The sequence below is a fragment of the Uloborus diversus genome, chromosome 9 (genome assembly GCF_026930045.1).
Source record: "Uloborus diversus isolate 005 chromosome 9, Udiv.v.3.1, whole genome shotgun sequence".
In the NCBI taxonomy this organism is placed as follows: Eukaryota; Metazoa; Arthropoda; class Arachnida; order Araneae; family Uloboridae; genus Uloborus; species Uloborus diversus.
In genome coordinates this window covers 70,388,914-70,533,092 of record NC_072739.1, presented here as the reverse complement: position 1 = coordinate 70,533,092, position 144,179 = coordinate 70,388,914, and the positions used below count along the sequence as shown (strand labels likewise).

Below are 144,179 nucleotides of genomic sequence, written 5' to 3'. Positions count from 1 at the left end.
TAATTGTTACAAGATAATTGTTGATCCGAAAATAAAATGATGGTTGAAATTAGAAATACGTATTTTCAAATGAACATTATTTTAAACATTTTCAAAACTTCTATTAAATGAAAAAAAAAAAAAAAAACACTTTACAATATATATCAACATATTAGATTTTGAGGAAGGGAAAAAATTAGCTTCTTGTATTGAAATGTTCTTAAAATAACACTGAATTCGTCAGAAAGTCTCAATTGCGCTTCGCGATCCGATCGTCTTCTGCAGTGACGTCACGTTACCAGCGTGCTGGCTTTCCTAGTCAAGAAGGCAGTGCCGGGGTCCGACGTTCCGAAAACAACTGAACATCCCAAGGACTACAAGTCGAGCAATGCACGATTTGCTCGAAGGAATAATTCCTTTTGAATTAGGACTAATGATCAAAAGCCTTATTATAAAAAGTGATTCCACCCTACCCAAGGTCCGACGATCGGAAAACAACTGAACATCCCAAGGACTCTGCAAGAAAAAGTCGAGCAATGCACGATTTGCTCGAAGGAATAATTCTTTCTGAATTAGGACTAATAATTAAAAGTCTGTTTATAAAAAGTACAGGGTGGTACAAATTAAACGCACAGTACTCAGAGGCTCATAGCTCAGGTTCTACTGAACGGATCCGAATGAAATTTAAAATATACGTTAATGTAGAACATGCGCTCGAGATTTTTGCAAAAAAAAGTTTAAATTTCTCGCCAATAGATGGCGCTGTACTGCGAAAACCATATGCAAATGAATAGCGACTGCTTTCTGTGTATAAAACAGAGATGCATGATTGAAAGGAATCATTCGTTCACAGTTAACATGCCGCTTAACAAGAAGGAACGCGCACTGATCGTAAAACTGTTTTATCAGAATGAGAGCAATGCTTCGGTAACTCTCCGTTCTTATCGGCGGATGAAAAACTTAAGAAGAGGCCCCATGTCCAGCAGTGCCATTAAACGCATGATTCGGAAATTTGCAAGGTCTTCCAATGCGTCTGTAAGTAGTCGCTCAATAGCACGAACACTGAATATTCCATGGTAACTGTGCGTATGATTTTACGCAAAATTTTGAAGCTCTACCCGTACAAGATGCATTTCGTGCAACAGTTGAAACCTCACGACTCCTCTGCGCGTCTGAATTTTGCCTTGTGTTTTCTGGCGAGGATGGAAGTGGATGACAACTGGCAGTCGTATATCTTATGGACAGACGAGGCTCATTTTCATTTAGATGGTGCTGTTAACACCCAGAACTGCCGCATATGAGGTTCCACCAATCCTCATGCAATACAACAACAGCCGCTACATTCCCCATACGTCACCGCATGGGTGTGGCTTCACGGCGAACTTCATTTTGGGTCCGTACTTCTTCGAGGAAGTTAGAGGGAACGGGTTTGTTCGGTGTACCGTCACCAGTGACCGCTACCGCTAGACTCTTGGAAGAACATGTTGTCCCGGCGTTAAGGCAACGAGGCTGTTTGGCCACCACAGTCTTCATGCAAGATGAAGCAACTGCTCATACGGCGCGTCGTGCGAAGACTGATTCAAGCTCACTTCCCTGATGAACGCGTCATCTCGCGGACTTTCCCAATTGCCTGGCCAGCAAGGTCACCAGATCTAAACCCTTGCGACTTCTGGCTGTGGGGTTTACTCAAGGATCGCGTATATCAAGGAAGTGTAAATAATGAAGCAGAGTTGAAAGCATCTATCGTAAGTCACGTCTCACTAATTCATCCCGACATGTTGCATGCGGTCATTGAACATGCGATCGTACGCTTTCAGCATATTGTTGACCGGCAGGTTATGCACGTAGAGCATACGTGTTTGCAACTCAATAAACCTTCTTTTATTCTTTGAACTTTTAGTGTTATCTTTCTTCTTACGTCATTACAGCGCCATCTATTGGCGAGAAATTTAAACTTTTTTTTTTTTGCAAAAACCTCGAGCGCATGTTCTACATAACGTATATTTTAAATTTCATTCGGATCCGTTCAGTAGAACCGCAGCTATGAGCCTCTGAGTACTGTGTGTTTAATTTTAACCACGCTGTACTTTACTTTAACTCTACTTAATAAGTGACTTGAATCTGCTAAATTTGGTTGTAATGACATTGTTGATAAACCCCATGTTTTGTAGACGAATTATTTTAAATCCATTAATATGACAGCTGCTAGAATATGGTGTCTTATACGATTTTTACCCTAAATAATTGGTGATAGAGTGCCCAGTAAAGATCTCAGTTGGAGTCTTTTCAATGTGGCTTCCGTGTCATATTTAAACGATCTAATAGAGCACCACAGCCTATTTCAAGAACTTTTCTCACATGTAAGAATAAAGCCGAAGCACCATTACCATGTTCAATATCCTAATTTAATTTAGGAATTCGGTCCATTTAAATATTCGTGGTCTGAGATTTGAGGCCAAGCATTTATATTTTAAAACAATTCCAAAGTTTAAAAAAAAAATTCATAAATTTACCCTATTTCTTAGCTCAAAGGCATCAGCAATTGCAATTATATTGTAACATTACAAACATCAATTTTGAATGCTGACCTAAAGTTTTCTGTTAAAAACATGTCTTAGAGTTTGGTTACTCAGGAGAAATTTTGAACATTTTATCTGGTTATGATAACTTTTTTGGCACTTCGAAAGTAAAATTAAATAGTTGTGCGTCCAATAGAAAAGGTGACTGATTTAATATTTGCGGAATTATTAGAGCTATCTATAAAAGAGTGATTGCATTAAATGCATGCACATTTCAATTCTTTTCTGGATTAATTTCAAAGCGTTGGCAACATCGATTAAACGTGATAACGCAAATTCTAGAAGAAGTCGCTTGGCCTCTGTCGAAAAAAAAAATGGAACAACACACTAACATTAAATTTTGTTTTAAAATTCGGTAAAAGTGCCACAGAAACAATTGATTTGATGAAGACCATTTATGGTAGTGAAGTACTGAGTCGTTAGAATGTTTTTTAAGTGATATGCAAGATTGCGTAATGGTAGAGACAGCTTAGGAGATGATTCAAGACCATGTCATTCAGTAACAGTTCGAAATGATGAAAACATTGAAAAAGTGGCTGAAATCCTACGAAATGATCGTTGTATCTCTACTCGACTCATCTAAGAGCTCACAGGCATACCTAAATCCACTGTCCATCTCATTTTAACGGAAAATTTAGGCAAAAGGAAAGTCTGCTCGCTTTGTACCGCACACATTGACTAACGACCAAAAACATTGCAGAGTGGAACACTGCAGAGACATGCAACAAGCGGCCACTAGGGATCCAAGCTTCATGGTAAACATTGTATCTGGTGATGAAACCTGGTGTTTCAAGTATGAACCACTCACAAAACGTCAGAGCGCGGAGTGGAAGAGCCCAGAAAATGCCAAACAAAAAAAAGTGCGCATGGAAAAAAGCCGAATCAAGACTCTCCTCACAGTTTTCTTTGATTTGAAGGGTATCGTTCATAAGGAATTCATGCCAGAAGGCTAATGCTGCTTACTACTGGAATGTTTTGAAGCGTTTATGGGCGAGAAATCATTGAGTTAGACCTGAATACCAAAACCAAGGGGCGTGGTCTTTTTTTGCATGACAATGCACTAGCACACAAAAGCCTGATTGTACGAGACTTCTTGGCCAAAAAAAGTATTGTGGTGCTTGATCACCCTCCTTATTCCCCTGATTTGGCTCCAGCGGATTTCTTGTTGGTCCCCAAGTTGAAATTGGCAATGAAAGGCAAACATTTTGCCAAAATTTCAGATATTCAGGCAGCTAACGACGGCAACATGAGGGGCAATTCCAAAAGATGGGTTTGAAAAGTGCTTCAAAAACTTTCGCCACCACTTCCAGCATTGTATTGACTCCCAAGGTGTGTGTTTTGAATAAATCATCTTGTAAACTAGAAAAAAAATTACGTCTTGTACCTTATTTGAAATCAGTCCCCTTTTATTTACAGAATTACTGAAGTATATTTTCTTTGTCGATTGTTTACATCAACCCTTTTTTTTTCATATCAGTGGTTATAAGTTTGAGCAAGATATTGGACTGAAAATTTTATCCCAAAAGGATATGTTGTATGATTATCCTCTATGTTTAAAACTATGCAAGTAATCATGTAGTAATACCAAAGGTTTACATCTTAGGTCACTAGAATATTTAGTTATCATTTAAATTGGAGTTGACCTCTGTATTTATGAATTTATTTTTTCTTAAAAAATTGAAGATGAAACTTCATGCGCAGTACCAGCAACTGTCGAAAATTATACATATTGAAGTTGATGGTGAACTTTATGAAACGATGGAGTCTTATCTTTCTCTGTGCAAAGGTTCTTACATTCTGAAAGTACACTTAAGTGTCCGAAAAAAAAAAAAGTCGCGGTCGAATTTTAAACGTTCTAATTTTGGAAGAAGGTGATTCGATGAGTATTACAGATATTTGTATAAATCTTTGCTCGATGCAAGCTTTAAATGTGGGCGTTGCACTAGAAGACTGTTTAAGTCGAAGTAAGCATGGCTGGAATCAGTAGTTGTGTTCGAGGAAGTGATGTAACAGAGTTCAAAAAAGGCCAAATTGTTGGCCTGTACCAAAGTGGGACAAAATGCAAAGACATAATTGAAATTGGTGGTATAGGATTGCAAGCTGTTCAACGCATTATTAAAAGGTGGAAAGATGGTGGAGAAGCTACCTGTTCGCGACATGTTTGTGGTCGTGAATCCATTCTGGACGAACGTGATCGGCGTTCTCTGAAGCGATTAGTGAAGAAAAATGGCAAGAAATCGACCATTCAACTCACAGCACTCTTCAACGAGGGAAGTAAAACAATTTCCAACTTCAAAACGAGAACTTCAAAAATCGGGACTAAGAAGCTGTGTTGCAATAAACAAGCCACTTGTGAGTGCCATTAATCAGAGAAAGATACTGCAATTTGCAAAAGATCATAAAAATTAGACTGTTAATGATTGGGGAAAGGTCCATGTGGTCCGATGAGTCAAGATTTACGCTCTTTCAAAATGACGAACGCGTCAGGGTTCGAAGAGAGCCACACAAAGCAATGGACCCTACGTGTCTCGTTTCCACTGTGCTCTCTTTCGGAGGCAGTGTAATGATCTGGGGTTGTTTCTGTTCATCTGGACTAGGCTCGGCTGCATTGAGCACCAACCAAATGAAGTTTGCACAATACTTTAAGATCTTGGATGATCATGTTGTGCCATCTATGAACCTTTATTTTGCTGACGGTAGTGGTGTATTCCAAGACGATAAAGCCAGAGTACACCGGGCTACAATTGTTAAATCTTGTTTGATGAACACGATGCATCATTTCAACACATGATTTGGCCACCACAAAGTCCAGAGCTCAATCCAATCGAGAATTTGTGGGACGTACTCGAAAAGGATTTAAGAACACACACACACTTCCTTCATCTATCGAACGTTTAGAAGACCTCTTGATGGAATTGTGGATGAAATTAATAGCCGATACTTCTACAAAAGCTCACTGAAGCAATGCCACGGCGTATGAAAGCTGTAATACGCGTAAAAGTTGGTCCAACCAAATATTAAGGCATGCGACTTTTTTTTTGGACACGTAGTGTATTTGATGAAGATTTCAATGAATATGTAAATGTGGGGAACACACAAGGAACTTAAAAGATAAAGACAAGTTAAAGCTTGTTGACAAATTACAAATTTGACAATTCTCAAAAATTTTCATCAGCAGAGTATGAAGTGATAGCTGAAAATAAAGAAACAAGGAGTACACCCGTGGCAGAAAATATTGTTTTGCCCCTAAAGCAACAAAACTTTCCCTTTATACCTAAGGTGCCTGTAAATAGATTTCTGCTCTCATTACTTTAAATCTTGGAGGCAAAATTGCCTTTATCTTGGGACAAATCTATAAAACTGGTAGGTAATTTGACAAATTATTTATATTCCTTTAGGTGCTACCTCGAACAAGTTTGAAAGAGAGGCGATTTGTGCCGCGCTTCTTCAAATGTACCCGTATTTAAGTAATGGAATCGGTAATGGAACTGGTTTTTGGGAAGCTGGAATTAATAATAAGTTGAAAAAGAGGTGACAATTGTGTTGAAGTTTCTGCAAGGAAGTCTGAATGTCTTGTACCTGGCCCTTAAAACACCTCAACGAATCCCATCAAAATCAAATTGAACTGGGCTCCGGATCATTGCCCAGGGGAAAACGAACTAACTCAAAGTATGCATGTTCAAATTCTTCAGGAAGAATTTTCAAATGTATTCCATTCCAAAACAAGATGAAAGTAAAATCTTTAATGGCACTGACCTATTAATTTCGGAGAATTATAATAAATGATAATGCATCCACTGAAGAAAAATTGTATAAATATCCTTTTTTACCACAAAAAGTAGAACAATTTGATGCATTTATGAGACTGACTGCTGTTCAAGCAAATGAAATTTTTTTGAGAGTCCTTTAAAAAACGGCCCTAAGTTTTATTATATTTTCAAACAAAGAATTTCAAAATCTAAAAACCTATAGTCTTCCTTGATAATGACCTTTAAAGCAAGTGCAGAAAACTAAAGCGCTGAAGACAAAATTAAAATGGAAGGAGCTTTTGGATTACGTGTTCTACCTATTCTATTAAAAGAAAATTTGGATGTTTTTTTCAAATTAGTAAGTTACATTTTTCTTATTACTGTAATTAAGGTTGCTAGTGAAGCAGAGACGTGCCAACGTTTTAAAGGGAGGGGGGCAAAAAATTACAACCGATGGAGCAACAACTTTTTTATTCTACATTTCCTCTGGTAAACATAGAACTGAAATATATTTACAAGCCAAACACTCTTTCTGCGCTTATGCAGACAAATTCCTTGATAATGGAATCCAGATCAAGTCGGACGGTACGAGATTCGTGGATATTTATCAGGAAAAGCTGAGTCGAACGTTTTTGTGACATTGTTGATCTCATATAAGTTTTTACTCGCCAAAGAGAACTAAACGACCTTTCGGCCGATGCTGAAGTAGGAACTGTACGAATCAGTTCAACTAGTTTAAATACTTCACCGAGTAGCTCTCTAACAGTTCTTGATTCTGCTACGAATTTTTCACAGACATCAAAGGAAAATAATTCTCCCTTTGTTAATGTAGTGTAGCAGAATCAATTGCGCCTATAATTCTTCCATATCAAAGTCACTTCCGTGCATACCCAAATTATTTTGCAACTGACTTCCTCTTGCTTCACTTGTCAGAACTTCTTCTAAATGTACAAGATTGATTATGTTTGGTGGAACCGCTTTTTAATTTCATTTATCACTATGTCCATTACATCGAAAAAGTATCGTCTAAGTTTAACAGTTTGTTACATTAGCATCAATTGAATTGTCGGAAATGCTGGAGTGCTCGTATCGACGTGGAACTCTTATTCGTGATGACTCTGGTGTCTTGAAACCCAAGAGTTGCGCTGTTTCCTTAGTTTCTGTCCAGAGACATTCAACATTTTCGTTTTTCGCATATTGGAAGTTGACTTCCAAAACCATGTGCATCTTAAGGTGCAATCTCAAATATTATGTAAATAGTATATTTTATGGTTATTCTTCAGTTAAATAGTCTTCAAGGGTTCTTTTTCTGGTTAAAGTTTCATTCAAGTGTAGATTCATTCGTGTATTATGCTTTTGCTTGAATTTACAATAAGTGCCATATCTCGTTCAGAACCGTCATGATTACTGTTACAATATTACAGGTCTTTTTTCGTAGAATGCTCTGTAGTTTAATCTATCTTGTATATACAGTTGGCTCTCTGCTTAACGACACTCTACTTAACGACGATCTCTATTTAAAGACGTTATTTTTGGTCCCGGCTCCTTCGAGCACAAAAATCTCTATTTAAAGACTATACTGATTCTACTTAACGACGATTTTTACGCAGTTATTTTTTCTTTTTCCGCCCGTTTTTACAATCCTTTCAAACCGTTTAAGCAAGAGGAAATTCCAGAAGTCGAAAACAAGTTTTCTTGCCATTTAAGAGAGTACAAATAAATGAGCGGGGGGAAGGGTATTGTCACATGACTCGTTGTCTTGTCTCGACCCCTCTTTTTGTCAAAACATTCTTCCCCTTCCACCCTTTCCCTCCCTAGTAAAGTGGTACATTCCAATCCTTCTGTCCAACAACCGATCAGCCACAGATGTTTCGCCTTGTTCTGATTATCGGAATTGAGTTCTCATTTCTTGTGCAATTTCTTGTGAGTAGAACGGAAAAATAATGGACTCGAAACGAAAGCATGTTACGCTACAGGAAAAAGTGAAAATTATTGAAGAGTGGGAGAATAGCTTTGGCGTATGAAAAGTACAATTTGCTAAAAAGTTTTGTCTACCAGAATCTACATTCAAAGGTATTTTAGCGAATAAAGAAAAAATAATCGAAGGACCACGTAATTACGAAACAACTTCCAAGCGGCAAAAAATCTAAAGCGGCCGATTGCAGACGATTTTGACAAAGCACTTTTGCAATGGTTCCATGAAACAAGAGCCGCAAATATTCCAATTTCTGGAGTTATACCTAAAGAAAACGCTCGAATTTTAGCCGAAATTTTTGAATTGGAAAATTTTCAAGCTTCGGCTGATTGGATGGCAAAATTCAAAGAAAGATATGGACTTTCATTCAAAAGCATATGTGGTGAAAGTGGATCAGTTGATGAGAAGAAAACTGTGCTGGAATGGAAAAATGAATTAGAAACGATATTAGATGGATAGGATGAAAAGAACATCTTCAATGCAGACGAAACTGTTTTTTTTTTATAATATGAAGCCAAGTAAAACCTTGACTTATAAGAAGAAAAATGTTCAGGAGGAAAGCTTAGTAAGGAGCGAACTAACTGTTTTATTATGCACAAATTCAGATGGCTCAGAAAAAATCCCTCTACTTGTAATAGGCAAATCCAAGCAGCATCGCTGTTTTAAGAACATTAAAAGAAAACCTTGCGACTAGAAAAACAACAGCAAATCATGGATAACATCTTCTATTTTTATAGAATGGATAAAGAAATTCGACGCAAAAATGCGGTAAGAACGAAGACAAACATTACTTTTGATTGATCGTTGCCCTGCACATCCTCCAAACATTCCTGGACTTAAAAATGTTTCAATTCAATTTTTACTTGCAAATTGCACTAGTAAATTGCAGCCATTAGACTTAGGAATAATTCATAGCGTAAAAACATTATCGAAAATCCTTGAGCAGGAAATTGATTATTAATTATTCTGAAAAAAAGGAAATTAAAAAAATTTACAATTTTGGAAGCTATGCACATGATTACATCTGTCTGGGAAGAAATTTCTTCGGACACGATTAAAAACTGTTTTCGGGCAGCTGGAATCGGCATTAAAAAACACATGATTCTAGCAGATGTGCAACTTAACACTGAGGAAATCACCAACATAGAATGGAAAAGTCTTGTTGTGGCAATGAAGATATTTCAGTGCAAGATTTTTTTCAATTGTGACGAAGATGTCATAATAAACGACATCAAAGAAATTTAGAAGAAATCTATGAAGACACAGCAAATGAAATTGCATGCATAAAGGTTGAAGATGATATGGAAGATGACGAAGTCGAGACACCAGATGCGAATTCTGTTCTTGATACTCTTCGCAGGTACATTATGTCATCAAAGATGGAAGATGACTCCTTCAACCTTCTTGAGAAACTTGAAGAAAGGCTTCTGAAAACAAGACCTCCATTGAAATAATTAACATTTTTTGATTTTTTATAAAAATAATTGTTTCATAAATGTAATGTGCAATTACAAATAGAAATAATATTGTACAGTAAGTGAAAATGAATGCTGTAATGTTGTTTTTGTGTACTATGTAATAAACATGTATGATTTCGATTTGTACAATAAGAATATAGCAATAAAATAATGAACAAAACATTTCTAAACCCGCCAATATGTTTAAACTAGTATGTTGTGGCCATCAGGAAACTTTCTTCTATATTTTTCCTATAACTGATCCCTCTCCATGCTTGACGAGGAAGCAATATTCCTAACAAAAACAAAATTACACATGCAAAAACTTGACGACCATCCCGATGTCTGAATTATTGCAAAAGCAAAGCAAAGAGCGAAAATTGAAAGTTATTTTAAAAGCCTTGCTTGAATTAATTACAAATATTTTATTTGTTAACAAACATAAGATGGCAACAGTTAAAATTTTTAAATCATTGAGATAATATCATAGACTAATAATAAGAGTAGACCGAGCTATGGCAACCCTTTTGCTGCTCATAAACCAAACCATGTGACTGGTGGATATCCTAGCAACAGCGGGCGTCATAGACTAATAATAAGAGTAGACCGAGCTATGGCAACCCTTTTGCTGCTCATAAACCAAACCATGTGACTGGTGGATATCCTAGCAACAGCGGGCGTTAATCGTAGCAGACGATCAACGCCAGCGCGAAATGAAATAAATAGAATTGATGGAACACGGAAGAATGATCTTTTATGGAGTCCGATTTGTAAATTTGTTATTCTAAGTTGTAAATATTTTGTTAATATAGTGAGTCGTCTTAGATTGTCGTCGTTTAGATTGTATTGTGCATTTTCTTTAGTCAATTTCAATAACTCTCTAAGCAATAAAAGATGCAAGCGACCAAGAAGAATCAGCAAACGGTATTTTTACCTACAATTTCAATTTAAGATACCGATTAGTACATTTTTGCGTTAACGCAAAACGTTTACGCCATTTCGTTCACGCCAACGCTGACAGCTCCAAATGAAATAAAAGTTACCGAAAACTATTACTAATGTCAAAATAATGCATAACTAAAAGAAAAACAGTTCAATCTCTACACCTGGAAGTTTTTTTTAATGAAAATACATTGTCTTAAAATACATGTCGAGTGCCAAACTATAGATAATGCTGCCATCTAGCAACCATGCTGCCAAAGTCTTCGTCAAGCCCTTCCACTAGTCACATGATACATCTATGAACCAATTTTCTTCATCAGCAAGAATGAGAAAGCTCGGTCTACTCTTATTATTAGTCTATGGATAATATTTCCGATCATTTCCATACAATTAAAATCACGAGAAATACGCAGACGACAATCTATTACGATTTATCTTTCTTATTGTTGCATTAATAAAGCTATTTTTATTCGCAAAAAAAAAAAAAAAAAAAAAAAAAATCAACACCTCTTGGAGCGATTGGAGTCAAAATTAAACCAAAGCCTGTTTACGTATGGATTCACATGTATTCCAAATTTCAACCAGAACGTAGCATTACTTCTTGAGATAGGGCACTCACAATGGAAAAAAAGAACGGGCGATTGCGCTACCCCCTTTTTAGCTGTTGACACCAAAATAAAATCAGCTCTTATACCCACTAAGGGCTACTTGTCAAAAAATTTTTGTTTGATTCCGTTCGTTATTTCTTGAGATACAGCAGTCACAATTGACGGAAAAAAACGTTCTATAACTCAACCCCCGTTTGAGCTCTAGACACCAAAATTGAATCAGCACCTGCTCCTGTTAGGGGCAACATATGGACCAAATTTTGTTTTATTCCGCCAGTAACTTCCTGAGGAATAGCAAGCACGCGTAACTCAAAAAACGTCCCATTGCTCCACCCCCCTTGGAGGAATTCGCGCCAAAAACCAATGGGCACAAGTTCACATAGGGGCACATATGTGTACCAAATTTCGTTCGATTTCATGCGGTAGTTTTTGTTGTAGAGCGGCCACAAAAAACTGGTCACACACACATACACACATACATACACACACACATACATACACACACACAGACAGACAGACATTTTCCAAAAATAGTCGAAATGGACTCAGCACACCTCAAAACGTTCGAATCCGTCAAAATTCGAAATTCGAAAATTTGCACGAATCCAATACTTTCTTCTATATATTAGATATAGAAGAAAGTAAAAATGTATTGTCAGTCCTAAGCCTGCAAAGTGTGAAGGGAAATATTTTTCTTAGGTTATTTTTCGCCTAATTCTTTTTAACGACTATCTCTGTTTAAGGACGATTATTCGCGGTCCCTTGAAAGTCGTTAAGTAGAGAGCGAACTGTACTATCTACTTCACAATGCAAAGCTCAGAAACATGTACATCTTAAGGCGCAATCTTGGACATTATGTACATAGTTTTGGAGATTATGTAATTTTTTTTTTTTAAGTTCATTTTCATAGTTATGTTTCACTCTTATTCCTCACTATATCCGTAATTTTCGTTCCAAGTAGTCAATGAAAAAAATTATGATTTGGTTTTTAACTCTCAGTAATAAAACCTTTATATGATCCCTTATAATTCCATTTTCTATCCATAGTAACGTCTATGGTTGATGAATACGTACATCTTATGAAGCAGTGTAAAATATTTTGTTTCCTTATGTATTTTATTAAAGCTGTAAAAAGAAACAATAAAGGCCTTTTCTTTGTATAATAATATAAGTGAATGAACTAGGGTCATCAATTTTTGTGAATTTTTTTTTTTTTTTTTTTTGGAAACTAAGAAATTTGAACAATATTCTTGAATAGGTGATTTTACAAAAGTGACACAAGTGAATTTACCTGAATTCGCTTTTGACGAAAGTGCTTGTCGCTAGGTGATTGACCCGATGGCTCTGCCGCGCCGGGGCTATGATGAATGCGAAGTGGTTTGGTTCGGGGCGAGTCTGCCGCCTATGTGCAGAAGAAAGATGCAGTGCTTTTGAATCTTATGGTGAAATAACGGCTCCCTAGCTAGCTGTAAGCTAGGACTGGGCGATATCAGAATTTTAATACCGCGATATATCGCTCTCCAAATATCGATATTTTCGATTTATCGATGTAATCTTGGGGAGGAGGAAGGGTTCAAAGGATCGAAAAACAACAAAAAACATTTCCAAATATAATATTATTTCTCTAATTCAAAACTTTCCGGGAGGGGGGGTGGGGGTGGAGAAGGCGTGTTCAATTGTATAGCTCAATGCATGAGAAAAATGCTTCGCAACGAAAATGTTTTAAATATTCAATTCAATATTTTGTTTAAATATTTCAATTTGAGCAGTCTCAATAATTTGAATGTACTTTGAACTATATTTCGTATTGATGTCTTAAATAGTTTGTTTTTAGTCACTTAATAGCTTTTGCTTTAAGACTTTTAACTTTTTAGTTGAGTAAGTTTAAGTAAAATACTAATAATAAATCTTTAAAGAATGCAGCTATAAATGCACTGCAATTTGATATGTAACTTAAATATTTTTGGGGGAAAAAATGAAAATTAAAAAATTTATTTATTTATTTATTTTGAAAAAAATCTGAATATTATCAAAATTAATGCAGTAAACTTTTTTTTTGGCGTTTTTAAATAAATTTTAAAACATTTTTTTTATTTCAACTAAATTTTCACAATTTTTAAAATCGACGAATTATGTATATTATTCATTTATGTTACATTAGTAAATAAAAAAAATGCTTAAAAATTGTACTTATACATTTTATCTTCATCTGACGGTCTTAGAGAATCTTGGTAAACCATCCAATCAATGTCATCAATCAACAAGCTCAGCGTTTTCAATCATGGTACTTGTTACTCTTCCCAAAGTGCGTAGAACTTTCACAAAGAACTTATGCCCGTGAATGGTAAATCTCAATTCCATCTTCGTTAATGAGTACAACTTTCACAAAAAGCACTATGTCCACGCATTAACAGTAATATCTGACGAGAAGTTCAAATCAGGGTTGCCGGCGATAACGCTTAAAACTGGATTACCGTGTTATGATCGGAATTAAAAAAAAAAAAATTCCATCTAATAATATCAAAGATAAAGCTACTATTTTCATTTAGTAATGAGTTGCGCTCTTTTTGATACGACAGACAGCTCGAATGGAAAAGATTGAGCTGGCGGCGTATTTTATTTAATCTCATTAGGTTTTTTTCGTTTTTTCATTTCTTTTTCAATATAAACATTTCTGTTCAGTATATTTCGCAAATCGATTCAGCGCAACATCAATGGTTAACGTTTAATTAGAATTATGAACCGTGTTGATACCTCCATTGGTTCCCCCGCATCGAGAAAGTGGCTAGTCGTGCCGCGGGGGCATGAGAGAGCAGATGCCCAGGAGAATACGGTCTCAAGACCTTGTGTCTTGTAGCTGTTGAATCAGGGGTTCGAAGGACGGCCTTGCCTTGGCATGGCGGTTTCTTCCTTCTGTCTCGAGGGAGTAAGGCAAATACTGAGAGGGGAACGGATGAGCATAGTAACTCTGCCCGTGAACATCTCAGTTGCCTCACTAGCTGGCTTCGGCCGGCGAACCCGTACTAAATCTTTCTCATCCCTTAGCTGTTTCCCGGGTCTGTCAGTTTCTGAGATTGTCATCAGGGCGATCTAGACGGACCCCGATAGGGCTTCCCCGTGACTAGACCCAATCTGGTGTTTTTCACCCGTAGGGTTATTAGGACGGAAGGAAAGTAGTCTTTCTTGCTGTAACGACGAGTACTGGTTCTGGGGGCCGCATTGATTTCGCTCTGCGCGCCTCAGTCGCTCGAACCGGACAGTGAGGGGACCTCTGGAATTCCGTGTAGGGCCACCCGCCTGATTGCGCACAAGCGCGGGTCTAGTCACATTAAGGCCGCATCCTTAAGATGTTGCCTCCCTCCCTTTTTCCCCAGCTGGTGACGAGACGATCAGAGTAGGCCCGGTAAGCGGGACCGAAAGACTACTCGTCACCGCCCTGCGTCGGGACTGCGTCAGCAGTTGGCCCGAACCTGCGGCGGTGGGGGTCGATCGGGACCGGCGACCGGACCGAGGGCTGCTCTTTGCTAGGCTACTGGGTCGTTTTTTTTTTTTTTAGCCAAGCCTTCGAGGGGCTGCCATTTATGGGTGTTCTCTGAGTTTTTTTAAATTAAAGATTTTTTTTTCTCATTCTTTAAGTTTTTTTTTCCCTAAGTTTCCTTTAAAGTCTTTTTTATTTTGATCTTAAGTTTTTTTTTAAGCTTCCTAGTTTGATACTTTCCTTGGTTTTTTTTTTTTTTTGCCTAAGTTTTTTCTAATTGTTTTTTTTTTTCTTCGTCTAAACTTTGTTTTTTTTGGGGGGGTTTTTTTTCGAAGTATTAGTTTTGCTTTTGCTCTTTGACAGGTTTTGCATTTTTTGTTTACTTTTATAGGCTCAGAGAGCTGTTAGTGGTAGGAAGTGTTAGGCTAGCTTTTGTTCCCCATTTTTTATTTTTTTACTCTTTTTTTTTTAAGTTTTTTTTTAGGCAATTGGGATGGGGTCTTTGTCTCACCGTGACTTTCAGTTTTCTTTTCTTTTTTTTTTCCCCCTTTTCGGCAGGCAGCTTTTGCCCATAGGGCAGCCCTTCATTCAGGGCTTTGCTGATTTGAGTGTAGGCGCAAAGCAAGCTGCAATCTGAAAATAAATTTGTTTTTTATGTTCACTGCTGTACACATATATTATCTGTGTGTTGTAGACTTAAGCAAACAAGTGGTAAGTGTTCGAAAATACATTTGGAATACTAAGCAGCTCTTAGCACAATTTTACACAAGCATCAGCTAAACAGTATGCAATTTTTTAAAAACTTGTAGGAAATAGAAATGCAAATACCACAACATTAAAACCTATATCTGATTTTCGCTGGAGCTGTAGAGCTGAAGCTCTACACTCAGTGTCAGAAAACATTAATGAACTTTTTGATGGAAATCGTGTGAAATGATCCTAACCCTAGATCTGATGCAAATTATCCGCTACATTCTATTGAAAATTTAGAATGTGTTTTTTGCTTGGGTTTACAGTCGACTCCTGCTACAACGCGATTCAACTCACGCGAAATGGCTATAATGAGAGTTTTTCACCAGTAATGAATTTTAGAGCTAACGCGAATTTCCCACCCACAACACAAACGTTTTCGAAAAGAAGTATCATCTTCCTTATTGGCTACTAAATATTGATTTAGTGAATGGATTTGCATCCCTGACAGTGGAAGTTCCCACACAATGCTAGCCTACACAGCGCTTAGTTAGTGTATCGAATAACCACTCAGTATTTCTCTTTTTTTTTTTTTTTCATTCTAATTATTAAAGTTTATAAAATGTGACGTCACTTTGTCGCTCTTTTTTATCTAAAGTTTGAAGATGGAAAGAAAAAGAGAAAGTTTCTAACACATAAAGAAAGACCAAGATTTTCGATGCATTAGAAAAACTAAAAAAAGCAATGAATGCACTACGACAGTAAGGATAAATGAAAGTTCCATACATACAATTTAAAATCAAGAAAAATGAGATCCGTAAAAATTCAGAACTTGGTATCAATGTTGAAACTCGCAGAGTAATGTCTAAGCAAAGTAAATGTTATGAAAATGGAAGCTGCTCTTGTTTTTTGGAATTAAGAAACCAGGAAGAGAGGTGTTGCCAAAATTGGAAACCTTATAAAAAAGGCGAAGCAACTGAATTCAAAAATTAAAGATAAGAATAATAATCTGATCATGGTGCATAAATCATCATCTTCATTTTTAACTCATATTATTACTGAATCTACTGTACAGTACTATTATAGTGCAGCGTTTTATTATTATTACACACTGTATGTTCCATTGCTGTGTTATTTTATGTCTCTCCTTCCTATTAATCATTCATTTTGTGCATCTTCACAATATTTTATGTTGAATAAAGTAGATATTTCTTCTTTTTAAATACAGTAAAAGTTTGGTTCTTTACGTAAGAAACTAGTGTAAAGTTGAAGAACGGTTCAAAGCAATTTTAGGGGTGTTTAGGTCTAAAAGAATGGTATGTTTTTTTAAAAAATGCATACAGTAGACCCTCGTTTTATGCGGGGGTTACGTTCCACAGAAATGCCATGTAAATTGAGACCTAATAGTAGCATTAAAATAGGGGTTTGGTACCGTAGATAAAAAAAATACTTCATTCTAGTGATGACTAATTGTATAACAAGTTAAATGTGTACTTATATCCTACATATACATGACCACTTGCGTCATTTCCATAATAGAATCTTCTTTTACTAACAAATCAGAAAGATCATCTGTATTGTCTAGGAATGGCTCAAAATTTTCAATGTGAACGTTTTTGGTAGTGTGTCAACAATGTCTGTATCCTCGTTGATTTTGGCCACCTTTGTCATTCCTAAATACTTTTCTTCCAGTGAGTTCTTAACTGTATGAGTTTAATAACTTCACTTCCGGACAAAACTTCGGAACTAATTGCATAAAATGTCTCCAGTGGCCCAAACACGATTATTAGAATGCCAAAATGCAGTTTATTATGTGTAATCTGCAATTTTTAGGAGTTTGGATATTGAAAGAGGGGAAACTGTTTGCATTGCTGCATCCTCGTAAAACCGAAAGTCATCCGTGTAAAATAAAATAAAGGTGTCAAATCTTAAACTGCGCATAATCGAAGCCGCATAAAATAAACCTGCATAAAACGAAAGTCTACTATATATACCTTTTTCTACAATGCAAAATTATGACTTACGCGAGGGGCGTTTGAAACGCATCCTTTGTGTAAGTCGGGATTCGACTGTTTTTCAAAAATATTCACTTGCATGAATACGCGAATATGTTGTGTAAATATTTACTGTCACCAAAAATAAATTATATAACGATGTATAAAAAGGATCCAGTAAACAAAAGTTGTCCTGAAAAATCCAAGTACAGATGAAGAGTTTGAAAATTTGTGGGAAACCACTTCCAATATTTCTGAAGTTGGGTTTAAACTGCCTCGCCCTCTAAGACTGTGTACCTCAGAAGTTTGGAGGCAGAAACAGACAGTCTTCAAATGCTCCAAAAGACCACAATGGGATTGAAAATTATTTTCAAGTTTCGGAGATAATTATTAATGATACGGAACACAGATTTAAAGAAAATGGCATCAACAGGTCTTGTAACAGAAAATGAACCTAAAAACCAAAGTTTAGAACTAATTTCTAATTTGTACTTGTTTAATTATAAGTATGTATTTATTTATTTCTTCGACAAGTGTCTCAAATACTAAATTTTGAAGCATATTTATTTTTTTACATTTCTATTCAGGTTATTTTAGTTGGTTAATGTATTACGTCACAATAAATTCTCACCTCTATTAACCAAACATAACATGACATTTCGCATTGAAAAATGGCAATAATGGCATCACATTTTATTGCCCATGATACAAAAGCAACCTTGTTTATTTTCAACCATAAAGAAGATGTGAGATTTTCGTAGAGAAACAAGAAGACAGATTGCATTTTAAAATCAAAGTGTGGTTATTTGATATTCTCATCTCCGTCAACTTGAAGTTCTGGCATGTAAATTAATGTAAAAAAATGAAGTTTAAAAGTCTAATACAGTTTACTTGTGTAGATTGTAGCAACGAAGAAAAAATTTCTTTCCCTGAAAAATGCATGTGTAGGCCTATATTAATAGAAAATTCCTAACCTCTGTGATAGCCCTTGTTATGTCGTAGTCACAAAGGTGAGAATAACTAATGGGGGTAAAATGCATCAATTTTAGACATTGTGCTACTATACCATTTTTAAACACAAATTTAAAGTTTAAAGTTACTTTAATCAAGAGAGCTTGATATTAGATTCACACCAATCATTAAAAAATCTATTTGTTTGTACAATTAACGATTAGTTCTTTGATAGTAAATAGGCCTCTATTTTTGAACAGTGTAAGTTTATTATTATTTCTTTTAATTAATGAATAAAAAAATTAGAATTTAGTTAGGTCATTGTTTATGGTTACTTCTTCTAAGTAACAGTTTCATGTAAGAATGAAAAAAAAAAAAAGTTTCAATATTTAAAAATATTTTTGTTAAAAAGTTACACATTCTGGAGAATGAACCATATCAGACATTGTGTTACTGAACATTGAATGGAACATAATAATAGATAAAGATGCTGTTATGAATACATTTGCTGCAATGGCAGAGATTTGAGGAAAGTGTCTTATCCTTTATAAATGTGTGGTTAAACCTGTGCTGTCCGGACGTAGGTGCACATTACTCTCGGTAGCTCTGTTCTGTTTAAACTGAATAAATTACATTGAATTAAGTTATGATTTTTTAAATTTATTAATTTATCTTTTGAAAAAATAAATTTTAGCATTATGTTAATTGGAAATGGCAGAATACGAATCAAATAAATTTCCCTTTACCCCCCCCCCCATGTCACCAGTGCCTTCTTGCATCATACTATCTAGCTAAAAAGAAAAAAAAATCAGAAACACAAATTCAAATGTAACAAAAAACAAGGCATTTATTTCTGTAAATGCTACAATACACAAATATAGGTTAAATTACGCTTTAGAATACAACATTATTAATGCTAAATATTTATTGTAATTACACACAAATAGATAAAATCCTTTAATTACAGTTTGCTTTCAAGTCCAAATGAATGCGATCATCTTATTTACATTTCAATATATAAAATTCTATAACACATAATAAATACTTCAAAACTTTACTTTAAAATTTTCACATAGGGAACATGCAGGGTGTTCGATTTTAACCTGCAAAGACCTCTATTTTTGCAACTGTTAGTCCTAGATGCATACTTCCAATTGCAAAAATGTTCAAAATCAGATGCAAGGTTAAAATATTGAAAGTTTGAAGCAAAAATAAAAATGAGTCAAAAAGTACAAAATTTAACTTTTTATACAGGCCTAGGTCCCTTAACTAATATTTAGAGAAATGATTTCCATTGAAAATTATTGCTGAGAAAAAAAACTTAACATTTGTGCAACCAAAACTCAAGGACATATTCCAGCTCGAAGTTTTAAGGGACCATACAGAAAATGAGATTCAAACTTATCACCTTTTCATAAGAATGACAGGTTGTCGAAGTAAAAGAGATAAGTATTTATATTTTTCATTGCTATTCAAACATTTTTGCCAATACTATGCCGTGATACGCCCAAACCTCTAACAGTTTGAGAAACCACACTCTATGCACACATATAAATTTAAACCTTTGTTAACTGCTATATTTTCCCCCAAAAGGTGTTATTGAAGGGGAAAGTATTGTAAGTCACAAAATGCTGCGTTTCATACCTCCTACTATGTCAAACTTTTTGTGTTGGAATTGTTTTTCAATGGATTTTGTTTTCCTAAATATAAGTTAGGGGTCCTAGGGTCCATATAAAAAGTTAAATTTTGTAATTTTTGACTCTTTTTTTTTTTTGCTTCAAACTTTCAATATATTAACTCTACATCTTATTTTGAACATTTTTGCAACTGGAAGTATGCATCTCGGACTAACTGTTGCAAAAATAAAGGTCTTGCATGTTAAAACGAAACATCCTGTATAATGCAAAGGCATTCATTGACCAAGCAGTAATTTATTCATTTGAAACTATATTATTCAAAACCTAAACTCTTGAAACAAGAACAAGATTAGATGAATTCGTGAGAAAAATATCACAAACTATTTTCTAATTAAAAGAAAATGCATTTTTATTTTGAAAACTTTTGAATTGTCATTTTGATCATTATATTTATTGATAAATAAATATTGGAAAGCATAAGTAAAATTACAATATTTTCAAAAAAATTTTTGAAACGATCATACCCATGTAAGTAGTAAAATATTTATTCAGTATATATAATTCTCGAAACAGTTAGTAAAAATTTCACAGCATCGAAATATCCACACACACATAAAATCAGGTTCCATTCTTTCTTTTTAAGTTTAACCCTTAATCTAAATTGCCCATTTAAAAGTTAGTCCAAAATTTTGCAAAAAACATTAAAAGCTATTTATCATATAAAAATAAACTAGTTAAGGTCTCAAATTAAGAACTGGATGACTTTTGCTAAGCTATAACATAAGTATAAAAATATAAGTTGTTTTTAAAAAAACAGGGGAAAATAAAATTTCCTCAGACATTTTAATATCCATTAAATAAAATGAGATTTTCTGCTATAACATCAAAATTAGAATTTGAAAACATAAGATGGAACATTTTGTAAATAAATGCATTATGCAAATAAAAATGTTGCACATAAATAATTTTAATTTCTCTGAAAAATTTTTTAATACCCAGAAAAGGACTACGGATTGAAGATTTGTTACTTTCTAAGTAACAGGTGATCCTAATGATGGATAATTTTCATCATCATAAATGCTTGCAACATATCCACATTGACAATTTGTTTATAAAATGATTAAAACTATTCAAAGTCTGTGCTGTACTGTACTGTATATTATAATACATGATTCAATAAAATTCATTTTAAATGCATTTAATTTTTAAAAAAAAGTAAGGTTGAACTTTTTCTTGCTAAGATTTTATGTGACTTCTTAAAAAAGCATTTCACTGCAGAAACTTAATGGATACTGTGAAAGCACTCATTTTCGCGAGCCATAATTATCGTGAAAATGAAGATATAAATGATTTTCTGAGTTAAAAATTTCGCTAATTTTACACGAACAGAATCGAAAGTTGAAAAATCCATCATGAGAAAATATTTCACATGGTTTTAATTTTCATGATAATTACGGGTTTGCGAAAATAGGTGCTTTTACCGTACTCTATTCATGGAAAGTATTAAAAAAATCAAGAACATGTTCAAGAATTAACATGCAGCATATGCTCAGATTTTTGTATGAAATTATAATACTTAAATCCTTAAAAAAAAGCATTTTGAGCTAGGACTTAAATTTTTATGTGTTTCTTGAGTTTTACTCTTACTGCAGTCGAACCTCCATATATCGAAATTTTCTATATATCAAAGTCTCAGCAAAATTCCACATCCATTACATAGCAAAATTGTTTCTATATATCGAAAAAATCTCTGTATATCAAAATTTATTTCGAGACATTTGTAGATTTTTTTTTTTCCCCACTTTAAACTGTTTGTCTCATGAAAAATGAAGGTTGGGAGAGAAAATTGTTTAACTAAAGGTTGCTACGAAACTCGCAAGGAATCTAGAGTTCAGAAGTGAGTAGATGGGTCGTTCTTATCTGGAGTTCTTCGTCCCTCAAGTTTATTTCAAATCTTAGTTGCAACCAGTAATACAGTAAATGTAAAATCAGTTTTAATTCATCCCTATTTTCCGTTGAGTATCATTCTTAGTCTTTTTAGCTTGGGTGAGATTCATTCAAGTTAAGTAGATTGATTTTTTACTTTTCTCTCGATTACATTGTCAAACTGAAAATCCCCTAATGTTGCGGATCAAGTTGCATTGCCGAAGAATGAAGATGTATGATGGAGCAAAATTAGTATTTCTGCAAGCCGAGTTCCTGCTATTATGAGAAATCGAAAAAATGTAATAAAAGTACTGAAACTTACAGAAAACCCTCTCAATAACATAAAACGGCATCACAGTTGGCAAAAATTAGCTTTAATTTCAATGTTTTAAGAGATTTTTATGATAAACTAAGATCATTTCTATACATAGAAGTTCCTATATATTGATTTTTTCCCCGGCAATTTGCTACTTCGATATATGGAGGTCTGACTGTATTTCAAACAAAAGAAGTTGTTTAATTTTGGTATGGCCATGTATCAGTTTTAGTTCCTACTAGGATCATTTTTTACAAGTACAGTATGATTAGTCTTTGTACATCAAACTTAAGCCTTATTTTTAAAATTCAAAAGTATGGTTCTAAATTATATAGTCAGATACCAGTGTGTTTCTAGAGAAAGTGCATTTTAGAGAAGTACGGGACTTTTTGAGCAATGTATATTAAGAAATAAATCCTAATCCCTTTTCCAAAATTTTGGCTTGGAATATCAATAAATATAAGAAAAAATAATTTCATAATAGACTTTAGAATTTTCATCATGATTTTCCGAACTCTCGATTCAAGTTATTAAATGAGATTTGCTAACACAAAAGTAGAAAAGTACAAGCAAAAGAAAAATCTAAAAAATATTGTTATAAGGTCTCAGATTTTTTGCATAAAATGATAGCAAGGTTAAAAGCAATGTTAAACGTAGTTCATAATTTTCCACTAAGGAGAAAAACATTTTACGGCTAAAAGATTTCCTTAAAATTTTAAACTACGAATACCATAGTTGAAAACACACTACAAGTTTAATAAGTACTGAGGATGGAATAAGTTAACAAAAAGAAACAGAAAACCAGACAATGAGGCAAAAATGTACAAATAACAAATTTTAAATGAAATCCATTGTTTTTTTTTTTACTTTGACACTCACACATAAAAATAATTTCTAAGACTGAGCATGCAAATTTGTCTCATGCATAAAAATAGAAGTTATCCCACGAGGCTATGCTTGATCAAATTTATGAGCATTTAGAGCATTTTGTATCTGTTTACACAAAAGCATTTCTAATGTCTCACTAATAAGAAAAACCTTTTAAAACCATTTTCATTGCAGAGGTAGTGCCCAAAGAGTAGCAGTTTTATCCGCGCTTGTTGTTAGGAATGCAAATTCTCGAGGGTGCCACCTTCCCTGGATCACTTTGTCACTGTGTTCAGCAACAACTATCATTGATAAGGGCTGCGTTAAATCACCTAGGGAAAGAAATGGAATGAAAATAACCATCATGGCAACAAAACAAAACACTTTTTATGCCATCACATTCTCCTAGTTTTCAAACAATTGTTACAATCTTTAATGTCACGATCTTTAATGTTACAAATTCTCATTTGAAGCAGTGAGAAGCAAAGGGATGTGAAGTGGCAAAATTAAAAATTTGGAGATAACAGTAAAAATAGTAGGGGGACCTCTCGCCTGTCTTGGGGCCAAGAGATAATACTAATAGCTCTGGTAGGAGATGAAATCCACATTCAATAAAGATGGTCATCTGTGTTTCAAGTGAATTTCAATTATGTTCTTAATATTTAATTTAATACTGCAGTTTCTACAATTATATGCAATATAACAACAACTATCAATTTAGATTTGCTTTTAAGATATTTTATTTTGTTATTTATAGTGAAGCAATTTCTCATAGCTAAAATGAGACAAAGAATGTGTCTCATTATCTCAGTTAAGAGTATATGATTGTTGAAGTGAGATTATTGATGATGTGATGAATATACTCAGATGATTTCATATACTCATTGTCTCAGTGTTTGTCATACCAATGCGCAAAATGAGACAACAAATATAAGTGTGGCGTGGGTAACTCACAGCTTAATATAAACAATGGTTACTTATTTAAGGACTAAATCTTCAACAAATTTTAAATCCCTAATAAAATTACAGTATGGAATTAGGAATTACTGTTGGAATTAGCCATTATTCGTAACAACCGTGACGGAGTTATACTGTGAAAAAACGAAGGAATGCTTACCTGTATTTAAAAAATATTACTGCTAATACGCACCTTGTACTCTTTGGAAAACACTGAAAAAGGAAGATGATAATCGACAATCGTGGAATAGGTTGTAATCCACAATAGAACAGTTTTATCTCCAAGTAAATTGAAATGTCCCCGTAAACAAATGTACGGGTTTTATTTTCTTTTCAAAATATTTAATATTTTTTCTTGATACACAGTGGGACTTCTACTACCTAACAAACTGATGAATAGTTTCTAAAAAAGAAAATTTTGCAAACCACGAACATTTTAAGTAAAGAGGTCAGAAAATTTTGTTTGTTTTAGCCGATACCTTCAATTTAATGTATGTATTATACGGGAAATTTTTAATGTAATTAGATAGCAAATGCAAAATGTTTGTTTTAGCCGGGATTTAAACGTAATTGTATTAAGAGAGTTCAATGGCACATGATAAATATTCCACATCAGTTAAGACAAAAAAGTGTCCTCCATTCACCAGTAAGAGCATCTAAGCAATTTTTTTCAGAAAAGAATTTTCAAAGGCAACTTTCATTTACTCGGTTAATATTTCCGACACTTTTACAGGAGAGAAATGAATAAAAATTTACCTTGTAGATCAGTCAGGACCACTTTATGATCATAGGAGCCCGTCAGCAGATAATAGGCTCTAGGAGAAAATCGAGTTGTTCGAATGTCTGCAGTGTGAGGTCGGAAATACTGAACATACTTTCCTCCTCTAATGTCATACAGCATGCAAGAGGCATCTTCCTGGCCTGATACTAGAAGTCTTCCTGATGGATCTACACATATGGTGGTGACTGGACTACCTAAAGCAGATAATATCTCAATAAGGCCTTTTGTTCAGACTATATCAGCATTACACATTAATGTGTACGTAAAAATTTTAATGACTGATTTGAAATCAGAGTGAAGCGGCAAGTAATATTTTCAGAAAGGCAGTGGTTGATATTGAAATAAATGACGAATTATGAAAGGAAATAGCAATTCCTGTAGTACGGAATGAAACTCAACCTCTTGATTTATTAATTGAAAGAATGTGGCTAGATATGTCTCATATAACATATGCCATGGTAGGAAATGAATTGAATACAGGGTTCATACTCTATTTGGATGAAAAAATTCCATGACTTTTTCATGACTTCATGAAAATTTTCATGACCTTGTTACATGAAGAGAATAGTACTATTTAATATCAAACTTGCCTTTTTTTTGGAAATGAGCATTAGCAAAACTTCTATGTGAATGCCACTACCCGATTGAAAAAATATCAGTGTACGCCTAAAAAACTGAATTATTTCTTACCTGTTTTCATCATATAAGTTTAATTTAAGTAAAACTACAGTGAGTGATGCTTAAATGTGGACTATTTTTTAATAAACAGGCAGAATGATAATGATTGGGGAAAGGGTTGAATGAATCATTACTAAGTTTCAATAAATTTGCTTTAAAAGTTGCCTTTTAGTGTCAACTTGACAACTTTTTGGTTCTTTAAAATAAAGCCACATTCTTTAGTAAATTCATGTTTCTAAACCAGATATTTATTTTTAAAAAAATAAAAATAAAAAATTTCATAGTAAATAAATATTTTGATTTAAATGTACTAGTTTACTTATTTGTACATATTCAAATGCATATAAATTAATAGGTTCAGAAATGAACCTATGAACATGTTTGAATAATGACACTGAACGTACCAGTGGGTCGCATGGATTAGTTTTGCAGGTCGTATATTGAGCACTACTGTTTTTGAGCATTAGAATTCCCTTATTTTTGTGTTTTATCACATGACTAAAGGTTGTCCAAAACCAGTGCCGGATTTGGAAGTGTGGAGGCCTCAGGGTAACGAAGGAGTGGAGGCCCCTAATCAGGGTTTGAAAAGAGATCATCCTATTTTCGAAAATATTCGATACTTTGATATATATCCGAATATTTTGATATATATGTATATATCCCATACTTTCGACCCGTGAAAGTTAGGATATTTTGTAAAAATTTTATTGTGGGGGCCCCTTTGTTGCGGAGGCCCCGGGGCAGTAGCCCCGGCTGCCCTCCCCTAAATCCGACCCTGTCCAAAACCGTCAACAAATTGAGATAAACTCTGATAAATTTTAAATTAAAGATTTAGGAGTGAGGGAAACGAACTTGGAGGCAATGTTTTTTGAGATCGTTCAATTTTCCAGTTTAAATAGCTTTCATCATGCAATTTTAAATCACTCAAGATTTCTAATACTCTTTTTAGCTACTGTTACTTTTTCCCAGAACATTTTTCCATGACTGAAAATAAATTTCTAATGACTTAGACTGAAAATTTCAATTTTCCTTGACTTTTCAAGGTCTGAAATTTGCTTATTTTCTTTCCATGACTTTCCAGGATTTCCATGACCCGTACAAAACCTGTGTTAATGAATGTTAACATGTTAATGAAGCTCATTTAGTAAACTACAAATTTAAGTAAAACATGAAGCAGATTTAGTTTCAAAATCAACAGGTTTAGTTTTAAAAATTGCCACCACTGTGGTAATCAAGTTTGTTTCCTTTTACTCCCCACTGACTCTACTTTATGGAGCTACTAATGCAGGGGCCCCTCCCTTCAAGCAAAGGTGCATCCCCCCCCCCTCGCAAAAAAAAGCAAGAGCCTCCACTAAAAAAGAGAAAAATACCCCTCAAAACAACCCCCGTAAAACTTTCAATGGTGCAGTCTGTGCCATGATCCCCCTTAGGTGGGCACCCCTGACCAGGGCCGCCAAGAGGCTCAACCGGGCCCCGGGGCAAAATACTGACTTGCGGGCCCCCTTCCAACCATTAAAAAAAATCCTGTTGACTGCCCTCACCTCCTATTTACATTTCAGCGATCTCAAGTGCACCTTCTATTCCGTGATATCTGCTTCATAGTAATCCTAGGCCACCATGAGTCAGTGTACACTGTACAGTAAAGAAACGGAATCTTATTTGGTAGTTTTTCATTGTAAAAAATATAGAAAAAGCTGGTTAAATGTTTTAAAAAAAAGCTAACCAGTCTAATGTTAAAGCATCTCGACACCAGGATTTAAGCCGAGTTCAAAAGTTTCATATAGCGTAACAGATAAAATTGAGGAAAAAGTTTTTAGCAAGATGCTGAAATGACACGTTCTTATCTTTCAAAAGGCCTTAGTGTGCTTCATCTCCAGTTGAAAATTAAAGACCTTTTTTTAAAGTTAAATTTCCTTTATGATATCTTTAACCAGATACATACAGTTGTTATTTATTTATATTTTGATGTGAAATAAAAAATCTTGGATTATATGGTTACCATATTAAGAAAACATGTGTTATGTTTTTAAAACGTTGCAAGTCCCCTCCTCCCAATAATGCGTTTATTGGTGGGACATAAGGCCCATTAAGATGAGGTATTGTTAAACTAGACAGTAATTCAAACATCTTAGCTAAGTGAAATACACCGCCAGCTCAGTCATTTCCAGCCGAGGACTGCAGTTTCGTGCTTATTAGCACTCATCAGCCCGGCATAGGAAAGTGACTGAGCTGGAGATGGAAAACCTCTTAAGGAAGCCAAGAGTGCGAAACAAACTGTTAGCTAATATAGAATTAGCAGACCAGACGAGTGACCGAAGCAATAGTTCGGTTCAACTCGAAGATTGAACGCAAGGCAAGGTATATTCAGTAAATTACCGCCCATTAGCCAGGGCTAAAGCAAAAATACGTGAAATACACCGCCAGCTCAGTCATTTCCAGCCGAGGACTGCAGTTTCGTGCTTATTAGCACTCATCAGCCCGGCATAGGAAAGTGACTGAGCTGGAGATGGAAAACCTCTTAAGGAAGCCAAGAGTGCGAAACAAACTGGTAGCTAATATAGAATTAGCAGACCAGACGAGGTGACCGAGCAAAGTTCGGTTCACTTCGAGATTGGGCGAGGCAAGGTATATTCAGTAAATTGCCGCCCCCTCTTGGCTTCCTACAGGGGTTTTCATCTCAACTCTATCACTCTTCTGTGCGAGCTGAGTGTGTAATAAATGAGCTGGTCCTCATATTGCTTTGTGGCTAACTAATGGGCGGTAATTTACTGAATCTTAGCTAAGGTTTTAAAAAAGATTAAATTGACTATCGTCATGCTTGTGTCTCTCGGATCACGCAGTTTCTTTTTTTTAAATGAATTAAGTATTTTATTTTTGCTAAAAAACGAAAATACTTTGCAATTGCATTATTTACTTGTTTGAGATAGTATTTTTGCATTTCGCAAAAAAATGCGACCATAACAGAAACCCTGCTTGACGCTTTCAAAATACTTTTAGTCATTCAATTTTTTTTAAAACGTATATATGACAAGAGAGTGAAAGGGACTAGATTTTTGTTCGGGAGGGGAAGGGGGACTGTCATTGTCGTTACTAGTATTGCACAATCAAATTTTGAGAATTGCATTGAGCAAGGAAAGAGAAATAACTTTATGAACCGACAGTCATAAGAGTAACCTTTGCGAAGGTCCTCATCCCCCGATTATGTTTGAAACTATAGTTTTAAAATTGCAGTTTACACGAACGCTGGTAATGTTACGAGGAGGAGAGGTTCAGGGGCTTTTATAAAGGGTTAAAGCTCCTAGACTCTGCCTTTGAAATTTCTTGAAATTGAAGTCCTAAAAATGAAGTGAATGACAGGGGGGAGACTAAAGGGATTGGGGATGCTATCTAATTTTCCAAAAATGAAATGTCCTGAAAATGCTGAGTTATAAACCATCTTTGTTAAAGTGTTGGAAACAGAAGGGGTTCGGGCAACCTCTTCCAGGAAAATTTTTGAATTTGAGGTCCTAAAAACGCAATTAAAGGCCTCTTTGTGAACGTTGGGGAAAAGGTTTGAATTCGGAGCGTCTCCACCGAAACTTTTTCGGAGTTCAAAACCCAAAAACGAAATATTAGATGAGTTTTTGTGATGTGAAGGGAGATAGGATTAGGGTTACTCTCAAGGAATTTTTAGAAAATTAAGGTCTCACAAACAGAATAGTTAGTTATCTTTGATGACATAAAGAAATGTTCGGAGAACCTTCACCGGAATTTCCTTTGAAATTTAAGTCCTAAAAACGAAATTTTATAAAATCTAAAATAAGATCTTTTATAAGTCCTAAAAACGAAACTTTATAAGAACATACGATTTATTGGTAGTTTGAGTTATGGGAAGTTTTTACAACAGGCTGAAGAGTTTGGGACCCAATGAAAACTCTGAGATAAAGGAATATTCGAGTTACAAACTTTGAGTTATCGAGATTCAACTGTATCTGTTTGTTGATATTTTGATAGTTGAAATTTGAACCCTAACTCCAGTGGATTAACCTTAACTCCAGTAGATAGCGTTCATTGTTGACCACTTTTATGTTTCATCATTCCCCTGATATTAGTCTTACAAGTACGACAGTTAAGTTATCGGATCCAGTTCAGAATTGTCAAAGTAAAGCATTTTGCTGCCCCCATGTCAAATATTACCAAAACATTTTGTCAAATAATCATGCCGTGGCGCAAGTTTCATTGTTAGTGACGTCAGGAGCGTTACTGGGTCAGTGGATTAGCTATATATATATATATATATATATATATATATATATATATATATATATATATATATATATATATATTCATATATGTATGTATGTATGTATATTCAGATGTAGTGAATGTTAACCAATACAGCATTAAGCAACTGGGAAATAAGGTGTCATCAATTTTTTGCATCACAAATTTAAATTACAACGTTTAATTTAGCACACTGAGAAGGAAAATATTTTACTGTTGCAGCAACAAAAAACAAAAAAAAAATTATCCTTACCTGGTCCAGACCCAGTGAGAGATGGAGGTGTAACTAAATGAACACAGCCTTTGGTCCTCAGATCCCAAAATCTGATTGTCCTATCTTGTGAGCCACTCACAAACATAGCACCACCCCAAGTATATAATGACAATATGTGTCCTAGAAAATAAGTGATTAGATCATTTCCATGTCCAATTCTAGACTTTATTTATTAACTAGCCGCCATCGGCGACCAGCTGGTTCTCCTTTTTACGCCATTTGCCTTCTGCAAGCAGCCACCGACGACGGCTGTTTGGCTAACTTGTCGGTCACCTTTTTAAGCCAAGGATAACTCAATTCAAGCATGAAATCGAGAACTGAACAAAACTTACAAAACTGAAGTCTTGCAATGTCCATAGCCTCTTAGCCACCTATAGCTGTGAATTATGCAAGCTGGTAGAAGTTAATTTGGAAACCAGGGAAGTGGTGTACTTCGGTAGCGCAGTCAAGGGACAAGGAGGTAAAAACACCTACCACAGGCCTTAGTATTTGCATTATTGCCAATCCTTATGCAGTAGTTCAAAACATATAAGGACTTTTGATTGAAAAATCCCAGAAAAAAATTCTTGCTGCGCTAATGGGGCCCTTCAAAAAAAATTTTCTTTCCTTAAACCCAAGTTATGTGAATTTTTATCAAGTTCTTGTGTTCAGATAATAGCAGCATTTTAATATTGTTCTAATTATGAGCGCTATACTTCAATTTTATTTTTCATGTTAGGGGGTGGGGGACAAGTTTTTTCTGGAAAAAAACAGTTGTTTCACCACAATATTCAGTTAAAGAACGCTCAAAGGGCATACAGCCATAGGCTGGTAACTGGCAATATTTGCAGAAATAAGTTTTTGAGATACTTCAAGAAACACGTTTTGGATTCAACATTTTGCACATTTTGCTTTACATACACAAGGCAGTATACCTATACCCACTTCCAACTCTTATCATTATCGTTTAACTGAAATATATGGATGGGAGGGAGAAAGAAAAATTGCACCTAGAGCAAAGATTTGCATAACAATAGTTATAAAAAAATCACTTCAATTACAGGTAAAATAATACAAATGTACTAAAATAAAAATATAAAAACTGTTTAAAAGTAATTTCCCGTACCGTAACTTCTAAGCATATGTATGCAACAGATTGAAAAAAATATGCTTTAGTATCATCATTTTTATTATATTTACTACCTGAATGTCCAGAAAGTGCTTGAAAAGGTGTTGCAGTTTCACAATCAGTTACATATATTTTACAGTCACCGGCTCCACCACTAATCAACAGACTAGACCTGCTAGTAGTATCTTCGATAAAACACATGTCTCTTACAGTTCCATCATGCATAGTCAATTCAGCTTCATTACCTAAAAAGATAAAATTGATTTCAGAAATCCTTTTCCATCTGAACAGAGTACCCCCTAGCGTCCCCAAGAAAATCCTGGGGACACTAGGGAGGAATGAAGCTCAACATATTTTAAATAAACATTCAAAAATACATATGTTATTTACATGTAAACATAAAAGTACACATAGGGAAGAGTTAGGAGGAATAAGACAGCTGCCTCTATGCTGAAATAAAATGAAATATATATATATATATATCCAGGTTGTATAGTAGATGTAGCAGATTAGAATAATGCAATAGTCTAACTGCTACACTTACTGGACAGGCTAGAAATAAACTTTCCCATTTTATTACAGCATAAATGCAACTATCTTGTTCCTCCCAACTCTCCCTTACTTATTAATGAGTTAAATTGAAAAAGAATTTTATCAGTTAGAAAAAAAATTTTAAAATATTTTGTAAGCTTTTTAATTTTTTATGCTTGAAAACAGAACATATAAAAATGAAACTATGATCATTTCTACCAACTAATTTTAAAATATTTTTAACGACTTTGCATGTTCATACATGCATTATAGAGATGCTAGAGATGAAAAGTTACAGAAAATTTTGAGGCAGAGGAAGAAACCGGTTCTTTTTCTTTCCTTTTTTTTTTCTGGAAAAATTTATTTTTTGTGAATCAAAATTTATTTGATAGCTTTATTTTCTTAGAAATCATAAATAATGAAGAAGCTTTGAAAGCTACATGCAACCCATGTTTTATTTTTGCTTTTTTTTTTTAAACAAAAATGGAAAACTTTTTGCTTAAAAAAAAGAGCAACTTTTTTGTTCAAAACAGCAAACGTTATTTTAATTAGTCAAATAACCAATTAGCCATTAATTTTGAGTGAACTGATTTTATAACTGTATTTTCTTGTGTATTTATCCGCTATCCAGCTGCGTATAATCCACAGGTCTTTATCGGTATGAAGAAGAAAAAAATCTTTGCATAATCCAGAGATAATAGGATGTCAAAACAGAAGGTTGTTTTGATTTAACATACAATTTTGGTAACTAAATTTAAAACCTGAGGAAGTGATAATTTTTAAGGTATACAGCTTCTTTGTTTAACGACTTTCAAGGGACCACAAAAAATCGTCCTTAAGTAGAAAGCATCCTTAAATAGAATGCTTTTAACACTATAATGGACCATCTGGGACCGTGAAAAGCCGTCGTCAAATAGAGAAAGTTGTTGAATAGAGCGTCGTGAAACAGAGAGCCAACTGTACTATCAAAATAAATCTAAAAAAATGAATTCTTCTAAAAATTGTGATTACAGTATGCTAATTACTAAAAGACAATGAGTCAACAGAAAGGAGCAAACGGCCTTGTCTTGTGCAAATGGATGCTCCTTCTTCCTAGAATATTTTTTATTTTACAAATGCCGAATATTGGCCACCTAAGCCATTAGTTCATGAGCTCTCCAATATTAAACGTCCTTCCTTATATTGAGATAACCTAATACAGTCCGGCCCCAATTTAACAAACCTCTATTTAACGAATTTCGCGATTTGGCGAATTTTTCCTTTTCCCCAACAAAAATGAAGGCTAATACCCTTATTTATCGAGTAACAAATCCAAATTAAAAAATTATTTTAACAGCCAAAAAAAAAAATTTTTTTTTGTTAATATGAGTTAGAAATTTGATGGTTTTCCAAATGGTTTTGTACGAAGCAGAAGGAGACTTTTCTTGGAATCAGCAATTTTTGACGAGTGAGGGGGAGTTTAATAAATAGCGATTTTGTTGCAGAAAGCGATAATTGAACTCCCATCAAAGCGTACTTTTTCTAATGCTTTACATGACCTGGAAACTAAAAACATCTGGCTGTAAATGACACAGTATTTTTCTTCTCTCCATAAAGTCGAAAGAGAACTACTTTGAGGCAGGTTCCAAGGATATTGTCCAACATCTATTACAGTATTTTCAAATTTGAAATCAACTAGTGCATAAAAAGTTGCAGAATGCTGAATATAAAAAGACTGTACCTTCTAACTATGAATATGTTTGTGCAGTTGCTATATTAAGACTTTTAGACAAGGTAAGTGCAATTTTATATATACCTTTTTCGCACCCTGATATTATGAATAACCCCAATTTAACGCATAAAAGTGTTGGTTCCGTTGAATTCATTAAATTGGGTCCGACTGTACAACTTTCTAAATGTTCAAAAGTCATCTTGTTTGGTCATCTTGCTTGACTGTAGAGTTGCTTATTTTATGCAGCCCTTATCACACAAGAGGAAAATTTAAGCTATGTAAATAAACAACCCTACATGCAACAAAACAGTGAATCCTGCTGTAAATTGAGGTTCATTCAATGAGTTGGCATTAAGAAAAGAAAAGCACAGATAATCTGCAAGAAAATAGGATAAATTGTTAAATCACATTTTTTCACAGAAATTGAAAGGCATTTTTTTTTTTTGCAAATTATGTGATTTTAAACTACCAGATAATTTTTTTAAAATTTGTTTCATGCATTTATATGTGTGTATTAGGGCTGGGCGATGCATCAGTACATCACGAAACACCGGTGAACGCCCTAAATCGTTACACCAGTTTAGAATTCTTCCCTAAGTTGATGTATCTGCACCACACCAAAGTACGATACGCCAGTTCACAGTCCTCAGTGTTGAATTGGCAGTGAGCCAAACCAAATCCAGCATAACAGTCAACGATAACTATCCACATTCCTCTTGCCAGCCAAATCAACTGTGTTTTACAGCTCCAGTAACAAACACGTGTGACTAATCATGGCAACCCTTTTTGCATTGAGGTCATAGGTCAAAATAAAAAAAGTTGCTTGTATAGAGGGATATTTTTAGCACTTCTATTGGAAATTGATCAAGTTTTGAAGAAATGGAAACGTACACCTTGTGAACTAAAGGTAAGCTGAAAGGTATGCCGTTGTTAAGTAAAAATTGTGCCATTAGTTATTTATGTATTTTTAATTGCTATATACCTGGGGTTTCCTGGTGGGAGGTTACTTTGACCTCCCAAAAAATTACCTTCTTCGGAAAATTCGGAGACAGCATAGCACGATTGATTTTTGAAAATTTTATAATGATGCTCTTCTTATTAGATGCAGGTATGTGTGTATGCTTGTATATTAGTCGGAAAATTCAGAGTTTCATTCGTCAAATTGAAAGATATTGTGTTTGTTTCACCGAATTTTGCTCTATAAATTTCAAAACATTTGGACTATCATCATTTCTAAGGAACAGTACTGAAAATATTTGCATAAATAATACTATGTGGAAACTAATTTTTAGTACCTTTGCAAAGCAATTTGGGATTTTGAGATGGATCACATGAATTTTCAACTTTTATAGTTTGACACTCTTTAGAGTATACTTTTATTTGAGAGCATGCATTTAAACCCTATTTAAACTATACTTGACTGCTGACAAGAGATTATAACTGAATAAAAGGAATTTGTACATTTTGTTATGATTTCGCGAAACAAGGAAGTAGTGAAATCGCAAGCTCTTTGATACTTGCCTACAGTATGTTTGCACATGTTGGGTGCTTCCATGGATCTATGCAGGGGTGTGCACAGGGAGGGAGGGGGGAAGGGACACCTGTTGGCCGGGGCTCGAGCTTGAAAGAGGCCCGAGATTTTTAAAATGAGGGGTGAAGAAAATGTAGATATGTAGAAATGAAACAATATAGAGGGGGGTCTATAAAAGTCATTTGTGACGGACCCCAAAATTTCTGTACACACCTCTATTCACGTATTTCCAAAAGAAAATGAAAGCTATTCAATGTTATATTTATGATAGTGTTATGCAACTAAAGTTAAAGCTTTGAGATAAAGGATTTTTTTTCTGATTATCCTTTTTACTTTTTTGGTTTGTACCATGTAGCTAGTACAGAGTAAAAAATAATAATACTGTTTCGATTTTTCATTTAAGCCTTTTTCCTTCACAGGGCTCATCATAATTGTCTTATGGTGATTGTTTTAAAAAATGCTAGCAGTTAATCGATCATTAGTGCGCCCAGCGTTTTCTCAATTGCTTCAAAAGGAAAAAATAAGTCGAGCTTGGGAATATTTTGGGTTACAAGCATACAAAGAGAAAATTGTTAAGGAAAAGATTAGAGTTTTTAAATTATAAATACTGTTTCAGCTAAAGGTGGAAGAACATTGAATCTCTTTGAACCATCTCAAACTCTACCACCCACTCAAGTTCTCTGAAATATCAAGTAAAAGTAATAGGGTGACACCAGAGGCGGACTGGCTGACTTTGGCCCAGTCATCATAAGAATATTTTGGCCCACCTCTGTAAATTAAAAAAGTTGAATCAAACAGTACCGGATCTCGATTCTTCCGAGTCGAGCTAAGACACATTAAACTACGGCTAGTTTCTATTTTCCTTTTAGTTTCTAGATCAAATTTTAAAGATCTAAAAAAAAGAAAATTGTGAAACGTAAAATAAAGCTACCACTGACACATTTTTTATGCACCTTGAAAGAAAGATAATAATGGTCAGGGCCTGATTGCTGAATAGGCCAACTAGGCCGTGGCATAGGGCACCCGATTTTTAGGGGCCCCCAAATGACCTAAACTGTTTTAGCCAATGGTTAAAATTGTAAGGATTGACTGCATAACATAACCTCCCAGGGCCCCCTGTTCCTATCACTTGGTGAGGATTAACTACAAAGGGGCCCCAAAAAACAATTTGGCCTAGGGGCCCCTGCTATCTTAATCGTGCCCTGCTAATGTTCATAAGTCTGAAAAGGCACATCTTTATTCTTCTATACAGACAACATCGGAAGGACACAAGGAAAGGGAGGAATCAGGTAATTCCCCCGGAAAGTTTTCGAAATTGGTTGATCTATATAAGCCTAAAGCGAAAAGAATCGGGAGAAGGGGTTCTATAGTTCCCTTCCAAGCGATATTTTCAAAGTTGATGTCAAAAGCCGCAATTTTACAATTTTCGGTAACACTAGAGGAGAGGAAAAAGAAGGGGCAACCCCACGATTTTGTCTTCTTATTTTTTTTTTTATTCTTTCCAAAATTGAAGTCTATTTAAGTCTATCTTTGTTTACAATAGAATGTCAGAGGCTCTTCCCAGAACTTCTCCGAAATGGGAAGTTTTAGAAATACAATTTTAGGCAACCCTTGGTAAAATTAATGGAACAGGGAAGCATCGGGAGCTCTCTACAAAAACAACAAAACAAAAAAATACATTCCAAAATAAATGGAACTGAAGAAGCATAATATTATAGGCTTCTTTTGTGAAACATAAGAACAAAAATAAAGAAACGGTACCATCTCAAAAAGTGTCTAAAAGGGAGGGAGTGGGATAATAAACCACTGAAGTCAATATTTTGTACTGAATATAACATTTTTTCTTATTGTTATAAAGTAATGTCAAACAATGCAAGTGAGTTTAAAGTATTCCAATTATGTAGTTAAAAAATAAATGCATGAGACAAGAAATGGCAAAAAAAAAATAATAATAGTAAAAGTTTTCATTACTACCCTCTATAAGTTGACCACCTGTCTAAGTTGACCAGCAAAATACTGCACCGCAAGTGGTCAACTTACACAGGTTTCACTGTACTTGGAAAATATGCAAATGAGGCTCGAAGAAGCCGCAAGATAAGCTAACGAAACTGCAGAGATCCAACAAGAGCGGATGGCGCATCACTATAATTTAAGATCTTTGGTAAGAAAATTTAAAGAGGGAGAGCAAGTTATAGTGTTAGTTCCCGATTCCACAAATAAACTTTATGTGCAATTGGTGGGGTCCTGGCATAATAATAAAGCACAATCAGCCATATATGTATGTTATAAAATTTGAGGAGGGGAGCACATGCAGGGTGCATCAGAACAAAATTCGGAAATTCATAGCCTCCGTCAATGCCTTGAACATGATATTCGAGGGAGACGAAGAATTTGGCAAGGTAATAAATGTGCCAACAGAAAAAGTCCTGAAGCATAATGTAAAAGAGGAAATTAAGGGCATAAGTCCCGATAATCTAATTAATAATCAATGCAAACTTTTAATGGAAGTTGTTACTTGATCATAAAAAACTATTTGAAGGTCCAATATGAGTGGCAGTGTACGACCTCATAAAATTGAATTGCTACCGGGGGCTATTAGATCTAAGTCGCACCAATATCAAATTCCTGAGGTGTATAAGGGGGAAGTTGATAAACAGATTGACAATTACTAGCTTTAGGGTTAATAGAAGAAACAGACGCGGAAGTTGTGTACCCTATAGTGTGTAACAAAGAAAGATAGTACAATTAGGGTATGTACTGATTTTCGAGCTTTAAGGGGACAAGGGACCTTATACATTCGGAAAATCAACCAAATTTCACAAAAATTGTTTTTGCGCGAAAAAATAGAGCTTAGTACCAGCTTTGATAATCCATTTTCATTTTTGTGATATTATGATTTTTACGCATTTTATTTACATTTTTAAAAAAGGGGGCGTGGTATTTAAAGGGATAAAAGTATCAGCTGATTTTTGTTTACACGTTTTTAATCATCATTTTTGGCTATAATTAATAGATTTTTCTTTAACCCTTAAAGCGGCCGTGACGTAAAATTCCTTCACCCAGCGATGTATCGAAGAGCGGCCGTGTCGGAAAATTTCGCCACGAAAATTCTGCTTCGAGAACGGCTGCGGCGTAAAATTCTGCCACCTGAAAGCTACTCTAAAAACGGCAGCGACGTAAAATTCTGGCTGTGCTTTCCCCTGTTCCAGATTTCGTGAGGGACAGCCGCTGACCAAGGGGGTGTTTCTCTTTCTATTCACTGAATGGGTGTTGAGAGCTGACACTGCGGGGTGCTGACTCTCTTTTTCAGTCAGTGATATTTGAAATCGACGGACAATAGTTTTGTGTTCACAAATGTTCTATTTAACTGTTTTTATTACCACAATTATTTTCTATTCGTTGTTACTTTATACATAGTTTCGAAGTTTGCTATTATTTTATTAAATTATTGTTTCAGTTGTTTAACGTACCATCATACAATGACGATCGTTACTGTTGAAATTTCCAAATGGGCTTAATCTTTTATTTAACGATTCTGGTAAATAAACAGAAACGTATTTAAAAATATTTTAGAATTTAAAATAGTAAAAATATTTTCTGTAAAATATTCCTGCTGCAGATTTGTTGCCGATGTTTTTATCATTTTACAGTTCTTTTAATACAACGGATTAATTTCCCATGTCATTTAGAAAAGAATAAAATACTTTGAAATTTGATTTGTGTTCTGGACCGCTGGCCTTCGAGGCTAGAACCTTGGTCAGCCACAACATTTTCTGAAACAATTTTGCCGAGTTTTCAGTTTAGTTGGGGGGGGGGGGGGGGACTGATGTTCAGGCCCAGTTCTAATTTTCATCATACTCAGACCGCTTGGGTGTTATCTATGAATAAAAGCGACAGTTGGGGCAACGGCTAGTAAAAACTGGCCGCATAAAAAAATGCTATATCAAGGCGTACATGACGGTAACTTTGGTTCACAAAGTTATTTTTACTCATATTGCCGATCACGGATTATTATTTAGTTTGTATATATCCAAACTTTTCCCAGACTTTCAGTTAAATATTAGAGTCAAATATTATGTTAAATTTAACCTTGTCTCATTACAAAAATATGGATATATATGTGACTAAATCCAAGGACAGAAATATAGTTGAATCTCCATAGTTCAAGATAAATGGGACTGGGTCTACCTCGAAATATCTAAAACACGAATTATTAAAGTCAGAACTTCATTAAATAAGATAAAAAGCTGTTAAAAAAATTTTAATATCCATGTGAACTATTATAATTTTTTTGCATGAAAAATGCATTAAAATATTCTAACATTTAATATTACTGATAGTAGATTACATTGTGTAAAGAAAAATCCAGGGCTCCATGAAAAAAGTAAACATTAATAAGGGTTCCACCTCTACTCATCAAAAAAAAAAAAATCAAGCAACGCTGTCTTAGAATGAAGATATGACTTAATGAGTGCCCACAGAAATGGTTGCCACTTGTTACTATTTTTTATTAAAAATTACATTTATAAAAAATTAGGAGGTTTGAGTTCTCATGTAAATGTTTCAATTCATGTAAATGTTACACAGGGGCCCAGATATGCTTTTTCTAGTATTCGCTTTCAATTTTTGTCTTCTTCTCTTTTTCTTTTTTCCTATATAATCGAAAAAGGAGCTTCAATGAATGATTATTTATCAAAGCTAAATGCTTATTTATTATATATGAATTATTTTGCGATGAAGGTCATCTATGTGAAAGATTTATTCAAGATTCATTGGCATGTATTTATTAACAATATATAAATTTCAATATTTTTATCGTGAGGAGGGGAGTCATTTTTCATTTTTGTTCTGGGGGACAAAACCACTTGAGTCGGCCCTGCTCCAAAATACGTGAACCTTTCATTGGAAATTTTTGCTTTACTAGTATGGATACCTTTAATTGCACGATCTTAATTGTTTTTCATATTCAACATTTAACAATTTAAAAAAAATAGAGATAGGATTCTCAAAGTGGGTTGCTGTAGTACCCTATGGTGCCGCAGCGAGAGGTTTTAGTGGTGTGAAAATGGTGGTATCAAAATGGTGGCTTGATATTGAAATGTTAAAAGCTTGGTTGATAGTCCAGTCTCAGCTTCGCGCCATTTCCTACCCCAAGGACACCTTGCGGGGTATACCTGACCCTGACACTTGCACCCCATAACGCCCATAAGCTAGAGTACTCCATTGTTTCGTTTGCGAGACGAAACGAGAAAGGGGAAGTCCTCGGTATTGTCCTTCCACATGAATGCAGATCCCTTGAGCATCAGAAGGGGGAAATCTTATTTTCAAGTTCTTTTCATAAAGAACAGTGATTCAGCTGACTGATAAGAACATGTGCATTCAATAAAGTCAAACAACAAACTAAGATATGCTTTGGAGAGTTAGCAAAACTCATCCTTACATTACTGGAATTATAATATTTGTAGAACTTTGTTTTTCATAAAGAAAGATTCATTGTTTTCACTTGAAAACCAATTTTTAAATAAGTACTGAAACATCACATTCTTAGACATATATTTTTGAACCTTATGTTACTATAGGAATTGCGATGCTGAACAAATAGGTGTAACAAATGAAAAACAGAACGGAATAAAGTTAAGCTAATGACTTGGTAGAATATAATTAATGTTATTGGAGTGTATTTATTTTAAATGATATTCTTCAGTAAAACAGAAAGAGCGAAGAGTGATGCGAAAAAATCAAAACAATTATTTTCGAGTGAATGTAGCACGGAGAAGTTGCGATTGGTGAACGCAACGACTTAAAAAATAAGTTGTTTTGAAATTGCGTGCTTTTGACAGCCGAACGAGCCTTAAAAATTCGAAAACGCGGAGAGTTTTGCCGGTTTTTTGGAATTTTTTTCAAAATTTTGCATCTTTTTTTTTTTTTCTTTAAGTGCTATAAACCCTGAAACGTTGCAATTGGTGAACACTTAATTTTTGTAAAAAGATAATGAAATTGAATATTATAATCCAATCCACAACTAAACAGAAAATTCCAAAATGGAAGAATTCCACCATTTCTTCATAATTAAAAAAAAACCTTCATTTTTATTTTTAAAATACTATAAGACCAGAGAGTTCCAGTTATTGATGAAGAATTGAAGCGGAAAAGAAAATTGAAATCTGATATCAAAGCCGGTAACGTTCCTGAAAATTTGAAAAATATGCAAAATTTCATCGTTTCTTTGGGATTTTTAACGAACACTTAATGGAATTACCAAAAACCACAATAATTTGCGCATTTATGTTTTTTCAAAATTTAAAAACAAAAAGAAAAACTATCATTTGATGAAGACAGAATCTTCTTTCTCTTCAATCTTGAAGAAAAGTAGTCTTTCATCTTAAAGTATGCTTTTAACAAAAGACAATAATGTTACTTGTTTTCTATCTTAGGATTTCAATCAATTATTTTTTCAATACAGTTTTAAAATGTTATGAAACAGTGAGAAACAAACGTATGTAAGATCCAAAATTTTAAAATTTGGCGATAATCAGTAGAAATGGTAGGAGAACCTCTTTTCTGTTTTGGGGCAAGAGATAGAACTCGAAGTTCTGGCTAGTGCTGCTAAACAGCATAGTTTAGAAAAAAATCAATTAAAAGTCTATCTAGAATCTAAAATTTAAACGTGTTTTACTCGAAACTTTAAAAGTCAACTTACATCCCTTCTTACAGCTTCTTGCTGCCTCATATTTTGCAACTACAAATCTAAATAAATTTACGCTGTACGATGAATATTCACGTTTATATAGTCATGTAAATTATAAAATACAAGAAATGAAAGCATTTTTGACTTCGTTGTTACGTGGTTTTAACAGTGCACACAGTGAGATGACTGCTATAAATAGGTTTACAGACAAGAAAAACGAATCGAGGGGATAGGGGCTTAGATCATTGAGATGGTCTAAAAATAATGGGGGTGGCCGCCGGACACCATTGCGGACCCCATTGCGTTCGCCACGATACTGCCACTGATGAACATTTACGTAAATGTATGATTATATGTGTAATTTCTTTTTTATTAAATTAAAAATTCTTTACTATTGCAAGTTAGTCCTAAAGTAGAAGATGGAGAACTTGTAAACACATAACAACCGCCGCTCATGTGAGCTGTTCCGGTATCTTTTTTAAAACATGAATGTTAGGTTATTATTAATTTCGAGAAAAAAATATTATAATTTATTATTATTTTTTGTACTGTCGATTCAGAAAGTATAGTTAAGTATTTCTTTATTTCTTGTTACTACATAATTAGTCAAGAATTTTGTGCTATAGAACAGCTACAGGGAGGCCAGATTACCCCATAAAAGTCAGAAAACTTGAGCTTCTCCTCAGAATTTTTAGGGAGCCAGAAAATAAATAAAAAACTGTGATTAACAATTACAGTTTCTGCTTTTAAAAGCATTTTTAAAGAGATTGCTAACGTTGCCGCATGCTAAATAAAAATGTTTGGAAGAAATAAATAATAATAAAAGGTCAGGATACATTTAATAAAATGTGGTCACAAGTTATGTTTTCTGGCATAAGATTTGGTTGAACTCTGTTATAATGCTCATTTATGTCATTTTTTTTTTTTTTTTGTGAAGTGTTAAATTTGATTTAAACATTTTACTACGTTATTCGTCGAGCATTGCAGTACAACATGTGTAATGTACGAAATTTCAATTCGCTGGGAAGGTGGAATAAACTCTATTGAATTCTACTGGATCACTTTTGTAAATATTACTAGTAGCACAAATAAGTTTTGCATCAATGTGCATAGAATTTTCGAAAAATTTCCAAAAGCTAAAAGTGAGGGCCTTGAAATGAGACCGAGTTTTCCCTAATTTTAAAGGTTAATCTAGTCCTGACTACAGGAAATAAAAAGGCACGAAACATTTTAACTAAACACGAAACATTAACAAACTAGTATGTTGTGGCCATCACGAAACTTTCTTCTATATTTTTCTTTTTTTTCTGATCCCTCCCCATGCTTGACGAGGAAGCAATATTCCCAACAAAAACAAAATTACACATGCAAAAACTTGACGACTATCCCAATGTCTGAATTATTGCAAAAGCAAAGCAAAGAGCGAAAATTGAAAGTTATTTTAAAAGCCTTGCTTGAATTAATTACAAATATTTTATTTGTTAACAAACATAAGATGGCAACAGTTAAAAATTTTAAATCATTGAGATAATATTTCCTATCATTTCCATACAATTAAAATCACGAGAAATACGCAGACGACAATCTATTACGATTCATCTTTCTTATTGTTGCATTAATAAAAATATTTTTATTCGCAAAAAAAAAATCAACACCTCTTGGAGCGATCGGCGTCAAAATTGAACCAAAGCCTGCTTACATATGGATTCACATATATTCCAAATTTCAACCAGAACGTAGCATTACTTCTTGAGATAGGGCACTCAAAATGGAAAAAAAGAACGGGTGATTGCGCTACCCCCTTTTTAGCTGTTGACACAAGAATAAAATCAGTTCTTATACCCACTAAGGGCTACTTGCCGATAAATTTTTCTTTCATTCCGTTCATTATTTCTTGAGATACAACAGTCACAATTGACGACAAAAAACGTTCTATAGCTCAACCCCCGTTTGAGTTATTGACACCAAAATTGAATCAGCACCTGTTCCTGTTAATACCAACATATGGACCAAATTTTGTTTGATTCCGCCAGTTACTTCCTGAGGAATAGCAAGCACGCGTAACTCGAAAAACGTCCCATTGCTCCACCCCCCTTGGAGGAATTCGCGCCAAAAACTAATGGGCACAAGTTCACATAGGGGCACATATGTGTACTAAATTTCGTTCGATTTCATGCGGTAGTTTTTGCTGTAGAGCGGCCACAAAAAACTGGTCACACACAGACGTGACACACATACACACACACACACACACATACAGACAGACAGACATTTTCCAAAAATGGTCAAAATGGACTCAGCACACCTCAAAACGTTCGAATCCGTCAAAATTCGAAATTCGAAAATTTGCACGAATCCAATACTTTCTTCTATATATTAGATATAGAAGAAAGTAAAAATCCTGTTTAAAATCATTTAAAAACATTAATAACCTGTGTGAAACCTAATAGCAATGTATAATAAAAATAATCTTAACACAATAAATATTTCTTGGGCTGTGCAGTCTTATAGGTTCTTTTTCTTTTGTCTCCAGCGATTGGAACAAACTACGAAACTTTCAAATTTAACAGTGAGCATTGTTATGTAATTCATATTTTTTTTTTTTTTTTTTTGTATTTGACACATTACAGTACAATTTAAACTAACAAAGTACTAGTCGGAGGAGTGGAGTCGGAAGGAAAATGTTCGACTCCGACTCCTGGATTTTGAATCGTCCAACTTCGACGCCGGCTTCTTTTTTATTTATTTATTTTCAATTCCCTCCCTTCCCTCAAGGGAAAGGATTATATATTTTATCGGATCTTTTTCGGATTCACCGCGCCAACACTTATTTGAATTTACCGAACACCCTCAGAAGTTTCCTCTCAAGCTACGGGCGCCGGCTTTTTCAAAGAATACATTCCTTTTACTAGTTATTATTTTTATTTGAAAGGGATTACTTTAGGCAACAAATCCGTTTGATGACAGTTGCTATTAGTTAAAGAGAGTACAAAAACAAGCAAACTAGGGTATTGCGTAAATAGCTATTACAGAAAGTATGATAAACAATCAAGTCTGCTGGTTGCCAAAGACAGTTATTTTGTTATTAGTAGGCCTATATACTTGTAATCGAACTAATTTGTGGTAAATTATTTAAAAAATGCAAGGAAAGTCGGTAAATATTATTGAAAAAAAGAAGCCCGGAGTCAGAGTAGGCCTGTTTCGAATGACTCCGACTCTGATTCCTTTACCCCAAAATAAGCCCAACTCCGACTCCACAGTCCTGGTATAGGTCACAAACTCTTCAATGTAATTCTTTGAAATATGATGATTGTCCTTTCCTTTTTTTAAATCTTGTTCGTATGTGCTCCAGGCTTGACGATATTCGGGCACAATCGGAGCACATTTGAACAATTGAAGCCTTTTCTTTTTTTTTTTTTTTTCAAACACCATAAAGTGAATAGATTTTCTTTCAAAATCTCATAAAGATCATGACTCAAAGAAAATACTTCTATCATTAGAACACTTTTGCCCTGAGAAATTAATAACGTTCTTTGAAAAAAAAAAGAAACGAGGAAAAAATTCCCCATAGGTGCCTCTTTCACCTATACTCATATATTGATTTTTAGTAAGACTGAACTAAACAATTGTTAAGCAAACAATTGAATAGGAATAAACATTTGTAGCGTAGTAGGTACTGAACAAATTTAAATTTTGCATGTGGCCCAAGCATAAACTATGACTTTTTGAAAAGGAATTTTAATATGTAATTCCTGCAGCAAAAGTTGAAGACCGTATTGCGAAATAATATTCCTGAAGTGCGAAGAAAAATTTAGTTCCCACTGCTACAAAATGAAGCAGGCAGCTCGAAATTGAGAACATTCCTTGTTCAGCAAACCACAACAAAACGGAAAAATCCAGATAACGTGTATTTGAATAGATAAAAGGATTCAAATCTCCAAGGAACAGGGCGAGACCAGTGCATTGAACTGTCAATTTGGGTTCCACCTTGATGAGAAAGAAGGGGGGGTTGACAACAAGGTAGCTGGCATTTTCGGAGCACGTGCGTGTGGATGCGATGTGTCCAAATAGAGCAAATTCTTTACAGTGGGTCAGACATTTTTGACTAGTTTAGTGGGAGAGGGGCGTTCCACTTTAAGGGTTAACTGTTAACTGTGAAACTGCAACCGTGTTTCTTATACTTGTTTGTTTACATTCCGACTTGCGGCTTGCGGTATATTTCGATTGCGTTCAGTATTTTTCTATATTTTTGACGAGCTTGTATGTTTACAAGTGCGAATAACTTCGTTTGCATACTTAAACAAAATATTTTCCATTTCTTTGCTCAGTTTTTTGCTTTTTATGATTTGTTAATATGGACAAATTAAGTTCGCGATGGAGAAAACCGAAAGGTCGTCCATCAAAGAAGAGCAAGCTTGCTGCTTTGAAAGCAAAGTCCAGATGGACAAAACATAAACAAACAGAGTTAGAAGTGCCAGAAAATGGTATTGACGTTACAGAAGCAGATACTTCTGCTAATATTAGTTGTAATGAATCCTGTGGAATAGTTGAAACTGAACTTTTAAACACCTCTAGAACGGAAGAAAAATTTAGTTTCTTTGGAAATGAGGATTTGCATGAAGGTCAAGCACCTTCCTACACAATTGTCGAGCACTCCATGGTGGATAATTTATTGAAAAACTTTTCATGTGATCATTGTGACCGAAAAACCATAAATTTAAAAACATCAGGTGACTTTGGGTTTTCATCAAAATTACAGCTGTACTGTTCATCATGTAAAAATATATGTAGTACTTCTTTCTCAAGCCCTCGTCTTCCGGAAAGCAAGAAATTTGAGGTAAACAAAAATATTGTAGAAGCATTTTTGAATATCGGCAAAGGACATGCAGCCACGGAAGCGTTCGCACTGACTCTAGGAATCAAAGGAATGGATAGAAAAACATTCGATAAGTATGTTCTAAATCTTGCGGAAGAGGGAAAAATTATGCGTCAAAGCGTACTAGAAAAAGCGCGATGTATAGTCAGGGAGCATCACGAAATTCTCGATGAACCTTCAAATGAAATAATAGACATAGGTGTTTCGTACGATGCAACCTGGCAAAGAAGAGGCCATGCATCTTTGTACTGTGTTGGCCTTGTCATCGATATTTTGACCGGTCTTGTTCTTGATTTTGAGGTGCTGTCCAAGTACTGCCACCATTGCACAAAAACAGCAGCTGATTTGGGAAAAGACAGTCCCGAGTTTGATATTTGGTTTGGTGCTCACAAAGAATCAGGTTCTTGCGAAAAGAACTATGAAGGTTCTTCCTGCAGCATGGAAACTTATGCAGCTGAATTGTTGTGGAAAAGATCCGTTGAAATGTGCAAAATGCGGTACACAGTAATACTTTCAGATGGGGATTCAAAAACATTTTCTACATTGTCGAAATTAAGAATATATGGGGAAAAAGAGATTTTGAAAGAAGAGTGTATAAATCACATTGCAAAAAGAATGGGCACTGGACTACGCAAAAAAGTAAGTGAGTGGAAAATTAAAGGAGTCTGCTTAGGAGGAAAGACAAAAGGAAATTTAACAGAAGGGGTTATCATGAAACTAACTAACTATTATCGAAAAGCTGTGAGAGATAATGCACCATGTGTACCGAAAATGAAGGAAGCAATATTTGCTTCGTTGTATCATTGCATGTCTACTAATGATAAACCTCGGCATAAAAAATGTCCAGACTCTGTCGAATCGTGGTGTTTTTATAAACGAGCTTTAGCAGCGGGGACAAAAATTCCCGATCATAACAAAATGAAGACCTGGCTATCCGAAACAGTTGTAGCGAAGATAATGCCTGTATATCAAGGACTTGCTTGCGATGAACTGCTAAAAAGGTGTATATCGGGTAAGACTCAAAACTCGAATGAGAGTGTTCATAGCGTGATATGGAAATATTGCCCAAAGGAAGTGTTTGTGTCAAAGAAAAGGGTGGAATTTGCTGCAGTTTCAGCCGTTAGCCAATTTAACATGGGATGTGAAGCCAGTTTGAGGCTGAAAGAAAATGAAAAAATAAACAGCGCAAGTGTAGCAATAGCTACAAAGCGTGACAAAAGAAGACTAAAACAAAGTCAGCATCGGAGCAGCTCTGAATATAAAAAAGCAAGAGTGATTAAAAAATTAAAAAAAACACAACAAAGAAGAAAACAAACGCAGAAGGAAGGTGTGTCATATGCTGCAGGTTCATTTTGATGAACTTTTAAACTCAATTTCTGTATAAATTGAACCATACTTTTGTTTGATGTAAACGTCTGTCATGCGGTTAATATCTCTAAAATTTACTTTTTTCACTAAATGAAGTTATTATTTATGCCAGAATACTGTAGTCAAGAAAAAATGGGAGTAAATATGTGTTATAGTTATGTAAATACATTATTTTATGTCTATATCAGTTAAATCTTATTATATTCTCATTCTCAGTTTTAAAATCCGCTTTTCTCCGTTTTACGTTTCTCGTGTATTTTGTGGCTTCGAAATGCTCCCACCGCATTATTTTTCACTGTATCGCTTCAAAAATTTTTGAGCACATTAACAGTCTTATACTTCATAAAACTGGGCATTACTTTACCCAAATACAAAAATTTACTATTTATCCGCTGTTAGCAAAGTAGCATACGTATTAAAAAAACGTAAAATTCTATTCATAATTTGCTTTTTTTTTTCTAGTTTATATACGCACATAGATTGAATTCAATGCCCATTTATGTTCATACGGATAAACTACATCTGGAAAAAAATATTGTTGGTTTTCTTTTACATGAATTGCGCCTGGAGTGTTTTCAATTCTGTCCATGTTGCGTTCCATATGCCTCACAAAACACCTTTTTTAACCCTAAAATTTTTAAATTAACATTTAAAATGTCTAATATTGATATGAAAATATTATTTTTGTTCTATTACTTCAAATACATGGTGTAAAATTATAAAATTGAAAAGTAAAATTCAAAAGTCCCTTGTTCCCTTAAATAAGGTTAGTCAATCGTCCAGTTTTCCTATGAAAAATGCGCAAGATCTAATGTTGGTGGTTGGGAAGGCTAGTTGGATAACTGTGTTAGATTTTTATAAGGGATATCATCAGATACCTATGGCGGAAAATAGTAAACATTTAACTGCGTTTGCAACTCATTCTGGGGTACGGTAGTGGAAAACCATGGCGTATGGTCTGAAAACATCAGGAGCCACGTTTCAGAAGCGTTAAATGAGGCTTTGCATAAACATAGAAATTATGCACAGGCATATATCGATGATATTGCCATTTTTTCGGCTACGTGGGAACAGCATTTGGTCCACTTAGAAGCGGGGTTCTGAAGGAATTCATTTAAATTTCACTGCCAGATTAGGAAAATGTAGTTTTGCTAAACACAAAGTAAAGTACCTTGGACACATTATCGGGTCCGGAACGCATGCCCCTGATCCAGAAAACTTAATGGCAATAGAGAAACTGAAAAGGCCAAAAACAAAAAATGACGTCCGTTCTGTTTTGGGGCTAATGGGTTTCTATAGGTTGTATGTAGAGGACTACACACGTATCGCTAAGCCACTGACAAAGTTAACCAAAAAGAATGTTCCAAACCATGGGGTGTGGAAGCTGAAAGGGCATTCGAACAGTTGAAATTAAGGTTATGCAATGCCTCCTCTCTGGCGACTCTTGATTTCCTTAGACCATTCCAAATTTATACAGATGCTTCAGATTTCGCAGTTTCGGCTTGTTTGACTCAAAAAGATGAAAATGGCTAATTTTTCCCGATTGGGTTCGCAAGCCAAAAGTTGTTCCAAACTCAGAAAATTTGGTCGACCATCGAAAAAGAAGCTTACGGTGTGCTCTTTGGACTCTATGCTGAGTCACACACCTGGAAAGGCAAACCAAGGAGCCGATGCACTAACACGGCTAGAAATTGACTGAAGAGACCTGCGAACTTTTTGAATCGTTATGTTTTCATGCTTATTTAATTGCATTTATGTGTGCTATGTATTCCAGAATGTTATTTTCTTTTAAGCATTTCAATCAGAATGATGTTATATGCGTGACGTTCTCTCCTCGGCTCTATTGTGAAAAAAGCCTTATCGGCATACTTCACACTAAGAAGGGGGCTATGTCACGATTGACAGCGTGCTCCGCCAAAAGTGAGGGGAGGAAAGAACGCCGGCGAAAAAGGGGCAGTTGACCCCTGGAAGCTCAAGAGAAAGGAGGTACGTCTCTCGGTCCCGTAGAGACGGGAGGCTACGATTTTCTTCTCGTGGTTTGCGAGAAGGGTTTAGCTGGCCTTGTCAGTCAGGTTATTGCCCATCATTTCATATTTCATTATCATCTTATACATAGAATTGTGTAAATAAAGCTATGTTTTGCAAACTCTGCTCAATTGTCTCCTCCCACCAATCCCATAAGTAATTACAGTGGCCCCCGCTCGGCCAACTCCGACAAGAGTATAATTGTGAAGTAAAAGCTGTTGTTACAGATAATACTCGAGTTAATGAAAAGCAAAAGAATAGTTGTTTGAAGAGAATAATATCTCAATAGTATATGGCTGCAATGCACATTACTTGAATTTATTGGGACAAGACATCACACCAGTTCAAGTTGTACAAAATATTGTGAAAGTTCACAAATACTTTTGCAACCATCATATACCCAGTGCCCTATTAAAAGAGATACCTAACTCAATTAAACCCCAGCTACCTGGAGAAACTCAATGGAAAAGCCAGATTACCTGCATTGAAAGTTTTCTTCGTAACAGACAAGCATATCAAAAATTGTTGAAGAACATAAGGAAGATATAGACAAAGACATTGCCAACATTATAAATAATTACAACTTCTTTAAACAACCGAAAGAAACATTGTTACACTTAAAAGTCATTGCAGATTCCTTGGACTGCTTGCAGAACGACAACGGGACCATTGGTGACTTGTGTCCCATATAGCTGACATTACTAAAAGAAGATTGTTTAAAACCTCGTGTTAAAGAAATTTCTAAATGTGCAAATCAATCAATGAAATCCTTTCATTACCTAGCATATTTGTTAAACCCGAAATACAAAGGAGAAGGCTTATCAAATGCCCAAAAAGAAAGTGCTCGTTCTTTTTTCATACAGAAATTCCCTGAAAGCACATCACTTTTAATTGTCTACAAAGCTGAGAAGCTGCACTATTTCCTTCCAATTATTTTACTGAAACTGGAAGAATTGTTAATCCAGTTACATGGTGGACTGCAACAGAAAAATTACTGGAGCCAGAAGGATATTCCAAAGACTGTTTTGAATACATTATTATTTTATTATCATGTCCTGCTAATTCAGCTTCTATCGAGAGAATATTCTCTAAATTTGACGTTATTCACTCAAAACTCAGAAATCGTCTAGGTGTAAATACTGTAGCAAAAATGGTCATGTGCTATCATATGCTAAGAGGTCCACATGAACCAGATTACTGATCTATATGGATATTTATGTATGGTTTTTAAATTTTCTTGTAATTTCTGATCAAATCATTACATATTCGAAACAATGCTAAGAATAAAGAACTACATCAAAGCTGAAAAAAGTTCTTAAATATTGTATAAACTTTTCTTCAGATGAAAAACTAATCGATAGAATATAAGTCGATTATTGCAGATTTTGAACACCCTCATTAGCATATATTTGTAGAAAATTTGGCTTTTTTTTAAAAAAATAAAATTATTCTTCAAAAAGTAGTAATTGAAATTTTAGATGAAGAATACAACTTTTCACTTAAATTAGAATCAGCTGAACATGTTGTTAAATACATATTTAAATGTTCATTAAAAATTAAGTTTTAACTAAAAGTATTTAATTAATAAAATATTACTAATAGATTTTATTCTGTTTTGTATATTTGCTTACAATGTAAAATTTCACTAAAAATAGTTTTGGACAAGAGTAAGAGAGTTTTACCATCCTATCCGAAAAGGATAGGTTTTTCGGATAGGTTGGTAAAAAAACATTTTTCGGATAGGATGGTAAAAAACAGGGTTTTTACTGTAGTGTTCAGTATATACATTCAGTATTGATGAGAATAGTAGCAAATAATACTTCGGTGCACAGGGAAATAAACACCTGCGGGGGGAAAAAGTTTTTTCAAAATTTCTGTGTTTTCCCTCCCAACAATTCCCATTTTAAAGCACTCCAATATGACTTCATACATGCTTAAAGTGACCCATATGTTCCAAATTTCTTGTTGCAGGATTAAATTATCAGTCTAATTATCTAGGATTTACCAGCAATTTTTCTCACTTCAAAACTACTATATTATGATTTTAACTGACATGAATGCTAAATTTAAAACGAAATAGAGACATTTTGAGGCATAAGCTAATAGGCAGCAATACGGAAAATACAAAACACAGGAAATTGAAAATCAAATAATTAAGAGTATATTTGATTAAAATTTAGTTAATTCCTCAATCCCCACTAAAAAAATAACTGCAAACATTTAATAATCTAAATCTAGTATAAAAATATAAATAACTTATTAAAATAAAATATAAAGTAAGTAGGTATATAGTATTTACTAAAAGAATTTCCAACTTTCAAAATAATTGAAATATTTTCAAGATGCAAAAAGATAGAAATCTGCTGCAATTTTGGGCAAAGCTCATTCTCTTTTGAACATGCACATGTGGAAAGTTTCCCACTAAATTAGTTATTATTTGGAAATATTTAAACTTCATGTTTATCTGTGATGAATAAATTAATTTTTCAATGCAATTCACTAACTTCCTAGTATGTTCATTATTTAATTGTTTCTACATTTACTGATTTTAGAATATTTCTGCCATCTAGTGGTTACTTTCAAAATGAAAATAGTTTCATTAGAGGGATTATTTTCTGCCAAATTCAATTATGCTCATTTAATTAACTCAATGTGTACATTAAGAGCAATTTAATAATTTTTGTTGTCTTGGCAATTGCTTGTGCTCCACTATGATCATTGGAAGAAGTTAAATTTAGCATCAGAATTATTAATTACTTTAAATTATGCCCTGTGCATCCCAATCTATTAACATTTTCCCAAGCAATGGTTTTAATATTTTTATTTATAATAATCACTACACCACTACACATGCTTCAATGATTTGCACACCTAGTACAACACTGCTACAGCTGCAAAAACTATTTTTCGAGAAAAATCAATGTGATGCCCCTTAGCTTAAATTCTGATAGTAACACTGACAAATCTCAAAAAAAAAAAAAAAAAATTTTTTTTTTTTTTTTTTTTTTTCTGGCTGTCTGGCATTTTGCATTTTAACAGAAGTAATAAAAATGCACCAGGACATGTAAATAACTCAAAATCGACAATTTTCGACTTGTGGCAGTGCTGCATTAGGTGTGCAAATTTATACTGATACTATTTTTCTCACTGGATTGGAAAATGGAAAAAAAGGGAAGGGGATGTAAATTCTTTTCATTAAAACTTTTCTGAATAGCATAATGTATTAAAAATAGAAATTTTCTTTTCAAGCAGTTTTTACAATTGCTTTTCTTATGCTTGAGATGAATGGCAAACTTCACAACCATGTATTTAAAGTCCTACCCAATCAAAATATTGTTAGTAAATGGAAAGAAAGATTTGAGGGCTGGAAAGGAAAGATGGAAATAACACTGAAAAGTACTAATTAAAATATTCATAAATAATTGAAGCATTCATACACAGCATCGCTTATTAAAGCCTATTTCTTAGTTTACTTTCTCCGTCATAACCCCTGCGTTCTTCTTAAGGTTTTAAATAGTTGCCAAAATATTGAAAAATAATAATAATTATAAAGTTATCATACTTCTGTTTTTAAATTGTTGTCAAAAAACAATCAATAAATGAATTAATATATTTAACACATTAATTACAAGGCTAAACTTAAGCAAGCATATATTTGTGGGCATTTTTAAAAGTTGTTTTTTTTTTTTTTACTTTTTTCACTATACTCTTTCAAAAGTGCTTTTCAATTCGAGCACACTAACCAGCAATATTGAAAAAAGATTAAAAGAAAAAGCAGCTATTCTCTCTTTATCAGCAATGAGATTTATATTAAAGCAAAAGTCAATACTTTTTTTTTTCAAAGAAGGATAGATAACAAATAAATATGTTTTATATTTCACTTTGACTATTCAATTCATTGACTATATTTCTATAAGCTTCATTTGCACTAAAAAATATGAAATAAAATAAGCATATGATTTCTGATTGCAATACTCAAAACTAAAAGTTGATCTTTTTGTCTTCATGTTTTACGTTAATCCTAATGCAACCAATAAAATTCAAATTAAAAATCGAGAGGAGAAGAAATATAGGTGGTATAGTAAAAGCTATTCATACAGAGCTGTGTACCGCCGATTTCTTCTCTCAAATCTTTAATTTTACTTTTATCCACTGCTTTACAAAGAGTGGATAAGGCATAAAGACATTAAGATCAACTTCAATTTTTGAGTGTTCGCAATCAAGAAATCATATGCTTATTTAATTTTGTACTTTTTAGTGCAAACCAAGTCGTTAGAATTAAAAAACATTTTTTTTTAAATACAAAACCCAATTTACACATAGAAAAAAAGGAAGGAGTAAATTTTCACAGAATCGCAAAGATTTGAATTTTTCAGAAAACTTCATACTAATCAATATTTTTAGGCATACTGTATTTAAAAGATTAAATATGATTAAAACTTCAATGTCAAAAAAAATGATAATCGCATAATCCACCATACAGTCCATTTTTGATTGAAAATGAAATATGCTTTGGTGTCATGACGTGGACAGCAACTACCAGGTCCCTAGTGGCTCCTAGTGTTCAAAATATACACCACAGAAAACTTCTGATTATCCGCAGAATTGGGGTGGCACAAGTACCGCTGATAAACCTCAAAGAGACTGAAATGAGGGACAAATAAGGTAAAAATTATCCTTCCTCAGAAACTTTGATGCATAATACTTTCTACAAACAGTAAAAATATACACAGTACAATAGAAATGTTTTGTATTTTTGCACAACAGAACTTATCATCAACAAAGAACAAGTATGTAAGATGAAGAAAGCACAATAAATAAAATAAAAACAACCATGTTGAAATTTGCAATTGTTTGACTAAAAAACAGCTATTGGTATTTTGTTTTTGATGCAAAAATACATGGTCCCGCTAGTCAATTGACTCGCAAATAATCGAGAGTTTACTGTATGCAGTTTCATGTCACAGTGAAAGTAAAAGAAAAACTAATGGGAAAAAGTACTTACTATCAACATTGCATGTTTCCATATTAAACTTCATTAGCTTCACCGTTTTGTCATTTGAACCTGTAGCTAAAAGCTCTCCTGTAGGATTCCAAGCCAGACAGTAGATAGAACCTTTATGATGTTTCACTTTCTTGTAGAGCACTGTTGGCTGATGTGCAACATGATCTTCCCTTTAAAAGCAATAAAAAGGATAAAACACTCCATGAAATAACTTATTTCCCAATGTTTTAAACACAAGTCCTATAACAAAGATTAGCCTACTATTATTATGTTTGCAATAAATACACAGCAAGCTATAAATAAAAACTAGTATGTTGTGGCCATCACGAAACTTTCTTCTATATTTTTCTTTTTTTTTTCTGATCCCTCCCCATGCTTGACAAGGAAGCAATATTCCCAACAAAAACAAAATTACACATGCAAAAACTTGACGACCATCTCAATGTCTGAATTATTGCAAAAGCAAAGCAAAGAGCGAAAATTGAAAGTTATTTTAAAAGCCTTGCTTGAATTATTACAAATATTTTATTTGTTAACAAACATAAAATGGCAACAGTTAAAAATTTTAAATCATTGAGATAATATTTCCGTCATTTCCATACAATTAAAATCATGAGAAATACGCAGATGACAATCTATTAAGATTTATCTTTCTTATTGTTGCATTAATAAAAATATTTTTATTCAAAAAAAAAAAAAAAATCAACATCTCTTGGAGCGATTGGAGTCAAAATTGAACCAAAGCCTGTTTACGAATGGATTCAAATATATTCCAAATTTCAACCAGAACGTAGCATTACTTCTTGAGATAGGGCACTCACAATGGAAAAAAAGAACGGGCGATTGCGCTACCCCCTTTTTAGCTGTTGACACCAAAATAAAATCAGCTCTTATACCCACTAAGGGCTACTTGTCAAAAAATTTTTGTTTGATTCCGTTCGTTATTTCTTGAGATACAGCAGTCACAATTGACGAAAAAAAACGTTCTATAACTCAACCCCCGTTTGAGCTATTGACACCAAAATTGAATCAGCACCTGTTCCTGTTAATACCAACATATGGACCAAATTTTATTTGATTCCGCCAGTTACTTCCTGAGGAATAGCAAGCACGCGTAACTCAAAAAACGTCACATTGCTCCACCCCCCTTGGAGGAATTCGCGCCAAAAACCAATGGGCACAAGTTCACATAGGAACACATATGTGTACCAAATTTCGTTCGATTTCATGCGGTAGTTTTTGCTGTAGAGGGGCCACAAGAAACTGGTCATGCACAGACGTGACACACACAGACAGACATTTTCCAAAAATAATCGAAATGGACTCAGCACACCTCAAAATGTTCAAATCCGTCAAAATTCAAAATTCGAAAATTTGCATGAATCCAATACTTTCTTCTATATATTAGATATAGAAGAAAGTAAAAAGGAATTTAAATCAAAATTTAAATGTTAATAGTTTTACAGCATTTTAAAAATATAATGCAGAGGAAATTAACCCACAGATATTATAATAATTTGTGTTAAGAGTTTACAAAACTAAAGACAAGCCTGTTATTTCGAATTTTTCCGGGGGGGGGGGGGTATAAAGGGCGTGAATTGAATGAAATTTTACCAAAAACTAAAAAACCATGCCCAGGCCGACATATGTAAAAACGTTATTTACTTAAAGTACGGGGGGGGGGGGGGCATTAACCCTCTCCATCTGAACCCCAAAAAGGAAGGACCTGGTTGGAGGAAAGGGGGGGGGGATGCCGTTGATGTGATTAAAATTTTGAAGTATTGCAGGGTATTATATATGTAGCTACTTTGTAATGTATCAAGTCGTATTTAATCAATTTTATATAAAACTAGCTTCATTGCTCAGCTTTGCCCGGTCTACTTAGAAAATAAAAATTGTGTCAAGTGACGGGTATATTCAACAATCAGGCATAAATAAAAGAAAAAAAAACATCATGCAAAATTTCCCCTTCAAACAATGATGATGGATATTAAAATTACTTTTAGAAATTTAAATAAGAAAGGTGGATTTAAAAAGCGTAACCATGGAAACAGAAAGTAAAATAAGTTTAAGAATTGAAAATAAGAAAGACGGAAATAAACAATGGATTCAAAAAGCGTAACCATGGAAACAGAAAGTAAAATAAGTTTAAGAATTGAAAATAAGAAAGACGGAAATAAACAATGGATTCAAAAAGCGTTACCGTGGAAACGGAAAATAAAATGGTTAAAAACTTGTATAGAGAACAGATTTTTGAACTTCATTTGATTCCCTTGTAACTTTTTTTCCAATGGAGATAGAGGGTCAAACTTTCGACCATAGGTCGAGTTAGATCCAGAGCAAGAAAAGCCGCTTTTTTCAGTTTTGTGAAAAAGAAAACTGTGGGACAATCCCTTCACTTTTTATTGATAGATTTAATGAAGAAAGTAATGCCTAAATTTCAGCTAAGCCTAAACAAATTCGAGCTAAAAATGCAAATAACTCCTGTCGTAATTAAGTTAGATCATTGAAAAAAATTGCATAGAACACGGAAAGGTCTACTCTTTCCAACGATGTATAATATTAATATGTGAAAGTAATTTTTCACCCCCATAACAGGGAATTTATGAGAAAATTTGGCCTAAATTGGAATTAAAAAAACTATTCATCGAATTTTTTTCGAACTGGTCTGTAAACCTTTTCAGGACTTGAAGGAACAAACTGAAAATTTCATCGAAATCGGCCGGGTAGTTTTCGAGTTTTGCGAGTTCAAGCAAACAGACACTTTTTGAGGACTTCATTTTATACTATGTAGAGATTCTCAAAATTTAAGCCATTTGCCAGAGCAGAAAAAAATAATTCACAGGCTTGAAATTTTACGCAGTAGTTTGTGTTAGGAAATTAAAAAATTACCGCACTACGACTTTAAGTTCAGCAGAATTTAAAATATTTTGTAAATTTTCTTTTTATTTGATGTTTTTTTTTTAATCTCAAAAATTCAAGTCTCTTGCCAGAGCAGAAGACATTAACCCAGAGTCACGAAATTTTGCATAGTAATTAGTGTTAGGCAGTTACAAATTTTCGCACTAAGGCTAAGTGCTCTGCAGAAATTCGATTTTTTCAGCCCACTTTAACATACATTCTCTGTTTTATTTATATAGATCATGTTTACAATCATGTATCTAATCAGAAGAAGAAAAAAAAGCTAAATACCAATTCTTTGAAAATTCACAAATAATCTCATTATTTATTACCAAAACTTACTTGAGGTCAACAACCTTAGGATATGCACAAATCCTTAGTGTCTTTGAATTTGAACCAATTGCATACAGTTGCCCTGAAGGATGAAATTCTGCTGCCCTGATAGCTTGAGCATCTTCTAATCGTGTCACCATTATAAAGTGGGGTTTTTTGCCATCTGCACCATCTTGGCCTAAACGGGGAGGCATGCTTGGAACTTGCTGGAAATGGATAAAAGAACAAATGTAAAAATAAAGAAAAATCCAAGTTGATTAATCGACTTTTTCAAGATTCATTTAATAAGACACAGAAAATCCCCCCTTTAAAAATATTTGAGCACACTTTTTAATCAGGGTTTTCACTACAGCCCCATTTTTTGCAAAATGCGAAAATACCAGGGTCAGTCAGAAAGTGAGTTGCGCTGCTCAAGAAAACAAAAAAAGGTTTGAAATTTTACAATAACTTCAATGGTATTTTAAAGCTCCATTCAAAATCTACTTTTTAACGTAACCACTTCCATTAATTAAGCATTTGTCGGGGCGTAGTACAAGTTTTTCGATGCCTTCTGCAAAGAAATCCCGTCCAATGTCCGATAACCATTGTTGGGTTGCAGCTTTCACTTCATCATTCAAATGCTATCATCGCTTTGAAAGTTCTTGTTCTATGGGACCAAAAACATCGAAATTAGGAGGTGAAAGGTTAGGGTGGCTTGGGAAGATAATCCCACACTTTCCACCTAAACTTGGTCTTCCCTCGCGCTCATCGTCGTCAATATCTGTACGTCCATTCTCAAACATGTAGGACCATTTCACAATAGCTTGACGTGACATTGCATTTTCACCATGAACTTCATGCTACTGCCCATAAATTTCAGTGCAGTTGCTCCTTTTTGCCCACAAAATTCAATTATTGCACGCATTTCCAATTTGGATGCTAATTGCAGCTGTCGAGACATGTTTGCAACTGATAATCAGAAAAACTAAACGTGTCTTTGGGAAGCCGCTGCGTCACGTGATAAAGGTACACGTCTGAAGTATTGCCACAGAATTTCATCAAAATTGTCTTAGACGGAACAGATTTATGAAGAAGTACAACTAACTTTCTGACTGACCTATGTACTATATAAATTACAAAAGCGCAGCACGACACTTCCCATTTTTTGCTCGAATAAAAAGAAAAAAAAATTCAGCATTCAGCCTGAGGCATTCATTTGAATTTTTTATTTCAGTTAGTCAAACTTTTTTTAGAATTAAGTTGTACCTTAAGGTTAAACAAATTATTTAGTGATATTCCGAAATCTCTAAGTGGTTTAGTTGCTGAGATATAAGCAAAGGAATGGTTCACAGCAGTGATGTGCCGGATCGTCAAAAAAGTAGATCCGCGGATCCGGATCATTAGTGTCAAGATCCGCGGATATGGATACGGATCTCAATTTTTTTTAAAACCCAATTCAACTATCCAAGTGTTTAATTTGTTACGGAAGGTAAAGTTATTTCATATGAGGCAGTGAGAAGCAAAGGGTTAAGAGGATATACCTCCTCCCCCCCCCCCCTTCAGATACAGAAATATTCTTCAAAAAACATAAATAACTGATTAACTGACAATTTTTAAAAATTGGTAAATGGACAGTTGCAGGCCCATTCTAAAGGGGTGACAGGCAGGGGCGGATCTAAAGGGGGGCCATGGGGGCCATGGCCCCTCCCAAAGCCTTGTGATTGTAGGAATTTTTTTAAGGAAAAAAATATTATAAGAAGAGATAACAAAATTTAACACATGTATTTTACTGAAAAAGAAATATAGGCCTTAATTTGGGAGATAAATTATATCTTTAATCCTCAAAACAAAACTTTTATTTCCAAAATTTTTCTCCATCTTTTACATCGTTTCTTGATTCCAACTACAGACACTTGGACGATCTCTAAATGCTACTGTTTTCAAAGTATACCTATTGTTCACAAGACCAAATAGAGCCTAAATTTTCGTTTTTATGGCTTTGATTTCGAAACTAGGAGGAGAACCCCCTTTTCCCGTGCCCTTTCACAAATGCCTTGAACTGTAGCAAAAAATTGCATTTTAAGTCTTTTATTTGGAAAAAATGTCAACGGAAACTACCTATCACTTAACTTGCTTAAAAGCAACTTAAATGAATTTTTTTTTGGAACTTCAATTACAAACGAGTTTTGATAGGACCCCCTCTCCCCCTAGTTTATATCATGATGATAGCTTTAAAAGGAGGTTTTTTGGAGGAGCTCACGAATCTTCTATCCCTTTCTAAAATATGTATATAGTTTAAAATCGAATTTTTAGAGCCTCAAAGACAAAATATTTCCAGGAAGGAAGGATTCTAAGCACCTTCACACTTCCTTAAACGTAAGCAAACATTACCTAAAGGTGCATTTTTAGGCTGGACAGCTGAAGAGTTAGAAGAGCACCCTTAATCTTCTAACTTCTCAGTGTATAATAACAGAATATTTTGGTTTGTAAGCTTTATTTTCAAAAAGTATTTTGGGACCAGCGCCCGAAACCTGACCTTTCTCCGTACATCATCAAAAATAGACAAAATGCGTTTTTAGTTTCCTGATTTTCAAAAATTACTCGGAAATATAAATTTTGAAACAGTTTCGAGGGAGATTCCTAAATCCACACCCTCACCTAATGCTCGTTACCCCGAAAATTGAGTTTTTAAATCTTCATTTTAATAAAATTTCTGGGGAGTTATCAGGGTTCAATTTCCCAATAGGCAGAGTAGACAGTTACCTAGGGCGGCAAACTTTTCAGGGGCGGCAAATTTGCTATTATAATACACATTTGAATTAAATTGTTATTCTTGAAAGTAAAATATTAGCATTCTTTCATTTTCCACAGAGACAATTTTTTCTTATAATTTAATAGTGATTACTTTCACACATCTTATGAAAGTCGAATGTTTTTCAATCATGGTATTTGCCGAATCGTCAACAAAATTTGCCAAATAAAAAATTTTTTGGGAGATCACAGTGATCATTTCATCGGGGCGCCTCAGAATGTGAAACGCGATCATTTCTTCATAAACTGGGCAGTTTGAACCTGGGGAACACTTTTTTAAGTTTTTTTTAGTCAAGGATATTTTGCTTCTTTTAGGGGGGAGGGGGCGGCCGATCTCAAATTTGCCTAGGGGCGGCATGAAATTCAATTCGGCGCTGGAGAGTTTGTTCAAGAATTTCGGATGGCCCCTCCCAAAACAATCGGCTGGATCCGCCACTGGTGACAGGAAGGAACAATAATTCCCTTAGCTAGGGGAAATAAATGTATTCACATTCACATGTTGTAAGTGAGAATGATTTTTGTTGTTTTTTGGCATAATTTATACCCTTTGCTCCACCCTCCTTCCTGATAAAAATTAAAAAGATGGGCCTGCTTACAGAGTTTGTCCATTTTAAAAATTACCCGGAGTTCAATGACAGCCTAGGCAAAATTTCACCTCTTTAACTCTTCATTTGAGGCAATGAGACGCAAAGAGATTTATGTGCCAAAATTAAAAAATTGGAGATAGCCAGTACAAATAGAAGGTGTACCTATCCTGTTTTAGGCAAGATATCGTACTAGTAGTCTTGGTAGGTGCTGCTATACAGCATGATTTAGAAAAAAATTCCATGACAGCCGACTTAGCAGAGTCATATAAAAATATAAAGTATCCGCGTACTCAACTCAAAAGTATCTGCAAGCTAATAATTGTCCTTCACGTAAAAAGGCGGAAGGGGCGGGTATATGCTATCCATTTATAACTTTTACAAATTAATTAAATAATATCAGTTTAAAACAGATTAGAGATAATAATTTGAACGATTATCGCGAGATGCGAGTACCCGCAGCGAATACATCCACCGAACGCGCGAGTGTATATACTATCTGGTAATAATTTTTACAATCTAAAAAAAATATCAATATCAACTTAAAACGAATTAGAAGAAAAGAGTATGAACTTTTACGATTATCGGTACTCTGCGTAAAAGTGCGTGGACGTAACTCCGCGGCGATGTATCCGCACGTCAGCGGATGTATCCGCGCACGGCGTGCGTCTACATTTTCTAGCTCTGCTACTTAGGACCGGAAACTTAAACGCATCTTGCTCCAAACTTGAAAATATCCACTTACATCCCTTTACTTCTCACTGCCTCATATGTCTGGATATCTTACATATGATTTTATTACTCTTTAGCCAAACCATGATTTAATCTCGGTTTCAACCAACTGATTTTGTTACTGTTCTTCCAACCTTTTCATGTTTAGAATTGCAGTTTCACTTATGATTTTACTGTGGTTCCGGTTCCACACTAGACAATAAATGATTTCCTCGGTCCATCCAACCAATCAAATTCTTAAAGGTAGTAGATACACACCTTGATGGCAGGTACCTGAGTGGAAGGCACAGGTGAGTGTCTGCAATGATTCCCATCAGGCTCGATGGGAGATGCTGTTCTCTGAGTGGGAGAGTAATTAGATCCCCTTCCAATGGAGCCACCAGGACTGCTCTTTTGCGAATGGTTGCTGCAAAAAAGAAAAAAAAAAAACATTCATAACATTCCATCCTAACAGCCTCTTAATCCCAGTTGTAAAGCATCTTACACACAAATCGATTTTATTTTTCCTAATCACAATCATTTGGAATAAGTTACTTTGCCTGAAAAGAGCGAAACAAATGTTATGACTAAGAAAGTAATGCTTTTAATATCCACCAACATTACTGAAGCTAAATTTTAATGTATTCCATTTAACAATTTCGATTCGCTTTTCGTGTTAAGTCCTTTAAGTGAAGAGATCAATCTGAGAATAATAAAGCAACAAAATTTTGTTCCTGAAAGAAAGGGATATGACAGTGCACATTGAAAATTATTCTTATGTGTATGTTTTTGCCCTAAAAATGGGAAATATTTGGATGCAATCACAATAGTGTGTTTAACACAATAATAAACTAGTATGTTGTGGCCATCACGAAACTTTCTTCTATATTTTTCCTTTTTCTGATCCCTCCCCATGCTTGCCGAGGAAGCAATATTCCTAACAAAAACAAAATTACACATGCAAAAACTTGACGACCATCTCAATGTCTGAATTATTGTAAAAGCAAAGCAAAGAGCGAAAATTGAAAATTATTTTAAAAGCCTTGCTTGAATTAATTACAAATATTTTATTTATTAACAAACATAAGATGGCAACAGTTAAAAATTTTAAATCATTGAGATAATATTTCCGATCATTTCCATACAATTAAAACCACGAGAAATACGCAGACGACAATCTATTACGATTTATCTTTCTTATTGTTGCATTAATAAAGCTATTTTTATTCGCAAAAAAAAAAAAAAAAAAATCAACACCTCTTGGAGCGATTGGAGTCAAAATTGAACCAAAGCCTGTTTACGTATGGATTCACATATATTTCAAATTTCAACCAGAACGTAGCATTACTTCTTGAGATAGGGCACTCACAATGTAAAAAAAGAACGGGCGATTGCGCTACCCCCTTTTTAGCTGTTGACACCAAACTAAAATCAGCTCTTACACCCACTAAGGGCTACTTGTCAAAAAAAATTTTGTTTGATTCCGTTCGTTATTTCTTGAGATACAGTAGTCACAATTGACGACAAAAAACGTTCTATAACTCAACCCCCGTTTGAGCTATTGACACCAAAATTGAATCAGCACCTGCTCCTGTTAGGGGAAACATGTGGACTAAATTTTGTTTGATTCCGCCAGTTACTTCCTGAGGAATAGCATGCACGCGTAACTAAAAAAACGTCCCATTGCTCCACCCCCCTTGGAGGAATTCGCGCCAAAAACCAATGGGCACAAGTTCACAGAGGGGCACATATGTGTACCAAATTTCGTTCAATTTCATGCGGTAGTTTTTGCTGTAGAGCGGCCACAAAAAAACTGGTCACACACAGACGTGACACACATACACACACACACACACATACGCACACATGCACATACAGACAGACATTTTCCAAAAATAGTCGAAATGGATTCAGCACACCTCAAAACGTTCAAATCCGTCAAAATTCGAAATTCGAAAATTTGCACGAATCCAATACTTTCTTCTATATATTAGATATAGAAGAAAGTAAAAAACTGAAGCAGGCCTGTAGTTTCAAAATTTTCTGGAGGGGGGGGGGGGTCAAGGGTGCACATTCTAACACAGACTGAGAAAAAAACTGAAGCAAACCTGTAATTTCAAAAATTTCTGGGGGGAGGTGGGGGAAGGGTACATTACATATTATATCAGGGCTAGAGAAATCTTAAAAATTTTACATGCCCTGCCGGACATGTTTGTCTAAAAAATACATGCCAGAGTAAAATTTTTACAAGCCCAGAGTATTTTATTGTATAATAATAAAAACTTTTGAATATATCGTATAGCATAAAACAGACAATTAATTTAACAGCTTTATATCTGAATCAAGACCTGTTTCAATGTAAAACATAATACAAAAAGTTTTTATATAGATAGTGCATAATGTCATTAAAATTACCAATATTTAATTTAAAAATTATAATAATTACATGCCTAGCCTAAACAGAGGAGGAGGGTAATTGCTCCCTACCCCCTAACTCCTCTAATATAGGATCCAGAACTGAAGAAAACTACAAATAATCTATCATTCAACACAGCAGGGCTTCTAAAACAGTAGAAATAAATCAAACGTTGATAAAATTGGATTAAATAGTAATAAAGAAAAAAAACTGATAAAAATATTTAATACTAGAAGTAATTGCACATTACACTGCTATCCATGATTTCTTTTGTAATTACTTTGGCTAATTAATGTGCCTAAGTTTCAAAAGAAAAGTGCGTGCTTGTTGCCTTTAAGAGATGCATTCTGGTCATTTTAACACAAATACACTGTAATAAGATCAAAAAAAGTAACCAAATCAAATAAGTGATCGCAGACAATGGTAAAGAATAATAAAAATTAGGCTGTGAAAAATTATGATTTTACTTATTTTTTGCTGAAGAATCCGAAAATGTTAAATCTGGTTTAGTAGCTTCACCCCCCACCAAAAAAAAAAAAAAAAAAAAAACATATTTAATTTAAAGAATACAATTAATAAATTAACAAGGTAAAAAGAAATCTTCACTTTAATTTTACAAAAAGTAAAATAGTTTCAAATAACTTTAAGTATTTTAAATTTTTTCCTAAGTAGTTGCATGTTAAATTGCCCTTTGACTGAAATTCAACGACATTCAACGTGAAAAAACGTTGACAAGTACGGATCCAGAAATTTTTCAAGAAGGGGGTAGTTGAAACTTTCCTCTCATTACGTGTCTGATTGGTTTGGGGTCAAAACTTCGCCGATACATTACGTCGCGTGGTCAAAACTTCGTGTGGACTAAACTTCATGCGGTTAGAACTTCGCGCGGACAAAACTTCGCGTGTCTAAATCTTTGCCAATAAATAACTTAGTGTGACTAAAACTTCGCCTATCCAGAACTTCGCGTGGGTAGAACTTCGCGCATTCATCTATAACAATGAACTTCCATAAACATATCATATAAACTTAGCAAACAAGTAAAAATGTATCTTTTTTGGGGGAAGGTGGGGATATTGTTCAATGATTTCCAGAAATGCATCAGACACACAATGTATAAAAAACTAATTTTTCATAATGAATTACTTGATCGCAAGTTAATTATGTAAATTCTAAACGAATTTAAGATAGAAAGTTAATGAAGTAACAAATTGATATAAATTTGAAGATTAAATTAAGATTAATTGATCACTTTTCCAAAAACGATTAATTGGTTTTATAATAACAATTTAATTTTCTATAGCTGAAAAGTTAGATAATTAAAAATTTTGTATTTCATTTTAATTTTTTTCATCATTTATTCCTATTCCTGTTTTTAAAATTAGTTTTTCAAAATTTGTGAGTAAAATTCCCAGAAGCGATTCCCCCCCCCCCCCTCTCAACTTGCTTTCCGCAGTGTTACTCATAATTCGCTCGCCTCTCCATTCGAGCGAGAAATTGAATGATCGAAAAAAAAAAAATTCGAAATTTTAAATCCTAATTATGCGGAGATGTTCTATATAGAACATCTCCGCGTTTCAGAGTACAACACAGTTGAACAACAGAGTATGTTCTATATACAAGGGTCTGGCCAGAGGATATTTGGACCCTTCACAAAAATCCGATCAACCAAAACGAACCTTTCACAAAATCTCGATCAAACAAAACGGACCTTTCACAAAATTCCGATCAAACAAAACAGACCCTTCACAAAATTCTGATAAACAAGATCGGATCTTTCAAATTGTTTATTGAAAGAGCAAATCTGAAAGCAAAATAACGCATATTTCTGTGTATAAACCGATAATTTTTGGAACCTTTTTTTAAGTCAAATTAGAGGGATCAGCTTATACAAAATCGGCTAATTTTGGGAAAAAAAAATCGGCACTCTTGGGATGCTCCTGCAAGCAATAAATAATTGCTACTGCCAAATAAATATAATGGTTGTTTGTTTTATCACAGCTAATTAGCAGCGGTGTTTTTGTAAACTTTTCTGAAAAGGCATTGGTAAGCACTTTTCTCCGCTCATGATTTAATAAACAATAATAATATATATCTAATAAACAATAATAATATATATCTGCGAAATGAACTTAGAACTGCAAAGGGATAGTAAGGGTGAGAAAAAATATGATCGCTTCAGATAGTGTTACCAACTTCAAAATTATCACCACTTAGCGTCTGGCGTTGAACCTTTATAATGACTTGATTAGAAAATATTCTCATCATTTTGCCAGCTTGTCAATATTTGCGTTTTTACGGTGCGGTGCTATGTTTAATTGTTATTTTGGGAGAAAATTATATGGGTTTTGATTTTTCGATGCTGACAAGGATGATTAACTTTAAATAAACTCTTTTAATTACAGTTTTTTTTTTTCTTTAGATGTCTACATTTTGAAAAATGCAATCTTTTAACATCCGATATGAGAATCATATTTTGTTCTTTTTTCAGGCTAACTTCGCTTTATTAGGATTCAAATAAATGAAAAGTCTCTTTATTTCTGTTAGAACTCTCATTTCAAGTTTTTAAAGCAAAATTCCATTTTCTGTTATGAGTCAAAAATTAAAATGCTAAATAGATGGTTGATTTTATTTTATTTTTTGGGTCAACTGTGTCCACAGATATTAATGATATGTTTATCATAGGACTCTAAAATGCAATTTTAAAATAATTTTATCAAAAATATTTCTTTTACAAGCCGTTTTTATACTTTTGATGCCTTCACTTTGAGAACTGCGATCTCTTTGCATCCGCTATGGGAATCCGATTTTTCGAATTTTTAATGATTATTACGCTTTGTTAAGAGGTAAACAATTGAAATATCTTTTTATTTTTGTTAAAATCACGCAGTTTATAAGTTTTAAACGAAATTCTGTGCTTTTTAAGAGTGTCTTGGGTCAAAAAGTTGAATGCTGAACCCTATTCTGAATTTTATTTTATTTATTTATACTTTTGTTACAATTATTTTAAGTACTGTACAGAAATATATCTAGTATAATTTAACATAATGCAGAATGGTAGATAAATATTGATACTTGAAAGAGCGATGCTCCCCCCCCCCCCGCCAAATATCAGAAAAAAAATCCAGAATGATTTTCTCGACGTAGAAGAGGAAAACACTCAACTTTAAGTTTAATTGATGCAGTTTGTGCCACCTCTAAATTCTAAAATTTCGTTTTAACAAAAAAAAAATTTTTTTTTTTTTTTTGCGAAATTTTTTGATTTTTCACAAAATTAATTCATTTTTCACAAAATTATTTGATTTTTCACAAAAAACGGACCCTGTGAAAAATCCTGGACAGACCCCTGATATAGAACATCTCATATAGAACATTTCTCATATGATATATGGATTCATGAAAAAATAAAATAAAAAGAAATTTTTAAGTTAAGAAATTATAGAAATTTGATGTTTTTTTGCAAGAAGTGATCTTAAATAAATAAATTTTAACAGAGTATATAGGGATAAAGTTTGGGCTTTTATCACTAGTCGCTATAATGGAATGGTCTTTATAATGTGTGGTGGTTATAATTAGCCTCGACTGCTAATGTAATTTGAAGATTTTTTTCACATTAAAACTAAAATAATTTAATTTTAAGTTTTATTTCAGATGCGAAAAGTAAACACGCACGAAATTTTGACTGCGCGAAGTTTTGTCCACGCGAAGTTTTGACCCCCCGCGCGAAATTTTGTCCACTCGAAGTTTTATCACACGCGAAGTTTTGACCCCTTAGCGTCTGGGTTACATCACTTGTGGTGGGGAGAGCTGCAGCATCATCTTCTCTACATTACATAGCATAAAATGAAGTCTCCAAAAAGCGTCTGTGTGTTTGAACACGCAAAACTCGAGAACTACCCAGTCGATTTCGTTGAAATTTTCACAGTTTGTTTCTATACGTTCGGAAAAGGTTTGCAGACCGGTTCGAAAAATATTCGATAAATAGTTCTTTTTTTATTCCAATTTAAGCCCAATTTTCACATGAATTCCCGAAAAAAGGAGTGAAAAATTACTTGAAAATAATAATATTATATATCGTTGGAAAGGAAAGAATTTTCCGCGTTCTACGCAATTTGTTTCAATGCTCTAACTTAGTTACGGCGGGAGTTATTTGCGTTTTCAGCTCGATTTTTTTAGGCTTAGATGAAGTTTAGGCACTACTTTCTTTATTAAATATATCAATAAAAAGTGAAGGAATTTCCCCACAATTTTCTTTTTGACACCATTGGAAAAAGCGTAATTTTTTACTCCAGACCTATTTCGACATATGGTCGAAAAACTAAGCTTCTGTCTCAAAAGGAAAAAAAGTTACAAACCTTTTTAAACGAAGTTCGGAAAATCTCATCTCCATTCAAGTTGTTAACCATTTTATTTTCTGTTTCCATGGTTACGCTTTTCAAATCCACCTTTATCATTTTAATTTTTTGTAAGTATTTTAATATCTGTTGTCATTGTTTGGAAGAGAAATTTTGCATGATGATTTTTTTTTTTTTTTTTTAATTTAAGCGTGATTGCTAAATAGACGTCACTTGACACGATTTTTGTTTCAAGATATACCGGGCAAAGCAGCTAGTATTTCTCTTAATGGGGTTGTTTCCTTCAGTCAAAAGTAGTACTTTTTGTCACTGAAATTGACAGAATAAATAAAACAAAAAAAACGTGGACCCAGAAAATACTATCATTTTCCCAACTGTTATTTTTTAATTAATTATTTAAAATGTCCGATTTCTGAAACAAGACGTGGTCCTTATGACGTCACAAATGATGCACTTTTGCCGCATCTTTCTACCGCGATTCCACGTTATGATAATCAAGCAGCGAATTAAAATTGCGCTCTACGCTTGCTATCAACCATATCGTTGCCAATACACGTGAGTAAAGATGGGAATTAAATATTTTGCTGTATGAATGGCAACACTGAATGGCATTTCATCATTTGTGACGTCATCGGACAGAAGCGTAAACAATGAATGCGCACAAATTTAAGTATTTTTTTAAAAATATTAAACAAATTGTTTTTAAAAAGGTCAGATTCTATGTTTTTAAGCAAGCTCTTTCAGAAAAAAAATACTTTTAAAATTTTGGAAACGACCCCATTCCAAAACAATACAGGTTTAACCAAGGAGGTTTAATTTTTTCCTTCTCTTTTCCGTTGAAAGAGATATTCTAAAATTGCGCTTTAGAACTTTAATTTCGTAATTTTTTTTTTTTTTGGGGGGGGGGGATGTCTGGAAAGTCAAAACCATGGTTGCCAGACGTCCCGGATTTCAAGGGACAGTTCAGTATTCTGGTCCCGGGGAACTTCCATACGGGATGGCTAAAGTCCCGTATTCTGGCTGATAACAATATTTTACAGAACAAGACATTATTTTAAGAGAAAAAAATAAAGAAAAACAAAAAGTGTGAAATAATGAGCAATAAGAAAATCACGTGGCAGCAAATGCAAAAATTATTTTCCTTTTGATTTGGTTTGTATGTTTTTGTTACGGCGCACAGTGGAGTATTTGACTGAAAATCATGGCCAAAAGTACAAAATTAAAAATTTACCCGATTTTTATGAAAATTTATTCTATGATAGTTGACTAACTGGTGCATCGATCGGCACCTGTTTTGGAAACTTGAGTCACTTGCTCATAGCCTCGGTAAAAGATGAGATTTCTATAAAAATTTTCGCTTTTTTGTTACGTTTCAGCTTAATTATTACGTTTCAATGTAGATTTTTTTGTGGCTTTATAAATGAATGGAATCGACCCAAATCAATCTTACGGGAAAAAGAAATGTCGGGGCTTTTTGTGCTAATTATAAATCAAAGTAAATATTTTTATTTTCTTTTTGTAAAAAAAAAGAAAAAGAAAGAAAGAAAACTTGGTGCGGAAGATTTTTAAAGGCTTTCGCCTTGATTTATAAGTAGAGAAAGCTTTTTAAATGGGTTTCGGGCTTGGTCGGGCTGTTTTGAAAGTTGCAACGTATTTGGCAAAGTCTCTAGTGCTAATTTCAGCAAAAAAATCTTCCGCCTACAACTGCCCTTTTTTTTAATGATTTTTTTTTTTTTTAAGTGCATAATCCGATCGTTTTGTGACCAGTTATGATTTTAAACTGAATTTATCAACAAAGATTTAATAAATTTGTAAACAGTTGTCATAAGTACCACTGAATGAAAAGATCAATATATTTAAGCGCACAAACAACAATAAAATTTCAGACACGAGTTTCAGGGTTGCGAGAAACCGCTTCATCAATGTATAAAGGTGTAAGTTATGGACTGAGAATCATCCAATTAATTTCGAAAACGCTAACCTTTATGCATCGCTAAAGGGATTCATTGCACCCCTAAAACATGTGTTTTCGTTCAATTATGTAAATTTTTTCATGTACGTTAATGAGTTAATAAATTATTTTGTGATCTCGCTAAGAAAATTTGCTCTTCCTTAAAATTGCGATAGATTTTAGATAAAATAAATAAACTTTTTCAGATCATTGTTGAAAAATAATGTGCAGGGGGAGGGAGAGGGGTCTTTCCCCCCTTATACGTAGCATAAAGGGGAAAAGATCCCCTCACTCGCTAGCGTTAGGAGACAATGGTAATTGTCTCTTAACGCTAGCGAGCTATCCACATTTAAGACATTTACCTACTCATTGTGAAATTGAAGTTATATGAAATTTTAGTTCCAAGTTTTTGTTCGTACAATTTTTAGCAGGACACATCACGCTATGTAAAACTAAGGATCGACCCAAGGTACGGGTGTATGTAAAACATATACAATTCAAAAACAAAGGGTTTTTGAATATCCATTTTCGAGTGTTTTTACAGTTATGTTATAACTTCCCAGTTCATTTATTTATTTATTTGTTTTTTTACAATAGAAAAAAGGTTCTTTGTAACCCCGAAACCCTTGTCTTCATGTGTTTTTGTGCATGATTAATTTCTGTTTTGTACAAAATACTAGGATTTTTTAAAGTTTTTTTTTTTCCTCGAACAGTGCACTTGAGTACATATCTTTGAAGAAAAAGACGGGGAAAACAGCCATTTGCATCAAATATATGTTTACTTATCACTAGTCAAAGAATTATTGGCAAGCAGTCAACTGTTGCATCCATTTCGGATCGAGTGAAAATTATTGAAATTTTTTATTTCTACTCATTGAAAAGAAAATCATTATACATCAACGAAAAAACATAACTTCACCGTTTTCGCTGTAAATGAAGGTAAGGTGTTTATATATTATTTCCTTAAAAAGTTTAAACCGTGGATAGAGTATTTAATATTTCATTTTCTAATTCAAATTTAAAAAATCGAGTTTCAAATTGTAACATCAGACCTTTCAGACAACTTGTATATCAAGTTTCGTGTCTATAAGTGGCATAGCTTCGCCGTACAGCGCACAAACGCACACAAGGATGTCGCCTTCAGAAGAGTGAAAATTTCAATCTAGTTTTTGCCAGTATTTTCAGTTATTAAAGTATTACTTTGATAAGCGACATTTTGTGAGGTTTAATGCTTTGTTGCGATTGAATTTTTCAATTTATCATGAATAGACGTCTCAACCCCCCCCCCCCCCACTTTCACTCCTAGAAGTCTGTCCCGTATTTACTGTTCTTAATCTTGGCAACCCCGATCAAAACCCCTTCTCACTAGCATCATCGAAGATCGTCTAAAATCACGTTTTTGGAACTTCATTTTCGAAAAATTACCGGAAGAAAGTCGCTAAACCGGTTTCTTACCCTAACTCTACCAGAGATCTCGACAATCGCATCTTTAAGAGTTAAATCTTGCAAAATGCCTATAGGAAGACCTCTTAACATCACCAAAGATCGTCTGAAATTTTCTATCTGAAACTTCAATTCTGAAAAGTCTCCGAAAGGATTCATTCGAAGATTCGAACCCCATTCCTAAACTTAAAGTCATCAAAGATGGCCTACATTTGGTTTTAGGATTTATATTCGGAAAAATCGCCGATGTAGGATCCCTTAAGAGAGGGGCGATCACTCTCCTCCCTTGTATCCGTCCTTGATTGTTGAACATAGTATATTTTCATAATGAAAAACCACCAAAGCCAAAGCATAAAATCTGATTAAGTTCCGATCTCAGCAGTGCTGAAATTTGCGGCTGCAGCTGTGTAACACTCGCCGCAATGATAACGCACCGCCCCTCGCAATTTCGAGTCATTCTAACGTTGTCATTGCGACGCGTGTTTCAGAGTTACAGGCCGTTGTATTGTATTGCTGTAACTGTAAAATAATTCTTATTATAAAAGATATTTTTCAATTTAAGAGAGAGAAAGAGAAATAGAGAAAAAAGGTAGTAGCTTACCCAGGAGACACATCAAAATTATGAGCTGCACCAACGTTGTTTGGAAGTAGAGGATCATTACAGTGATTCATGTTCGGACTTAAATTCCGAGACATAGAGGGTATAGATCGTAGTGAGGAACCGTCTAAGGAACTGTCATCGTTCCTCGACAAGATAGGTGACCCTTGCATGATGGGCGTCAACGCTCTACACGTAGGTTTTGGAGTACTTGTCGGCATTTTGTCCAAATTTTGAAGTTTCGTCTGAGTAGATAGGGTCACCGGGTGGGTAACGCAAGTTGTAACGTCTGAGACATTCTTAGCAGATGCAACATTCGACCCATCTTGAGCCGCAAAGTACGCAGAACTCGAAATTTCGTTCTGAGCATTTTTTGAAATCAATTGCTTTCTCTGAAACTCTTTCCACAGATCAGAGACACTCTCCCCATCAGTCTTAATAGAGTTATGATTCTGCGATGATTTGCAATTGTCACCGGTTGTAGATGGTCTTAAAGAATCTTCCTCCACTGCACTGTCTTTAGAAGCGATATCTTTTTCCTTTTTGGGTACACTTTGTTCTTCGGCTTTCGGACTAATCTGCTCTAATATTTTAGGGGGCACAGTGAATTTGTTCTTTGATGATATGTGACAAGCCTCCAAATCAGATTGGAGGTCCGCACAACTCGTGCTGAAAACGTCTCCTCCTTCAAAAAGCCGATCCACAGACGTATTCATGGCTTTTTTGCCAGTCAAATGAAACCCAGCATAAGATCTCGACATATTCGAAAGATCTCCGACGGAATACGCCATCGAATTACGTCCAAGCGTATCCAGATTTGGAGTTAAGGATTTCGACATAAAATCCGAGGTCCTAAGCCTGGTAAAAGGCATAGCTGAGTGGGGGAAGATTTTTGGTTTGATAGGTGCGACTAGAATTTGCTCAGACCACGAAGCTTCTAAAGAAGGTTTATCGAGTTGCTCGACATCGACACTCAAGGTCTTTTGTTCGAAAGGATAAGAGAATGTCTCTGGTGGAATACACTGAAGCCAAGACAGTAAACTCAGATCTGAATCGCTAAATCCAGTCCCGTTTAAAATATGAGAAAACCCCATTTCTTGCATTTCAGAGGAGGAAGACGTGGCCCTTTGCTGACAATATTCCACGCAAGATTCATAGAGAACACCTTTAATGATAAGCTGTATAAGTCTGTCACCTTTAGCCATGTAAGTTTCGACACCTTTCTTGTCCAGAGGAAGAAATTTTTCCACGAGAGGAAAAACCGCCTTGAAGCAATTGACTCTTGCATTGCTCGGGTTCCAGTTTCGGTATTCGAAATGGTCCGATAACCTTGGCAGAGTCACAAGCAAACAAAGGTTGTTGTAGTCCTCTTTAGAAGGACAGTATTTTTCCAACTCGGCGAGACTTTTGACAACTTCCTCAACGGCAACGTCCACATTCTGGAAGATTCCACTTTCAGAACGAATGCACAACAGTTCAATGTATTTGTGCTTGATGACTATGTAACGGAACTGTTTGGAATCGAAAGTTTCGATGCCTTCCAGAGGCTTTACAAATTCCAAAACGTCGTCCCATTGTCCATCTAAGATGAGCTGCCTCAAGAAGAGGATGTCGTCCGAGAAAGTGCCATTGATGACCCCGCTTTCTCTTTCAACCGACAATTGGGATATGCTGAGCTCCCGGTTTGACAGAAACTCCAAAAGGAGTTTAATAACTTCTTCTTCCTTTAAAGTCAGATGAGCAGAAGGCATAATTGGGTGCCGTCAAGCTGCACACCTAAAAGAAAAAAAAAAACGTAATAAATGTAACTTTAGTTACAGTTAAAGTTTATTTCAAATGAATTCACTTTATCGGTTGGAGGGGATAACAAGATTTAGCGAGATTTGTTAATACTCTCTTTTGTTTCTGCACCTAAATCTTTCATACTTATGCACCGTCTTTGGAGCCAGCAAATTCATACTATTGTCGTGTAACATAGCACAGTGTACGAAACGTGTTTTTTTACAGTGTACGAAAAGTCAGAAGTTACCAGATCATTTCAATAACACTTTTTTTTTCCTTTTTAATTGATAAGAGAAAATCATGAGTGTTTTCTGTTATGTAACTTTGGTCATAAAAAGAGACATTCTTAAATGCTTAAATCCACTCTTTCCAGATTTTTTTTTTTTTTTTTTTTGAAGCGTACATTTAAGGGACTAACAAATTACAAACTAAAGGGGGGGGGATATACTTTTCATCCTCCTGTACAAGCCAGAAATTAAATGTAAATTTTTGAAACGTTTTCTTTCTTTGCACTAATTCCCTACATTTTAGTAAAAAAAAAACTCGTATACTCAAGAAAATACAAGCATTTGGTTCAAAAATGCCAATTTCATATGTTTGTCTTATAAAATGCTGAATTTTGCGCCAAATTCTACCATATCGTGTTACAATATTACAGAAAACTTCAAAACTTACAGGAAAAAAAACAACAACATTGAACTGAAATTTCAAATGAAAACATTGATTTGATAACAAAAATAAACATAGTATTTGAGAAAGCACGAGCAATTCAAAGGAAAAAAAAAAATTCAGCGAATACACCAAAAAAAAAAAAAAAAAAAAAAACCGTCTTCCAACTCCCATACTTTAGAAGTCTTTTCTTAAGCTATAAATTACCAATCTAAAATATAAAACAATCCAAAACAAGAGATAGTATAATTAAAACACACCTTCACCCTGTTTAAGAGTTTTAAAGTAAACTGCAAATTTCTGTGCAATTTACATTTTTTCTTTTTTTAAAGTTTATCGAAGAATATTGTACAGGTTTAAATTGATCTTTCCAGAAAAACATACGATTCTGGTAAAAAAAAACAATGGCAAAAAAAAAAAAGAAGAAAAGAAAGAGAAAAAGTAAACATAAGGATGAGACATGAAAAGGGAAAGTCCTCTTCCGCATCTGTTAGTACTTAAAAAGGAATACAAATATAAAAATATTTTCGCGTGAGAATAAAGACCCTTTATATTATTCCGGCGAATCACAGCACTCCACAGCCGAGAAAACTCATGTTCACCAGCGATTTATATTGCAGCTTGTTCGGAAATTCCTTCCAACTCAGAAGGAGCCCACCGGAAGTGCACTTTCTGCTGTATATAAATGTAAAAACTTGAAGGAAGAAGGTATGGAGAGGAGGGAGATGACACGAAATGAGTCAGGATGTACGCTTTTCAGAATGGAACCAGAATTTTACGTATACGTGTTAGGTCAATAGTACCCAAATATATTTTCTTAAAAATTTCTTTTGATGAAGAAAAACATTACAAACTTGCTAAAAGATAATTCACTCCGCACTTTATATTGGTGACAGTGGCGCACTCAGGACTTTTCCCTGGGAGGGGCTAGAATTTTGTTTATGGAACTCTGTTAGGTGAATAGAGAAGCAAAATTAGTGTTTTTCAATCTTTCCCAGATGTATGTAGATTTTTTTTTTAATTTCGTATCAGTATAGTTTTGTCACACAGTTTTCATTTTAATTATATACCAAATTTCTAAAATTTCAGGAAAGAATAAATTGCGCTGTGCTGTTCTCGGTACGTTCTCTCTCTATCTATCGAACCATTCCACAAAATCAGTTTAAACTCGTAAATCATAAAAGATGCACCAACTTAATGATGCTCAAATTAAGAAAATACATTGAATAAAGAAAGCTGGAACAAATACTTTCTTTTTAAAGATAGAGGCTGACTTCTGTGTGGAGAAAAAAATCGATTGTTGGGAAAAGAGTTTTACATCAGCCATACTTTAAAAAGAGTATTTTTCAAATATTTTGTAAAATTCCCAAAATTATAGGACGAAAGACGCAATTTTAGGCATTCTCTTTGGTCTGGTCAAGGAGGTTATGGCCTTTTCTGAATTTCATCTGATCTCTGGGAGGGGCTTAAGCTCCTAAGCCCCCTCCGTGGGTGCGACACTGATTGGTGATAATGATTTGAAAAATTAAAAGGAAAAAAAAGTTTTTAATGGGTTGTATAGGAAGTTATCAGCCTGATTCTTTTAGAGGGGCAATTCATTCTCGAAAAACAAGGTTGCCGAGAGCCAAGGCAGGCATATTGTCAGTCCCCCCCCCCCTCACCCCTCCCTCATCCCCATTGAATGTATCGGATTTATACAACTCCGATTCCGAGTCGGGCCGTAAGTTTCCGACTATGCTGACATGGCCTCTCGTCATTCCTGTGGAAAAACCCTACGTGTAAACTGAAGAACGAAACTTTTTTCATGCAAAAAATAAAGCAGCTTTGAAAAATAAACAATATTATGTCACACAAAACTGCTTTTCGTCACGACGGGATGACAGCAATCGACAATGATACGCGATTGAATGTGTCAAAACATGCAAAAGACAAAACCAAAACAGATAAATATTACAATATACAATACCTGCAAAATGTTCTAACGCCCGCTTCAAATCACGCCATTCTTCTATTATTTTTTAAAACATAAAACATAACAGAACGATCTCTTTCTCGCACCTACCGGCGGCACGGAATCTCGGCACACGACTCGTTCCGCTGACAGATCATTCCGGTGCGGCAATAGCACGCGCAACCGTAAACGAAGACTTAAAAAATAATAAAGAGAGCGAACCTGTCGCTTGTCGAGGTGGGGTCATTGGCACACCCTGAGGCACAGCTCGCTTCCTCGTTTCGCCTTCTCAAGGACGTATCGAGTTAATCGAAACCCCAGCACGGAATGAGAGCAGGGTGAGATTTTTTTTTTTTTTAATTGACGATTGTGGGAACCCGTCTGAGTTTAAACGTTCATCAAACATTCATATCGTCACTGTCATCAGGTTCACAGAAACGTTGACACTTGTTTATGTTCAGCCAATTGACTGACGACAAAAATCTCACATTTTTACTTAGCACATTGCATTATTTTAACTTACAGATTGCTTGAAGGTTTTTTTCCTTTCTTTCTTTCTTTTTTAAAAATTATATGTTTAATTTCGCCAATTCGAGTTGATTATTTTCTTTCTTTCTTTTTTTTTTTTTTTGTGAACTTTTCAGAAAAAACGGATAAATGCAAATATGAATCCCTGAGACAAAGGGCATCACCCCCATTACATGGGGGAGACTAAGGAGTACACAACAAATAAATGTATGAACCATGGACAAGGATTTTTCAAGTCGGGTCCACAAGGAACGAAGTAGACTAAAACCTTGATCTTGAGAAAATTGACAAGGGGCCCGCCTTGGCTCTCGGCGACCCTGTCTACACATGAGGGAAACTAGGGGTACGAGGGACCTCAACAATGGAGCCAAGGCAGAGAAACGACACGGGGCAAAAGTAAAATTATTTCATGCATATGCATCCAAGTTTGACCAAACTGAAAGAGAAGACATGATCAAGCAGAGGCCAGATTATGCCGCGACATCCGTGACCCCATTTTATTTATTTATTATTTTTTTTTTACAAGGGCAGCGTGTAAAAAAAGTGAGGGTCATGAATGTACTGCAATTAGTCAAATCATTACAAAGTTTTAGCCGGATTATTAAGCACTATTTTTCATTAGAAAATACAAATTTAAAGCAGGAATTAGGGTTAAATTTTAAGTTTTCATCGACTGTACCGAATAAGAATCATGAGCGCAAAAAGATAATGCAAGAGAAAAAAATTAGAACAAACTTGGAAACTGTATTAGAGTAAACAACCAAATTTCTAATTGGAAATTGCTCTAAAAAGAAGATATATATGTATATATTTAAAGGTCATCGATACTACTATGAAAATGTTTTTGAAGTTGGCATAAATACTACATAACCTAATTTTAAAACGTAGTGTGACGGGACAAGTATAAAGAATGACTTATCAAACTGAAATTGCATTAACAACAATTTATAAATAAGTAAATGGAACGCGAAAAACGATCTAAATTACAAAATAAAAATACCTTAGAATGAAAAGAGAAACATTTTAAAGACCTTTGCCTTCTAATTTGCTGAGATTACTTGAAGAAAAGAGTATATAGAGATCGACGACAGAAATATCCAGAATAGTTTAATGTAGTGTTCTGCGACAATCGCGACAAATATCACCGATATCGTCAACCTAACCAACACAGGATTTGGCATTTCATCTTTGACATCAAATTTTGGCGAGGGGTCGACAACTTCTGATATCACCACCTTGGCATTACTTCAGTTAAATGTTGAAAATTTTACTTGATCCACGCCAAAAGGAACACGACGTCAAAAAACTGCAACAATTCTCATGCATTTAGTTGATTATTTCACAATACCTGTTGTGACACTATGACTTCCAGTTAATAAATAGAATTCAGATGTTTGAATGCTATATAATTCTAGTCACAAGAAAGACAGAAAGAAAAGAAAACGTCTCGAACACATTTTTCATGACTTCGGGATCTGCCGCCGATACGCATCGGGAACGTAATCCAACAAACGCTTTCGGCCAAGGATTTGTTAGAATAACGGTAATTCCCCACATCCAGTTCCACTCAGATGGAAATATACTTTTTGAAGCATTAAAATACAATGACGATTCTTTTATAATCCGTTAACAGATCAGAACGACCAACCGATAAATTTGTTGAACGACATTTCAGAGTGAAAGAGAAAGAACGGAGCACGAACAGCCAGTTCGTCACGCGACGACCGCGGAAAAGATATTTAAAAAAAGGCAAAGCCTCACAATCACATTCGAAATGATTTTCCGAAATTCGGAAGAGCAAAATGGATCACACGTATCAAAGCATGCAGTCCCCCGTAATCTTTTAAAAATAGGGAAAGTCAAAATCCTCGTTGAGGACGGATCGTCTGCGGAAGTGATGAGCCTGTCTCATCGAGCAAGAAATTGTTTCGAAATGCTCTCACGACTAATTAACTCAAACTCATCTCAAGGATAACACGAGTTTTTGTTGCAGTGAGATTGTACGACGAGATGATAGAGATAAACATTTACGAATCTGAACTTGAAGGTGTGATTTGATAAATTTTGTTCAAGAAGCATTATCGCAATTCCAATGGGGTTGTTTCCTTCGGCCAAAAGTACTACTTTTAGTCACTGAAATTGATAGAATGAGCAAAAAATAAATAAAATAATAATAATAACGTGGACCCAGAAAATACTTTCATTTTCCCAACATTTAATTTTTAATTTTTGATTTTTTTTTTTTTTTTTTTTTTTTTTTTTTTTTAATGTCCGATTTTTTAAACAAGGCGTGGTCTTTGAGACGTCACAAATGATGTACTATGGTGCGTACTCCACTGCCGCGCTAAATGTTCAAGTACAACTGTTTACTGCGTTTCCAGGTTATGATAATTCAGTAGCGAATTAAATATTGCGCTCTACGCTTGCTATCAAAGATATCGTTTTGCCGTTACACATGAGTTAAGAAGCGAATTAAATATTGAGATCTGCGCTAATGGCATTAGTGAATGGCATTTCATCGCTTCTGATGTCATGTGCAGAAGCGTAAAAACTGAAATTGAATCTGAGCAACAATTAAAATAATTGTTAAAAAATTCTAAACTTTTTCAAATCATTTCAAAAAAGGTCAAATCCTATTTTTTTTGAGCACTCTTTAAGAACGAAATACTTTTAAAATTTCGTAAACGACCCCATTATATGATGTTTGGAGGCGCAAACAAATATTGTTTGGTGTGGCGGTAGAGTTATAAAGACATTTCATTAAGAGTCACAGACTCTGTACATTTCAGAACCATAACACAAATTATAAAAATTTCCAGTGTATATAGAGCGCACTGAAACTGTTGAACAGTTTCAACATCTATACTGCTCTTTTTCCGCTGACGTTGTGTCAACGCAACACTCTATATTTCTAAAGCTAAGTGCAATTTTGTTCTTTTTGAAGCATATTACCATTTGTATGAGTTCAGAATAATGATTTTTTTGATTTTTATCCAAAATTAATGACGATTTTGAGTTTTGGTGGCTAATGGGTTGAGTATCAGAATTTAAATCAGCATATAGATTTCACAATTACTTTTATTTGTATCTAAATTTTTCTCAAATTTATTTATCTATTAATTTACTTTGAAAAAATACTTAAAAAACCGAAACAGACAATATTTCAGTCATTTTTTTTTTTTTTTTTTTTTTTTTTTTGCATTGTTAGGAAAAAATCCTGCGATAAAATGCAACAGGGGATCTCTTTTTTAACAGCAGCTAAATGCATGGTTGCCAAGTGAAATAGTAGTTAGATTACAAGAACCATACTTGCATACTTTTAACATATTCCCATATTATTACATGTAAGATTTATTACATGACTTAATAATTACAAATTTTTAACCTTTTTTTTTGAGCAATCACGATTGCTTATTGTTCTCACTTGACTGTTTTGATGTCCTTTGATTTTATTTTCCCACCGCCACCCTCTGCAGTATCACCGTCGACCGGCTCCTCACAATGCTGCTCCTATAGCGAAAGCCATCTCCAGGTTGCGTCCATGTCCTACACACGCGCGCATACATACACAATTACACACATATGCACGCACACACACACACAAACACATACACACATACACCTACACACATACACACAACTACCCACACATTCATGCCAGCACACAGACATAAACACATATGCCTACACACACATACACATACCGCCACCACACACACATTCATACACACAACTACCCACACACACACACATTCATACACACAACTACCCACACACACACACACACATTCATACACACAACTACCCACAGACTCATGCCTGCACAGACACAAACACATGTCTACACACACATACACATACCCCCCCCCCCACACACACACGCATTCATACACACAACTACCCACACACACACATTCATACACACAACTACCCACAGACTCATGCTTGCACACAGACACAAATACACATGCCTACACACACATACACATACCCCCACACACAAACACACACGCCTACATACACACACTCGTGATTGCGAAAAACGTAATTTGAATTCAAGATGTCAAAATTCAAAGTAATTTTTTTTCTCGACTTTTCGAGCCAATGAGTTTTAAAATACTTGATAATATTCATGTTCATGGTTTATGCTTCCCCTTTTATTTTAAAACTTAGTCGTAGGTTGTGGGAACGAACTACAAAAAATATATTACAGCATAATGTATTTTGGGATAACAAAGAGCACAAAAATAGATGCATGATTAAATATTCAAAAACTAGTCAAAAGCAACCGTGCAGATCCTTTTACTGGTGTTGTGAAAGTGACTGAAATAATATGCTAACCTCACCTAGGTCTTAGATTGCTTACAATTCCATTTGTATGTAGTTCTTCGATTCAAATGCTCTAATAAAAATACATGCACAATCAAGTTATGAGTAGTGATTGCAATACCAAATACAGGTATTACGAGAAATTTAGCAATTTCGTATTACCGGTATTTGCTGAAGTAAAATACCGGTATTTTCGGTATTAGCTGAAATTAATAAAATGTTTCAATTGAAGAATTTTCAATTTAACTTATTTTCTATCTACTTAAATTTTAAATCTACATTTCTTGTTCCATGATACAGAACTAAAATCAATATAGTGATGTAAACGTTTGGTTTCAAAAGCACGAACTAAGAGAATATCATTAAACAAAAGTAGCGGAAATATTGAAAAATGATACTGTCATTGATAGATGGTGAAATTAATTGCATTTTCGTGCCCCATGTTTTATTTTTTCTATTTCCGTGATCATTCACTTTCCCTTTTGTGAAAGTTAATTTCGAGTGTAATTTTGAATGCATTATAACAATATATATACAATTAACTCCAACCATCAATTGAAGTAATACTTCATGGTTTTTTTTTTCAATAATTTGTCGCAACTGCACTAAATTTTGAGAAAAACTTTTTCTTGTTATCATAATAAATGGTAATTTGTTGTCACCAGTATTGGTTTGTTGTCCTGTCTCGCTGTGTGGCTTTATACTTGGCAAGATAATACTTAGAAATTGTATATTATTGGCTTGAAAATTTGCATAGAGGTAAACATATTTTCACCAGATATTTACATAATTAAAATACGAAATTTAATAAGAGAAATTAACAAGATCAAATTTAGTCACGTTTATCGTGAATTCAAAACCAAAGGGCTCATAAAAAGCAAACACAAAACTCTCCTGCTCAAGAGAAAATTATGTTAATATTAGAAAAGTATGGACTCCCGGAAAAAAAAATCAACTAGCTATAAATTCAGTAATAATAATACACATTACACACAATACAAAAGAAACACACACACACACAAAATGACTTTTCCAAAAAGTAACACGTAAGATACCGAATTATTTGAAGATGGACTTTTAAACAATTACAGGAGGTGTAACGCGCATTGTTAACAGTACCACCGACCTGTGTTCAGAAACAGTATTTTCAACTGTAGGGAAGCTGAACAATAAAATTAGTTACAGGCTTAGAGACAATTCAAAGATGCATTATGTTTTTTTTTACCATAATTGATTTTTTACTATGAAATCTGTTCCTTTATTTCATATTTGTTCACAATAAGTTTTCATAAATAATGCAATTTTTGTACAAAATCAAAATGTGGCAACGAAACGATATGTTTTCAAGCATTTTTTGAGAAATTTCAAATACCGGTATTCCGGTATCACGTTTTAAAACTACCGAATACCGGAATTGAATTTTTGGTCCGGTATTGCAATCCCTAATTATGAGTAGGGCTCGACCGATGGCATTTTTTGGCCGATGGGCCGATGCCGATTGTTGGCCGATTGTTCAAAGATGGCCGATGGCCGATTGCCGATTGTTTTCCTCCAAATGGCCGATTGCCGATGGCCGATGGCGAATGGCAAAAAAAAAAATCTATCGGAAATAAACTAATAAGATTGTCAGGGATTTAAAGGATGATTTATTCATTTCTCTTTGCTTCCTTTCTACGAATAAAGACTTGTAATCAAAAAAAAAAAAGAAAAAATCAAATTTCGACCTAATTTCTATTTTAAGGTCACCCAATTAACTTCACAAGTTTTTTCGGCACATCTGTACACGCATATGTACCTAAGAACATATAGATGACCAAAAAATATCCATTTTGAACGCCTCCTCAGTTAATTATCGCAAATTCTCTTGAATAATTTCTTCATACGCGTAAACTTGCGTCACTCAGAAACATTATGAAATAATAAGTTGAAAACTCATACGTACGTAGTATGAACTAAAAGTTCGAGGACAAGCAATATAAAACCTTACCCTGAATAGTTCACATTACCGAAGCACATTTATCAACAAAATAATCACCTTGAACGACTATGCACTTCTGCCAACGTTCGTATAGCTTTTAGAAGCACTCCTGGCAGCCATTTTCGCAACCTCCTGTAAGACGCTGCTGCTTTGGATTCATCGTGGGGAAAAAGGCGACTTTCATGTTGAGGATGCACGGTTTGATTGATCAATGCTCTGATATGACAAACAAATACCAACATAACGTTTCGTCGGACTTAGCTCCGTGTGACTCTTACCTGTTCCCAGCAAAAAAACATTTGTATGGACGCCGCTTTCTTCCGTCAGGAGAAGATAAAGCTGCATCATAGTAGGTTGCGAAAAAGGCTTCCAAGAGTGTTTCAAAAAGTTATATGAACACTGGCAGAAGTACTTTGTCCCTCAAGGTGACCCTTTGAAGGTGCATGCGCTTCGGTAATGTGAACTATTCTAGGTAAAGTTTTATACAGCTTGTCCCCGAAATTTTGAATTGTACTACGTACAATCTATATAGGATGTAGTTATGCTTCTCTTTTCTGACTGTTGTATGATGATAGAGAAAGAACAACAGCCGAAAAAAAAGTAAGAAAAACAAAGACACTGTTCAATAACCAACTGATTTTTTTTTTTTTAATTGAACATATAACTAAGATTTCAGCAATATTGTAATAATGTATGGATTATGTACACTATAGATAGTTAAAAAACTTTAAATTATGTTGTTTAATCTTTCAAAAAAAATAAGAATAAAAATATGAAACCGTTAACAAATTACGCAATTAGAGTGGAAAGCTTGCACGTAGGCATTTTTTAGTCATGAAATTAAACAAAAAAGGTAACAGATAAATTACAATATTAAATCATATTGGAATATTTTTATACTTATTTAAAATTTATGAATAGAAAAATTTGCATTTTTCATAAAAGCTATAACAGTGACATAAATTTTTCTGAAAAAAGAAATAGCCATGAAAAGAGTGAGGTTCTTAAAACGCAGCTACAACAAACAAACTCGAAATTTACTCCAAGTTAATAAGAACTGAATACATATACTACTTGATCTGATGCTTGCATACATAATATTTAACAATTTGATTGTTTAAAATCTTTTAAGAAGCACTACAAACAAGTTCAAAGTAAATTTTTTATTTTAACAATAATTTGCTGAAATTTAAAAAATTGCTTAATAGAAAATCCTTAAAACTTTTCTATAACATATTATTAAAAATATGATGAAAACGAAAATAACTCGTTCATTGATTTTATAAAAATACATGAAAATAGTTACTTACAATAGAAAAAAAAATCGATCGCTATAAATGATGCAAAAAAGATGGCGCATTACGAAATAAAGATGAAACAAGAATGAGAAATACGCAAAATGACATTTCTTGAGCAAAATAAAAAATTGCTAAATATTTTAGAAATGCTTGAAACGACGAGGGAGGGGCCGGGGGGGGGGAAGGCTCACCAGCTGATTTTGGAGTAACTCACAACATTAAACTTCGTTCCCAACTTCGGTCTCATTTGTTTTGTACAGATCCGCTACCACCAACGCCTCGGAAGAGTCTCTGAGTCAACTTCAGCACTTCCTAAGAAAAAATTCAAAAGTCTCTTTGATTTCCGAATTATGTCACCATTCAAAACGCCTTAAATCAATTTCTTACATTAATGCTCTAAATTCTTCCTAAACAATAGATTATTTCTGAAAAAAAGATCTCTAATTTTATGAATGGTGTTAGTTTTAAACAACTCGAAAGTGTAACTAGAGTTTAATTTCAGAAATACATTGAGGGGGAGGGGCACGCAAATGTTCTAAAAGTTACCGTCGGTTCAATGGGAAGCTAACAAAATGACACCAAAACCGGTTTCGCCATTTCAGATTTGTTTCTATGGTCTCCAATTCGGCAATATACACTCTATAACAAAAAAATCGACGCATCAAGAAGCAATCATCCGATTGCTTTGAAATTTTGTATGCATGATTGTTTCGATTAGGTGTACAAATGATTAAAATTTGGTGTCCGATGAATGAATAGTTTGATCTCCAGCGCATCGAAACTGCGCATCCAGCAGATGTAGTTAAAGAGAGGTTCTTCAACAGTTGTTAAAACTTTCGGTTTGATTGCGATTCAGATTACCTTTCAACAACTTAAAAATGCCTCGCCGCATAGTTCGTGTTCATTACGAGCAACTGTCAGATTTTAAACGAGATCATATCATTGGATTGAAAGAGGCTGGTTGGTCAAATCAGGGAATCGCTCGTCATTTGAGTCGAAGCGATATGGCGATTCAAAGATGCTGGCAAGGATGGGTGAAAAATGGCAGAGTTCAGCGTCAAGATGTTAGCGGTCGACCTAGGGTCACAACAGATCGTGATGACAGAGCGATTGTCCGATCAGCTGTCACAGCGCTTTCTTCATCTCTATGAACCATCAGACGTTCAACCGAAACACCAGTGTCCATCATGACCATTTACAGACGGTTGGGACAACGAAATCTACGCTAGCGCCGACCGTTATGCCACCTGCCACTGACGCCTACACACTGCGGAGCCAGATTACAGTGGTGCATGGCTCGATCAGGTTGCAATGGTGCCGACTGGGGATGTACAGTCTTTAGCGACGAATCCCGCTTCCAACTGTGTCATGACGATCATCGAAGACGTGTTTGGAGACACTTAGGGCAGAGGAGGGATCCTGGTTTCACTTTTGCACGCCACACTGGCCCTCAACAAGGCATTATGGTCTGGGGTGCCATTTCCTTTGATAACTTAACCCCTTTGGTCGTAATTAGAGGTACACTTACTGCACAGTGGTACGTCGACGACATATTAAGACCTGTTTTGTTGCCGTTCCTTTTGCAGTACCCTCGGCTTTTTTTCAGCAGAACAATGCCAGATAACATACGGCATGTGTTGCTATGAACTGTCTGCAAGCTTGTCAAACTCTTCCGTGGCCTGCCAGATCGTCAGATCTCTCTCCCATCGAGCATGTCTGGGATATGATGGGATGGCGATTGCATCTGGCAAGGAATGTTGATAACCTCGCCCAATAATTGGAGCTAATTTGGCCGGAAATACCGGCGGACAACCGCCGGGAGCTTTATCGGTGTTTCCCACGTTGTGTTTCAGCTTGTATCTAGGCTAGAGGCGGATCAATACCTTATTGAACTTGTTATTGTAACTCTGACACAAGTTATTCAATTGTTCTAAGAATTTAATAATTTACTATTCTGTGCATTGTCTTCCTATCCACCGATTTTCGTCTCAATAGGATCACTCGTTCTAGGTGCGTCGATTTTTTTGTTATAGAGTGTATCACCAAATGATCGTCAGTCTGAGACGCTATATCAGTTTTGTATTGAAATAAGTAAATAATAGCCACAAAAAATGAGTAAATAGACTTCTTAGAACACCTGATCGAAAATAAAAAGGGAAGTGCATACGCACACCCCACATGCGAAATTTTAACCTTTCTACAGCTTACCATTTTTGAGTTATGACTTATGAGAGATACATACGTACATTTAGCCGCAAGAAACAACGCAATAATTAACTTGTTTGGTACCTGAATGCAGTACTAAAAACTCTTTCAGGGGTGACTAAAATAGAAATTAATACTGAAGTTTAAGCAAATAATTTTATATGAAAACAATAACTCCCTTTACTTTGCATTAAAAAGTAAAACAGCAAAGTTTTTTTTTTTTTTTTTCCGAAAACATCGGCCAGTTCCATCGGCTTTTCGATGTTTTTAAGGCCGGTGGGCCGATGTTTCCTGCAAGTTAGCATCGGCCGCCGATGCCGATGCCGATGGCTAAATTGTTGAACCATCGGCGCCGATGCATCGGTCGAGTCCTAGCTATGAGTAGTAAAATGTAAATTCTTACAAAAATATCAATATTTTTTATTCAATAACCAGCTTTAGCTATCCCAACTATAGATTCAGTTTTAAATTTTGAATGGCTCCTGTGTTGACCATATATGGTTATCTGATACGGAAAGGGTGGGGGGGGCGGGGGGGGGGGGTGAACTCACATCAGTGTTTAAAGTAGGACGCATAAACTGTGAGGTTGAGAACCCCACCCCTAATAAACATGTATCGCCAAGGTCTGAAAAACGAATTCTAGCTAATTACTAAAATCAAAAATTTTAAAACCCCTGACTGAGTCGCAAATGTAGCACCAAGAGGGAAAATTGAAAATCCTTTTGAAAGCCTTATTAAAAATTAATCATTGTATTATATTTGTTATCCAATAGAAACTGGCAACAGATACATTTTTTAAATTATTGCATTTTCTTTCCTTGTCGGCCAACAATGAATTCGGTTAACCAATCGCGTGAATGCTTAGCCGTATTTAAAATCTGCTTTTAAAAACGTTATAATTCGAATTCTATATAATAGGGAAGTTTCAAACACATTCTATCAAACGCCGAAAAAAATACTCTTTTTTTTGTATTAAATTTAAAAATTTTTAAATATGCTTTCACTGCAAAAATCTCAAAAAACCTTTTTAATTAATATCTTTCGTTAATTAATGTCAAAGAACACTCTCGATCAACTCGCCTTTCGAACTTTTTTTTTTTTTTTCAAAATCGATCCATCAGTTTAGGCGCTAGAGTGCCACAGACAGATACACAGACACCTCAAACTTATAACCCTCTTACCTTTTGTGTTGGGGGTTAAAAAGCAGTACGTCAAGCGAGTGGTGTACATAATGTTATATAGCTAAAATCAGTTTTTAATAATCTGACAATCATATTTTAAAAAAAAACTATTAAAAAAACGAACTAAATAACAACCCACAGCTGAAATCAAGCAATTATGACCGATACACACATACATAGCAGTGAAACTAGAGGCAGATGATATCTTGAAATTATTAATTGGAGCTAACCTTGAAAAGTATTTTGCAAGGTTTTAATCAAGGTTTTTTGCGCGTAGGTTTTTGTTTTGACTATGCGTAGGTTTATTTACGCTAAGATTTCGCCACCACTCCAATATCAACATTAAAACAGGTGGACAGAAAAATATCTCTACAGGGTGAAAGTAGTCACCTAATTTCGGAATAAGAATGCTGGAAAAAATTATTCGAATACAAGAATTCATGAAGTCCTATGGAATTATACTTATAAAAACTTAACTAAATAAATGTAGAAATTGTTTCTTCAGCGAAAATGCTACAAATTCTAAGCGGAAAATAAATGTATTCATGTAGATAGTGGACAAGGTTAAACATTATTTTTAAGTTGTACAGCCCAAATTCAAAATAATAGAATATCAGAAACAAAACTTGTTTGATATGTTTGAACAAAACTTGTCCCTGAGTCGAGAAAAATGAACGCATGCAAATTAAAAAGACTAAAACTCGTTATTCACGAATGGGTAAATCAATTTAAACATTTTTTCAAGTATTATTTTAGCAATTCATGGATCATTAACACATTGGGAAAATAGATAAAAAAAAATTTAATGGGTCAAAAAATTAGAATAATATATTCATTCAATATGAATTTTAGAAGGTAGCGAAAATATTTGCATACTTGTTACCCTATAGTTTGTCACAAGTATGGAGCTTGGCGCCTGGATAATTTTACGCTCTTTTAAAAGCCTTTTATTGCTCAAAATGGGTCGTCGAGGTGATAAATAGGGAAAAAAACGAAGTTATATATTGTATCATTTCTTAACATTAGAAAAACAAAGTATCCAACTCAAATCAAATGAACGTTTTACAATCTAGGTACGTAAGATTTTAAAGGAACATAGAAGGACTGGCCATCTAAAAAGTAACCGAAGTGAACGAGGTATAAAAATTGTAACACCTGGCAGAGATGAACCCAAATTAAAGTAAGTTGTCCAAAATAATCATTGAAAATGCTTCTTACATCCTCAAGTGTTGGACAGAATGTACAGTTATCTTATCCACGCCAACTACACTAGGACGGTTGCATAAACTGCAGTTGAAATTGCGGATCTACGAAGTAAGACCACAGATAAACATGAAGCAGAAACGTGCACAACTCTCCTGGAGCAAAGAGAAGCTCTAACAGGGGCAACAAGGTTGGAAAAGTATTATATTCAGTGATGAATCTTTTTTTGAAATATCTGCGAACAAAAAAAGGTGTTTAGGTTTGACGTTTAAAAGGAAAAGCGTATGAGAAATCTTGTGTAAGATGTTCTCTCCACTTTGACATGAGGGCTGCTGGAATTGAGAAATTATGTATATCTTAAAATAAAACAATGCGCGACTTCCGCTGTTTATCAATAATATTGCATGATACTTCATCTGAGGCTTACATATTTAGTGACACATTTTATCTTTCAGCAAGCTCCTACTCCGTGTCACATCTCTAAATCGACTCATAGATTTTAAACAGAAAGATGAATTTCAGTATTGAGCTGGTCAAGCAACTCTACCAATCTCAATACGATCCAAAATTTGTGGTGCCGTCAAATCTAAAGAAAGCGGTTCAAGACCTGCCCGCCAACAAAATTGAGCTCCCTGCCGCAATTAAGAGGGTATAGAAACAGTGTCAGAAACGATTAATGTAAACAGGTGGTAGAATCCGTGTGAGAAAGGGTTAAAGCATTGAATCCAGCAAAAAATGACGCATTCTAATATTGATATTGTTTCTTTTGAAAGTGTTTTCCCCCCTTTAATTTGAATACTCTTTGACTCAATGTAAATCTTCATCACTATAAACTTTTGGATTATTCTGTCTGAGATTATTTTTAATTGAGTATATTTGAAATGAAATGCATTTTTTAAGGTCTAAGAAAGGTCACTTAAATACCTAATTTGCACTTATATTTGGTTAGAATAAACTTTTTCCCAAAAAGTGGGAAGTATTCTATTATTTTGAATTTGGGTTGTAGAACTAACATTTTACGTTTATAAATATAAAAATTCGAGCTCAAAAAAAAAAAGATTTAAACAAAGCAACATTTTCAAATTTATGAGAAATCAACAAGAACGTGAGAACGCAGAAACTGAGTTGTTACAAGCCAGCAAGGACTTCATTTCACAAAATTTAATTCATAAAAGGAATTGTAGTGAATAATTGGGAAATATTATTTTCAAACGAGCTGATGTGTGCATCACATAACTTCCTTTTACTCTAATTTTAATGTCATTTTTCCATTGTTGGCAATTGTAATGTGATTCAATAGTTTACTCTCTAAATACTCGCCAGTGGCCAAATTGAAACTAGATTTTAAAAAAAAATCGTCAAATTTGTCGCCAGGCTGGCGACAAAACTTGGTGACCAAAAAACTGGTGATATATCGCCAACTGTCCGCCCAATTTTAACACCACTTGAATATACATCGAAATTAACAATGATTTCCCCACAAAAAAAGGGGCGAAAGACCCCTTTAGAAACACCCGAATGCAACCAAAAGGGGAGGTGCACAACTAGACCCCACTAGGAGTCTACGTACCAAATTGCAACTTTCTAGGACATACCGTTCTTGAATTATGCGACATACATAAGCACATCCGCACATACATACATACGTACATACGAACGTCACGAGAAAAGTCGTTGTAATTAACTCGGGGAATGTCAAAATGGATATTTCGGATGTTTATACGTTCTTAGGCGTATCCACGTGTAGTCGGGTTGAAAAAAAAACTGAACATTAATTCGGGGGTGAGCAAAATGGAAATTAAGGTGAATTTTGAGTGAAATTTTTTTCGCGAATACAATACTTCCTTTTTTTGTAAAAGGAAGTAAAAAGGAAATGCTAACGACAAAATATAGTAACATAAATGGTGCTTTAGGTTGAAAAAAGTTCATACGTATCGTCTTATAACAGCTTGAAAGTGGGAAAAAATAAGAGTAGTTATATTCACCACTCTCTCTCTCTCTCTCTTTCTTTCTTTCTGAAACACGCCAAAACATAAACTAAGTTTTCCTAGATATAAAAGATCTGAATAATTTAAGAATGAAAGCAAAAAGAACACTAACAACCTTTCGTGCGTTTTCTATTTAGATAATGTTATGTTTCCTCCAGTTCTAAAAGCAGTCCTTACGAAAAAGCTTTGAAGACGCAATTATGACCAGAATCGCTGCGACCGTAACTGCTCGTTTTCGCTCACAGAATCTTGCACCATTTAGGATTTTTTCCTTCGATACTTCTCGTTTTGAAAGTGTTACGCAGGCCATAAAACTCGACCATTACGGATATTATCAGAAGAAAGAAAGAAAGAAAGAAAAAAAAACTCACGAAGGATTATGATGCAAAAGAAAAAAAGAAAAGAAGCGTAAAATTGAAGCAAGTTATGATTTTCAAGTTTGAAAACATTAGCTCCATTAAATGAAAAACAAAAACAAATTTAAAAATATTAACAGCGTCAAAGTTTCCTTCCTTTTAGATTTTCTTTTTTTTTTTACTTTTTTTTTTTTTTACTTTTTCGGAGCCACTTTTCCCTTCCCTTGAATTACATTTACGCGCAGTAACACTTACATTAAGTGTTCGGGAACGTAGCGAGTACAAGAGGGATGGTCCCCAACCCCCTTTACGAAACTTGTAGTTTGTTAATGTAATATGTACACGTGCAAGGGTCGTTGTTATATCCCACCCTCCTCTCAGGAGATACAAATAAAATGTTAGTAATCAAAATTAGCAAAGCATTTGAAATTATTTTCTATTTTCGCTCTTTGATTCTGATTTACGGAGATAGTTCGATAATTGGGAAATTGGCCCTCTTTTCAAATTTTTGCGGGGGTAACTTTAGTTTGGTAACCCTGTTGTTTTTGATAATCCTATGCAGTTTGAAGTATCCCTACTCTTCGTTCATGCATACAAAGGGAAAACATTCGTCACGTAAGTATTAGTGCCAAAGATTTGACGCCGATGAATTATGATCGTCAATTTCCCAAAAATCGAAATCTTCCAGCTTTTGCGAATAGCAGAATTCTGCATTAGGCATTACATGAACTATTATACTTTAGATCCAAGACTTCATAAGATATATATAGAAAAAAAATTGTGATGGCAACAACATACTAGTTGTATTTGTTTTATAAAATAAAATTTAGAATTACAGAAACAAAATTTTGAAAAAAAAAAAACAATTTTTTTCTTAAGTTAATAATTTGAAATACCCCCAAAACAGAATGCAAGAATACTAAAAAAGTAAAATCCGATTTCGTCTTGTTTTGTTGAAAATACATAAAATCCTAAAAATATTATTTCAAAACAGCAAATATATATTTTTCAATGATTTGTAAACTTGATGTGGTCTTGAACTGAGTTCAAGTGATAATCAAGTTGAATGCCCTATTCTTCTGAAATGGGTCTGGATTCGATTCCATTCTAAACCAAACACAATACCCTCTCTTAACTCCATCAAATGCGCATTGACCGACCAATTCAAATTTATTTATAGAAGTTTTGCACAACTGGTATTACGGCAAAATGAATGAACAAACAATGGCTGAACGCGTGAATAGAAAGCGTAAGGCCCACTTGCATTGACTTGGCGAGAACCAATAATAGAAAGCTAACAGCTACGTTTTATGAATCAAACATTATCTATCCTATTTAGAAAAATAAGTTGTGTCCTTAATCATACCTTCACTTTGAACTAAACAGCCTTGAAAGTGAATTATCACAAGCCACACATGGCATAATTATACACATCTTATCAGTTGCATGGGTGGATCCAGAATTTTTTAAAGGCGGGGGCGATTGTTTTTTTTTTTTTTTTTTTTTTTTTTTACTTTAACTCTTACTACGTGTCTGATTTCCACCTGTTTGGGGGGAAGGGGGCGCTACATCGTTTTTGTTTAAAGCAACTAGCACTGGTCTCAAAAACTTAAGGTACAACATGTTTTCCGAAGCTCACCATTAAAAAAAATGGCAGTAACAATAAAATGCATAGTTTGCATGAATGATAATAACGAACTTTAAAACCATTTATAAAAAAAAACCATAGCTGCCACTTTTATTTTATAGAAAAGAATATATCTTTATGAGTGAGAAAAAAATATGAAAATGTCAAGCTTGCGTACTTTTGTGTGTAAGTTGTGTTGATTTTCAACTGTTGTTGGCAGTTTCGGTGACAATAGTCAATAGAGTTTAGACAATGTCTCAGAGACGTCGTTTACCCGATTCGTTAAGGTGGCGGGCAGTTGGATGGATGGAAATGGGATTGTTTCAGGCTGAAGTTGCTAGATGTCTCAATGTGTCTCGTAGTGTTGTTCAGCGACTTTGGGATCAATACCAAGCAGAAGATTCTTTGTCCAGAAGACCTGTTCCAGGCCGACCACGAGCTACAACACCTGTAGAAGACCGTTTTCTAGTTCTTTTGGCCCGAAGGAGAACAACCACTACTGTACCGCAGCTAGTTGCAGACCACTTTGTAGCAAAAGGAAGAAGAATCTCTGCTACTACGGTGCAAAATCGTCTTCATATTGCAGGTCTCTATGTAAGACGATCAGTTGTGTGTGTTCCCCTCAGGAACCACAACGAAGGATCCGCTTATGCTGGGCAAGAAAACATGTTTCCTGGACCCAGCAGCAATGGGCTTCTGTGCTGTTCACAGACGAGTCCATATTTACATTGGAGAGTGATTCAGGGGATAGGGGGTCTACTGATCTGGAGGGAACAGCGTACTAGATACAACCAATCCAACACTGTTGAAAGGCACAGTTATAGAGATGGTGGAATCATGGTTTGGGCAGAGATCTCGCTAGGTGGTCACACTAGCCTGCATGTGTTCCATGCAGGAACTCTAACTGGTATGAAGTATCGGGATGAGATCCTTGAACCGTATGTCCGCTCATATGCTGGTGCTATTGGTAATGACTTCATTTTGATGGCTTGTAATGCGCGACCTCACCGAGATCGGATTGTTGATTAGTATCTTGAGGACCACGGTTTGGAACGATTGGAATGGCCAGCTCGATCTGGACAAGTCTGGAGACCTGAATCCGATAGAACATCTTTGGGACTATCTTGGCAGACCAGTTGCTGCTTTAAATCCTCCACCAAGGTCGCTACATGAGCTGGAACAAGGCTTAATCTGTGTCTGGTCTTCGCTTCCTATTCCGGTGTAAGACAACTAAATAAACAGCATGGAAAATCGATGTCACAAATGCATTTAAGAAAGGGGGGACACATTCCTTATTAGAACCCATTTTTGTATTGTTTCAATGGCATATTTTACTATATACCACTGTAATGTTCTGTTTTCTTCAAGAATGGACTTCTCCGCAAAGACTGCTTTTTTTTTTTTTTTTTTTGGTTATAAATCGTTTTTGTAATCCACTTTTACAAATTTCTATGACGCATTCAATTAAGAAACTATTTAATGCACATTTCCCCCAAATTTTTTGTTTCTACATTCATTCATTTGCAAATTAGACGCAAAAAAATCGGTTGTACCCAAACTTATTAGGCCAGTAAAAAATATAGAGGTGTAGCCAAGGAGATCCCCGAGCCTATTAATTTTCCTTTCCGTTGAAAGAGGTTTTTTAAAACTGAGTTTTAGGAATTCAGTTTCGTAATGACTCCGAGGAGTGTTCCGAAATCTATTCCCCCTATCGTCATTGAAGGTCTATCAATACCGAAACATACCAGTAATATAGCATCGCAACTTTCGATAATACCGTAGATAATACGGTGGCCGCCGCTTGTATGAATCACGTTTGACCTAAACAGTTTTGATTTCATAACGTGGCTGATTCAATAAAGCGGCTAATTCAATAGAGTTCGATTTTGTTCTGTTTTTGACGATTTGATTCATTAAAGCGGTTGATTCAATTAACCACTGACTCATTCCACCGGCGTCTACTTTATCAACATAAACCCGTGTCAGTGTGGTTGGCAGACTGTCTCCTCCTATCTCCGATTCCGAGCCTGTCCTGCAGCATCGAATCAAAAGTATTGATACCTACTGGTAGGGCTAGTATCATAGCGTTCCTACATGTGCTTATTTTTGTCAAGACTGAAAACAGATGTGTCAAGCTGAAGGGAAATACAATAAACAACTGGAACAGTTGGATAACCATGGGGTCTCATTTTGCGCACTGCACAGCTAGGTGAACAACATAAAAGATGCAGATAAGGAAAAAAATAGCATCTAAAAGTATCAGTAAGAGTTAAAGAACTAAAGATAAACTACAAAACAAGACTCGTGGTTCAATGTCAACGTATTTGTCTCAGGATCAAAAGATACCGGGTTCTAATCCCGAGGTTATAATTACTGATTAGTGGAGAAGTTGATAGTGATGATACATCGAGAAGGCATTGCACTCATTACTGGTATGTCGCGGGTGTAGAAAATCATGCTATTAAACTTACAGAAGGAATTAGAAAATGAAGGAGGCAAGTCCAATCATTGGTTAAGCAAAAGCTTGGGCAAAAAGCTCAAGTCACGTGACTCAACAACGACGAATGGTTGACACGGATTGGATGAGACTGGCAAGAGAAACCTGGTTTCTTCCAATGCTTTTCTTTAAAATCAATCACGTGACTTGGGGTCTTTCCTTCACTAATGAAAATTTCACTCCCTCCATTTTATCTCTTCTCAATGCTATTAAGTAGCTGCCAGAGGGCACTTTTTGTTTGCACAATTATGAGGTAATCTAGTAGGGAGGGTCAAAATGACTGAACGACCACCGACCAATGGATTCACAATCGCAACAGATCACAAAACGCTGGGCCAAAAAGTTTACTGGCGTAATTAATCTACCAAGCGATTGCCATAAAAAAAATAAAGGTTCTTTTATTACTATTCGTTACTTAATTGATTCAGGACTCGAATACCATTTTCTGAAACTGATTCGATGCGTGCCGATCGAATGTTCCCTGTGACCACATTTCAGTGACTGGTGCAAGTTAAATCTGTCGTGGTCACGAAGTCCTTAAGTTCCATACTGCTGTGGCAGAAAAACGGCAGTATCTGCAAAAATGAGCTTTCGAGATGTTTGAAGAAACGCGTTATGGATTCAATACTAATAATAGGAAATAGAGACGTACCGAGTAGCACTTTGGCTGAGTACCGAGTACTCGGCCTTTCATTACTCGGCCGAGTACCGAGTTACCGAGTACTCGGCCTTTCACTACTCGGTCGAGCTACCAAGTACCAATTATGTTTTAAGAAGAACCACCGACAGACATGTGATGAATTTTGAACTTATTGGAATAGTAGTATAGACCTCCTTGTCCATATAATAGTTTTTAAAACTAAATTCCTGCTGAAATTTAATCACGCATTATATAAACAATTTTGTTTGTGTCAAAAATTTTACAAAAAAATTATTTTTAAAATTAAAAATAAATTAAAAAAAGGTATGATTAATCAAGTTGGAATTAAAACAAATTACAGTGAAATCCCTCTAATGCGGACACTAACAGGACAATTTTCTTTTTTTTTTTGTCCGCATAAGAGGGGTGTCTGTTAGGAGGGGTTTCACTGTATACCAATCAATTATAACTCTAGTCCGCCAAACATAAATAATTTTTAAAAGCAGATAAAGCAAATGTGCAGGAACACTGCAGACACGTGTTTCTGACCCCCCGTTACAAGGAACGTCTTTTTCAGTGCATAACATGTGAGCTAAAGAATGTAAAGACATACGACAAAATACGATTTTTGTCGGATGCCTTTAAATCCACGAGCTCCCATTTTGTGCATTGAAAAAGAAATTCCTTGTAACGCCAAAACACGTGTCTGCAGTGTTCCTGCACTGTGCTTTTAACGTTATTTTATTTCCTTCTATTTTTTAAGCAAAGATATTTTTATATTTTTTATAACTAATTTTTGTTTGCAGCAAAAATACATTTTTAATATAAAAATTCCATATTTTCTATACTTACCTTTTTTGTATAATTTTTAATAAATAAGTTTTATTAACTTTGGGGACATTAAAATAAAGATTAATTCCATTGAAGCATTACAAACTTCATTTTTCTCAAAATTTAAATTTGACTTATAAATTTTAATTGTAAATGATTGCAGAATATAATGCTTGCTATTTTTTAAAATAAATTTTAGTATCTGTCTTGGACAATATTCAATTTTTTGCAACTACTCGGTATTGGCCGAGTATCTGATCAGAATTTGGCCGAGTATCGAGTACTCGGCAAATTGGCCGAGTACCGAGTAGTTACCGAGTACTCGGTACGTCTCTAATAGGAAACTGTTGAAATTTTACGTTTTTTTTTTTCCAGCGGAAACAAAGTAAGCAAACTAATTGTGCAATAAAGCTAGCGTACAATAGATGACGAAAATGCAAAAAAATAAAACAATGAGTCTGATGCAGATAGCCTGTCGAGGTTCTACAGTCATCACAAAAAAAAAAGCAAACAAGCACATTTTCAAAACGAAACGAAATTAGAATATGTGTCATGGAAATTCATGATCTTAAAAATGAAATCGATACCATACCGGCGGCAAAATGTTGATTTTCATTTTCAACCTAACACAAATGCATAATATGGAACTTTATCAGTAAAAAATAACATGATCTCAGAAACCCGCTGGTTAATGTTCCTTTTCAACATTAAAAAAAAAAATGCATGGTATGGAAATTTATGATCCTAAAAAAGACATCTTTAACAAACTGCTAGAAAAATTTTAATTTCCATTTGAAAGGAAGAGCGCGTGAACGCAATTGCTAACAAACAATAGTCTGTTACAGAAATACTTCGAGCCGACTGACAAACGATTTCCTCTCTGACTGGTTATTTAATGGGGAACTATTAGACTGGAACGCTCATTAACAACTCGAAAGTATTTTCGACATCAGTGAGCGGAAAGAAAATCACGCTGAGCTTTGAAACATGTCTCGCACTGCGAACTCCCATATTGACCTTAAGAAGAGTTCGACATCACCCGCGGTTTAGTAGTTACAGTTAAGGCTAATGAAATTCTTTCGACTGAAAAAATTATTCTTTATTTTCTTTTGGTTCCGAACCAAAATCTGTTTTTGCTCTTACCACGAAAAAGAAATTTTTCTTCTCAAATTCAATACATTATCCTTTATTCATAGCAGCCTAAAAATCATTCATGCATGGTTTACTCAAGGGTGCCCATTAGGGTGGTTCAAAAATACATGTAAAAAAACGTTTCTTCTAGATAACAGGACACCCCCCCTCAATATTTTTAGAAGAATTTTAGCTTCCTATTTAAACTGAAAGAGGGTGCTCAGCCCTCAAATTTCATGAGTATGGGGAGGGGAGTTGAAAAAATACATTGAACTGAAGAAACAATGCTACACATCATAATATACACTAGTAATATGCATATACATTGCAATAAAATAATTATTTACAAAAAAAAAAAAAGCTGGGAAAGTTAAATGTTTCTAAATTTGTGGCATTTTCTATGCTACGGCTAATGTTAAATTAAGGGGTCATTGAGACCCTCTTAAAATTTGAGTAAGAAGCTTAAACTTTTACAGCATAATACTATTAGTAAGTCTATAAAAAATAGGTGGTGTCCTGGACTCTTTCTGGAAAAAATGTTTTTTTGAACCACCCTAGTGCCCACCTCCTCATACGCTACGAAGCAACTCCTTCCCCCAAAGTTAGAGAGTCCAAAAAAAGAAAATGCCTCTTAAAAAATTCCTAATTAACTCAGTGACGAAATCAGCGAAATGGACCCCTCCCCCCCCCCCATCCTTGCTGGCCTCTCTAGTTTACTCATTTACTTGTAACTGCAACGAAACGCGACTGTTACTTATTATTGAATGGAAAAATTGTAATTTAGAGACCCACAACTGCAATTAAATACCGACGATTTGAAAAAAAAATAGTAATCTTTGCAATAAAATGTCAGTAGAACCCCACTAAACCAAATCAATGACGACTGGTAGTGTTCAGGTTATCTGAAATTTCAGCAAAAGTAAAAAATGCATTAAGTAAAAGAGTAACTGAGGATTCCCGAGAAAGTTTCGTGCACAAATTTAAAATGCTGCTTTGAGGGCACATATAACACGGATAAACGATATGTAACACAAACAAGAGTTCAATTTGTGAGCTGTTTTACAGTAAGATAGGCTTTTCAAAACTGTGATAAGTTTTCCCCTTCCACGTTCTACCACGTTTTGCGTGTCATTGTGACCATTTTCCGTGAGAAAGCGCGCGTACCCCAGCTCTTCTATAGACTGACAAACCTTTTTAAATTGATGTACACCGTTTCTTTTCCAAAATGTTACTGTCAATATTTGTGACAAATATAATTCACTTTATTGCCTCCGCAAAATAAATAAATAAATCTTCAACAAGGAATGCATAATAATTCCGTCTTCATCAGTAAACACAAAAAGGTCTTCCTTTTAATTCTATATTCAATATGTGTAATAGCTTACCCAATTGATTTTTCCTTTTCAGGAAATTGTTACCAAAAATGTCCTATATTTTCTGAATTGGGATACTTCAATCCCCACGGAGCATAAACATTTGACCTGATAAACTGAAATTAATTTTGAAATCAGACGCTATAAGTTCGTTCAAAACAAGTAACAGATCAGAGACTACCATATCGCTGTTTCCCAATTTAATCTGACACAGAGCATAAGAACGCATTTTCAACAAATACAATAAATAACTCGATTGCTGTGGCTGTCAATGGGATGCTTCAAATTAATAAACTTGATCAATTTACGGAAGAATGTAACATCAAATTTTACATTCAATACTTTAGCAATTAGATACATTCGGACAAAACGCAAAACAATTGTTTGGGCAAACTAAGAAACAGAAATATTATCACAGTGAAAGGAGTCAATCAACCTTTTGTACACAAAATCAATTTTATTTACGAAAAGTTGAAACACAAGTAGAGTGGCTATTCTCTTAACTTTCTAAAACTAACCAAAAACCAACTCCAGAGAAGTTTGAAAACAATACAAGTAAAAACATGAAAAGCGAGCAAAAATGCTACCTTCAACCCACAAATAATTGACACAGCAAATAAAAGATTAAAACTAGTTGTGCGTGAGTGTTGCAGGTAGCTTCTGTCTCCCCCTAATGAAACTTTTTACTGTAGTTTTCCAGAACAACTCAGAGACTGCTTACAGCATCCAATTTAGTAGAAAGCTGTTCCCAGAAACAGAGGAATTTTGTTTTGTTGTTTTAACTAGGGTTGGTCCTTTTGCCGGCTAAATGGTATTTTTTCCAGGACGGTATTAAGAACTGCGAGAGCAAAAAATAAAACCCCGAAAATGTGACAAAAACTAAGAAAATAGCTTGGATTAAAAAATATACATCAAACAATAGATTTTTTGAGACTTAAATCAGAATAGTTAATTAGGTTTTTCATTTATATTAACTATTCATTTCAGTTAAAAACCACTTTTTAATGCTACTTACTTCGCAAATAAAAACTCCTAATAGGTTGGGAGGGAATATTCTCAACTTTTTGTTATTAAATGATGAAAAAGTTTCAATCGAATTTGATGAGATGAAACTATTTTGTAAGCAATTATTTTTATTACTTAATTATAGTTTAGTATGAGTAACACTATTTTGTTCTCATATTCATATTACATCTTAATTGTTATTTTCCATTCTGATAATGTGACAAAATTGGTAAAAATGAATTGTTAATAATTAATTCTCTGCTACAAATTAAGTGAGAAAGAATTAGCTGTTAAATAATTATTACGTTTTGTATTTTTAATGCATTAAATATTGTAAATTAAATGGTGCATTAAATAATCTAAGTCATAAATACATTGACGTTATATAGTGTAGATTAGATTTTAAACTAGTTAAAATAGTTGCACATACAAATTCGCAAATAAAGTATAGCCAATTTTGCCACTTTGTCAAAGCAGACAGTTTTTATTGGTGACTCCCCCCCCCCAGTCAAACGCGCGTCAACCCTAATGTTAAAGAATAGTTACATTGAAATCGATTCAAAATACAGGATTACATTTGCAATTTTCGAAACTTTGAAAGGCAGAAAAAAAAATGCAATAAAAATTAACAACAATAAAGACAAAACTCATAACAAAATTATAAAAAAAACGATTGAGTCGCAACTGTAGAATCAAGGGGGAAAATTGAAAATCCTTTTAAAAGCCTTGTACTATTAAAAATCAATTGCAAGTATTTTATTTGTTAAGAAATAGAAACTGGCAACATATATATATTTTTTTCCTTTCTTTTTTTAATCGTTACGTTTTCTTTCCTTGTCGGCCAACAATAAATTCCGTTACCAATCGCGTGAATAAAAGCTTAGCCGTATTTCAAATCTGCTTTTAAAAAACGTTATACATCGAATTCTATAGAGCGTTAAATTTCCAAACACGTTCTATCAGATGCAGTAAAAATTATAAATTTAGCACTAAAATAAAGAGTAAAGAATGGAGCCGATAAGAACCAAAATCGTCCTCAACAACCAAATTATTGAACAGGTCAATAATTTCAATTACCTTGGCTGCAACATTTCATACCAACACGATTCTGATATCCAGAACAAAGTGTATAAATTCCAACATATTTGTGGCACGCTGATGAGAACCTTAAAAGGAAAGACAAGAAGAGAAGCTCAGATGAAGTTCTATACGGTTATGGCAGTGCCAACATCACTGCTCTATGACTCGGAAACATAGACCATGAACTCCCAGACAACAAACAGAATTCAGACGGCGGAGATACGATTTCTCCGAGGGGTCTAACAATGCACCATCCTAAGCAAAATAAGAAGCGAAGATATACGAAAAGAATTACAGATCTACAGCCTTTACGGAAAAATTACTGATTATCGTATCAAATGGAGAGACCACGTACGAAGAATACCGCGTGGAAGACTACCAAGAGCCGTCTTCTACTATCAACCAGAAGGCAAACACAAGACCGCGGTCGACCTACAGTGGTTCCCAAAAGTGTTCGTACACTTACGATTTTCAATTAAATACGCCATTATCCATTTGTTAAAATTATTATTTTAGAATGGGTAATTATAAGGACTATGATCAATTTTCAACAATACTACATGAAAATTTTTAACAACATAATAAAACTTGATTTTAAAGAAATCAATAATCAAAAGGGGCCAAAAACTTGATCACACAAAAGTCTTCGTACACTTTGAAAAAATGTCAAAAAATTAGTAAATAATCTAATTTTTTACTAAGTTATTATTTAGTAGAATATCGTGAAGTATCAACAACAGCTTTTAAACGTCTGGAATAGAGTTTTGTGCAATTTCTGAGTAAGCGTTCAGCCGCACTCAATTCAGTTAGAGTTTTACTGTTTCTAGTTCGCTTCTCGTTTCAATGGTGTATTTTCGTAATCTAGCCACCAGATAGCTCCAAATAAGTTCCATTAAGTTTATATTTGGCGATTGAGGAGCTATTTCTAAGCTTAAGGATAACTTTTGAGGCTCCAAACGCAAACGTGTGCTTCTTATCGTTATCTTGATTTAAAAAAAAAAATGTTGTTTCCGATTACCAAATTTTGGGGTAATAGTTTAAAATTGTTTTTTAAAATATTTAAATGAACAGCATAATTCATTATTTCATCGAAAAATTCCAAAATTCTAAGTTCTGATGCTGATATGCACCCTCACACAAAAGCACCTTCACCGTCCTGATTAACTGCTCCAACTAAGTTCTTAAGATTAAATTCCTCGTTTTTTCTTCTATTTACAATTATAATAATTTAACCCAAAATATTGAATTTATTTTCATCTGTAAGTAAGACGTTGTTCCAAAACGTTTTGAGCTTATTTATCATTGATTTTACGACGGAAAGCGTTAGCTTTCTGTTTTTCATACGAACAAGAAAATTTCTGCGGGTAGAGGTCCCATTTAATCCAGCTAATCAGAGAACTTAGCCAACAATTTTAGGTGAAAATTAAACGTAAAATATTTCATTCAATTCTGCAGAAACTTTTTCAGTACCCAAATGTGCATTTTTCATAATTTTTTTAACTTTAAATTTCCGATCACTCTTTGTTAACTTTGCCAGTTGACCTTTTCTTACTTTCAAAAAATCAGTAATCCAACGTCATTAAGCACAAAAATTGCAAAAACTTACTTTGTTTTTGATCCGATTCCAGTCTTTAAAGCATTTCATCAAGTACTTCACTATAAAATGGTATTAATTAACTAATTTAGAGACATTTCAAACCAATTTACGGCTACAGTGAGGGAAAAAAATCAAATTTCGAATCGTGTATGTTTTTTACGCATACCTGCCATTTAAAAATAATAAGCAGAATATTAGGGAATAAATAAACAAAAAATTAAAGCCAACTGACTTTACAGTGTCATCACAATGCAAAAATAATGAAAAAAAACGACAGATGATAATTTTAATCATGAGTTTATTCCAAAATATTTCAGTGTACGATGACTTTTGTGGCGTATTTTTCCCGTCTCTTTGGTTTTTGACAAATTTCAAAAATATAATCTGGCAATATTTTGAAAGAAAAAAAAAACACTGGATTTTATTCAGAATGACATAGGAATGGTGTGAAAAAAAATGGACTTCATATTCGAATTTAATTTTGCGTTATTTTGGCTTTACTATAAAATTTCAAAGTGTACGAACACTTTCGGGTGCCACTGTATAAAGCGGTGGACAGACGAGGAAGCCGGAACAGGCTGAAAGCCTAATCCATGATGATAATGATGTTTTCAATGCAAAAATCGCGAAAAACTTTTTAAAGGTTTTAAATTCATATATTCTTTAATTTATGTGATCCAAAGACGCAACCTAGCTAAGAACACTCTCGATCAACTCTCCTTTCGAACAAAATTTCGAACCGCCACAAACAGATACACAGACACGTCAAACTTTAAACCCCCTTCCTTTGTGTGTCGGGTGTTAAAAATGAAAAAGCACCACAAAAAATAATAACCATGTTACTTTGCATTTTGAAAATTTTTGAGCGTGTTCATTTACTGAATAATATTGTATTAAAATCATTAACAATCCACTGCGAGATTTTTTATTTGTTTGAACAGGCATTGTTATTTTGTATAACATGTAGTACTTGAGAACAAAATAGTAAATTTTCATCTTTCAAACATTTTTTTTTTTTTTAAGGGAAATAGGTGGTGTGAGAAAAATTCTCACGATTGGTGAACGATCCATGGATGGATCCCTAAAATTTACTGTAAAACTGTTTTTGCGGCGATAAGAATGTGACTGCAGGAAAGACATCGATACGCAATGTCTGGATTCCACTTCGAACGCGTTTGAGTGGAGGTTTTTTTTTTTCTTTTTGGTTTCAAAAGACCAGCATTTAGTCGGTTTTTTGGTCAATGTAAACCACAGACTATTAAATGCAACATTTAAATGTAGAAACCAGCATATTGTAATTTTATAGCTCAAAATTACTTGCTTATGAAGCATATCGAAACTACAGGGTGTCCGAAAAGTCCGACTATGCATTTTAAAAATTCAGAGAAAAGCAATTAAATCGTCGTATGAATATGCGGTTTGCGCCATAACAGTTCACAGGTTCAAGAATTTATTAATAGCATCGTTAAAAAAAAAAGTGTAATTATAAGTAATCGCTGAATCGTCAAAGTACGAAGGACAAATGTCATTGGAGGGAGGTGTTTAATCGTTTTATCAAACCCCCAGAAAGCAATACCTTTTCATTCCCCAGAGTTCAATGTGTACCGTTTGTGAACATGGGATGGAACTTGAGTATGTTTAGGTGTGGTTCGAGCAACATACGGTGCACACGACGTTAAACTCTGGTAATGAAAGGTGCTGCTTTTCTTTTTGATAAATTGATTAAATATCTCATCTCACATGACTTTTTTTTTTCTTACTTGACGATACAGCGATTATTTATAATTGCACTCTTCCCTCTCCCCCCCCCCCTCTTTTTGTTTCCTTGCGATGTCATAAAAAAATCCTGAACCTGTGAAGTATTATGGCACAAACAGCATATTCATACAACAATTTGTTGTTTTTCTATGAATTTCTAAATGCGTAGTCAGACTTTTCGGACACCCTGTACTTTCGAATAGGTTAGTAATGCGGTTGTTTCTTTCAGTTAAAAGCACTACTTTTAGTCACTAAAATTGATAGAATAAGCAAAAAAAAAAATAATAATTAACATGGTGCAAGAAAAAAACTTTAACTTTCCCAACGCTTAATTTTTAACTTTTTTTTAAATGTCCGATTTTGAAAGTAAGGCTTTGTCTTTTATGACATCACAAATGATGTACTTTGGCGCATCTGTCTAGTGCGTTTCCACGTTATGATAATCAAGAAGTGAATTAAATATTGCACTCTAGGCTCGCTATCAACCATATCGTTGCTAGTACACGTGAGTAAAGATGCGAATTAAATATTGCGCTCTGCTAATGGCAACAGTGAATGGCATTTCATCATTTGTGATGTCATGTGCATAAGCGTAAACAATGAAATTGTACTCTATAAAATAATTGTTAAAAAATATTAAACTTTGTCAATTATTTAAAAAACGGTTTTTAAGCATGCGCTTTCAGAAAAAAAAATACTTTTAAAATTTTCGGAAACAATCCCATTACAAGTACAGCATTTGAATGAAACAAGAGAAACTACTCATGATACTAATAATATACAACTAAAATCATATATTTCTGAAATAAATTAGGGCAATGTTTTCCAAACTATGGGGCGCATGTCCCTAGAGCAGCTATAGCCAATGTATCATTTTCAATACATTCACACACACTAAGCATATTTGGCTTCAGGGAGATTATTTACTGGTTTTCATGTATATATTATTTTCTTATATATTCTTTATATATCTTTTCTTTATATATTCTTTCTTCTCTTAGTCACACTCTTTTAAATGGAGCAACAACTTTCGGGAAAATGGACACTTTATATGTGCCAAAGAGCACTCCCGATATTCGTTTACATATGTACTAATGGGTTTGAGTTATATCGAAAGAGTGATACGGCCGGACGGTTTGGCAGTGGCCCAAGACAAATGTGCAGATCTTGCCAGTATTTTTGCTAAACGATATTTATAAATTATTGATCAGTTCATCTAAGGTCGAGAAAGGGTACATATGAGGTAGTGAGAAGCAAAGGGATGCAAGTGGCAAAATTAAAAATTTGGATATAACCAGTACACAAATGGTAGGTGAACCTCTCCTCTGTCTTGGGGCAGGAGATTGTACTAGTAGCCCTGGTAGGTGCAGCTGTATAGCATGATTTTGGAGAAAAAAAAAACAATGAAAGCCTACCAAGGACATTAAACGCATTTTGCTCAAAACTTGAAAATGTCTACTTGCATCCCATGTCGCTCACCAGTGGTAATAGAGGCATATCTTAAATTTTTGAAGAAAAAAAAAGGGAAGGGGGGCACAAATTATTGATTTAAAAGCTGTGAATGCAAAGCTCTTTCTTGCCACAAAAACTCGAACAAGTCTAGTTTACAATTTCATAATTTAGAAGAATATTTCTTAAACTTTAACCAACAGTATTTAAAACACGGCTGTAACCAGACTTTTATTTCGGGGAAAACATTTCGAAACATCTTTTGAGAAACTTGTGTAATCACTCAGATTTCACTTACAATAGCTTATGCAAACAGCGGAGGGAATGGGGGGGGGAGCTTTAAAGGTATATCATATACCTTTAAAGCACACCCTTCCCCCTCCCTCCGCTGTTTGGAGGAATAATGTCTGATGTGTGCACTAGATGATATTCCTTGTAAGCCCATTAAATAATAATTATTTCAGCAAAAAGAGTTGGTATTTTTTGGAATTGTTTCAAAAAATTTCGGAGAGGGTTTGAACCGTATAAACATAAACCGTATAAACTTGCATACGGCCCTGCGTTTTAAATTTTGATTTCAAAAACCAATCAACATCATAACTTTTGTGCGTGTTGCATTATTTGAGGATAAATGAGTTTTAAAAGTTACAAGTTGTATTCAGTAACCTTGATTTTCTCCTATGCTTTTTTTTACTGTGCGAACTGCCACTCTGTTGTAATTTCGAGCAAGAAAGATTGTTAGTTTGGAGCGGAACAACTTAATCCAGTCAATGAGTGCTCAAAATAGGGGTGTAGCGTGCATGGAATATGCGATAATTTTTGACTCCAGAATATTGTTAGGGGTAATGAATAAAATATGACAACGTATATAAAGTACAAATTGAGAATGGAAAAAGGTTAAAAAACCAGCAAACAGCTGTTTCGGCACTCTAAAATACAAGTGCCATCATCAGTGCATTAAAAACGAAGACAGGTTCACCCGACTAAAACACAGTCGAGGCGAACAATGGAATGAAAGACGAGTTGTAAAAGATATGAGAGCAGTACCGGAAACGATGACGTCAAGGTTACGTCAGAACTCAGAGGACAGTTTTGCACTCAGGAGAAAACGTCACGGACAAAAATAAATCAAATAACAGACTTCCAAACATTAGGAAAAGGGGGAGTGCTAGACAAATCATTGACGATTAAATTAGCATTTTTCCATATGTAATATGACTCCCAAAAATCAAAATCATGAATGGACGAACACTCGTGAATAACTTTGGCGGAAGAAAAAATAAAATTATGACCGCAGGACCAACAATGTTGAGCAATAGAGGAGCGTTTGAGATCCTGTTTTTTGACGTAATTTTCGTGTTCTTTTATCCGGAATTTGAGGGATCGTCGAGTCTGCCCAATGTAGGCCAATTTGCACTGGCAGGAAACACTGTAAATGCCCCATTTGTCAAGGTTGTGAACAGGGTGTTTAAGCTATGAAAATTTTAATTTATTAACAGGAGAAAAAGTGACGGAAAAATGAAACTTTTTTAAGGTTTTGGCAATTTGTAGACTGATTTTAGGAAAAAAGGGTAAGACAACGGAACTCGAATAGTTCACAGGAGCAAGTGTTTGATTTTTGTTAGTTGAGCTACATAGCTTCTTATAAATGGTATCAATAATATCTGATGTGAATCCCCGATCCACCGCAATACTTCGTAGGTAATTCAGTTCTGATGAAAGTAAATTGGAATTTGAACAAATGGCTAAAGCACGGTAAATAAAAGATCTAAAAGCAGCCAATTTTTGTTTAGGAGGATAAACGGATAACTTGTGGGGGGGGGGGGGGAGAAGAGAAACAGCAAAGGGTTTACAGAAAACAGTAGTTGTAAACGTATTGTCATGACAAGTGATGGACACATCAAGAAAAGAAAGATGATTACCAGATTCCAATTCAACCGTAAATTGAATATGTGGGTCAATGTGGGTTTGTAAAAAGAACAGTGTACGATTCGTCAAGGTATTCGCCATCCAGTGGCGTAGCTACTGTGTTTGCCGCCCGGGGCGGTACCTCAATTTGCCGCCCTTTCGTTGTGAAATAGCAAAAACATAAAACCGTCAAAAGTTTTAAATCAAAACTAGAAATTTAATTGAAGGAAAAATAAGACTTAATTACTTTCTATACACTTTCAAAAGAAAAAAAGGGGGGGGGATGAGGGCCCACATGTGGAGAAAATTTCTAAATTTAGTAAGGTTGTTCGAAAGGGCTTGTTGGGCTTGCTCCCGATTTTTTTCAAAATTAGTCTCTTTTGGTGTTTTCACGTTGACGTTAGGGGATCGATGGGCAACGAAAAGAAATTTTACGAAATTTTAAAATGTAGCTTAGGCTACTTAAGAGAAGTCTTGGAAATCGGGAATGGTCGGATACTCAATGCGAAAATTTTAAGCTCTGAAATATGCAATTTTAGGCTATCTTTGGCAACGCAATTTCATGCTTATTTTAACGCAGTTGTAGGCGTTAGGAGAGAGAGGGGCGATGAGGTTTCTCACTGAAATGTTTTTAAAATTGAAATCAATTTTAAGGGAATCTTTGGTGGTTTGGTTGAAAGGGGAAGGTTCGGGTTCTTTCTTTGGAAATTTTTCGGCACCGAAGTCTCAAAAACGCAATTCTAGGCTGTCTTTGGTGACGTTGAGGGGTTCTCTAATGGCATAAAAAATGTTGTGAAGCCAGGCGTTTTTCTCCTGAAAAATTTCCGTAGTTGACGTCAGAGTTTGGTCTTTGTTTCATAATGTTAGAACGAAGAGGGGAACAGAGGGAGGTTCCCTCTAAAAATCATTCTTAAAGCTGAGGTTCATTTTAGACTATTTGTCAGAAGGAAGGGTTAGCGAGCTTTCCTACTCACGCAAATTTTTAAGAAAGAAAAGTTTGGGCTATCTTTGCGGGCGTTAGGAAAAGGGGTAAAGAGTTCTTCCGACGGAAATTTTTCAAAATTGAAGTTTTCCAAACGCAGTTTTGATCTTTGGAGACGTTTAGGTGAGAGGGGGGGGGGGGAGCGATTAAGATATCTCTGTTAGAAAAATTCCAAAAATTGAAGTCTTAAAAACGTATTTTAGGCCATATTTGATCACGTTAGAAGATCAAGGACAGTCAGGGTTCAAATGCTGATTTCACAAATTGATATTGAAGTATCGAAGCTTTAAGAACGTAATTTTAAGCTAGATGTTGAGACTTTATAAGAGAGGGCGGGAGTTTTCTCCAGGAAAGTTTTCAGAGTTAAAGGCATAATTTTTTATTTTTTGGCTGTGCTCGCTACGTTAGAGGAAACGGCAGGGTTAGGGGCTCTGCCCAGAACTTTTTTTAAATTGAGGTCTAAAAACGTATTTCTGAACTATCTTTAGTGATGTCAGAAAAAGGGATGAGATATTAAAGCGCTCTCACCCGCCTAAAAATATTTTCGCACTATTAGACTGGGGGTGGGAGAGGTTCCCAACCAAAATTATTTGAAACTGAATATTTTAAAACGCATTATATACTATGTTTGGATAAGTTGAGGGTCTAAGCCAAATGTTGAAAAATGAAATTCGCTTACCTTTCATAAGGAATAGACTAACATGTGATCCAAAATTGTCGGATAGAATATCAATCTTCAAAAGTGAGAAAACGGGAATCACTTATACTTCGTTTGAAGAAGAGAACTCTTTTAGAGTGGGAAATCAAAGCAAACTCTGACACATATAAAGTGTGATGAGCAATAAAATGTTTCGTGTAACATTTTATACCTCCTCCTCTTTTTCTTACTCTTGTTACCATTTTCCTGAAGTAAAAAAAGGGGAAAGTTTTTGTTTCACGAGCAGGCTTTCAAGAAACTCCCTCAAAACCCTGCATTAGATTTTTCTTATAAAAAAAATGGGAAAAGTTTATTGTTTTCTTCTTTCTGAAGTAACCTCTACAGTCCAAATAACATTTTTTTTTTTTAAAGTACTATACACGTTTCATAATGCACTCAAAAGGACAAAATATCTTTTCTGGGTCAGAATGGAATATTTAAGTATTCCTTTAGTTTTCAATTATTCCAATAAAATGACACCACAAACAAAGAAAAGTGCGGCTCAAGTCAGGTAGAGAATTTTTTTATTTATTATCAAGCTTTCAATCATAAATTTGAGTGTTGAAACACGCATATTTTTCTGGGAAAGTTTGGTTTGAAATGACTAGAGCCGCACTTTTCTTCGTTTGTGGTGTCACTTTCTTGGAATAGTTGAAAACTTCAGGAATAATTAACCTGTCCATTATGCCCCAGAAAAGTTATTTTGCCCTTTTTAGTTCTTCAAGAAGAGGTTTACTTTTTGCCTGCAGAAACAGATTGAAACCATAATTTCCTTATTTGAAAAATACATTTTTTTTAAACATCAAAAGGGTCAATTTGCCGCCCCTAGAAAAGTGCCGCCCGGGGCGGACCGCCCCTCCCCCCCCCCCCTTAGCTACGCCACTGTCGCCATCTGAATTTTTTTCAAAAGATAGCATGAAAGGGGTGAGATTAAAGTAAGTCTTATATCATGAAGCAGTTAAAGTTGGCAAACAAGCAATGGAAAAAATGGTAAACTTGCCTTTCGCAAATATCAAACTAACATGGAAAGATCGCGCACTCCCTGTTTCCTCGATGAACTCAACAATCCAGATTAACGATGAAAAAGTTGTGGTGGATCCATTCATGCTTTTTCAGCGAATTGCCATTAGCAAGAAATCGGACGAAGATTTGAAGATTTACATGAAATATGAATTAGCTCCCTACCCCTAGCATTATTCAACGAAAGTGGGATGAGGAAGTGCAGAAAGTCAGCCTTATACACCTTATTTAAGGAAATTGATCATGACATGGATTTAACTAAGTTTGAACTTGTTGATGGGGGATTCTTAATCCACAAAGTTGTTTGACAGAAAGATACAGTTGTATCAACAATTTGCGATGGGTACGTTAAATTTCCAAGGATTCATTACAACGGGAGGGGCTGTACAGTGGTTTTTGATGGGTACACTGACACATCAGAAAGCACAAAAGCAGCCGAATGTCCATAATAAGAGTCAGCTGATAAATCTGCTGAAGATGCATCTGTTAAAAAATGGGATAAATACACTCCAAGCGTTAGGTGATGCTGACTTTGATATTGTGATGACAGCTATCGTCAGATCGCAAAATTCTTCCGTAGCTGTTATTGGAGAAGATGTCGACTCAGCTGTTCTCTTGGTTGCCAAAACCCCAACTGATCGCTACATTCTAATGATAAAACCTGGCAGAGGAAAGGTCAAGACTACTGCATATTCCTCACAACAGCTTCAGCAAGATTTGAAAATGAAGGACAATGCCCACTTGCTATTTTTGCATGCATTCACAGGCTGCGACTCAACATCTGCAGCGTATCGCAGGGGTAAAGTGGGTTTGTTAAACTATACCAGAGATCCAAAATCGTACAGCATGCATCTGAGGTATTTGTCAGCGGTTCTTCTTCTCCTGAATCCATTGAGACTGCTGAGATCATGAGTATTTTCTCATGGTATGGTGCTACAGCCACGGAAAAGTCTCTGAACGGTTCCAATACAAATCTTTCATCAAAATAGCTGCAAACATGAAGCCTGATCTTTCAACTCTCTGTCCAACTGAAGGAGCGCTTAAGCAGCACGCATTCCGGACATACCACCAAATACACCTGTAGTGGCTAGGGGAAGAGCCCAATGGCGAGTCAACGAAATGGGGTTGGGAAAGGAGGCATGATCAACTAGTTCCAAAACTCTCGGAGTTGGATGCTGCTCCTGACGAAATCTAAAAAATGATTTTTGTCGATGCACGAAAGGATGTGACAGCGGCAGGTGCAGATGTAGAAAATCACCGCTAAACTGCTCTGTCGCTTGCCTGCATTGCAAGAGCAATTGCAACAACGGCGCCAAAATATGTATTCATGACGAAGACGAAGACGATGACATCGATACACTGCTAATCTCTGTGGACACCGTTTCCAATGCCGATGAACATGAATAAGCCTCGACTTTTCCGCCTCAAGAATACCAAGATGTCACCTTGTAAAGTTATATTCTCATTTTTTAATTACTGTCATCCCGTATTCATTTGTAAAATACTTTTAAAACGAGGTTAGTAATGATATAATAAAAAGAATAATGCAAACGATTATTTTTCGTCAATTGCAAATATGTAATTTCTGTTGTTAAAATGTTAATTATAATAGTAGCGTAACCATACTCAATTCATAAAAAACACTGACATTGAGTGTACTTGTACATGTTAGAAATTCATAACTTTTGATAGCTTGTCTGCTGGATGTCGTAGTGGTTAGACACTGGCTTCATAAGCTTTTAGTCGCAGGTTTAAACCCGTAGTTTAAGTGTTCAGTCGATGGATTTTCGAAATGAAAAAAATCGTCAGTGGACATGTCGCATGATTGCAGCATGTTACCGATCCCTTGAGTGCATATTTGGCTTTGGCAGTCTGAGAGAAAAAGAGCCAATTGAAAAAATTTCTTTTTTCGAAAATTAACAATTTTCAGCAACGTATACATCGAAAACAACTTGACATTTGACAAATATGTATAAAAAAAATTTCATAGAAAATTTAGTTAACTTCTATTTTTATTTGGAACATATTTTTCGCTCTTTTCGAGATTTTAAGGAAAAACCCAAAATTTTTCAACCCCCCCCCCTTTCACCTTCAGCTCACCTCTCAGGGGCGGGGACTTTCAATATGTTTACCAACTAACTAACCATAACAAATTTCTGAAGTCAAAAATTATCGTATATTCCATGCACGCTATAATGTATTCATTGATTAGACTGTTCGAGTCAGTTTAGTGTTTATGAATGGCAAGTGTTTCATTTTTTGCCATGAAGGTGCGGGTTTGAAATCCTATAACTTTTGATTGGTTGAATAAAATGCTACAAAGTAGCATATCAAATTGATGGTAATTTAATGATCTACAAGTTTGTCATTGACAATTTTTATGCATATTGATATTGGGAGGTACTAAGAGTAAATGTTTGACAAAAAGAGAAAATTTCTTCGAAAATCTTAGAGTTTTCATAACATATACCTAGAAAATTTTTGAAAATTTGACAAATATGTGTAGAAGCAGTTTCATAGTAAGTTTATTTAGTTTGAATTTTTATTTTAAACTAATTTTTTCCACCGTTTCCGACGTTTTCTCGAAAAACCCAAAATTTTCTTCCCCCCTCCCTCCCACCTTTAGCTCACCCCCCAGGGTCGGGGACTTTTAGTATGTTTACTTACTAACGACCCGTAACAATATTCTGAAGTCAAAAATTATCGCATATTCCATGCACGCTACAATGTGTTCATTGACTGGACTAACTGATAATCAGCAATGAATCTGAATGAGAGATCTTAACGCGGATTATGTTTCAAACTCAAAAGTTTCAAGATAAGAAGAATTTAACGATGCACGAAAGAGCAAAAAGTATTAACATATATTCCAATGCTATCGGACTACTAAATAGCAAGGTTCGTTGATTTAAATCAGCTTGATTAAAATCATGATTCAAATCAATGGATTTTTTTTACAAAATTTTGATTTAAATCAATTAAATTGAATCAAGTGATTTTTTTAACAAAATCATGAATTAAAATTAGTTAATTAAAATTAATTTTGCATTTTTAGAATATGTTATTAGGGTTTGGTGGTCTGCCGTACGCGGAACTCATTTTATTGACCCACTGAAAGGATGAACGGCTGAGTCGATCATGCCTACCCCGGGAATCGAACCCGGGCCTGCTGCGTAGAAGAGCGAACCGCTACAATCGAGCCACATGGCCTCATTTCAGTTAAAGAAAATGATTTTTTAAAAAATTTAATTTAATTTTTTTTTTTTTTTTTTTAACTTTGTGGAAGGGGTGAGAGAGAGAGAGACTTTCATGAACTCAAGGCGCTTCCTTCAAAATCTTAGCTCGAGCATCACAGTGAAGCTACATCTAATACTGTTTGACCACGGATTGTATGTAATTTGACGATCGGCCAAGTTAAGACGATTCCATCTCAACGAAAGAAAAATAGCGATGGGATTTTTATGTACGCGGTTCTTAACTTCACTAGGACCTTATTTATTTATTGTCTTCATTAAGGTGAAAAGAGTGGAATGAGTTTCTATGGAAACAACGAAAATATACGAAAATGTTTTCATTTCGTTCGGAAATGTTAAAGCAAAATGGTTAGCTCAAAATTATGTTGTAAACAAAATAAATCAATTAATTTTTGATTGAAAATAAAGATCGAATATAATTTTGATTTAAAAATTATTGCAGTGAATAAATTGCCATTTTAAAAAATTGAGTCAAAATAATTAAGAGGCAAATGCATACATCTGTATCAGAGAAACTACCATCCCTGAAAGGTAATAGACGCGTCTATTTCCATCTGTAAACCGGATATTAGTCTTTCCATATAATCCGAGGTCTGACAGTACTTCATAAAGTCGGTGGGGGCGGGGGGTGGGTGGAATATATGATCCCGTCATGTTATACGCCATAAGAATACAATTTCCGTGCACTACTGATACCGCTGATACGGCCGTCCAATGTACACATACAATTAAACTTTATTCCAAGGAACTGCCGTACTTCATTTTTAACCAATACATCATTTTCTTCCACTACTAACAGAAAATCATCGATCAAGCTTAAAGAGATAAAAAATGATAATAAATCTCCCAAACATATTTAAGCCTCGTCTCTTTTACAATGCACATAACTTAAAATCTCACTGCAAAACATTCCAGTTAATTCATTCCTTCATAACAAGCAATCAACTCAGCGAAGGAATCGTCAGACAGATTTTACCACCAGCCGAAAATAATTGCTACAATTCATCACCAACTCCAGAAGCGTGTTGGGAACCAGTTTCATTTTCCATTTCATCTCCAACCATGCGGTAAATACTTCCTTTTTTCCCCAAATATGTTAATCTTCTAGTGTCTTCTTCAACAGAGGTCATGTTTTGCGATTTTTCACTTTATTTCTTCAGTCTTTAATTCCGCTATTTCGAAACGTTCCTAGAACGGTTAAGCCGACGGAGGATCGAGTTCATTGGCTGTAGCCAACGGCAGCAAATAGAAACTTGAGAAAATGCTCAACAAAGTGCAAGTAATACCACTCACGGTAGCTTCAAATCGAACCATTAGAGAATAAAATGAACTAAAATATTCAAGTCAATATCACCAGCCAAATGTTCACTGATTGAGCAAATGTATCAGCTAGTAGTCTTGTACCTTAAAGCAGAAATCAGTAAATGGAGGGATCAAGTACAATCATGGACTTCGCAAAAGCTGAGGCAAAGACGCGAAGTCATGTGACTCAACAACGACGAATGGTTGACATGTTTTGCGTGAAACTAGCGAAAGAAACTCGATTTCTTCCAAGGCTTTGCTCTAAAATTTATCACGTGACTTGGAATCTTTGCTTCACAAATAAAAGTCTTCACTCCCTCCATTTTACCTCTTTTACGTTGAACCCTTGTACGTTTCGGCGCACATCAGCTCCGACTAATTATGCCAATTATTTACTGTACATAACTGAAGCTTTTGCTGAAAAAAATTCTTGTAAATTAATCGTCAGCTCAACACAATCAGCAAACTACATCAGCTAATTTCGTCCCTATCTTTTCCCTGTCTAGTACTTTTCGACTTGAATGGATGAATCCAAAAACCAGTCGTCCGGGGTTCCCGGACATGACTGGTTTCTAGCTTTCTAGAATCATCGATTCAATTTCAATCCAACTATTTCCGTCCAGTTTGGTTCTACTATTGAAATTAAGCTTAAAATGAGACATTTTGCTTGTGCTGTTTTTTTTTTTTTTCTTTAATCCGCACATCATTTGTCAGTTATCCACTCTATAACGTTTCATTTTTATAAGTTAATAAAAATATTTTTGAAATTATTTATTTGGTAAAAGTATCAAGATTAGAATAAACGCGTCGTATTTTAAGCAGTATAGCCCAGGCTAAAGTTACTATATATATGAGCCGGCGCATCAGATGAACATTAGCCATTTTGGATCGGAGAGAGTGTTTGAGTGGTTGTCTTTTTTGGCGAGTTATTGCGTTTGGTGATTGTTCACTACGAGCGATTATTAGTGGCACACGTGAATTGTTTATTAAATAAAATATTATTTTCGGCAAATCTGGCGAAACCTGAAACTTTGCTGTGGTAACCCTAGCACCGCAACAATGAAAAATCTGATCCAAAATGGTTAAACTAAAGCTGATGCGTCCACCTATTTATACAGCGGCGCTAGACATCACTACCTACAAGAAGGCCACATTAGTGGTTACAATCCTTATTTGGCTGTTTAGCACTCTCAGCATTCGCCAACGCGAGTGCCTATCTCAAATTAAGTTTCGGATTCTTTGCCATTTTTTTCCCCCTAATACTACATTACAGCACTCTGGATTTATTAAAACTCATTTTTATAGTTAAATTTATTATGCAAATATAAAAGCATTTTAGAAATTTTACACTGTAATGAAGAATAAAAAATGAATAAAAACAGTAAGAAAATTTGTTTTTGTTTTTTTAAAGCCGTCCCCAATGCCTCATTCTTTCTCGCAAATTGCATTTTAGCAATGAAAGAAATATTTAAAGAACTTTAACATTTTAGATACTTTTTAACATTTTGCATAAAGGAAATTCTGATCACTAAATTTTTTGTCGTATTTCAATAATTTTAATAGAATGCAGCTAGTAAATTCGTGAAAATTGGTTAAAATAAAGCTAAAAACTTGTTTTCATTGATTGGGAAAGATAAACTTATGTCGCCAGGAAAGAGTAAACACGAAGAAAATATTTGACTAACAACTGACATTTTTAAGCAATCACGATTGCTTATTGTTCTCACTTGACAGTCCTTGATGTTCCGGTTCCTTTTTCAGCTTGGACCAGGCCTGCAGCACCACCGTCCACCGGCGGCGGCGCGGCTGGTCCTGAGCACTGTCCCCCGGAATCCACTTTTGCTGGACGGTGGCGTCCATGTCCCACACACGCATGCGCATACACACTCGCCTACGCGCGCACGCCTTTACACACATACACACGCCTACGTGCACACATGTAAGCCTACACACACACGCACACAACTATATACACGTAAGCACCCAGGAGGAGGGACATGCTTGGGCGGGGGAGCCATTTCTAGAAACAATAACTCTAACCAGAAGAGTCTTGTCGCAACTCGTGATTGCGAAAATATAATTTGAATTCAAAGTTTCGGAATTCAAATTAGAGTTTTGTTTTGTTTTTTTTTTTTTTTAATATTGCTTTCTGTTTTGCATAATATTCATTTGATTACGTTGTATTGATGATAGTGACTCATGATTTACATAATTCCCATGTATATTTTCATATTGCAGAACGCATTTCATATTCAATTAGAAATTTTTTTAAATACTTTATTGTGATAGCCATTGCGTTACTAAGTAAATAAACGTTTCTACAATAGTGGATGGGAAAATTGAAATTAGGTTGTCCCTGTTTAAATATGAATCTATGATAGTTAAAATTTAAATTTTTCATTTGGGCAGTTCTCAAAAGGTGGGAGCAAACACATACTTCAACTTTGAAGCTTCAACACCAAATAACTTTCATTTTAATTAACTCAAAAATTTTTGAGTTAAATTATAATACTGTATAGAGACAAGAATTGACATAAATTATGGAAAAAATGCTCTTTAAATGCCCTTAAAAAATATTTTCTTTGCTAAAAGGCGCAATTTTGGACATAACAAAACGTTAACTGAGCAAATATACCATTAAAGAAAAATTTTTTTAAATTATTTCCATACGTTTCAAAAAAAATTTAAAGGTATGAATCTTACACTGAATAATTTTTTGTTAATATTTTACACAAATAACAAAAGTAAAGACAGATTATTCACTTTGTAAACGATTTTAGAAAATATTAAGTTTGAAATTTGATGCATGTCCAAAATTTACGATCTTTACAATGCTATTTTTTGAGAACTAACTATATGATGTTTTCATTTTAAAGGTGTTTATCAAGCCTCAGAATCAATTTTTAATTGTTTAAAAGTGTTTTCATAAGCTTTTATGCAGTATCTTAGAAGAAAAATAATTTTTTTTAAACGTACATGTGAGATGTCCAAATAGCGTTACGATCTTGACGCCGATAATTCTGTCCATTTATTCAAAATTTTTGATGATCTATAACCTCAATAAAAAACGTTATTATAATGTTATCTTCTTTAATCCATTGGTATTTTGCATAATTAATATGTTACACATTGAACAATACATAAATTACAGTAGAAACATGGCTGCTTATGATCGAACCAAAAGCCATTTTGCGCTAAAATCGCCAAGCAAACCTCCGTTGGCGACAGCACAGTATACGATAAGCTAAAGGTTACCAGAGGGGAATTCCAATTTGACAAATGTAGTTTATCGTCAGCTGTACCAGTTTTGGCGACTTTATCACCTGCGCTAGCATTTTTTTTTCCCCCGCTTTTATTATTTTAGAATTCTTTTTCTCTTCTTTCTTTTGGAAACATAATTTAACGATCTCCAAATAGAAATACGAATTTCTTTCTTGCAATAATTTTTTTAGACATCATTTTAATCCTTATGACATTAGAAAAAATATTCATTATTAAAACTGATGTCACTTTTTACAATTGTATTATTTTTGATTTGAAGCTTTTTTTTAACTTTGCATCAATTTCTTCAAAATCATTCCAAAACTTTATTTTATGTAAGGAGCAGCATGTATAGCCATTCATGTATTTCATTAATTATCCTCTTTATTATTAAATTTCAAAATTTAAAAAGTAGTAAAAAAAAATTTTCATTGGAAAAGTTAAAAATCAGATTAACAATTGTCAAAAATGGTGAAACTTACGTTATGATGATGTCCAAAATACGTTACCTACAGGACAACAATGTCCAAAATCTGTTACCTACAGACTGCTGATTTAATTTGCTAATTAACAATTTTTACAATTACCAGCTGTCTTTTCATGTTTATATATTGTGTTCTAGGTATGCATACTATAGAATAAAATCAAAATTGATGTCAAATTCGAAAATTTTTGAAATTGCTCAAAGTTAACTTTTTTGTTCCCACCTTTTGAGAACTGCCCATTTATGTTTACTTCGTTATGATATTGATAATTAAGACATTATTTTTCTAATATAATAAAACTCTTTAAAAATCTTTTGGATATGATACAATGTATTAAACATTCTGGTTACTGTAATCTTGTTATTCCCTACGTTCTTTCTTATATATTTACTCAATTTAAAGAAAAAAGACCGTTAACTTAGAAAATAAACTTTTGATTTCTTCTTTGATCAGTTTTAAATGAGTTTGGTCTCAACTACTGTTCTCAAAATAATAGCTTTAGTATATTAAGAGACATAAATTAAAGTGATTTCGTTCGGGAAATTTCCTCAGAGTCGGCCTCTTTCGGTCACGTGACGAAACCAATGATCGGGCTTTTTATGTAGGAGATGATGCGCTGGACCGGGCAGAGTAAAAACCAGTGTAGTTGCCAATAAGGATAACAATAAATAAAAACCATAACCATCGTTTTAAAACCGACTAGAACTGATTACAGTCCTATCAAAATGACATAAATCTTATAACATGTGATTTTGAAACTATTAACATTCTGAAAAGCAAAGGGAAGTAGCGAAAATAAAGCTTTTAACAGAAGAAAGATCGGTCTCAACAGCAATCGTTCCCGTTGTTAGTGCTACTTGAAGAATGATAACTCTTTTGTCAGATCATTGCATTGTTTATTGTTTGATACACACACCACAAATATACAAGGTAAATTTTGCATAATCTGCTGACTAAAAAAGAGAAACATGAGTTGGGCATTAAGAGAGTGAAACACCATAGCAATCCTGCGTTCTTTCTAACCTTTACCCAAGCTATAGTGACTTGGAGGAAAATGTGTCAATAAAAAATGTGTGGAATAGCCTAAATATGAATTTTTTGAAGCTACGAACGCAAAACAAGCTGACCGGGAAGGAGAGAAAAACACCTATTAGGCAACGAATTTTATTAAAGTACTAGCCTGCGTGCCCGGCGTTGCACGGGTTACTTAAAAAATGAAAGAGATGTCCAATTGATGTTTTTGTATTACTCTGACATCAGTTTCTAAAGCGCTAAGAAGTAAATAAATACGCGTAATGCAAGGTTTGTAAAACACCAGTAGAGCATATTTTTGTCAAAATTCTCTTTAACGTTAATCAGTTATCAATGATACAAGTTATGAGTATTTTCAATTAGCACAAAAGATGAAAATATATGCATTATCAACTATAATCTCTGGTCACTTTAAACTGAATTAAATCTGATAGAATATATCTGAAATATTTATGTACAATTACGATCACCTTTTTACATAAAATGACACACACATTTTGATTGATTATGTGAAACTAAAGCACCAAGACTAAATAAATACCAATAAGCATTAATTAAATACCAAGTCATCAGATTACAAGATAGCTTTAGTTAAAATCCTTAAAAACAATTTTTTTGTTCAACTCTGTTTCACTTATAAAAATCCAAACAATCTTAATTTAAAATGTTCTTTTGACGATACGAACTGTATTTCAAAAATAGAAACAGGAAAGAAAAAGAAAGTTATTGCAATTCGAAAACTCACCCATGTAACGGGAAAAAGTTCAACAAAATAAACGTAATTAGTCGCACATCCTAAATGTATCAAAATATGAGGCCGGTGAATAATAAACTTACACTACAATCAATAAACATAGCTAAAGAAACAACTTTTATATGAGCAAAAGAGTTAAGAACGTTGAATGTAAAAAATAAAAGAAGGACAGACGATAAAATAAAGGCTATATCCGAATAGAGCAACCAATTTTATACTAATTTGAAATGAAATTCTGGATGGCAACGTTGTTTAAAGATTTGGACAGCAGCCAAAAAAATCTCTTTTAAAACAATTATTAGAATTTTATTTGCTCATACGCAAAATGGCAACAGGAAAGAAATAAAAATTCCTGAATAACGTTATGTTAATTAACGTTTTAATTAATATCTCCGCTAATTAAAGTCGTACAATTACGAGATTGGTTCTATTGTTTTCTTTGGAAAATTTCGAATTGATCGGCATCTCGTTCGACTCTCGATTCGCAGCGGTTCTCGAGGAGATCGATCTTCAGACAGACAGACGGACGCGAACAGATTTTAATATTATAGTGGATTTGTCCTTAAAAAGAGTGACTAGCTTAAAAAATTGTTAAAATGCAAAACTAATTAGCAGCTGACATTTAACCAGCAATGTCTCCAAACTTTGCAACAATTGGTTAAATTTGAAAAAATGTTTCAAAATCCACATCGAAGACACAACATTCCTGCGAGTCTACAACAAATCACATCGGCTGGCATTCCGGAAACATTAAACCTTTCTTTGTTAAGGAGGAAAAATTTGGAGTTAACGAACCTAAAACTTTTTCTTCACAATAAGGGACTTCCAAGAATCGCTCAAATCTTGATCTGAGAAGCACAGCACAGTGTATTTAACCGGTAGAAAGTATAAGTATATATTCATGTATTCCACCAATCTCAACCATTATCGACAGCAGAAACCAAAGAAAGAAAATAATAGAACTATCTTTAGTTTCAAACGCAAAATAAATTTCCACGGCAATTACCACAACAAAATGGTTTGAACAACATAATCCACAGATAAAGCGTTTAGCATTTGTTAGATCAGTATGTAGATATGAGGACTTGCCAGGAATACATGGTTCAATACTCCTAAGATTTTTCTTTTTTTTTTTTTTTTTTTTTCTAATTTCAGAAATATTTAAAGATACACTATATTCCAGAAACTACACTAGCTGTAACCAGGGCCCGACTGGGCAATCGGAAGATCGCCCAAAGGGCCGGTTGCGATTTGTGGTTAAACAATTTTTTTTTTTTTACTCGCAACACTCTTAATGAATAACAATTTCGAAGGACGATCAAATTTGGTGGCGCCTACGCCAGGCATATGTTTAATAGAGTCATGGGAGGCAATCAGGCACTGGATATATGTTTAATATCAAGATTGCCCACGAGGCATTTTTTGAGTGTACTCAGAGCTGCTGCGAGCTTGTTGGTTTTCGGGCCCACATTAACACTTATTTAAAAAATCCACATTAAAACTTATAAGGCTGCGATTCCGAAACAGGTCCCAAATTGCCGACTAGGATGACATGGGCTCCCGTCGGCCCTGATTGTACTTCAGGGCTGTCTTCAAAGGGGTATAGTGGGTGCTACCTCCCGCCCTTTTTCAGAATTCTATATTCCAATTGTATTTTAGCAATGCACAAAAAAAAGAAGGCTATCGTTGTCTTACAAAATTAAAATAGTAATAAGAAACGAACAAATGCAGGATCCACTGAAATATGCTTTGAATAGGAAAAAAAAAGACGTTAAAATACGGTGGGCGGGTTTTAAATATTGTAATGAAGACGCACGGCATCTAAGTGCCGTGCGTCTAATCTAATTCTAAGGATTTGAATACATAAAAAAAAAAACATAATCAGGAATTTAGGAGGTGTGATATTTAGAATTTAAAAAAAAAAAAGTGGAAAAAAGACATAAGGTACTACACCACATCAGTGCAAAATGTTAAAAGTCTATTTATTAGGGCCGCAGACCGCCGCCTTGTATTCAAAATAAAAAGGCTGTACAAACCAACCAAAGCAGTCTAATGGTTTTGGTTTTGGAGAAGAAAAACTGAGGGTGGGTTTTCCACAACAGTTTCAATCATAATTAGAGTCAATAAGAGGGGACAGATAAAAGAAAAGTTTCCTCGAACTTTATTCTTTCATTTTATATTACCAAAAGTAACCTAGAAGTGTGTTTTTGAAACTTGGATTTTAGAAGTATTCTAGAGGAGAGTTCCCCGAACCCCACAATTGCAACCTACAATTATGTATTTAGGTCTTCAGTTTCGAAAAGCTCCCAGGAAAGCACACTCCCGTAACCCTTAGCATCGCCCCCTCCCCATCATTAAAAGATGACTAAACTTTCGTTTACGGAAATCACTTCTTAAACATTTCTAGAGGAACTTAACCGGTGGATTTTCCCTTTAACTCACTCTTCTCATAACATCATTGGAGATCATTTAGAACTGCGTTTCTGGAATTTCAGTTTCGAAAAATTGTCAGACCCCCAAATCTTCCCTTTCACCAACAGTACCAAAGTCAGTCTAAAACTGCGTTTTTAAAACTAAAATTTCGGCAAATTTCTAAGAAGACTCTAAGAAAACTCATCCATTCAACTTCGAGACCTTTAAAGAGTTCAATTTGGAACAATTTCTGGAGGAAAGCCTACAAATCTCGTCTCTCACAACACCACCAAAGATCGTCTGAAACTGCGTTTTTATAACTACAATTCGATGGAGATCCCGATCCCACCCCCTATCATTCCCGAAGATAACCTGTATATGCGTGTTTCTAAAGTTTCAACTTCAAAAAATTACCGGGTGAGGGTCCTTGAACCCGCCTCCCCCCAACACTACTAAAGATTGTCTAGAACTGCATTTATAAAACTACAATTTCAGAAACTTTCGTGGGAGAAACCCTTCGAGCTCCCTATATCTGAGAGAATATTAGACTTACGATTAGGTTTACATTGCTTATACTGCAATCTTTTTTTTACCAGAAGTTGAAATCTTTCTCGCTCTCTATCACTGTTAAAATGCGTTAAAAATTGAAGGTGCGCCAAACTCATACACTCCCTAAGTTTATGACTTTGCGACAGTCCTACATTCATTTTATTGCTCTTTTATCTCCTTCCATTTTTAAAAAATCCTTAAACTTGCAATGTATATGGTGGGGGTGGAGGGTGACCCCTGAGCTAAGAGCCGTTTTTGTATAATTGCTTAGGCCGTTTTAAAGGTCCAGTCCGTCCCTGGCTGTAACTAGTATGTATTTTAATACTATATTATAAAGGGCTTTAAGCTAGTTTTCAATTTCTTATGTCTTGAAAACATATTTTTTAGCCTACTTTCCCAGTAAAAATCAGATAAAGAAGAAAAAAGCATGAAAGAAAGCTTAATGCATCTTAAAAATACCGCGAAAACAAAAAAAATAAATAAATAAAATAATTAAATAAATATTGAAAATTTAAAAATTGGAAAGTAAGGTATTGAAATGGGAGAAAATATCTGTCAGTCTGTCTCCCCCCCCCCCCCCAATAACCTTTGATTGAGTAATCCGACTTCAACAACTTTTTTTTTGTACCAAAGATCTCGGCGATGACACCTCATTCCCACATTTCATTTTTTGCTTTGAACAAATTTTCGATCAATTTTATATAGTGAGAATGTGTATATTGTTTATTTATTTAGGTTTTTTTTTTTTTTTTTTTTTTTTTTTTTTTATGAGCAGAAAAGCGAAAATGACCTGTATCATTTTTGTATTTTAGATAGTATTTTCGCATTTTGCGAAAAATGCGACTGCAGCGGGAACCCTGTATAGTATTCATATAAATTGGTTTGAAATCATCTTAAAATAATTATTCCGGGGTAGCTCTTGTTAGACTTTCCGATGATACCAAACACCAAAAGAGAAAATATTTCCTTTGTGCTTTGTATATAAAAAAGTATTTGTATTTTTATCTCTTCTGCATTTCTTTGGTTTTAAAATAAAATCTTGAACGCTGATTTTAAACCCATTTTATTGCATTGTCATTCCATTCTGAACAACGTTCAAAATCTCAAGGTTCTACCTCACTGGAAAGTTAATTAAAAATCAAACACAAGATTCTACCTAAATAGACATTAGGGTGTACCGGAAAAAAACTTTTTTTTTTAATTCAATTTGTTAAGTTGAAAAAAAGTTGCCTCTACCGACCCACAAATTACATTAAAAAATTTATCCAAATCAAAAAACATTTAGGTGTTCCGCACGAGACCTAAGGTTTATAATTTTTTTCGAAAAATCTTTTTTTTTTTTTTTTAATAACAGAAAAAAAAGGTTACAATTTTTTCCAGTTGAAAAATGTACACAGTAAAGTCGGGCAAAAAAGTAAGGGGAAAAAAACTATCATAAACAACATATAGGTATTCCGCATTTATTCCAAATTTCCGTGATTTTCATAACGAAAAAGCATTTTACAAGGCCATGAGGCTTGGTTAGAAATAGGGTTTCCAATCATGAAATCCCGATCAGGAATTATGCGAGATCTTGCATGATATTTTGCGGGATTAATCCCGCGGGATTGATAGCAAAATCCCGCAAAGATTCTCGATGCAAATGTTTTCCACATTTTGCCGCTCATAAAACGAATATTTTCACAAGCATCATTTGAAGTTTGAATCACATTCCGGGCAATTCCATGATAAGCTCAACCAGATGATCAAATTTTCAAACTTAAAATTTCTAAACAAATAAGCTATCAATTTAAAGGTTGAGTTGTATATTTCAAATACCTTTCTAAAATTTGATGACTTCAGTTATAAATAAATTATAGGAGGTTAAACTAAGGTCAACAGCTTGAGTACTTTCAAATCTTATTTGGTAACTCTCAAAAAATTCTGTTTTTTCCAAAAAATACATATTAATGTTACGAATGAAGATGAATAACCATTTAGATATATAATATAGGTGATGCTGCAAAAATGCGTAAAAATATAATTCATTTTGATTTGTAAAAGAATTCATCTGGAGTACATAGAGTGTTTTACGTCCGACACCAAAATGCGCAATTAATTATGCTGAGCGAATAATTTTAAAGCTACATACATGTCTTTTTGTGTACAAAGTAAGATTTTCAATCTCATTGATGTAACCTATTTTCATCTTATAAGAAGTGAATATTTTTTATTAAAATCTAGGTGTCGGACGTAAAAAAATTATTTTTACGTCCGACACTGATACGTTCCTTAAACAGCATATGTTTTCAACTGTGTTTCTGCACCCCTCCCCCCCCCCTTTTTCCCCCCCTTTAATTTCAAAGTTAAAGTGAAACATGCATAAAAAACAATTTAGTGAATTTACTGTATATACACACACAGAGTTGGTTGGGGTAAGTGGGACCCCTTTTGAGAACAGATCGTTTTTGAAACCTTAAACCCCAAAAGTTTTGAAACAAAAATTTTAAACTTATTTTCTTATTTTATCTTGGATATTATTAATAAAAACTACAGTTCTATCATTATTTTCTAAAATAATGATTTAAATATTACTTTTTTTCAAATGCATCCATTTATAAGATACCAGCAGCACCCTCACAGCGATGCCCGTGCTAAAAATTTAATGGAAGTCCGTTGAATAAAAAAAAGTGACGCCCCTCACCCACTGATGTAAAGTAATCATTTTTCTTTGAATAAAATGCGTACATACACCTTTTCAAAAAAAAAAACTATTCAAGTTTTTTTGGAACTTAAAACTCTTTGTCAAATCATTAAATCAGATTTACAGTTGCTATAAAACTCTATTTAGCGAGTGAAGCGGTTTTTACTGCAATTTAAAATAATTCGCTAAATAAACTAGTATGCTGTGGCCATCACGAAACTTTCTTCTATATTTTTCTTTTTTTCTGATCCCTCCCCATGCTTGACGAGGAAGCAATATTCCCAACAAAAACAAAATTACACATGCAAAAACTTGACGACTATCCCAGGGGCGGCATTTCAGCATTTCGTTTGGGGGGTCGAGTTTCTTGACCATGAATTTCCTCAGTACGGTATAAAATAAATATTGGTTAACAGGAAGGAATAATAAAACGGTTTTAATGCTAAGAATAACCAGGCTTGTTAAGAACAATTAAAATTTTTGCGACCAAAGCTTCAAATTTATTTTGTAACAAGTTATATCACAAAATGTCTCGGTACTAGTTTTTATTTTTTAGTAAAGTTTTAGTCTGCTATTCTTGGGGTCAGGAAGAGCAGAAAATCTTGTAACTATATTACTCAACATCCAGTGTTTTGCTTTATTTCCAGTACAGCTAAAGATGAAGGTCTTGCTTGCCACATTTCGCTTCGAATTAATTCTCTAACCTCCTGAGACACAAAAGTCATCTTTAAAATGACTGACCAGATTGAAATAGACCAAAAACAATGGAAGCAAGAAAGTTATGTTAAAAAACACACTTCCTTTAGATTTCTCTTTAAAATAACCAAGAAAGCTTTTTAAATTGGGCTAGTATTTATTTTGAGTCATTAAAAAGTAAAGTCGTAATTCACAAAAGAAATACTTTTCCTTCATGCTGTAAATTTTTCTTGTAAGTGCAGTGGCGCAGCGAAGGGGGGGGGGGAGGCGGAGTGAAAACACCCCCCACAACCATTGGTTTTAACATAAATGCAAATTCTAATGCAGTAGTTTATGCATATGAAAGGGCTGTTTTGATCAAAAGATCCCCTTGGGAACGTATTTTTCATCAAAAAAAAAACCCTCCAGAAGGTATTTTTGATCAAAAAACCCCCTCCAGAAAGAATTTCTGGCTGCGGTAGCGTATAAGTGTAATATTTTCTTTTTCGTTTCTTATAACCAACCTACATAATATTGAACTTAAGACCAAAGAGAAATGTATCTCATCAAATCCTGCCTCCATTTCTCGAGAAACTGAATTGATTATTTTATTCAAAATATTAAATATTTTCACTAAACTTCATGTAGGTTTCGTCACCTCTTCTACATGCATACAGTAAAAACTGTTATAAAAAGTTCTGTCACAAAGTTCCACACTTGGTTCAAGCATTAGTGCGAAAATTACAAAGAGTTTCAACTGTCAATTCAATAATTGAGATTGAAAATTTTATGATAGAGTGTAGCATTGTTCAAAAAACACTCCGCAGGAAATAAAGTAAACAAAAATTCAAACAAAGTCATACATATCAAAATAACATTAGATTTTCTATCATCCAGAAGGTCGCTTTCCAGTTATTCTTCCAGGGAGATTTTATAGGTTTAACTCTTGAATACCATTTGTGTCACTCAGAGATTGTCAAGTCAAGAGCCTGAAGATATATTTGTTGATGTGAAAGTATCTTTTGATGTGGGAAGTTTTTCAAAAAGAGCATATTTTTACAAAAAAGTTTCTATGAAAGCATATAATATATCAAGTTGCTAAAATGTGTTTCAAGTACAGGGAAACAATGAACACTTACTAGCTAAACATTAAATTATAATATGAGCATTAAATTTATGCAAAATGACATGGAGTTTACGCGTAAAAATTGCACAGTCTCAACACTGAACGAGCATCTCATACAAGATGCACCATGATAGCATAGATTAAACAATTTTTTAATATTTAATCTATAAGAAGAGATTACTTCTTTAGTTAAGGCAAACCATTATTCTCCATCAGTTATTTTCTGTTCTGAAAATGCAGGCAAATGATTTTCTAAGTTACCTAAATTGAATTTACCCTTTTTTTTATTATTCTTAGTGAAAATTTTGGGGGTGCGAACGCCCCCTCTTGATCCCCCTATTTGCCGCCCCTGGACTATCCCAATGTCTGAATTATTGCAAAAGCAAAGCAAAGAGCGAAAATTGAAAGTTATTTTAAAAGCCTTGCTTGAATTAATTACAAATATTTTATTTGTTAACAAACATAAGATGGCAACAGTTAAAAATTTTAAATCATTGAGATAATATTTCCTATCATTTCCATACAATTAAAATCACGAGAAATACGCAGACGACAATCTATTACGATTTATCTTTCTTATTGTTGCATTAATAAAAATATTTTTATTCGCAAAAAAAAAAAATCAACACCTCTTGGAGCGATCGGCGTCAAAATTGAACCAAAGCCTGTTTACATATGGATTCACATATATTCCAAATTTCAACCAGAACGTAGCATTACTTCTTGAGATAGGGCACTCAAAATGGAAAAAAAGAACGGGTGATTGCGCTACCCCCTTTTTAGCTGTTGACACAAAAATAAAATCAGTTCTTATACCCACTAAGGGCTACTTGCCGATAAATTTTTCTTTCATTCCGTTCATTATTTCTTGAGATACAGCAGTCACAATTGACGACAAAAAACGTTCTATAGCTCAACCCCCGTTTGAGTTATTGACACCAAAATTGAATCAGCACCTGTTCCTGTTAATACCAACATATGGACCAAATTTTGTTTGATTCCGCCAGGTACTTCCTGAGGAATAGCAAGCACGCGTAACTCGAAAAACGTCCCATTGCTCCACCCCCCTTGGAGGAATTCGCGCCAAAAACTAATGGGCACAAGTTCACATAGGGGCACATATGTGCACTAAATTTCGTTCGATTTCATGTGGTAGTTTTTGTTGTAGAGCGGCCACAAAAAACTGGTCACACACAGACGTGACACACATACATACACACAGACAGACATTTTCCAAAAATGGTCGAAATGGACTCACCACTCAACACACCTCAAAACGTTCGAATCCGTCAAAATTCGAAATTCGAAAATTTGCACGAATCCAATACTTTCTTCTATATATTAGATATAGAAGAAAGTAAAAAAAAGACATCAAATAATATCTTTCAAATGTAAAAATAGTTCCGCAACTCTACTGTTTATCGCCAAACTCGCCCAGCAACCAGGCTATCATAATCCATCCGTCGAAGAAAAAAAAAAAACACCCAGTGAAACGTTCGAAAATCATCGTCAGAAAAAAGAAGAAAACGTCGTACATTTCACTCAAATAAAAACAAATCAAAAGTTTCTTTTCTTTCAAAACAAATCGCCAAAGCTATGAAACACATTTACGGTTGACGGTTGCTTTAAAACAAATCCTAGACTGAACTGCTCAGCACCTTTATTACCTTGTATTTAATTGAAAAAATTAAATACAAAATAAGGAAAGAAACAATGGATTCAAAAAGCCGTGGAAACGCGAAAATAAAATCGTAGAAAACCTGAATCAAAATGACTTCTGAACTTGATTTAAAAACGCTTGTAACTTTTTTCCTTTGAAGATAGAAGCTAATTTTTTCGACCATCGAAAGAGCTCTGGAGTAAAAAATGTTCTTTTTCCAATGGTGTCAAAAAGAAAACTGTGGGACAATTCCTTCACTTTTTATTGATAGATTTAATGAAAAAAGTAGTGCCTAAATTTCAGCTAAGCCTAAAAAAATTAGAGCTAAAAACGCAAATTACTCCTGCCGCAATTAAGTTAGAGCATTGAAACAAATTGTTTAGAACGCGGAAAATTCTACCCTTTTCAGCGATATATAATATTAATAGGTGCAAGTAATTTTTCACTCCCATATTCGAGAATTTATATGAAATTTGGGCCTAACTTGGAATAAAAAAAAGAACTATTTGTCAGATTTTTTTCGAATCATAGCCTATGTCACTCAGTAAGAAAGCACCTTTCATATAGTGAACGAATTTTTCAAATAGGTGCAATGGTTCCAGAGATTAACTCGAATATATAAACACACAAAAATCCACCCTCTCTCTTTATAATATTAGTAAAGATTTAGTCTTTCAAATCTGTCTATATCACGGAAAATTTTAAAACAAAAAACAAAACAATTTCATTCGTGAAATTTATTGAAAGCTTGTAGGTACATATTTTACTTTTACATTTTATTGAAAGTCTATAGGGACATATATTTTACTTTTACATATAAAGGTGTGTTTAATGTACATAATCCAGTTGATTAAGATCAATTTGAGTAAATTTGCCAAAACTATAAGTTGAAAAGAAATTGGAAACACTAAATGACTGTGTCTATGTAAAGTTAGCTAAGGAAGAACCATTATTGCTTCAACCTCAGTAATTATTTCAACGTCATCTGCACTATTCTAAAAAAAAAGTCACTATTTCTATTCGTTCTTGCAAATTCAAGAGCATTTTTTAATTTGTATCATCAACTTCCAACATTAGACATTCTTAAAACTTTATGATTTCTTTCATGTATGTTTCACAGATAACTAATCACCAGCTTTAGCACATTTTGTAGCTGAACTATCAATTCCTACTAAGTCATCATAGTTGTCTTGTATTTCACTTAATATTTCATCAGAGTAGCTTTTGATTTTTAAATCCTAGTGAGGAGACTCATTAACCCCTTATAGCGAAAATTTATGGGGTAAGTTGGAACCTCTAAAACAGTTATTAATAATATTTTATTCAAAAACTCTTGTTGCATTATGCACTTTAAGTTAAAGTGTACATGAAGGTTTAATGATCATAAAAAAATAATAAAAACTAACCGGGAAACACTTCTTTGAAAACTGTTGATTGAATTCGCAAAAAACACTTTCAGAATCTTTTCTTTCTTTTTCGACTTTTGACTAAGTTTTCTGATCTAGAAAGAAATTCCACGAAACCCAAATATATGCAAAATCAATCACTCTGTTGAACCATAACATGATCAGTGTAACAAAAGTCTAAAAACCATATGCACATTTCAGTTTTTGGGGTATGACCCACTTACCCCAGTAATCCACTTCCCCCACCCAACCCTAATTCTGAATTTACTTGGTAAATTTTTAGTACATGTACAGTTTTACATAGTTTACACATCTAAAACTGTAATCGTTTTGTATTTGTGTTTAAGAGAAATAGTTTACATCCATTATGAACAATTTATGTCTGACAACAAAAATTTACGTCCAACACCAAGGTAAAAATATTTTTAAATAATTTTATTCTTTATAATATCATTTGAAAACTGTGAAATATGATTCAATCATAAGTATACTTAAGGATTAAGTTGTTTTTAAAATTAAAATGTAAGGCGACTTTTAATAATTTTTAAGTGAACCATCAATTTTACTATTTGTGTGCTTACCTCTGACTCTTTAAATGTTTTTAATTTATACTTTAGGGATCTATTTTGAAAAACTAACAAGATTTTTTATTCAGTGTAGTAAATATCTTGTAAATAAATTTAATCATTTTGGATCAGTTTATATTTGTAAAGGGAATTAAAACTGAGAAATTTTTCTTCATTTTTTGCGTCCGACACCATGGAATTGCCCTTTCTCGTGTTTCTGCAAGATTAGCAAAAAAAAACTTTATGTCTAATATGATCAAAGATGAAAATGAATTTGTATTCACATTTGAGGTTTCAGTTTCATACGTTCAGCAAGTGAGAAAATACATAGAAATCATATCGTTTTTGAATACCCTCACTAAAAGTTAAAACCCAGAAACTTATGCCTTAGAAAAAATTGAGAAAGTGCAGTACAGATTGCTAAACCTGCTGGAGTCGCCAGAATACAATGTTGGAATGCTTCAGTAAGCTTAAGGAAAACACTCAAAACCTTTAACTTACTAAAAGTGCACAATATTTTTCTCCAAAGAAGAAAGCAATGAAAAACCTATCATTATTTATGCTCTCTAACCTTTAGAAAGTGCTCGCTGATGTTTTTGTCACCATGAAGCTGATATTATAAATCTGGGTGGTACCTTGAAAAAATTATGTTGGATGAATTAGCTGACAAATCTGCAATATATATTCGGCAAAGAGGTGACAGAAACTTGGATGAAACACAAGATGACTCGCAGTATGTTACGCAGCTCAAGTTTTTGAATGTCTCTTTTAAGTGAGAAGTAAAGTTATATAAAAACTTTTACTGGGACTGACTTAGTGAAATCAATTTAGCATTCACTCTCCGCTGTAATGAATCAAATACACTGATACAATGACCAACATTAATGTAGTTAAATTGGATACAGCCAGTAAAAATCAAAGATATCGTATTTGTTCGAAATTTGCAGTTCTTGAGCAAAAGTCAAGCATGACTTCTATAAGAAAAGAAAAATATCATAAAAAGTATTAGAAGGTAATGAGGTTTGTGGAGATATTTTGCTAAATGTCCACAATTATTTAAACTCTGTAAAACTAACTGCTGTGGAGCCATAGTTCGTATTTTCATTATATTTCGAGAAAAAATCCTTTCCCATCCCATAATAAGCGAAGGGCACACTTTGTGTACCATATGATAGTTGCTTATTATTATGTGACTTTGCAGTACTCTACAAATGATGTACTGAAAAAGCCTCCAACAACTCACACAAGCAAAATTAAGCATACTTTTAGAGCTGTTGAAAAACAGAAGTATGGAAAAAGTTTGACAATACAATAATACACATAATATTCTACACATATGTTTTGATGTTTAGTTTTTTATACTTAATAACATACTTCTCTCTATTAAAATGAAAACTATGTTTGCAAGATTATTTTATCACCTTTATTTATTTATTTATTTTGTTTTTTTTAAACTTCACAAAACAATATAATCAGAAAATAAATTCAAATAATTTTTATATATAACTTAAAGAAATGTACCAAGAATGCTTTATTAGCAAAGAAATTTTTAAACCAACATTTGCAAAAAAATAAATAAATAAATAAATAAAATTAATTAATTAAATAAAGCTAATACATTTATACTGAAAACTCTAACTTGACTTTTAAAAAATATTTATTTTTGCATACTATGGGGAACCTAAATTCTGCATGAGAGCAAAACCTTTTACTTGACAATAATTCCTGGCTTTATACTTTCAACTTATTAAAATAAGTTGAAAGTTATTAAAATAGGTTGATAACTTTATAAAAATTTAAAATTATTTCAACTTAAAATAATTTTAAATTTTTTTCCGTTAGTCAAAAAAAGAAATTTTTTTAAATTGATTTTTCTAAGAAAATTATAAATTTTAGGCCTTGTGCGGTTCACCTAAATATTTTTTGATCCGGATAAATTTTTTTATGTAAGATGTGGGTCGGTAGGGTCAACTTTTTTATCAACTTAAGAAATTAAATTTGGAAAAAATGTTTTTTTCGATACACCCTAATAGATATACGCCAAACTAAGATAATTAATATATTGTGGCCATCACAAAACTTTCTTCTATTAGGGGGTGTCCCCCTAAGATAAAAGGTGAATCCCCCTAAATATCGCGAAGATCCCTTTAAAAAACAAGAAAAATACCCCTCAAAACTCCCCCCCCCCTTAAAAATTTTAATGGCAGTCTGCGCCATTGGGCCACCCCATTGTACATGTACATGAATTCTTGGATCCAAAGCATAATTGTTCATGCAATCCTTATTACGAAGTTATGCTATTTACAAAAGCGGGAAGATTCCAGTGATTTTAACTTACTGGCTTTAAACTTTTGGTACCAATGCCTGCAAAAGGAATATTTTTCCTTTACAAGCATAAAGAAAGGATTACCATAAAGGAACAATGTTCCCAAAATTAAATCACGCATGCCAAAATTCGACTTCCATGGCATTACCCAATTATTGAAATATCCCTGTAAAACCAGAAAGTAAACAGAGAAAATTAAAAAAAAATGTAATTGTCTAGCTTAAATTAATTACACAGCATATAGAAGTTGGCAACAGATAAAAACTATAAATCATTGAGATTTTTTCCGATCATTTGACAACAATTTAATTGCTGACAAAAATTTAACTGCATAACAGCCTTTCTCAAACAGATGAATTTTAATATGATTCATTTTTAATTGCACAAAAGCGATTGGTGCCAAAAACGAATCAGACCCTGTTTCCGCGTACGTTCATATTTGGGGCATTCCACGGTATTTTTGACATTTATGTAGAGTCCGTAACGTGACCTTTTTTGCCATAACTTTTTGATTTACTGGTTGATTAGCATATTATTTTATTTTGATCTTTTCCTACCAACACACCAGCTCAAATTAAAAGAATTTGCAAATCAAATGGTAAATTAAAAAGTTATGGCAAAAAAAGGTCACGTTACGGACTCTACATAATGTCAAAAATACCATGGAATGCCCCATTTATTCTAAATGTCATGTAAATCATCTCATTATAACACTAGCAATAAACAAGAAAGAACGTTTGATTGCGCCACAATTGCATATGTCCCCATTCTGCAATGTTGCAGATATCAACAGTTTTTTTTTTAATACTAAACATAAAAATTATCATTTTTCCCAGCACATGGCTATAACATACCAAATAGGTATAAAGAAATACAATTTTGAAGAAAATTGCAACACAGCAGCAGTAAAAATTGAAACATTTTTCATTAAAACACTTTTTTCTACATGCACCCCATATTAAACCACAATAAGCTAAATATAGTTTTTTTATTCATCAATTTAAATAATACAATATTTGCTCTAATATGTCATATTTAATTAGAAATATAACATGTTATGACAGCCAAAAAAAGCTTTCTTCTGCTTGCTATGTCTGAAACGTTGAACTCAAATTTTCAAAACATGGTTTGAAATTTAGAGATTTGTTCTATTTTTTGACAAAAATATTTTCATACTCATAAACTACATTTAATTACCTTTTAGATTTACCTCATATACACCTATCTTTTGCAATTTTTCAAAGTATTCGTCCCAGACATTATGACTTCCTGTTGGATTTACTTCCAACAGTAGCAACTCTCACGTATTATCTTCTTTTACATGTGTACAGTCTCTTTGCTGTATGAATTATTTCTTTTTAAACTCACATAAAGTGCATCACAATATAGAACTTTATAATACACATTAAGCTTTCTTGATAGCGATGTACAATACCATCGATTTTTATGAAAACACTTTTTAAGCATATCAGGCTACAAATACTGTGGAGTCACCCTAGATCCAGACATACAAACTTTCATACATATATATAATAGTAGTAACATTTTGGCGACAAAATGACTATGTGTCTTGGCAAAAACACATTTTGCAATATAACTCTTAAAAACTCGAGATAAACCTTATTTTATAATATGAAAGTATTACTTCCTGTCTTGCCAAAAACATATTGCAATGTTTATCCAAAAATCAACAAAATCTTTGGTTTAGAATATAAAATCAATTTAAAATGAAAAATCAGACATTGGAACAAAACTGACAACAATTCAAATATTGATTTAAAAATTGATTTTTCCTTACATAAAATGCTTATATTTTCCTCGTGAATATACCTGTTTTTTTCTACTGTAGGTGGATAATGCAACAAAATTGTATTTTTTCTGCTCTTTCTAAGGAAAACCAAATTTGAGTGGATACGATAATTATTTCCAGTAAAAAGATCCATTTTTGAGACAAAGAGTTTAATTTTGAATTAAAAAAAAAAGAAACCATTCATTGACTTTTTTTTCGAAATCGTCTAGAAACCTTCCCAGCAGTAACCTGGACAAACTATACATTTCAAAAAAATTGATCTCGTACTTTCTGAGCTAACCACGGACATACAAATTTGGAGTTTGTGTCTCATTTGTATAAAAATAAAGATAAGAAAATCTAAAAATTAAAATTTTAATACACTTTAAATGCAAATCAATAAAAACGACAAAATACTTGAAGTATTTTTAAGTAATACTTTTTTTCAAAAAATTAAGGATTTTTTTACAAAATAAAGTGTTTATTTCATTACTCAAACATTGGTTTAAACTAAATCAGTCTGCCCTAACTATGTTTGTAGAGATTGGTACGTATCAATATTAATCTAACTTACCTAGAAAAGAAAAGATGCTACTGATAACTGGCACAAAATGATACACAATCAAAATAAAAAGAAAAATCACCACAAGAAATAGTAAACTAATGTTCCACTCTTAAAATAGATTTTAAAGTGTGAAGTAACAACACACATCAGCGGCACCTCTACTGCCATACATCAGAATATTTATCATTTTGCAACATGAGAAGAAAAATTGAGATCATTGAAAAAAAGTCGCACCCCAAACCGAATTTTGCAGCCAAATATAACCATTCCAAAAAAATCACTTCAAAATTACTAGGCTACAACATGAACATACTACCATTAGTCATCCAAAACATTATGGGGAAAATAATATTATGATCACTTACCTTTCACAGAAATGAACTTAGCATTATCAGAACGGGGATCGTGTCGAAATTTTTCGTTTTAAAAATCCAAGTTGAATCACAATTGAGATTGAGAGCAAAGCTTGTATCACAGCAGCATCCTTCCCACGAGAAACATCAACACAACACTATATCTGTACACTGTATTCTTTTTTCCCTGCAACCTGCAACTAATAGGAAATCGGTTTTTAAATATCAACCACGGTCACAGATAAATGTTTTTAACCTTATTTAGTTACTAGAGAGTAGAAGTTGTTCGAATAGAGCAACTGGTGAACTGGTTGGAGGAGTTGTTGGAGTGACCGATTTATTGACTTAGCGATCGACGGTCGATCTTGATCCCGCTTTCAGTAAATCGCAGCAACTGACAAACAGAACGTTATTCGCATCTCCAGAGCTCGAACACGCTACCTTGTGGTGATCAATAATACTAAAGAAAAAGGTAAAACATTCCATTCCACGTGTTTTCTTTGGGGTAAATTACAGGCTTCAAACAGTTTGAGGTGTAATGTAATTTCAGAAGAATAGAAAAGAAAGCTTCCCACAAACACGATGAAAAATTACTGTCATTCACTAAACGTCAATGCAAGTTATAAGTTATTACAACATTTGTTTGTTTTACCTTTTTCATCCGTCATTAGACAGTGACTGCAGCGCCCCTATAGTTTATTCAAGGCTTCACTTGATAAGCGTCTTATCAGGCTCAGTCATTTCAATAAAAGTTGTAGTATGAAACCAATCAATCAAACAAAAAACCTGGTCAGACTCCAACCGAGGCCTTCGAGATAGGAAGGCCATCCAACTAGCAAATGACGTCATCGTTCGTCGATCTACAATGATATTGGGAAGTGAGCGCTTTGATTAGTATTTTGGTTTAATTAAACTATTTGGTTTATTTATTATTGCCTTCTACTATTTTAGTAGTATTAAAACTTCTACTTTTTCATTTGAAAACATAAAACGGAACCAATAATCATACATTAAAAAATACACTGAGCTTAATTCATAGTATTTCACATAAAAACATTTATAAGTCTTACAAATTATTCAAATAACTAAACACGATTTTATTTTACAATCTTGTAAAAACAAAGTGATAAATAAACATAGTTTTATTTTTCATTTGAAATTTTTTTTAACACTAATCGCATTTTAACTACTCGTATATTGTATTGAAACATTGAGTCTTAAGAAGTATTCAAATAAATAAATAAACTTTCATTTTACAATTACACCAAAACAAAAAATAATTTTACCATTGTATTTGAATAAGAATAAAATGAAATTTTAAAATATAAATAAACATTTTTACTAAAGTAAACGAGAAACATAACTGCAATATGTTTCAAAGACATAACATCAAATTAAAATACATAATACCAGATTATTAATGTTAACTTAGCTTAGCAAATTTATGCTTTTAAAAAGACATGAATGTTTGGGTGCCATCCCCCAAAGTAAACGGTGCCCTACCTCCTTCAATTATGAAAACTTCAAGAAAAATACCCCCATAAACATCTCCCCCATCTCCCTTAAAATTTCAAGGGCACAGTTATTTATAACTATAGCCGTTGAAAAGCTATCATTATTATGAGACTATGATTCCTACCCCTCTCCCCTTCGGTGGGCACTCTCGAAAAGTTACACAGGAATTCAACTTGAAAAACGTTAATTAAAGAATGAATTATACAACATCATGAATACTGTATGTTGTACATCAAAAAAAAAAAAAAAAAAAAAGTATTCAATATCAAAGCAGCCTTTTTTTTTTAAATTGGAATTTGGCTACTTTTCCATTTTCAGCTTTTTCTGCTGCTAATGATTCTTGTGTAGGGGGGGGGGGGGGGGGGGCTTTAATAGTTCATCATTTTAGGCTTTTGAAAATTATTTTAAAGAGCATTAATTGATGACAAGGTAACCTTTTTCAAAAAACTTCTCATAGAATGACCATTTTATCAACTTTCTTCAATACTTAAAACTTCATATATCTTAAATTTAGATCAACATTTTGCTGAGTAGGCTCTTTTAGGAATTCAGTGTGACATTTTTGTGACAGGGGGAAGGGAGAGGATAACAAGAAGTGTGACATCATGCGTTGTTTATAACAATATGCTCATATTGAACAGCGTTACATGTAACAAGGAGGGGGGGGGGATTTGTTCAAAATTTTGCAACATCCTTTATGGACAGCCCCTTAATTCAATTTATGTTACAGTTTCAGAGTTCCTGAAAGCTTTTTAACAGAAAACCCCAAGAAGTTCAAAAATTATATAGTTCAAGACATTTTGCCTTTTTTAAGCATAACAAACAAGCATAGAGCATTTGGCAAAAACACGTTATATCCACTGCTAAAAAGTAATCTTTCGCAAGCCCAGAAATCATGAATACCGTTAACTCAACCACAATTTGTACATAAATATCATAAAACTTAAAAGACAACAGTGCCAAAAAAAAAAAAACATATTTTTTTTAATTTGCGCACAGAACCAGCTTGTTTGAATAACATTGCAGGGGCGTAGTTGGGAGAAAATGTTTGAGTATCGAACCCACCACCTCCGGCATTCAAAGCTAATCTTCTTACCTCAGAACTACGGAAGCCCATCAAGGAATGTTTTTTGATCAAAATAACACATGCTAGCGTATGAAACAATTTAATCGAAACCGAAACTATAAGATTAGTTCAGTTAAAAGCCTGTTTCAATAAACTTGTTTACATATTAACTGAATATCAACACCAAGTTACGTTGCTTCTGATAGCAACAAGTATATTCGCGGAAAATTTTGACACATGTATATTGTCAGCTTGGAAAATCCATTTCGAATAAATGCGTGTACAAGGTTGAAAAAATAAAGAAATAAAAAGTTGCAAGTTAACCGTTTCAAATATTAAAGTAGTATGCTGAAATTACAAATTACAGACAAAGATATCAGAAAGGAAACTGACAATTGTTTGTGTAACGGAGGAAAAGTTAAGTTACCTTAACTGCATGAAGCATAAAATGTTAATTTATTTATCTGAGAAAAGTACTTACCTCCGAACTTTAAAATTTATTCCATGAGGCGCCCGATTTTTTTCTTCTCATGCAGGTTGTTCGGTAGCGCAAATCGCTGACTCCCTTTCACTTAGCAGACACTCAGACACTTACAAGACTTATTATATATATATATTTTTTAATTGCCTCTACATTCCGGTACGTTTAAAGGATGAGATAAATCCAACAGTATTGTGTTCAAGAATGTGCATCCGAAGTTACATATTTCCTATTTCATCTATTTCAACCAGAGAAAGCAGCACTACTGTGTGCCTGCAAACTGCACTGCTTTCAAAGTTTCGCGCCAAGTTCAAAGATCGACGACTGGTGGCGTAACGAAGCGGGGGGGGAGAGGAGTTGTCTGGCCTGTTATCACGTGGGTCTCGCTCCAACGACATCTATTTGATTTTAAGGCAACTTTAACAACATAAACCATAGACTAATAATAAGAGTAGACCGAGCTATGGCAACCCTTTTGCTGCTCATAAACCAAACCATGTGACTGGTGGATATCCTAGCAACAGCGGACGTTGATCGTAGCAGACGATCAACACGAGCGAGAAATAAAATAAATAAAATTGATGGAATACGGAAGAATGATCTTTTATGGAGTCCGATTTGTAAATTTGTTATTCTAAGTTGTAAATATTTTGTTAATATAGTGAGTTTTTCGTTTAGATAGCATTGTGCATTTTCTTTATTCAATTTTAATAACTCCCTAAGCAATTGAAGATGCAAGCGCCCAAAAAGAATCGGCAAACGGTAAGATTTTTACCTACAATTACAATTTAAGATACCGATTAGTACATTTTTGCATTAACGCAAAACGTTTACGCCATTACGTTTACGCCAACGCTGATGTAGTAGTTCCGAATGAAATTAAAGTTACTGAAAACTGCGATCAGCCGGGTGCCAAACTATAGATAATCCTGCCAGCTGGCAAACATGCCCCAAAGTTTTCGCCGAGTTTTCCACTAGTCACATGATCAATCCATGAACCAATTTTTTCATCAGCAAGTCTGGGGAAGCTCGGTCTACTCTTATTATTAGTCTATGATATAAACATCAGATAAGTTTATTTTTAAAGTGAATATTCAAAATTGAGTTCAAAACTGTTTGATTTAATTTTGAAGCGGATTTTCTTCTTCTTCAAGAAATATGTTTGAAAAGCTATTCGCAACTCCAACGAACTATAGGGGGCACAGAAGTCACTGTCTAATGGCGGACTTAAACACTAAAACAAACGCACATGGTAACGAAGAAAATGCTAAAAGTGTTGTGATTTTTGTTCGTACGTATGATTTTTTCGCTTTATTCTTTTTAAATTAATTTTCAAAGTCTTGTGGATATTCTGGCCCACGTAGAAAGAAATGAGAATTCAAGAAGCATTACAAAACGTCAAAGATTAATGCAAACTACGTAGTTCGTAGTTCTAAGCAGCCATTTCCACGTTGTTGAATTCGATATTTATCAATTCTTGATAAAACTAAATAATAATTGTGGCCTGACAAGAATAACAATTAATGCTAGAAAATTCAATATGACATTACAAATTGTTATCGAAAGAAGATACTTTTTTGCCTTGCTTGGCTAGCGATTATTGTTTTCCATTTGCAGCTGAGTTATTTCTCTCGAATTCCCTATTCGGTTAATTTCAAAATTTTCTGTTTCGATTTTTCTAATTTCTGAGTTACGATTTAATTGTGTCATGTTATGCCAATCATCAACAAAATTCTCACGGATATATGGTGGTAGTTTTCTTTTCAGTTGATTGACTATTATTTCTTTTCACTTATCGAATTCTGTAATCTTACTACCATTTTATTCCACTCATGATAAAAATTAAAAATGGTTTAGCTAAAAACGCGAAATCTCGCCAAGGCTACTTTGCTCGCACTACACCAAAACTATAACCCGAAACAAATTTGGCGAAACCTTTCAGCTGAGAATAAAAGGAATAAAGTAAATTCTTTCTCGGTTATTCATTTTGTTCTACGATAATATATTCAAGAAAATATTTTGCATACCGTCCATTCCAACTAAATACTGCTGTAAAATATGGTAAGTTTAATTAATTTAAGATTAAAAAAACCCCATATTCTTACAAATTCATACAAAACAATAAAATTTTTTACCTTGTATAACGTTATCCAAGTTTGTCAATCCAGAATTTTCGCTTTCACCAATTATTAAGGAAATAATGAAAACTAACATTATTTTGAGAAGCTCGAGAATACTACTATAAGGGACGAATTAATTTCTGTAGCTGAAAGCAAACTAAGACACATCGATTGCGTTAATAAATACTCAGAACAAACTGCCTGTGTTTACGTCAACAGACACACGTGGAACGCAACGTGGCAATGTTTTAGTTTCATTTGCAGTTTTGTAAATCACCGCAAGGTAGCGTATTCGAGCGCTGGAGTTCCGAATTTTAGGTTAAAAAAGAAAAAATATGTAACTTTGTTTTCAAGAAATATTAAGTTTCAAAACAAAATCACATGAGTATAATTCGCAACTCCAACGAACTATAGGGGGCACTGCAGTCACTGTCTAATGGCAGACTTAAAAACTAAAACAAACGCATGTGGTAACGAAGAAAATGCTAAAAGTATTGTGACTTTTGTTCGTATGTATGATATTTTTCGCTTTATTCTTTTTAAATTAATTTTCAAAGTCTTGTGGATATTCTGGCTCACGTAGAAAGAAATGAGAATTCAAGAAGCATTACTAAACGTCAAAGATTAATGCAAACTACGTAGTTCGTAGTTCTAAGCAGCTATTTCCACGATGTTGAATTCAATATTTATCAATTCTTGATAAAACTAAATAA

At 34.2% G+C, this 144,179-nt stretch overlaps 1 protein-coding gene and 1 pseudogene across 1 annotated transcript; one reads left to right on the top strand and one right to left on the bottom strand.

The window, feature by feature from the left end:
- Nucleotides 1–2,566, top strand: part of LOC129230309 (uncharacterized) — a 6,622-nt pseudogene extending 4,056 nt beyond the window's left edge.
- A 20,749-nt stretch (nucleotides 2,567–23,315) lies between these two features.
- On the bottom strand, nucleotides 23,316–138,436 carry LOC129229226 (WD repeat-containing protein 47-like). The gene is made up of 9 exons (XM_054863488.1): nucleotides 138,297–138,436; nucleotides 73,027–74,799; nucleotides 62,543–62,690; nucleotides 58,188–58,384; nucleotides 54,945–55,114; nucleotides 31,284–31,454; nucleotides 30,081–30,221; nucleotides 24,862–25,080; nucleotides 23,316–23,480 (listed from the first exon to the last, which is right to left on the bottom strand). The coding sequence occupies exons 2-9, from the start codon at nucleotides 74,772–74,774 to the stop codon at nucleotides 23,335–23,337; spliced, it is 2,940 nt and encodes a 979-aa protein (XP_054719463.1). The 5' UTR covers nucleotides 74,775–74,799; nucleotides 138,297–138,436; the 3' UTR covers nucleotides 23,316–23,334.
- Between the last annotated feature and the right edge of the window lie 5,743 nt (nucleotides 138,437–144,179).

Coding starts and splice junctions, on each gene's coding strand:
- LOC129229226 (XM_054863488.1), bottom strand. CDS start 74,774: ATGCCTTCTGCTCATCTGACTTTAAAGGAAGAAGAAGTTATTAAACTC. Junction 30,222..31,283: donor AGCACTTTCTGGACATTCAG/GTAGTAAATATA, acceptor CTTATTTTCTAG/GACACATATTGTCATTATAT. Junction 23,481..24,861: donor GGTCCTGACTGATCTACAAG/GTAAATTTTTAT, acceptor TTCTTTCCCTAG/GTGATTTAACGCAGCCCTTA.